The sequence below is a fragment of the Rhinopithecus roxellana genome, chromosome 10 (genome assembly GCF_007565055.1).
Source record: "Rhinopithecus roxellana isolate Shanxi Qingling chromosome 10, ASM756505v1, whole genome shotgun sequence".
NCBI classification, from domain to species: domain Eukaryota; kingdom Metazoa; phylum Chordata; class Mammalia; order Primates; family Cercopithecidae; genus Rhinopithecus; species Rhinopithecus roxellana.
The window spans coordinates 92,612,393-92,751,419 of record NC_044558.1 but is presented as its reverse complement, the minus strand read 5'-3'; the positions used below and the strand labels follow the sequence as shown (position 1 = coordinate 92,751,419).

The window sequence follows — 139,027 nt, the reverse complement described above, 5'->3', positions numbered from 1 at the left end:
CCCAGTGAGCTGCTGTTGGGTGCCCACCCTGGACCCCAGATTCATTCCATCTGAGCAAAGAACCAAGGCTTGAGGGGTGGCAATGAGAGGAAAGATCAAAGACCTTGAGCTTGGGAAAGACCAGGGGGATGTGGACTGTGGGCCACAAGAGGAAGAGAGGGCACCCAAAACCAACTGTGTTTCCGTCACCATGGCATGGCCCGGGGAATTGATCATGATGGCCGGAGATCACCAAAGCTCAGATCTGGATGTGATCTTTGGGGTCACCGCATCCAGGTCACCCCTTTTATTATGGGCAAACAATGCCTGGGGAAAGGAAAGGTCAGGATCCTGAACTAGGTGGCCCTATTCACCCTTTGTCCCTTTGGGAGTCTGACTTCCTGGGTTCAAATGCCCTCTTGGCCACTTCTTTTTTTTTTTTTTTTTTTTTGAGATACAGTTTCACTCTGTTGCCCAGGCTGGAGTGCAGTGGCATAATCTCTGCTCATTGCAACCTCTGCCTCCAGGGTTCAAGCGATTCTCCTGACTCAGTCTTCTGAGTAGCGGGGACTACAGGTGCACGCCACCATTCCTGGCTACTGTGTGTGTGTGTGTGTGTGTGTGTGTGTGTGTGTGTGTGTGTGTTAGTGGAGACGGGGCTTCACCATGTTTCCCAGGCATGTCTTGAACTCCTGACCTCATGTGATCCACCAACTTTGGCCTCCCAAATTGCTAGAATTACAGGCATGAGCCACCACGCCTAGTCCCCCTCTTGGCCACTGCTGAGCTGGGAGACCTGGGACGAGTCCCTCTCCTTCCTTGAGCCTCAGTTTTGTCATCTGTCAAATGGGAGCAGATCTTCCCACTGTGTGAAAACGCTGCGTACCTGAACACAGCATCTACACTGGCAGTAGTTCAGGCATGGCCGTTAGGACTTATTTTTCTCTCCAGGAGGAGGGTTGGCATGGAGGGCGGGGAAGCTGTAATTTTCCAGGGACGCATCACAGCCAGCCACTACCACCTGCCTGCCTCACCCTTCCCTTCCCCTTTACCTCCTGGTCATTCCTCTCGGAAGAGAGTGCCATGGGGACACACAGAGGTGTGTCCCGTGTGACCTCAGCCTAGGGCAGGCCCAGTGCCAACAGAGAGGAGACTTGAGGGGGTCAAAGAAGACCCCTTGGGGAAGCCTTGTCCAAAACTGCAGATAGACTCACCGAGATCTCAGGGAGATCTCAGGGGGCTGAAGTATCAGTTATGGCCCTATAAAGACAGCAGATGGGCTCTGGCTGCCTTACAGAAAGAGGGGTTGGAGGTCCCAAAATGACAAGAAGAATGGGTCCTAGAATGGCAAGCCAGAGAGAGTGTGGGAGGGGACAGAACCAGGACAATTCCAGGGACCTCTGCGGTAAGAATTTGAGAACCTTCTCTCTGGGTCAATTTCTTGTAACCCGCAAGAAGACTAGAAATCAGAAGGTCGTAGCCAGAATTTTCTTGGAACAGAAAGAATGGAATGGAATGGAATGGAATGGAATGGAATGGAATGGAATGGAATGGAATTAGAATACATTGGCATGTGTAATGCATAGTAAAAATAAGAATTGTTACATGTAGTCTGGGAACAGTGCCTCATGCCTGTAATCCCAGCACTTTGGGAGACCGAGGTGGGCAGATCACTTGAGTCCAGGAGTTCAAGACCAGCCTGGGCAACATAGCAAAACCCCATCTCTACAACAGTAACAAAAAATTAGCCAGGCAGGGAGGTGTGCTTGTAGTCCCAGTTACTCGGAAGGCTGGGGTGAGAGGATCACTTGAGCCCTGTAGGTCAAGGCTGCAGTGGCCTATGATCACACCACTGCGCTGCAGCATGAGAGACAAAGCAAGACGCTGTTTCCATTAAAAAAAAAAAAGTGCTCCATGAATATTTTGCATCATTTCTGCATACGTTGAATAGGTTGCGAGGTGAAATGAATTTCTCAGTCACTGATGAAATATTTGAGGTGGATGTAGTGGCTCACTTTGGGAGGCGAAGGTGGGTGGATCACTTGAGGCCAGGAGTTCGAGACCAGCATGGCCAACATGGTGAAACCCCATCTCTACTAAAGATACAAAAATTAGCCAGGCATGGTTGTGCACGCCTGCAGTCCCAACTACTCAGGAGGCTCAGGTGGGAGGATTGCGTGAACCTAGGAGGTGGAGGTTGCAATGAGCCGAGATCATGCCACTGCACTCCAGCCTGGGTGATAGAGTGAGACTCCGTCTCAAAAAAAATTTTTAAAAAGAGATTTGAAAGCTACTGTTCTAGAGGAGGCTGAAAATTACTCAGTTTTCATGGCCCAGTGTTAATTCTCCAAATATGTGCTGTGGGTGTGTATTCACAGAGCTGAACAAGACAGATAAGGCCTGTGTCCCCCAAGGGCCCACAGACAGATGGGGAGACAGACCTACAGCAAGCAAAGAGTAAATGAAGACCATCTCTGGATGAGACAGAAGTGCTGGGGAAGTAGTGGGACAGGGCGGTGTGGGAGTTCAGGGAAAATCCCTCTGAGGAGGTGGCCAGATGCGGAGAACAGCTGACCCAGGCAGAGGGAACAGCATGAACAACTTCAAGGGGGCTCGAAGGGCGTGGTGTGTTCAGGGAAGGGCTAGAGGTGTGGGAAGGACTAGAGTGTGAGGCGCCAGCAAGAAGGGGAAGGGCACCCCAGGCAGGGCATTGCAGGTGCAAAGGGGCAGAGGTAAGAATGAATCCAGAAGGTTCTGGAGACCACCGGGGGATAGAGGCTCCCTTCTGGAACAGTGGGGGCTGAGATTTTTCTCCCAAATGGGGTACAGGGCCAGGTTGGGTGGCCTCAGGGAAGCCTGGGCTTGGTGCTGCCATCGGTGGGGAGCTATAGAGTGTGCTTGAGCTCTAGAGGGCTGTAGTGAAAACAGTTTTATCTGTGGGGGTGCAGATCGTTAAACATGTCCTCCTCTGACCTGCCAGAGCTCTGTTGTCTCCAGCCACATGCCCCTCCCCCACAGCCGACATCATTTCTCCTGCCCCTCCCTGTGGGGACTATTTCTGACCCTCCCTAAGCCCAGACATTGGCCTGGAAAACAGGAGATGTGGGGTGGGGGAAACGTTGCAAGAACTCCCTCATCCCTCCCCACCCACACAGATTCTGCCCAGCCTCATTCCAGCCCCTCTAACTGACCCTCTCCAGGCAGACAAGCCTAGCTCAAAGTCCCCAACCCTCCATCTCCAAGAAACCCCCCCGGAAAAATCCCTCTGGCTCTCAAGACCCGTGGAGCCTGTTGCTGGGGAAGGGGAGTAGGAGGAAGGAAGATGGGGGTGGCAGACCCTGGCTTCTCCTGCCTAAAGCTTTCCATTGCTGAGGTAGCTGAGGTCCAAGTGCAGCCTGTGAGGGGAAAGGGATGGAGGTGGGGGGTCTCTGAGGAGCCGGGCAGACACTGTCACCCTCGTCCCCAAACCACCTCCCAGCCCTCCCCACCCTGGTCTCTTTGTTTCTATGTCTTTGTTTTTTGTTTTTAGAGACAGAGCCTCACTGTGTTGCTCAGGCTAGGGTGCAGTGACACAATCATAGCTCCCTGCAGCCTCAAAATCCTGGGTTCAAGAAATCCTCCCAACTCAGCCTCCCAAGTAGGTGGGACCACAGGCACACACCATCACACCCAGCTAATTTTTAAAATTTTTTTGTAGGGACGGGAAGCTCACTATGTTGCCCAGGCTGGTCTCGAACTCCTGGCCTCAAGCATCCGCCCGCCTCAGCCTCCAAAAGTGCTGGTAATTACAGGCGTGAGCCACAGCACCTGGCCTGTCTCTATGATTTTAAGTCTGTGTTAGTTTCCTAGGGCAGCAGTAACAAGGTAACAGCTTAAACCACAGAAATGTATTCTCTTTCACATTCTTGAGACTAGAAGTCCGAGATCACGGTGTCGCAGGGTTGGTTGTTTGTGAGGCCTCTCTCCTGGGCTTGTAGATGGCATCTTCTACCTGTGTCCTCATGTGGTCTTCCCTCTGGACCTGGCTGTGTCTTAATCTTCTCTTCTTAGAAGGACACCAGTCCTACTGGATTAGGGCCCACCCTAGTGACCTCATTTTAACTTAATTACCCCTTTAAAGATCCCGTCTCTGAATACAGTCACATTCTGCAGTCCTGAGGCTTAGGGTTTCAACACATGACTTCTGTGGGACACGGTTCAGCCCATAACAACATCTCTGTGTGTCTCTTCTTTTATAATTTGCCAATTTTTTTTTTTTTTTTTTTCGAGACAGAGTCTTGCTCTGTTACCCAGGTTGGAGTGCAATGGTGCAATCTCAGCTCACTGCAACCTCCACCTCCCAGGTTCAAGTGATTCTCCTGCCTCAGCCTCCCAGGTAGTGGAGATTACAGACAGCTGCCACCACACCCGGATAATTTTTGTATTTTTAGTAGAGACGGAGTTTTGCCATGTTGGCTAGGCTGGTCTCGAACTCTTGACCTCAAGTGATCCAGCCACCTCGGCCTCCCAAAGTGCTGGGATTACAGGCATGAGCCACTGCACCCAGCCAATTTGGCAATAATTTTTTTTTTTTTTTTTTGAGACGGAGTCTCGCTCTGTCGCCCAGGCTGGAGTGCAGTGGCCGGATCTCAGCTCACTGCAAGCTCCGCCTCTCGGGTTCACGCCATTCTCCTGTAATTTGGCAATCATTTTAATGGCAAAAACCGCCATTTCTTTTGCACCAAACAATATCTCTGTGTGTCTTGGTCTCTTTCAGTCTTTCCATATCTCTTTGTAGCTCTGTGTCTCTCTCTGTCTCTGTCTTCCACCTCTTCCTCTCAGTCAATCTCTTCCCTTCCCTGGCTTCCTTCTGTCCACCCTCCTTCTCTTCCCTCCTTGACCCAGACAGATCCAGAGCCCTTTACAGGTTGGGTGACCTTGGACCCACTTGAGGCTTGGCTTCTCTAGCCTCAGTTTCCCCATCTGTCAGAGCTAAAACCACCACCTCTCACACAGGCAGACTCAGCAAGGATCAGCATGTAAGGGAGTTGTGAATTCTGCAGAGATCTCCAATGTCATTCTCACCTCCATCCTCATCTCAGCCCTGGATGGATAACAGGGAAGGAGACCCAGAGAGGGGGATTGACTCGTCTAGGGTCACATAGCCAGTAGGGGCAGAGCATCCACCTGGCCAGGGTTTTTTCCACTTGCCCCTGTAACAGACAGGGCGGGGAGCCAGCTGACAGCCTGGGCCTGGGGGACCTGCGGGGGTGGGGAAGATCCGCCCTGTCCCCTGAGGGGTCAGTGTCCAGTGTGTTGGAACACAGCTGTGGAGCAGAGGAACCACACTCAGAGTTTCCACCCCACGTGGTGGGTGGGAGGACAGGGATAGCTGCGGGCCTGTTTCCATTTATCGAGCGCTCCCTATGTCCCCGGCTCTCAATTTCATGCCTTTTTTTGTGTGTATGAGACAGGGTCTGACTCTGTCACCCAGGCTGGAGTGCAGTGGCGCAATTATAGCTCACCGCAACCTCAACCTCCTGGGCTCAAGCAGTCTTCCCGCCTCAGCCTCCTAAGTAGCTGAGACTAAAGGCATGCACCACCATGCCTGGCTAATTTTTAATTTTTGTAGAGATGGGCGTCTCACTATGTCGCCCAGGCTGGTCTCAAATTCCTAGGCTCAAGCGATCCTCTTGCCTTGGCCTCCCAAAGCACTGGGATTACTGGCATGAGCCACTGTGCCTGGCCGTTTACAGGCATGGCTCTCTTAATTCTCACAGATACTCAATGTGGCAGGTTCTATAATCCCCATTTTTCAAATGAGGAAACTGAGGCTCCAAAAGACTAAGACATTTGTACAAGGTAACACAATTAGGACTCAGATTCAGAAACCCAAGCTGACTCGCATATTGGGGATGCCCTGTCTCCAGCCAGCCTGTGCTGTTTCGGATCGTGGTCCCAGAAGCCCCGCCCTGATTCCTGTGTGACCCTGCCTAAGCTCATCTGCCTCTCTGGGCTTCAGTTTTTGCACCTGTGAAATGGGACTGGCAACACAGGCCCACATAGTCCATCATGAAGCCAGATATCAGGCTTGGATTTCTCAGGCCCGCACCCTTTTTTTTTTTTTTTTTTTATGGAGTCTCACTCTGTTGTCTAGGCTGGAGTGCAGTGGCGAGATCTCCACTCATTGCAACCTCTGTCTCCCAGGCTCAAGCAATACTCCTACCTCAGCCTCCTGAGTATCTGGGACTACAGGCGCGTGCCACCAACCCGGCTAATTTTTTACATTTTTTGTAGAGATGGGGTTTCATCATGTTTGCCAGGTTGGTCTCCAACTCCTGACCTCAAGCAATCCACCCACCTTAGCCTCCCAAAGTGCTGGGATTTCAGGCGTGAGCCACAGTGCCCAGCCAGGCCTGCACCCATTTAAATCCACCCTTGTTCCTCCCATCTCTATCAGATTTGTACAACATTGCCAAGCAGATCATTGCTAAAGAGATGTCATTTACGTTTCCATATCTTTGGTTCTTAGTTGAGCCTGAGAACTTTTTCCTGTTTACTGGCCATGAGTGGTTCCTTCTTTTGCCAATTACTTGTGTATTTCTTTGGCTTATCCTTCTCTGGAGCTGTTTATTGCTTCCTTATTAATTTGCAAGTGTTCTTCTTGCATTAAGAGCATTAACCTTTTGTCTCCCATCTTTTCTGTAGTTTGCTGTTTCTTTATAGCATATGTTCATCTGTTTTTTAATTAATTCATTCATATTTATTGAATAATTTCTGTGTGCCAGGCACTGTTTGGGGCCCTGGGGACACAGCAGTGAACTATACAGACAATCCTTCCTCTCTTGGAGCTCACATTCTAGCAGGAGACAAACACAAAACAGAATACATGAATCGTAGAATATGGTAGAAAGTAGTAACTGCTACAGAGGAAAAGTATAGGAGAGAAAGGATGTAGGGAGTGATGAGAAGGAAAGGCCTCATGGAGAACATAATACCTTCTTGAGCAAAGATGGAAGGAAGTTAAAAAGCAAGGCATGGTCCAGGCACAGTGACTCACACCTGTAATCCCAGCATTTTGGGAGGCTAAGGTGGGAGGATCACTTGAGCTCAGAATTTGAGACCAGCCTGGACAACATAGTGAGACTCCATCTTTACACATTTTTTAAAAATTAGCCGAAAAATTAGCTGGGTGTGGTGGTGCTCACCTGTCGTCCCAGCTACACAGGAGGCTGAGGTGGGAGGATCGCTTGAGCCCAGGAGGTCAAGGTTGCAATGAGCCAAGATTGCGCCACTGCTCTCCAGCCTGAGAGGCAGAGCAAAACCCTGTCTCAAAAAACAAAACAAAAAAAACGCAAAAGAAGTGGGGGAAGAGCATTCCAGCATTCCAGATAGCAGAACAGTGTGTGCAAAGGCGCTGAGGCAGAGTGGGCCTGGGGTGTCTGAGAAGGCTGGTGTGGTTGGAGAGGCTCAGGGCAATCGGTGGGAAAGAAGTCAGAGAGGAAAAGGCGCCAAGTCACACATAGGGCCTGGAAGGTTGCGGTGGGGACTTCGGCTTTTGCTCTTCATGAGAAGGGAACCAGCAGGGCTGTGCGTTGGGAGAGACGGGTGTGACTGTTTTAACCGGCTCACTCTGAGTGTTGAGCATAGACCGCAGCAGGGCTAAAGCAGGAGCCCAGGGGCAAAGGGACTTTGTTGTGGTGGGTGTGCTTTAGGGTTTTCCTTCCTTTTTGTGTTTTCTTTTTTCTTTAAATTTCTTGCAGTGATTTTATGCTTTTGTTTAAAAGAATCCACATTTTCTTTCTCCAGATCTTCCATAAGTATTACATTTCAGGGGTCTGAAAATGTTAAAGTACTGACAGGTACGCTGTGAAGTCAAGGACCCCACCAGGCCCCTGGCTGCGCACCCTCCCCCACTTTCCTGCCCCACTAGCCACTGGTGTGCAGTGACTGTCACCCCGCCTCACCGCTGCCGCAAGGTCAAACCAAACACTCCCCCCACCTAAAGCACTTCCTGCCCTGCTCCCTGGGAGACCAAACCACACACACTCCTGTCTGCACGTGGCTGCCCCGGGGCCGTGGGAACAGCTGGTCCTGCCCTCCCCTCCCCTACCTGACCCATCCTCCCTGCCCCCAACCATCTCCTCCACGTTCCTTCCCCCACAGAGAGCTGGGCAGGCTGGAGGACCAGGAGGGTGGAAAAGCGTGACCCCCACAGCCCCCATACCTCTAGATGAATCTGAGCCTCCAATACCACTCACCCCTCAAAAAGTCTCCCTAGGGGAATTTTACTTTCTTTAATCTCTAGAAGATGGTCAGGGACAGAGGTAAGGGGTCCCATTTCACAGAGGGGACACTGAAGCCCAGAGAAGCTCAGAGGTTTGTCTAGGAAGACAGAGGTGCTGGGGTAAGGAAAGGGGAAGTGAGGACCCCAGACAGAGGCTGAGGAGGACTCCATGGGTACTGGGCTTGCGGTGACGTCCTTCAAGTCTCTGCAGTGGGGGTGGCGACGGGGACTTGGCCCCAGGCTGTGTTCCCCAGGACTGTGGGGGGAGGAGGGTAGAAGCAGCTACAAGGCAGAGACAGCCCTAAAAGTGGGGAAAGGTGACAGGCTCACACCCGTAGAAAGGAGAAAAGGGGAGGCTGGGGGGGTCCCCAAAGCACTGTTCAACTCCCTTCTCCCCATAATGTAACATCCTCACTTCTGCCCCTTCCTCACCCACTTGGACCCAAATGACTGGGTCATGAGCCTCCTGGGGCTCTTTGGGGGCTGCTGGATAAGTGTGAGGTATCCTGAAGGGGGCCAAGGCCAGTGGGGGGCCTGGAAACTATCATTAGAGAAAGTAACAAGTCTAGGCCTGCTGGGGGTGGGAGGGGAGAGATAAGGAGACCAGACTTTGGAGGGAGAGGACTTGGCTGCCCTAAAGGGAGGGTCAGTTGTCAGTGTGGTCTCCTGCATTCCGGGGTCCTGGGACAGAGAGAGGTGACCAAAGCAGACCGATGGATCCACTTAGACAGCCCTGATCTACCCTGCCCAGGCCTGAGCCAGTTCCAGGATCCAGGTCAAAGACTTCAGCCCACCTGTAGAGCACAGAGGGCTTTCAAGGCTGGCTCAACTCCAGATGGCTCCACAGACCAACCTGGTGGGGTCATCCCTGGCCCCTGACTCGGAAACTCCAGGACCTGGTGCAAGCTGTACCACCGACCAGCTGCGTGACCTTAGTGAAGTCACTTCCCTTCCTGGGCCTCAGTCCCATCATCTGCAAAATAAATGACAAATAGAGTTCATCACATGTGCCATCTCTGCTCCAGTGGCAGTGACTTCCTGAAGCACTGTGTTGAGGAGGATTCTGAAGTTGCATCTTGGCTTAGTGGTAAGGCATGCCGGAATTGATTAGTAATGCCTGTCGTGGGTGCTAGGAGGACAGTAGTGGTATGCACTCATATATTTGACATTCCTGCTCTAACTTTGGCAGAAGAGGCAGGGGTGGACCAGATCACACAGGGCCTGGTCATGCTTAAAAAGGGATAGCATTAGGAGATATACCTAACATAAATGATGAGTTAATGGGTGCAGCACACCAACATGGCACATGTATACATATGTAACAAACATGTACCCTAGAACATAAAGTATAATAAATTAAAAAAAAAAAAAGACTTTATAATGTCAGGTTGTGAGTAGTGCTATGAAAAAAAAAAAAAAAAAAACTAAGTAAGGTAAGGACAAAGATGGGCTTTTTAAAAATAAAGTGGTTGGGCCAGGCGCGGTGGCTCACACCTGTAATCCCAGCACTTTGGGAGGCCGAGGCGGGCGGATCACGAGGTCAGGAGATCGAGACCATCCTGGCTAACACTGTGAAACCCCGTCTCTACTAAAAATACAAAAAAAAATTAGCCGGGCATGGTGGCGGGTGCCTGTAGTCCCAGCTACTCGGGAGGCTGAGGCAGGAGAATGGCATGAACCTGGGAGGTGGAGCTTGCAGTGAGCCAAGATCGTGCCACTGCACTCCAGCCTGGGAGACAGAGCGAGACTCCATCTCAAATTAATTAATTAATTAATTAATTAAAGTGGTTGGGGCCAGGCACAGTGGCTTATGCCTGTAAACACAGCACTTTGGGAGGTCGAGGAGGGAGGACTACTTGAGCCCAGGAGTTCAAGTCCATACCAGCCTGGGCAACATAGTGAGGCCCTGTCTCCACAAAAGGTTTGTTGTTGTTGTTGTTGTTTAAGCTGGGTGTGGTGGTGTGTGCCAGTAGTCCCAGCTACTCAAGAGGCTGAGGTGGAAAGATCGCTTGAGCCCAGGAGTTCAAGACTGCAGTAAGCAATGGTTAAGCCATTGCACTCTAGCCAGGGCAACAGAGCAAGATCTTGTCTATAAATAAATAACTAAATAAAGTGGTTGGGAAGGTGTCTCAGATAAGCTGACATTTGGGCAGAGACCTCTGCTAAGTGAGGAAGTGCGCCATGAGGATATCTGGGAAGAGCACCTCGAGAAAGGGTCAGAAAGTGCAAAGGCCCTGGGGTGGGAATGTGCCTGGCATGCTTGAGAAAGAGCAGAGAGACCAGGGTGGCTCGAGTGGGGTGGGAGAGGGGTGAACACACCGGAAATGAGGTTCAGAGGGTAGGTGGGGGCCAGATCAGGAGGCCAGGTATTACCATGAGCAAAGTGGGAGCTGCAGGGGGAGTGAGAGCAGAGGACAGACGGGATCTGATTCAGGGCTGGGAAAGGCACAGAGGCTTGCATGGTAGTGGGGCCCAGGCCTGCCTTCTGGTCAGAGCAGGTTTTGGGGAGGGCCTGAGGGACTCCTCAGGTCCTGTGCCAGGCTGGGCCCACAAAAAGGCAGAGCTAGGGGTGAAGGCTGGCTCCCCTTCCGGGAGCAGCAGTCGCTTGTCCAGGCAGGAGGATGTTCTCACTGACTCGGAGGAAACAGCATGTCCCACATCAAAAGGGGGCCGGGTGGCTCCCACGCTCAGGGTTCGTGGGAACTCTGCTACCCTGGGTTCTCGCAGGAGGCCTGCAGATAGAGAGAGGCTGGTGACTACCTCGGGACTGTCCCCCAAGCTCACTGATGGGTAAATAAATAACAGCCCCACCGTGACACCCCATGCACAGTGCTCTTCCCAGGAGCAAGACTGACTTTTGTAATCTAGGGCTATGTGGTGTTTAAGGGGCTCCAGAAATTTCAGGGCAGCTGAGATCTAAATCCTTCCTTTCCTGGAGTACCCTCTATCTAACTCCTAGGCCAAACATTCAGCAAGAGCAGGGTTACCCACTGGGCCAGACTTTGGGCATTATATAGACCTGGGGTAGCAAACTGGCTTTACTGATTTATAGAGGCTGCCTGGAGAGCTGTACTGAGGACTCTGCTAAGCTTGAGAGAGTGCTGTGATGGATTAGTGATGTCTGCCACAGGTAGGAGACCAACCAGTGGTGGTATGCATGCTAAATATTTTTCTTTCCACCCATTTTATAGGTAGCTCTGGAGAAAAAAAAGAGATATTTTCTTCTTGTGAGACAGAAAGGAAGAAAGAGGTGTGAGAGAGACCTAGACTTAACTGGTGTGTCTGCACTAGAGGTGCTTGAAGAATGGGCAGGGAAGAGGAGAAGCTTGAGGGAAATACCTCTATGCATTCCTATAAAAGTATGGGGAGGGAGGAAGTTAGAGTGGTGAGAGCTGCCCACCTCAGGAAGGTCCTGGAGGATTATGACAGACCCTGAAAAGGGTCAAATGAATACTCAGCACCCCTTTTCATGGGCACCCCGCCGCAGAGTGCCCGACAAGAAAATCAAGACACCTTCACTCTTATCCCGGTGCCAAATGATGAGCTTTACATATTTTAACACACTTAACCTTCACAGGACTCTATCCCCATTACAGATGGGGAAACTGAGGCACAGTGCTTTCTTCCCACCTCCACTGACCAGGTCCTGGGGGACCCAGGGTACCTGCCATCCCATCCTGCCTCCCTCGGGAGCTGTGTTCATTGACTTCAGTCACGTCACACCTCCTCAAGGGGCTCAATCCAGATGTCTGCTCCAGACCTCTCCACAGCCCTCAGAGGGGTCTGGGATGGGAGTCCTGGCCACATGATACTAGCCAGTATAGCTGAGCAGCCACTGAGTGGGGGCGTGTGCGCTGTACCTGTGTGCATGTGTGATTGTGCATCTGCGTGTGTACGAGTGTGGGCCTCCCAGGCTGAGTGTCTGTGTGTCAGTGTCGGGAGGTGTGGGTCAGAGCATGTGCGCATGTGTCCTCGCATGCAGTGAGTCAGCGTGTCCTCCTGTGCCCCCATGCATGATGTGAATCAGTACGCATGAGTACTTCCCCACAGGCAGTGCGGAATCGTGTGTCTGTGTGTGGATGGCAGGCCGTTCTGCAGGCTGCAGCGCACCAGGTGCATGTGAGGGCTGAGCGCGCCAAACTCTGGGTTTGCTGCCCACTTTACCCAGCTCCGTGCAGCTGGGGAGAGGGGCGGCAGTGGCAGGTGCAGTACTGGTCTACATGAGCCACCCTTTCTTGTCCATGGAGTGTCCTTCCAGGGGAGAGCTGTGTGTGCTTCTGTGTGTATTTGTGTGTCCCCATGTGTGCACGAGTCTCTGTAGGTGCGGGGAGGTGTTCCCTGGAATATGTGAGTGTGTGTGTATCTTAAGCCATGTATGTTCGTGGGGGGTGTGCCCTGAAGTGTGCCTGTGTGTGTCCATGTATGTGTGCAGGGTGTGCATTCCGTGGTGTGTGCAGTGCATTCCGCAAGTAGACGGATGGGGAGGGAGGCTCCCTGATATGTGTGTCTGTGTGTGTGCATGTATCTGTGGTATACGTCCTGGGTTGTGTGTGTGTGTCTGTGTACTTAAACATGTGTGTGTAATGTGTCCCGGGAGGTATGATAAGTCTGTGTGATCTTCTCCACGTCTGTGTGTATATCTGGATCTGTGGATCTGTGTGGATGGTGTGTGCCCTGGGTGTATATGTCTGTGTGTCTGCACCCACTGCAACAGTACCCAAGCCTGCCAAGGGCACCATTTGCTTGAAGATGCTTTCTGGTGCCAACTGTGCGTGCCAAGGACAGGTGACCAGACAGCATTGGACAGGCTGTGACCTGAACAGGCATGTCAAGAGCCAAGGCGGCTGCTGCAGCTCCTTCTCCAGCTGTCACTGCTCCCAGCCCTTCCTGCTCCCTCTCATGGCACATCCCCCAAGGCCTTCAGGCTGCCCCCTGGATTTCAGAACACCCCTCTTCATCAGAACGTATCCAGCCAGGGTTCCATGCCCATCAACAGCAAGACACCAGTTTCCCTGCATAAACAAGTGCTGAAGCCAGGAGGACTCAGGCAGACACACCGTACACATCACTGCAAGCTCTCCTTGAGTCCTCCCAGTGACTCTATAAGTGAGATGTTAATATGCCTGTGTTACAGATAAGGTAACTGAGGATCAAGAAGTTAAATGACGTGTTCAAGGTTGTCACTACAGCAGTTTTGTGGTTTCCTCTCTAAGATGGAGAGAAGTTACACCGGGACTTAGTGCCTGAGAAGCAGACAGGTGAAATTACTCGGCCAGGATTGCACAGCTGACAGTGATGATACCGATGGCTGTGCTTTTAGTATCTGTTAGGTACCAGGAACTGTGCTTGGCCCTTGACACATATAATTTCACGGAATCCTCACAGCAGTCAAAAAAAAAAAAAAAAAGGTACCATATTATCCCCGTTTTACAGTCCACCCCTTACAAGAGATGAGATTGATGTGCTGTGTGTCACCCAACTCATTAGTGGTTGCACTGAGATATGAAAGCAGCTCTGACTGACTCCAAAAGCCAAAGCTCTTTTGAGGGCCAGGAGAAGAGGAGAGTCAGGATACCTTTTCCTAGGGGCTCTTCATTTGAAGAGAGGATAGTACCTTGTCACGGAAACTGACATCAGTAAATTTCCAGAAGAGAAAAAAAAAAATCATCACCAAATGCTTTTGAAAACCTGAATTTATCATTGTTAATGATATGTTCTTATGCAGGGCTTGTCAGAGCCTTTAATATGCTCAGATATGTTGTGAATTTCAGAGAGGGAGACAGTGACGTGTTCCTAACTTACTTGATTCCTGAATCCTTCTTTCCTGGAACATTTTATGGAGATTAATAATGCTACATCTAACAAGCTTTGAGAGATGCTAAAATAGTTACAACACTAGTAGTTGGGTTTCAGGCACAGCGGCCAATGAAAGGAGCCCTCAGAGCCAAAGCGCCCTCTCGAGGGAGGAGCTGGCTGTAGGGTAAGGAGGGGTCTGCACTAAAGTCTTAAGGGTGCATCCCACTGGAACCTGGGCCGAGGTCCTGGCCACCCCCACCCCATAATAGGATGTCAGAGTAGAAAGAGAGTTTCCTGGAGGTCACTGCAGTTGGCAGAGAGAGGTACAAAGAGGCCAGGGTGTGTGCCCAGGAGCCAGAGACAGAAGGCAAGCTAGGTCCCCTGACGTGGCGTCGGGGGCTAGAGTCCAGCAGCGGCGTCTCCTCTTCTCCCCGCAGGGTCCCCGCGCTCCCGGTGAAGAACTTGAATGGTACTGGGCCGGTCCATCCGGCCCTGGCAGGTGAGGTCTGGCCCGGGGAGGGAAAGAAGGGCGGGGCCCACTAGGAGGCAGCCCGCCTGTCACCCGATGACCCCGCCCCCGAGATAGGCCGGTGGGCGTGGCCCGGAGGAAACGCCCCTTCCAGTGGGCCCAGGACACGGGGTGGGCGTGGCCCGCAGAAGGCCCTTCAGGGGCCTTCAAGGGGCTGAGTGGGTGTGGCCCGAGAGTGCAACCCTCCCACCCACAGGAGGCCCCCGGGATTCCCAGGGCCAATGGTCGGGGGTCTGGGCGGGGATGGCGCCCCGCCCTCTAACCGCGCCCCCCGACCCGCAGGGATGACCGGGATACTGCTGTGCGCGGCCGGGCTGCCCGTGTGCCTGACGCGGGCCCCCAAGCCCATCCTGCACCCGCCGCCAGTGAGCAAGAGCGACGTGAAGCCCGTGCCCGGCGTGCCCGGGGTGTGCCGCAAGACCAAGAAGAAGCACCTTAAAAAGAGTACGCCCTCCGCCCCCTGCCTCACACGAGATGAACCCCACTAAGCCTTGACCACAACTGTGTGACCTCTGGTCTCCAACTTATTCTTAGCATTTACGACCTCACCTCTATTGCCTGATCTCAACTCTCCTTGCCCTGGCCCCATCTTTCACCGGCTCTTGTTACAGCTAACCTCCAGCAACCCCTGACCTCTGACCCTGACCAACCCTTTCTACCCTGACCCCTGCCCTCTGACCGCTGACCCAGTTCTGAGCCAAGCCTTCAGGGACAGACTCTAGGTACCCTCAAACCCACCCCGCTGTGTCCCTGCAGGTAAGAATCCCGAGGATGTGGTTCGAAGATACATGCAGAAGGTGAAAAATCCACCTGATGAGGTGAGGAGGGGGTGAGGGGGTGGGGGGGTGGGGGGGTAGGGGGGAGGGCCCTGGCATGGAGGGGGCAGGAACCCTCACCCCTCCTCCTGGGTTCTGGGTGATACAGAGCTCTTCTGGTTTGTTCCTTTCTTCACTTTATGAGGTTTTTTGATGAATAGAAATGCTTACGTTTAATGGACTCACATTTATCCATCTTTTGATGATTGAGTTTTTGTGTCATTTTCACCCATATTTTCCACTAAATGTTTTTAAGTTTTGCTTTTGATAGTTAAGCCCTTAATTCACCTGGGGAGTGGTGAGAGAGCCATCTTCCTCTGTGACATATCAGAATTCAATATATGGGAAGGGGCTGGGCGCAGTGGCTCATGCTGTAGTCCCAGCTATGTTGGAGGCTGAGGCAGGAGGATCTCCTGAGCCCAGGAGTTCGACTCTGCAGTGAGCTATGATTGCACTGCTGTACTTCAGCCTGGGCAACAGAGCCTGTCTCTTAATAAAAAATTAAAAAATAAAAATAAAAAGAAGAAAAGAAAAGAAAACAATGTATGGGGCAGAGCTTGTGTCCTGTCTCCCTTTGCCAAATGGGCGCCAGAGAGAGTGTGGTCTGCTGCCTATGGTGACCCGCCGAGGGGCAGTGCTGACCCAGTAGGTGCCCCGCCCTTCCCAGTCCTCAGTCTCCCCTGCTGCCCACCTGCAGGACTGCACCATCTGCATGGAGCGGCTGGTCACAGCGTCAGGCTACGAGGGCGTGCTTCGACACAAGGGCGTGCGGCCTGAGCTCGTGGGCCGCCTGGGCCGCTGCGGCCACATGTACCACCTGCTGTGCCTCGTGGCCATGTACTCCAATGGCAACAAGGTGGGTTGGGCGGGACAGTGGCTGGGGAGTGGGCAGGGAACGAAGTGGGGTTGGGGGGCCACTGGGAACTCACTGCCAGCCTCCCCTGCCCAGGATGGCAGCCTGCAGTGCCCCACCTGCAAGGCCATCTACGGGGAGAAGACGGGCACGCAGCCGCCTGGGAAGATGGAGTTCCACCTCATCCCCCACTCGCTGCCTGGCTTCCCTGACACCCAGACCATCCGCATCGTCTACGACATCCCCACAGGCATCCAGGTGGACTCCCATTCTGCCTCTCTGGCCCCCAGCCCGCACTCCCCTCCGACTCCTCCAGACGCTCCTCTGCCCTGCCATCACCTGTTCATGGTCTAAATCCCTGCTACTGTCCCTCCCTGCAGGGCCCTGAGCACCCCAACCCCGGGAAGAAGTTCACCGCAAGAGGATTCCCTCGCCACTGCTATCTACCCAACAATGAGAAAGGCCGGAAGGTGGGTGCCCAGACATGAGGGCACGGGAGATAGGCGCAGCCAGGGGCTCCAGCAACCACTGGTCTGGGCCTGTGGTCCCCATCATTCCCAATCCCTGCTCTCACATTCCTCCCCAAAGCAGCACCCAAACAGCAGTGACCATGGCCACTGGCTTCACACATCTTACCTCCTTTCCCCAGCCGCTGAGGTCAAGGTCCTGACCCCATTTTATAGACAAAGATGCAAGGCTTCAGAGAGGGCAAGTCACTTGACCATGGTCACACAGAAACTAAGTGACAGAGCTTGGATTTGAGCCCAGGCAGTCGAAGCTCTCACCACCACCCTACAGGCTGTCTGATTTGACTTTCTGCTTTTCAAGAGCAGCAAGAAATCCAGATTTTCATGGGAAATCTCTAGGCTTTTGAATGTTAGTAACTAATTTACAAGTTGCTCTTTAATATAGTGTGGAGTCCAAACTAAATAGAGCAGAGAGCTGCCAGATACTTTCTTCACCCCAGAAAAAAAACAGGCAGGGCTGGGTGCGGTGGCTCATGCCTCTAATCCCAGCACTTTGGGAGACCGAGGCGGGTGGATCACAAGATCAGGAGTTTGAGACCAGCCTGGCCAACATGGTGAAACCCCATCTCTACTAAAAATACAAAAATTATCCGGGAGTGGTAAAGTGCGCCTGTAGTCCCAGCTACCCGGGAGGCTGAGGCAGGAGAATTGCTTGAACTCAGGAGGCAGAGGTTGCACTGAGCCGAGATCACCCCAATGCACTCCAGCCTGGGTGACAGAGCAAGACTCCGTCACAAAAAAAAAAAAAGAAAGAAAGAAAGAAAGAAACAGGCAGGCCCAGCACAGTGGGGCACACCTGTAATCCCTGCACTTGGGGAGGCTGAGGTGGGAGGCCAGGAGTTTGAGACCAATCTGGGCAACATAGTGAGACTCTGTCTCTCCAAAAAGTTTGTAATTTTAGCTGGGCTTGGTGGTGCCTACCTGTAATCCCAGCTACTCGGGAGGCTGATGTGGGACAATTGTTGGACCCCAGGAGTTCGAGGCTGCAGTGAGCTCTGGTGGCACTACTGCACTCCAGCCTGGGCAACGCAGCAAGATTCTGTCCCCGCTGCCAAAAAAAAAAAAAAAGGAAAGCAAAGGAAAGAAAAAACAAACAAATAACTTGGAAAGAGCTTTTACTGGCAGTTCAGGAAATACAAACGTAAAGGAAATGGCAAAGCCGGCAGTACGTAGTCGGTGCCAATGGATGAAACCATAAGGTAGCCATGATGTGGCAGGGGAGGGAGGGAGGCTGAGGCTGGTGGGCTGGAGGCTGCCTGTGACCTCCGCCCAGCCCCACCGTGTCCCTGTCCCCCCAGGTGCTGCGGCTGCTCATCACGGCCTGGGAGAGAAGACTCATCTTCACTATCGGCACCTCCAACACCACGGGCGAGTCGGACACCGTGGTGTGGAACGAGATCCATCACAAGACCGAGTTTGGATCCAACCTCACGGGCCACGGCTACCCGGACGCTAGCTACCTAGACAACGTGCTGGCCGAGCTCACAGCCCAGGGTGTATCCGAGGCTGCAGCCAAGGCCTGAGGCCCAAGGCTGCCCACCTTCCTTCCTGCTTTGCCCCTGGTCCGGCAAATGCCTCCTTCGCCAGGTGTGTCCTGGTGGCCCAGGTTCAGGGCTGGGGAGGAGCCTGCGGAAGGAGCCGCAGCCATTCAGGGGACCTGCCTGGTGGCAGCTGGGATGAAGAGAGATGGCATGTCAGGCTGGCTCCGAATCATAGCTCCCTGAGAGGGCTGTGCAGAGAGTACTGGAAACCTCCCTACCAAAAAGACAGAGACCCGCCCCCTCACACACAAACACACATGTCCTGTTGAACTCATGCACGCACACCCACGTGCCTCTACTTGCCCCCAGGCTGGAAGAGAAGAGACAGAAAGACCCCATGACCCCCCCTATGTGGATCCCCATCTGTGTCTCAGTTGCATCTGTACAGCCTTGTCTGCAAACTGGAGGATGCAGGGCAAGCTCTTAGGGGCCTGCCAGGGCTCGGGGGGCAAACAGGGACTTGGGAAACTCAGTGTACCCCCGATGCCTCACCCATTCCATGTCATCACTCATGTCTGCCACCCACTGATTGGGCAATTGTGGGCCCATGGGGTGGAAGCCCCCAGATGACTGGGCAGTTCTACAAAAGAATGGCCAGCGCAAGCGGGGACCAGAGGGTCCTGATTTTGTGTTTGTCCCTCTTCATCTCTCTGGACTCTGATCTCCTTCTCCCTTCCCATCTCCAGGCCTTCTGTCTGTCCCAGATAAAGGCACTGTTCTCCCATCCTCCCTATCCCATCCTCTCCACCAAATCGCTCCCAATTCTGAGAGCCAAAGGCTGGCGCTTCTGACTTCAGGAGCGAGAGGAGGAGGCCTAGTTTGGGCCCATGTATTTTAAAGCAGAGTAGACAGCAGAGAGTCAATTTCCCTTTCGTTGGGAGTGGGCAGTGGGGTGGCTAATCGTCTCCGGCCAACCAGGGGCCCGTTGCCCAGGCAACTCACCAGCTCTGCCTCTGCTGATTGGCTGCCACGGTGGGAGTCAGCCAAGATTTAAAGGTATGCCAGCGATTGCTGTTTTCAAAACCTACCAGTCCCACTGTGGGTGGAGAAATAAATGGTCTTTCTCCTCCTCGCCTGGTCTTTTCCTGCCAAGAGAAGGGTGGGTGGCTCTGTTCCTGGGGGCTGCAGTCAGCCCCATTGGGGAGTGATGGCTTGCAAGAGAATGGCAACTTCAGGGTCATTGCCTCGGGCCGGAAGGGGTGGGGGCAGTGGAGCAGTGACAGACCCTCCTAGTCCTAGTCTCCAAGAATGCAAAGGTGAAAGTACCCTTCTCTTTCACAAGAGCACGAGGCCATGTACACGTCTGCTCCCTGGCACAATGACAAGAGACAAAAAACAAGGAACTCGGGCGGAGAACTGGGAGCCTCAGGGAGAATACGGAGGAGCTGGGAGACACTGTGATCAGCTCATCAGGATCTCGGAGCTCGTCAGGACCCTGTCCGTGGGGAGGAGGGTCAGGTTCTAACTAGGGAAAAACAGGGATGGACCCCAGCCTTAAATCAGCCTCTGTGCAACATGCCAGGACGCCCCTGCAGCTCTGGTGGATGCTGCGGCTTCGGGCAACCCCTGCTGGCCAGCCTCGGGATAGCGCCGTGTCTTTCCTGGTCTACTTGATCCCCTGCCAGGTAGGCTTTGGTTTCTGTCCCACCCCCTAGTGACACAACACCGGAAATGAGTCCTTGGAGGCCCTTCCAGTTCTGCCAGTCACGTGTTCCCAAACATTTGTACTCCGTGGTTCATTCTCAGACAAAACCTCAACCCAAACCCTGGCATATAAAATTGCAAGCCAGGCACTGTGACTCACGCCTGTAATCCCAGCAACTAAGGAGGCCGAGGCGGGAGGCTCATTTGACGCCAGGAGCTTGAGACCAGCCTGGGCAACATAGCAAGACCCCTCATCTCTACAAAAATTTAAAAATTGGCCAGGCGTGATGGCTTGCACCTGTAGTCGCATCTGCTCTGGAGGCTGACGTGGGAGGATCGCTGAAGCCCAGAAGTTTGAGGCTGCAGTGATCTATGATCATGCCACTGTACTGCAGCCTGGGCAACAGAGTGAGACCCCGGACTCTAAAAATAAGATAAAATAAAATTGCCCACTCCCCAAGCCTATGGTCCTCAAAGCTGATGCTCATCCAAATGACCTGAGGAATCTGTTAAATAACCCTGATTCTTGCCCTCATATACCTTCAGATTCTGAGTCAGTAACTGGCTGGGCCTTAGAAGTCTGCATTTCTAGCAGACATTCCAGCGGGTAGTCTTTGGCCCACAGTCAGAGAAACCCCTCCCTGGCTCCTGAACTACCTCATTGGAATCCAGTTTGAAAACCACACATCTAGACTTTCCTTCCTCTTTTTATACAGAGTAATCTGAGACCCAAAGAGAGACAAAGAGCCTGGCCCAAGGTCTCCCAGGCTCCAAGGGTCTGAGTGTGGCACACTGGACCCCCACCCAGCCTTGGTTCTTCCTGAGGGTACCTAATTCTGGAAGCTTGTGGTTGGGGTCCTAGGCCAAGGGCAGGGTACAGAAGAATCAGTGAGGTTATAGGGATTAGCAGACACAAAAACAGGAAGGAGTGAGCCCATTTAGTGCCTATCTGGGGCAACAACATCACATGGGCTTCAGGAATTCAGGTCCAGCTGTATCCAGCAGCTCAGAGCCAGGCTGGCCTCCTTGGTATGGATAGAGGCCAGTTTGGTGAAGCAGAGACCCCGGTCTCAGTCAAATAAGTCAGATTCCTTATCCTATCCACTCCAGTCTGAACCCAGAGAGCGAGATTCACTCAGTGCAAAGCTGGCCCCTGCCAAAGGACTTCCATGCCCTGAGTTCTGGACTCAAGGCACACAGGACTAGGTACATCTCTGGGAGCCTCCAAACCACAGAATCAAAGAGGAACAAGGAGACAGGAGATTCCTGGGGCAGGATGCGCCGAGGAGAGGGCCCCCCACCTCCTTGCTCCTCCTTCCGGACTAGCTGTGGCATTTCCTTAGGGGCCAAGTGGGCCCAGGGCCGCCTTCCCTCGCTCTTGCTGCTGGAACTCCTCATGGGCACGATCCAGGTCTGCGAGCACCTCCAGCAGGCGGGCAGCTGCTGTTCTTTGCCGGGCCAGGACCTCAGGACAGGCCCCTAGGAGGGAGACAAGAGGCCACAGGAGCTCAGCCAGTCCAAGGCATGCTGCTGTAACCCGGACCCGATGGTTTCTCATGCTGCAGATGTGCCTTGTGCCCTGAGAACCCTAAAATCCGTAAGAGTCCCCACACACAGCCCTGTGGCCTGATGATGGACTGGAAACACAGGAGACAGTGGGGAAGCGCCTGTGAGGAAAAAAGGACCTCCTTAACCCCTTAGCTTACTTTTTTTTTTTGGTGGGGCGGGGTGGAGTCTTGCTGTGTTGCCCAGGGTGGAGTTCAGTGGCATGATCTCAGCTCATTGCAACCTCCTCCTCCTGGGTTCAAGCAATTCCCATGTCTCAGTCACCCCAGTAGCTGGGATTACAGGTGTGCACCACCACACCCAGCTAATTTTTAAATTTTTAGTAGAGACAGGGTTTCACCATGTTGGCCAGGCTGATCTCGAACTCCAGACCTCAAGTGATCCACACACCTTGGCCTCCCAAAGTGCTGGGATTACAGGTGTGAGCCACTGCACCCAGCCTTTACCTTCTGTGGTACAAGAGCCCTTACCTGTGTCTGCCTCCCGAGTTGTATCCATATTAGAATCCTCCAGTAATTTCAGCCTGGAAGGTGAGAGGGAGAAAGACAAATCTGGTCCCTGATTCCCAGTCCTGATTCCTACCCCAGAAATTCTCTGAGAAATTAGTTTTCCTGAATCATCACCATCACCATCTACCATTGTCATTATCATCATCATCATCTACACAGCAAACATTTCTAGAGTGCCAGATACTATTCGAAACCTTTTACATGTTTAACTCATTTAATTGTCATGACAAACTCATATGAGGTAGGTATTTAGTATTAGCTCCATTATGCAGATGATCACTGAGACACAGAGAGGTTAGGTAACTTGTCTAAGGTCGCACCGCATCAGCAGCATCATCATTACCACTTACTGAAAGCTAACTATGTGGCCAGGCACCTACAAAGTGCTCCACCTGTATTAGCTCATCTGATCCTCAGGACAACCCACAAGGTCACCACCATTAGTATTCCCCTTTTCCAGACGAGGAAACTGAAGTACAGAGAAGTTAAGCAACTTTTTTAAGATCACACAGCCTGGTTGGGTGCAGTGGCTCATGCCTGTAATCCCTGCATTTTGGGAGGGCGAAGGCAGACAAGTGGATCACTTGAAGTCAGGAATTCGAGACTAGCCTGGCCAACATGGTGAAACCCCATCTCTACTAAAAATACAAAAACTAGTCAGGCATGGTGGCGGGTGCCTGTAATCCTGGCTACATGGGAGGCTGAAGCAGGAGAATCGCTTGAACCCGGGAGGCAGAGGTTGCAGTGAGCCAAGATCATGCCACTGTACTGCAGCCTGGGCAACAGAGCAAGACTCTGTCTAAATAAATATATAAATTTTTTTTTTAAAAAAAAAGATCGCACAGCTAGTAAGTGGCTAGGTCAGGATTGGAACCCAGGCAGGTCAGCTTCAGAACCCACTCTGTAGTGAGCTGGGACAAATCTCTGTCACCAAATAACAGTGATAGTGATCCTCATGCCAGGAAGGGGAAGAGATCTATCCAAGGGCATTTAGCAAGCGCAGGGGGCCAGGATTTTATGTCAATTGTGCCAGGGTCTCTGGAGCCCCAGGTATTAAAAGATCCCAAGACCCAGTTCTGTATGAAGGACCCCTCCCACCGAGGATGCTTCCCAAGCCCTCACTGCGTAGACACCCAGTCCCCACCCTGGGCCAGGCCCCCAGGGAAGATCCACCAATGCACACGGAAAGAATGAATAAATGAACACAGCAAGGCCACGGTGGGGGGCTGGCTTGGATGGTCATAGGAGGTGAAGTGGGATGGGTGGGGGCACCCACCTGAGCTGGTCCCGCCCCAGGAGCAGCTGCCGATACACCATCTGGGCCTCAGCATCGGGATCCAGTGGGTCACTCCAGTCCCCCAGGGTGACAGCTGAGTGTGTACGGCTGCAGCCGGCGGCTGAGGGGACACAGCTTCATTCATCAGTAATGCCCCCTCCCCTTCCAGAAGCCTCCACAACCAGGCTGTCGCCACGCCGTGCTCCATCTAAAATCCCTCGTCAAACCTACTATTTCTAGGCCACACGCGGTGGCTCACGCCTGTAATCTCAGCACTTTTGGAGGCTGAGATGGGAGGATCACTTGACCCCAAGAGTTCGAGACCAGCCTGGGCAACATAGTGAGACCTTGTCTCTACAAATAATTTAAAAATTACCCTTGGGTCTGGAGCAGTGGCTCACGCCTGTAATCTCAGCACTTTGGGAGGCCAAGGTGGGTGGATCACTAGAGGTCAAGAGTTTCAGACCAGCCTGGCCAACATGGTGAAACCCCGTCTCTACTAAAACTACAAAAATTAGCCAGGCATGGTGGTTCATGCCTGTAATCTCAGCTACTTGGGAGGCTGAGGCGGGAGAATCGCTTGAACCTGGGAGACACAGATTGCAGTGAGCTAAGATTGCACCACTACATTCCAGCCTGGGCAAAAGGGTGAGACTCCATCTCAAAAAAAAAAAAAAAAAAAAAAAAAAAAATTAGCCTCACATGGTGGCACATGTCTGTGGTCCCAGCTGCTTGGGAGGCTGAAGTGAGAGGGCTGCTTGAACCCAGGAGTTTGAGGCTGCAGGGAGCCATGATTGCACCACTGCTCTCCAGCCTGGGCAACAGAGAGGTTCTGTCTCAAAAACAAAAATAAAAAAACCCACTACTTCCTTTGAATCTTACATCCTCCACTCTCATCCAGCCCCACTTCTGCTCCCTAGACTTTAGCAGTAGCCTCGCCTCTCCCAGTACTCCTCTCTCATTCTAGGCTCCAGTCACAAAGACCTTTTTCCAACCGTCAGCCTACCTTGTCCCAACCTCCAGGCCTTTGCTCATGACACCTGCAACACTTCCTTAGCCCCAGCTCCCAGTTCTGTCTCCAACGTCGCTGCTTAACTTCTGCTCTACTCAGGTCGCATTTAAGCAGCACCTCCTCCAGGAAGCCCTCCTTGAGTCCCCATCCTGAGGCTGGGTCAGAGGCATCCACTGGAATCTCAAAAGCCTCATGTTGGCACTTATAACATTGTATTAAAGAAAGGCCGGTCGTGGTGGCTCACACCTGTAATCCCAACACTTTGGGAGGCTGAGGCGGGCTTATCACCTGAGATCAGGAGATCGAGACCAGCCTGGCCAACATGGTGAAACCCCGTCCTCACTAAAAATACAAAATTAGCTGGGTGCAGTGGCACACACCTATAAACCCAGCTACTCAGGAGGCTGAGGCAGGAGAATCACTTGAACCCGGGAGGCAGAGGTTGCAGTGAGCTGAGATTGTGCACTCCAGCCTTTGCAACACAGTGAGACTCTGTCTCAAAAAAAAAGGAAAAAAAAATTTGGGTTATGCACTCATCTTCTTTGAGAACAAGCTCATGATGTTTAGGCGCCACGGGTTGCTGGCACCTAGTGAGTAGAAATAACACGTCGCATGCACCAAGCAGCGTCCTATGCTCTTTGTGTAAATCAAGTCATTTAATTATCACAACTCCATGAGAAAGGCACTGTTATCAACCTCATTTCACAGTTGAGGAGACTGAGGCATAGAGAGGTTGAGTAACTTGCCCAAGGTTGCACAGCCAGCCCAGGCGGAAGCGGGACACCCACTGATTGACGGGTACGGCCGGCAGAGCCTGCAGTCCGCGCTGCCCCCTCACCTGAGCGCTCAGCCTGAAGGCAGCAGGTCCAGCGTGCGCTGCGGAAGGCACCGGGGTGGCAGGCGGCAAGCTTGTCCGGGTTGGGGGCGCTGGCCTTGCGCAAGGCCGAGAGCCACTGGTTGAGCTCGTTCACATTCTGCAGCGGGTGGGAGGCGATCAGGGGGCGGGTGGGAACCGAGGGACGCCCCAACGCCACCCGCTCCCCATCGCGGCGGGGTCTCACCTTGCACTGGAGGTAGGTGGTGTGCAGCGCCCCCGCGCCGTCCTGCGTCACCACCTGCATCACGTGGGGCAGTTGGAAGGCGCCCTCGTCTACGCGCTCCACGGCGCGGATGTGCGACACGGGGATGGAGTGGCGCGTCTGGGGAAGAGGATTGTTGCTACAGGATGGGCTGGGGGCTAGGGCCGGGGTGGGGACAGCTTCCGTCTGGTTGTGTGCGGCAAGTGGAGTCAGTTCCCAGAGGCGGGACATTCAACTCTGTAAGTCTGTGCTCTGTGTGCTCGTCCATCCATCCATGTGAGCTGTTGGGTGAGTCCTGCTCTATCCTTTTTTTTTTTTTTTTTTTTTTTTTTTTTTAAACAGAGTCTGGCTCTGCCGCCCAGGCTGGAATGCAGTGGCACAATCTGGGCTCACTGCTACCTCTGCCTCCCAGATTCAAGCGATTCTCCTGCCTCAGCCTCCCAAGTGGCTGGGATTACAGGTGTGCACCACCACGCCAGGCTAATTTTTTGTATTTTTAGTAGAGATGGGGTTTCCCCATGTTGGCCAGGCTGGTGTCGAACCCCTGGCCTCAAGTGATCCTCCCACCTCGGCCTCCCAAAGTGCTGGGATTACAGGCGTGAGCCACCGTGCCCAGCCACCTGTCTAAGTGACAACTTCTCTGGGAATCCGTTTCCTTATTAATAATAGCTACCAATTCTATGGTGCTTGGGACTTTACATTGATCAACTTATTTAATTATCACAACAAACTTCTGGGGTTGGTTCTGTTATTCTCTCTGTCCTGCAGATGAGAAAACTGAGGTGCAAGAAGATAGATGACCCTTCCAAGGTCACTCATCGGTTGGACCCAAAATTGGAACCCAGAGAAATGACCACTAGAATCTCTGTTCTCCTGATAAAATAGAAACAGTAAGTGTGGACTCCCTTCCCAGCATTAGCTGTCATCATCTACTGGTGTGCACACAGCTCCCCATTCGGGAGACTCCAGCACGTGTCTCGGGACATTCTAGTCATGAACACCAGCCCCACAAGGGCAAGATTTTCACCTGTCTTGTTCACTCCTGTATCTCTAGTGCTTAGGACACTGACACATAAAAGGCTCAATAATGTTTGCTGAATGAGTGAACGAGTGAATTAATGCTTGGATGAATGTGCCTGAACATCTGCACATGTTCCTAGTGAACACATTCAATGTTATGAGTCTGTCTAGCATGTGCCCTAGATCCGGGTGGGAGCATTGGAGAGCGGTTCAGCATCGTCCCTGTCCTGTGTGCCTCCACATCTGGGAGGCATATCCCCGCCACCGCATGTGCACATTCTGAAGGATGTGTGATGGTGCCTGTCTGTGTCCTGTGCCCACATTGGCCTGAACTTGTGAGCAGAGCCTGTCCTGAGAGTTTGTCATTGTTAAGTTGTTATGGCACCTTGGGGCCTTGCCCCACTGTGGGCCTCAGTTTCCCCCTGTGTACAAAGAGGCAGCATCCTGAAAAAGGCCACCCCTGGAAAGCCCTCCATTGTGGACGGGAACCCCACCTGCCACTCAGGACTCTTGGAGAAGGAGAGGGTCTCCCCGCTGAGCCAGACGTAGCGCTTCTTGAAGGCAAAGCGCGTGGCCAGGCCGGCGGGCTCCTCCTTGCGCTTCAGCAGATAGCCTTCTCGAACAATGGCTGAGGGCGGGAACAGGGCCCGGGCTGGGATACCAGCTTCTGGGAAATGGGAGAAGAGAGGTGGTAGACAGTGAGCCCTCCCTATCCAGGCTTACCTTACTCCACTAGCATGCCCAGGGAGGACCTCAGTGGATGGGCATGGTTCTCTGCTCCCCTAGAGGTGGGAGGATGAGCACGATGACTTCAGACTCCACTGCCTCAATAGGGAATGCAATCATGGAGGCCAGGAGGAGGGGGCGGGCAAAGTAGCCCTTAAAGACCTCTCTCCAACCAGAGAAATTTGTAGACAGTGTGCAGGCAGCCAGCAGGGGTAGCCACACCCTATGGGATCCCACCCAGGCAATGTCCTGCATCTAACCATGCTCAGGGAGTCAGGACACAGCCCCACCACCCCACCCCAGCACCACAGGGACCCCACCATGCCACAGCCAGGCTCTACGTTCTGACAGGTTGCTCCAACGGGACTGGGATCCAACTAGGTCATGACCTGAACCCCACATTATGGTATGGACTCAACCACAACTTTTCTGCTCCAAATCATCCTGTGATTCTGTTTCACTCCAAGTCAAAGCTAAAATTCTTCCCAAGGCCTATGGGGCCCCACATGATCTGGACCCCACCTCTCTGGCCTTGCCTCTTTGCCTCCCCACTGCCCCCACTTCACTCTTCTTCACAGGTGTCCTCAATGCCGCTCTCTGTCCCACCTCAGGGCCCTTGCACATGCTGTGCCCTGCCTGGCACTCTTCCCTGGGATTCTCACGGCTCTCTACCTGTTCCCTTTCAGGTCTCTGTTCTTTCCTCCTCTATTTTTCCCCTTTAGCACTTACAGCTCTCTAACATACCACATAACTTGCTTATTTATCTTGCTAATGGCCTGTGGTCCCCAACAAAATAAAACCTCTGTGAGATCAGATTTTCTCTATCTTGTTCACTGCTATATCCCCAGCACCTAGAACTGTGCCTATTATTTAGTAAGCGCTTAATAGATGTCAATTGCATGCACACCATGCCACGATCCTGCCCACAGCCACATCCCCACGTTGGCTAGGATGGCCTGGAGGACAGCACCTGAGCTCTGTTCATCTCTGGGGCCTAGCACAGTAAGTGTCAGGAAATGTTAGTTGACTTGACTGACCCATAGATTCACATTCTCAGTGCTAAGGAGCTGGCGGGGGAAAGGGGAAGTCCCTGAGTGGTGTCCCAATTGGGTTGAGAAGCCTGATGTGGCAGGACCACAGGAACTCACCTTCATCCCCATCCACATCCACCAGCCGGTCCAGGAAGTCTCTCACACGTGAGACGCTCTGCAGCAGGAAGGGGTGCAGGGGGGCCATCCACAGTTCCTTGCCCTGGCCCAGCTGCTGGCCCAGGTTTCCGATGCTCTGCACAGCCTGGAGCAAAGAAACGAGGGATGCTGGGGCCAAGGTCACAGCAGAGGGGAGGGCCCTCTGTGGACTGCTGGCTCCCAAATCAGTGCTCAATAAAAGAAGACTCTTATTGTCAGGCACAGTGGTTCACGCCTGTAATCCCAGCACTTTGGGAGCTGAAGTAAGCCGACCACTTGAGGTCTGGAGTTCGAGACCAGCCTGGCCAACATGATGATACCCCGTCTCTACTAAAAATGCAAAAATTAGCCAGTCATGGTGGCTTACACTTGTAAATTCAGCTACTCCAGAAGCTGAGGTGGGAGGATCACTTGAACCCAGGAGGCAGAGGTTGCAGTGAGCCAAGATCGTGCCACTGTACTCCAGCCTGGGTGACACAGTGAGACTCGTCTCAAAGAAAAAAATAAATCAATAAGAAGACTCAACACCTTCCTTGAGTGATATCTGTTTCCCCTTCCTCTTTTTGGAATCTGCACCCCCCAGTGACCTTATTCTGTTCCCTCCAAAGCCCAGACCCTCCCCCAGCCAGGACTGCTCAATCCTACCTTGCATACTGTCATGCAGAATCTCAAGTTGTTGCCCTTTGCAAAGGATGATCTAATTCATACTAAGGTGTGAATGACTGCTAGCCTGCTTTCCACTTTCCTTCTGTAAGGGTTGGGTTTTCATTTCCAAAGGGGAAATTGGAGTGCATAATGACTGTCTTCACCCTTGGGATGGAATGCTAATGGTCGTGTTTCAGACTTGGCTTTCTTTGGGTGTTCTTTGGGTCTTCTGCGGGTCTGGCCTCCCAGCTCTGCTCCTACCATGCTTTTTTCCCTGGCTAAGAGCACCCAGGATGGGGGAACCCCACGGCTGGCACCTTGGCAAGCAACAGCAGTGAGCGGCTGGTCTGGGGGTCCGCGTGTTGGTCCCGCAGGTCAAACAGCTTTGGGGTAAGGATGGCGGGCGCGAAGAATCGCAAGAAGAGAAATCCGCTGATGGCCAGGTACTTCACATCCTGCTGGGAGGAGCAGCAGGTAAGAGGAGCCCCCCAAACCCATTTTCCAGCTGGGTAAACAGAGGCAGCAAGGACTAGAAATTCGTGGTGCAAAGAGAAGTGGGATGGGGAATTGACCAGGAAGCCACAATGGCCGACCGAGGAAGTTTTTCCTCTCTGGGCCTCAGTTTTCCCACCTGAAAAATGAAGTAACAAAACCAATCCTACGGAAGCAGATTTGGCCAGATGTCCTCAGAGTTGGCTTTGTGCCAAGCGCTATGCCAAGAGCACAGCCCTAAGAGGGAGGCACCATCATGATTCCCATTTTACAGATGACGAAGCAGAAGCTCAGAGACATCGAGCGATTTGCCCAGGCTCACACAGCTAATGAGTGACAAAGTCAGGATTCAAACCCAGATCTGTGATTTATGGTAATAACAGCAGCAGGACAGATACCTCTCTATACATTCGCTTATTTAATACTCACCCCAGGAAGGATTATATCTCCATTTTACAGCAGAGGCAACTGAGGCCCAGAGAGGGAAGGTCCCTCACCTAAGGTTACACAGCTATAAGTGGCAGAGCCAGGAGTTGGACTCAGGCAGGATTTGAATTTTTTTTTTTTTTTTTTTTGAAGCAGAGTCTTGCTCTGTTGCTCAGACTGGAGTACAGTGGCACGATCTCTGCTTACTGCAACCTCCACCTCCCAGGTTCAAGTGATTCTTGTGCCTCAGCCTCCTGAGTAGCTGGGATTAAAGGCGTGTGCCACCACATCTGGCCAGTTTTTGTTTTTTGTGGTTTTGTTTGTTTGTTTGTTTGTTTGTTTAGTAGAGATGGAGTTTTACCACGTTGGCCAGGCTGGTCTTGAACTCCTAACCTCAAGTGATCCACCCACCTCAGCCTCCCAAAGTCCTAGGATTACAGGCATGAGCCACCTCGTCCAGCCAAGGATTTGAACTCTCTGTTCTTTACCACACTCTCTTACCATTCAACACCAGCTACCAAGGAGCCCTCACCAAGTATTAGAAACCAAGCCTGAATTATCACATTTAGTCCTCAACCCCGTGTGGGTAGGTAAGTGCTATTATCCCATTTTTTCAGGTGAGGAAACTGAGGCTCAGTAGTGCACCCAGTCTAATGGGCTCCAGAGTCCATCCTGTGTGCACCTCCCCACCTCCAACCTCTGCCCTCTACAAACTAGAGTATGGTTCTCCTCCACGTGAATCCGGGGCCTGGCCCATCTAAAGGTAAGGCTGCTTCTCCAGCATCAGCAGAGGTGACTCAGGGAAGGGTGCCCCTCCATCCTGGGTGCATCTTGCTCCCCCCAGACCAGCTCCCCACCCACCTCTCACACTTGCCCGGCTATATTTAGCCTGAGAGTCTGCGCCTGTGTTTATTTAGAGGTTGTAGTCACACATGAAACAATGCCCTCCCCAGGGGCATCTTGCTACCTTCCTGGGGCATCTTGGCCTTGACAGTGAGCCCTGCAGGAGCTGGGTACCTGGAACGGCCCACAGGGAGCACATTCTCCTCCATCTGGAGCCCTGAACTGTCCCCAAGGCCACCACTACCCCACCGCCATCTGTAGTCCAGGGTCATTTTAGTCTTCCCATCAGCTCATTTGTTTCCTCCTTTTTGAGGGCGAAGAACCGGTGTCAGTGCAGCAGAGAAAGGGGCTTCCTTGGGTTCCCCGGGCCTGAGAAAGTCCCTTCTCCAGGCCCACCTTGGGGGCTGAGAACTAGAGGACACTTGGGTGTCACTGATATTGACTCACCACACAAGATCTAGGCTGTCTGGGGAGCTGGCCTCCTCCCTTTCTTCCCTGTTCCCTGCCACAGCTGTGCCCCACTTAACACCTCTGCTGGCAGCCCAGGTGAGAGCCCAGCAAGATGAGGTGCAAGCCAAGCTACATCTCGGTGTCAAAGCCCAGAGCTTACTCCTCAACTGGGGCGAGGGGAGAGACCCCAGCTGGGAGTCTAGAAAACCCTTGGCTAAGGTGTTTTACCTCTCTGTTCCTCAGTTTCCCCATCTGGAAACAGTAAGTGGAGAGAGATGTGGCATAAATCAAAAGCTCTCAAATGAGGCTCTAGGAAGTGGGTTACGACACTGCCAACATGTAACAGGTCTCAGATCTTTCTGCAAAGTGAACCCTGGGTCTGATACATCAGCACTACATAAGAGTTCATCTCAGCCGATGTTATCTGCAAGTCAGGACAATGACAGCCACCTCAGGAGGTGTGCTGAGCATTCAACCAGGGGGTCGCAAACTGGCCGGTCCAACCACAAATGTTTTGTAATGCTTGACCCAAAATTCTTTTGTGTGTTTGGTTTTCAGGTAAATTCATGCTGACATTTTAAAAATAAGAGTCCAGGCCGGGCACAGTGGTTCACGCCTGTAGTCCCAGCACTTTGGGAGGCTGAAGCAGTGGGATTGGTTGAGGCCAGGAGTTTGAGATCCTCCTGGGCAACACAGTGAGACCCTGTCTCTACAAAAATAAATAATTAGCTGGGTGTGGTTGTGCACCCCTCTAGTCCCAGCAACTCAGGAGGCTGAGGTGAGAAGATCACTCAAGCCTGGGAGATAGAGGCTGCAGTGAGCTATGATCGTGCCACTGCACTCCAGCCTGGGCAACAGAGCAAGACCCCATCTCAAAAGTTATTAAGAAATACATACATACATACATACATACATAAATTACAGACCTCACATAAAATCCAGAATCTCTAAAGATCTGGCAGTACTGGGCTTCCATTTCTATACAGCAGTGATCCCCTGGAGCTGCCCCCTTTAGACAAGCTCTGGGGGCTCCAGTTGGTCACAGTCTGTATGACTCCCTACCACCCCACGCGCTACCTACTTTGTTCTTGTGCCTCACCTGCCTGAAGCTCACAGCATCTGAGTTTTCAACTTTTCTATCCGTTAGTATAGCACTACACCTGCAGAGATTTATTTTTAGACTTTATTCTGGGTGTTTCTGAGCACTTACTGTATGCCAGATCTGCATTCTTCTCTCTTCCTCTCTCTGTCTTACATCTGGAATTTTAAGAAGCACTTACTTTGTGCCAGACTCTATTATTTGCTGGTTATGAGCACAGACTCAGGAGCCAACCTGCCTGGGTGAGTGCCAGTCCCAATATCACCCCTTTCTACCTGTGCGACTTAAGCTCTCTGGGCCTCAGTTTTCTCCTCTGTGAAATGGGAATAATCCTGGTATCCACCTCACAGGCTGCATGTGATGATTAGATAGGGTAATAAATACATAAATCACCTAAAACAAGATCTGGCCCATGGTCAGGCTACCAGGCTATAGAGTATTAGCTGCTATTATTATATTTATTATTATTTGTTTTATTTATTTATTTATTTATTTTGAGACAGAATCTATCTCTATCATCCAGTCTGGAGTATAATGGTGCAATCTCCGCTCACTGCAACCTCTGTCTCCTGGCTTCAAGCGATTCTCCTGGCTCAGCCTCCAGAGTAGCTAGGATAACAGGTGTGAGCCACCATGCCCAGCTAATTTTTGTATTTTTAGTAGAGACAGGGTTTCACCATGTTGGCCAGGCTGGTCTCAAACTCCTGACTTCAAGTGATCCACCCTCCTCAGCCTCCCAAAGTGCTGGGATTACAGGCGTGAGCCACCGCACCCGGCCAATTTTTATTATTATTATCATTCTTGGGACCCGGACCCTGCCAGGAACGCTATCCCCAGGCAGCCTGGCTTCTGGTCCCAGCTCTGTCCTGACTCCTCCGAGTGACCCTGGACAAGCTCCAGCCCGTCCCCAGGCTGGGCCTCCGATCCCGGCGCACCTGGTGCTCTGGCTCAGGGAAGCGTTCCTCCACGCGCCGGTGCAGCTGCTTGAAGGCGAGGCGCATAGCGGGCGGGCAGCGCCCCACGGAGCCCACGATGGCGTCCACGATGGGCCCCAGGTAGCCCGTCAGCAGCCCCAGGCTGGTCTCCCGCATCTGCTCCTCCGAGGGCGCACCTTTGAAGGAGATCCTCCTGGAGGGGCCGGCGGAGCAGCTCAGACTCCGGACACAGCATCTGCCTGCCCCAAACCCTCCACCGGCCCCGCTGAGCTCAGAGGGGACCCATCTTCCCCCGACCTCCGCAGCCTCCTTCCTGCCCCTTCCCACCGGGCTTCTTGCTGTTGCTTAAACACGATGAGCTCATTCCCATCTTGCAGCCTTTGCACTGGCTCATCTCCCTCCCCCAGAACACTCTCCCGTTAAATGTTAAATCTCCACAAGACTCCCTTCCTCACCGCCTGCAAGTCTTTGCTTAGATGTCCCCTCCCCTGTGAGGCTGCCCCTGTCCTCACCCTCTGGAATACTGCAGGCCTCTCGCCTCCCTCGTTTTTTCCATTCCCTGGTCCCATTCAATAACCTTTTTCTGACCAGGCACAGTGGCTCATGCCTGTAATCCCAGCACTCTGGGAGGCCAAGGAGGCAGGTCACTTGAGACCAGGAGTTCAAGACCAGCCTGGCCAACATGGTGAAACTCCATCTCCACCAAAAAATACAAAAATTAGCCCAGTGTGGTGGTGCACGCCTATAATCTCAGCTACCCGGGAGACTGAGGTGGGAGAATCGCTTCAACCTTGGAAGTAGAGGTTGCAGTGATTCACTATCGTGCCACAGCACTCCATCCTGGGTGACAGAGCGAGACTCCATCTCAATAAATAAATAAATAAATAAATAAATAAATAAATAAATAAATAAATAAATCTTCTTCCAGATGCTCATTATCTGTCTCCCCCCAGAATAGGGACTTGGGACTGTTTGTTCCCCACTGTATCCTCAGTGTTCAGCCCAGAGCCTGGCACTCAATCACTGTTTTGTTTTGTGGATGATAGAACAGCATTTTTCCATCTGCAATTATTGTGTTCCTTTCTTTCTCTACAGATTGAGGGTCTGTCTTGCCCACACCCAGACTGAGAGCTGGGGGTTCTCAGCTCCACTGTGTCCTGGACCTAACGTGCTGAGCCCTGGACTCGTCTCTGGCACAGTCTCTTTTAATCCTAACAGCAACTTGATGGGGTAAGTAGCCTTACTTGTTGCCATTTAACAGACAAGAAAACTGAAGCTCAGAGAGGTTACTGGGGAGATGGTACAGCTGAGAATAGAACTCAGGACTGCCAACTCCACAGCCTGCCTGCCACCCTGCCCTGCCCAGGTCCCCAGATAGCCCTGTCCCCATGGGTGCCCACTGAGTTCCCTCCATCGTTATCAAGTGTGCTAGGAAATGCCCTCGACTTGGAGTCTCACAGGTGGACTGTGCCCTTCTGCTTAGGGCCTGGGATCAAATCCCTGCTTTGTAACTTCCTGGCTGCGTCGCCTTAGGCAAGTGGCCTTCCCTCTCTGAGGCTCAGTTGCATCATCAGTAAGAGGGGTCGTGATGCCTGCCTCTAAGGTAGTCAGAAGGTGTGGACAGCACAAGGAATGATCCTCTCCTGTCTCTGCCACGGTCCCCAATGGATATCCCAGCAACCATTTTCCACAGCCCCAGGCTTGTGGGCTAGATAGGAGAAGGTTCTGGAGAGAAAGGAGGAGGAGCCCACGGAGGGGTGGAATGACGCCCTAGCCACTGCTCTGCTTCCTCCCAATCTCATTGAGCACTCCACGATCTCCCTTGCAGGCAGGCCCACTCAGGGACCGCCAACACCATAATAATAAAGATCACTAATGTTGGGGACCCCCAGCAGCACAGCAGTAAATATCATAATGTCAGGGATCCCCAGCAGCACAGTAGTAAATATCGCTAATGTTGGGGATCCCTAGCAGCACAGCAGTAAATATCACTAATGTCAAGTACCCCCAGCACCACAGTAATAAAGATCACTAATGCTTGTGGAGCACATGCATGACTCAGTTAACGGAGTAGAGGTCATGAACTCCACCTTTCAGGTGACAATATTCTCACCAGCTGAATAAGGGACATTTTAGAAGTAGTGTGTGCATTAAGTAGAAGAACATAGGATCAATATTTTGGGTTTTTTAATCTTAAAAAAATCTGATTATGCCAGGCGCGGTGGTTCACGCCTGTAATCCCAGCACTTCAGGAGACCAAGGCAGGAGGATTGCTTGAGCCCAGGAGTTTGAGACCAGCCTGGGCAATGTGGCAAAACCCTGTCTCTGCTAAAAATGCAAAAACTTAGCTGGGGGTGGTGGTGTGTTCCTATAGTCCCAGCTACTCCGGAGGCTGAGGTGGAAGAATTACCTGAGCCCGGGAAGTTGACATTGCAGTAAGCCGTGGTCACATCACTGCACCCCAGCCTGGGTGACAGAGTAAAACCCTGTCTTGAAAAAAAAAAACAAAACAAAAAAACAAACAAGAAAACAACTTAACCACTAAGGAACAGAAGTTTTGGCAACTTTGTCCACCAATAGTGGCAGAGCTAACATTTGAACCTAGGGAGCTTAGCATCAGAGTCCTGACCATAACCCCTATACTACACAGCCTGAAGACCTAAGGATGTGTGTGTAAGGCTTTGAGCTCAGCCACCGAGCTCCTGAGCAGTCGTAGCCCCCGGGTGAGTGGCAGTCAGCAAGAACCCAGCCCCCAGACAAGGCTCCAGGTAGCCAAAGGGGGCCGTTGGAGGGTCAGAGTCCTCGGGCTTTGCTCACCGGCTGCGGCCCAGGTCCATCTTGCAGGGATCCAGCTCCATGTACTTCTTCTCCTCAAAGACGCGGCTAATCACAGGCTTCAGGACCTCGTGCAGGTAGGGCATGCCCACGAGCTGGGGGCAGGGGGCACCACACGGGGTGGGGCTGAGGGCGAGGCCAGGGCATGCCCATGAGCTGGGCGCAGGGGGGACCATGCAGGAAGAGGTTCAGAGAGAGGCCAGGGCTGGGGTGGGGGACACACCCGGGTGCAACTCAGGGCGAGGCCGGGCACCAGCCACCAGCACTGCAGCTCGGCTACTCAGCCTCTGAAGCCAGCCAAGTGAGGGAGCCAGGGAAGGCACTGGGAAGGAGGTTCCCAAGGAAGCTGCGCCCGGTCCCCCAGGCCTTCACCTACTCACCTTCATAAACTGTTCCATCGACTTGGATGCCAGGGAGTTAGAACGGAAGAGGGTGTTGGGGTCCACTGGGAGGACAGGAGGAAGTGTTTGCTGGGATTTAGGGAGCTAGACCTAGCTCACCCCACTCACCCAAGGTGGGGGTCATGATTCTTCCAGCCCCAAGAATCAGGAAGACCCAAAACGTCAACCCCATTCACAGTACAGAGGCCCAGAATGGTTAAGTGAACTGCCTGAGGTCACACAGCTCACAAGTAGCAAAACCAGGGCCTGAGCCGCAATTGGGCTCCCAACTGTCTGGGGTGCACAGCACAGGGACCCACAGAAAAAGGAGCCCTTTCCCTCTGCCTGATGCCTCCCCTTTTCTCCCCCAGGGACCCTCCTGCAAGCCCACCATTGAGGGCGGTGATGTCAGGGGTTGTGCAGGCAACTCACTGGTCCGAGCCACCTCACGCTGGGTAAGATAGTCCAGAAAGCGTCCAGCCAGTCCCCAGCCAAGAAAGAGTTTCACCAGCTTGGTGGCAAGGTCCTGGCGGCAGTCCCCCAAGGTCAGCTCTTCCAGCAAGGCCAGGGGGCTAGCAGTGTCCTCCTGGGTGGGGGCGGGAGACAAAAGTGACCTTGGCCCCTGAGACCCTAAAGCAGATGAGCCTAGATAGGGCTCTGTGAGGCAGGGGGAGGCCAGGATCCAGACCCCCGGCACTCTCCTGGTAGCATTGCATTGCTACACACCCACCTCTGCTGGCCCCAGCACAGACTCCATGAGCAGCTCCACGAGAGGCTGGTAGCACTGGGAGGGCAGGACGCAGTCCTCGATCAGGCGTACCTTCACTCGCAGGGCACCCAGGTTTCCCCTGTCCAGGATCAGATCACAAGAAAATGAAAGATCTGGCCGAATGTGATGGCTCACGCCTGTAATCCCAACATTTTGGGAGGCTGAGGTGGGCAGATCACTTGAGGTCAGGAGTTTGTGACCAGACTCTCCAACATGGTGAAACCCCATCTCTACCAAAAATACAAAAATTAGCCAGGTGTGGTGACACACGCCTGTAGTCCCAGCTACTCAGGAGGCTGAGGCAGGAGAATCGCTTGAACCTGGCAGGCAAAGGTTGAGATCGTGCCGCTGCACTCCACCAGCCTGCATGACAGAGCGATACTCTGTCTAAAAAAATAAAAAAGAGGCCGGGCACAGTGGCTTACGCCTGTAATCCCAGCACTTTGGGAGGCCGAGTAGGGTGGATCACGAGGTCAGGAGATCGAGACCATCCTGGCTAACATGGTGAAACCCTGTCTCTACTAAAAATACAAAAAATTAGCCGGGTGTGGTGGCAGGCGCCTATAGTCCCAGCTACTCGGGAGGCTGAGGCAGGAGAATGGCGTGAACCCGGGAGGCGGAGCTTGCAGTGAGCTGAGATCCGGCCACTGCACTCCAGCCTGGGCGACAGAGTGAGACTCCGTCTCAAAAAAAGTAAAAATAAAAAATAAAAAAATAAAAAATAAATAAAAAAGAAAGAAAGAAAAGAAAATGATAGATGCTCTTATGGGAGAGCGCATGGGCAGATGTGGAGAGCCAAGAGAGGCCAATGGGAACATATGGGAGGAGGGCGGGAGTTTGCAAAACAAGACAGGTGTAGGCAGGTATAGACAAGTGTGGACAGGTGTGAACAGGGGTAGGCAGGTGTGAACAGGCATAAATAGGAATGTATACAAACAACGTAAACAGGTGTGGCCAGAGTGGATAGATGTGGCCGGTGTGCACAAATATGTAAAGGATGTGTGGACAAGTGAAGATGAGTGTCAACAGTGTGAACAAGCGTGGACAGGTGTGAATAGGTGAGGCCAGTATAAACAGGTGTGAACTGATATTGATGGGTATAGATGGGACAGGCAAGTGGAGATGGTATAAATAAGTGTGTTCAAGAATGAACGGTATGGACAGGTGTGGAAGGACCCAAAGTTCTGAATATATATCAAGTGCGAGCCAACGTGTTTGCACATGAACAGGTGAATGGATGTAAAGTGAACTCCTGTGGACTTATGTAAACACCTTGAGAGACATTCCATAGACAGTTGTTAAATGGATGAATGCATGAATGAAGTGGCATAGCGATAATGCATGGGCTGGCATGGGCTCTGCCCACAAGCTATGGATGCTGCCCAATATGGCTCCAGCCTGGCCGCCTCCCTCTGCACCCACATTTACCCAGAATCCTCCTCGGCTCGGGGAAAGGGCAGGAGGCGGAACCAGCCATTGGGTGGCTTCTGCTGGAGGGTCTTCGGAGAGAACTCCACCTTTTGGGAGAGACACACAGACCCTCAGCCAGGTCATGGCCTGCCCTGCCCGGCTCAGGTCTCACCTAGCCCTGGAAGAACAGACTGCCCACCCACAGAGAAGCAGAATGGCCTGCCAGGGGCCCCCTCCTTCTATCCTACAAGTCCCAAATTATTAGCTCCTGCCAGGACACTGAGGGCTTCCAAGGGCCTCCCAGGGACACTTAATTTACAGTTGAGGAAACTGAGGCTCAGAGACATGGAGTGATTTGCCCAAGGTCACACAGCTGCTAGAGATAGCATGTCTGGACTGAGTGTATTTTCAGCTCTGTTTAGGCACATAAATTTCATCTATCAAAAGGCATAAGGACAGCCCTGGAGGCACTCAAACCCCACCCTCTCTCTCTTTTTAAATCACTTTATAGAGATGTAATTCACATCCCAAACAATTCACCTTTTAAAAGTGTACAATTCAATGATTTTTAGTATATTTACAGAGTTACCGCAATTAGTCGTGCTGCTGATTCCAGAACATTGTCTATGAGCCCTAAAGAGCCCGTACTCATTACCAGTCACTTCGTGCCCCCCCAGCCCCTGGCAACCACTAATCTACTTTCTGTGTCTGTAGATTTGCCTATTCTAGATATTTCATATAAATGGAATCATATGTGTTTTGCGGGGGCTGGCTTTTTCCACTTAGTGTAATGGTTCATCCATGTGCCAGTACGGTAAGTCCTGACTCATAACATATAAGGAAATCAAATGTACCATGAGCTAATTACTATAAACAAGAATTAAGGCTGGGTGGGTGGCTCATGCCTGTAATCCCAGCACTTTGGGAGGATGAGGTGGGCAGATCACTTAAGGTCAGGAGTTCAAGACCAGCCTGACCAACATGGGAAAACCCCGTCTCCATTAAAAATACAAAAATTACTCAGATGTGGTGGTGTGCACCTGCAATCCCAGCTACTTGGGAGGCTGAGGCAAAATAATTGCTTGGACCCAGGAGGTGGAGGTTGCAGTGAGCTGAGTTCATGCCACTGCACTCCATCCTGGGCAATAGAGGGAGATTCCTTCTAAATAAATAAATAAATAAGTAAATAAATAAATAAATAAGAGTTAAGTTCCTACAGCATACAGTATGTCATTTTGCTTAAGGCTGTAGTTTCCAAGAACCTATGGACCGGGCATGGTGGCTCACGCCTGTAATCCCAGCACTTTGGGAGGCCGAGGTGGGCGGATCACGAGGTCAGGAGATCGAGACCATCCTGGCTAATATGGTGAAACCCCGTCTCTACTAAAAATACAAAAAATTAGCCAGGCATGGTGGCGGGCACCTATAGTCCCAGCTATTTGGGAGGCTGAGGCAGGAGAATGGCGTGAACCCGGGAGGCGGAGGTTGCAGTGAGCTGAGACCACGCCACTGCACTCCAGCCTGGGCAATAGAGCAAGACTCCGTCTCAAAAAAAAAAAAAAAAAAAAACACAAAAAAAAACCTATGGATGACATTAAATGAGGACTTACTGTACTTCATTCCTTTTTATGACTGAATAATATTCCATTGTATCGATAGACCACATTTTGTTCATCTATAATGGACACTTGAGTTTTTTCCATTTTGGGCTGTTATGACTAATGCTGCTATGAACAGTAATGTTAGTGAACATAAGTTTTCATTTCTTTGGGGTACGTACCTAAGATTGGAATTGCTAGGTCATAGAGTAACTCTATCTTTAACTATTTGAGGAGCTGCCAGGCTCTTTCCAAAGACAGGGAAACCAAGAGAAAGAACCTGAGCCCAGGACTTCTAGGAGTAGGAGTTAAGGGCGTAGGTCTGGAGTCAAAAAGATCTGAACTCAAATCCTTGCTCTGCCCTTTCTTAGCCATATGACCTTGAAAAGGCCACTTAGCCTCTCTGAGCCTCAATGTCCCCATCTGTAAAATGGGGATAGCAACAGTCCCAGCCTCATAGGGTGGCCATGAAGGTTAAGTAATGAGGCTCTGTGGGAGGTACACTCCGCACAGGGCCAGCACACAGTCATCTGTCATGCTCTCATCCCAGAATGAGAATTTGGTCCCACCCTGTGATCTTGGGTAGGTTCCTATACCTTTGACAGCCTTGGTTTCCTCACCTGTAAAACAGAGCAATGTAACTGCATCACTCCTGCCTAACCAGGAGAACCTGATGAGGCAGCTGCACATCCACCCTTCTGAGAGCCAGGAGGCTCAGCCCATCTCCCTTCCCCCTTGGAGGCACTGGGGAGCCATGAAGGGTGTTGCAGGGAGTAAGGCTCACCATGCCCAAGAAGTCATTCTTGCCCACCATGTCCCAGTCCCAGAGCTCCACTCGCAGTGGGGACGGGGCACCTGGCATCTCCCGCAGCTCCAGCACTTCATCCCAGTGTGGGAAGCGAGTCTTCTTGATGGTCTGTGGGCGAGGGAAGTGGTCTGTGAGTGGGGGAGCTGATGGGGACCCCTGCCCCACCACCAAATGCCCCACTCCTTCCTGGTTTCATTCCCCATCACTCACTGAGGTCTCCAAGCTCTGGCTGCCCCAAAACACACGTGCAAATGGGTCAGATGTGCCAGAGATGTCTCTGGGAGCCAGGTCCCTGGGAACAGATGGGGAAAGGAGTGAGGGAACACGGCACCCGAGTTGGGCCTTGGAAAGGCTGTTAAGAGTATATCATTCCAATGTTGCTGGTTTCCAAGGCAATTAACTGTTCCATTGTAGGGGTCGGTCCAGCTGGGGACACCCCTAACCATGCCCGTCCAGACCCAGTATCTTCCTGTCACCACCCTATGAGGAGGCACTTGTATATCCCTATTTTTCAGATGAGGAAACTGAGGCACCAAAAGGTCATATCCTACATCACAAAGCCCAGCAAGTAGAAGTGCAGCGGGGAAGGTGAAGAGAGCCTCAGATTCTCTGGAGGCCCCAGATGGGAAAGTTGATGCAAAGGTTCAAAGCCTTGCTCTGTGCTCATTGGCTAGGAGACACTAGGGAAAGTCACTTCCCCTCTCTAAGTCTTCATTTCCTCACCTGGAAAATGGGAGTAATAACAGAGCAACCTCATAGAGTCAAGAGTTAGATGGGATGATGTGTGTAAAGGGCCTAGCATAGCACCTGGCAGGTGGTAGATGATCGGTTCATTTATTCATTCAACAAACACCCATGCCCACACCTTGTCTAGGACCTCCTTGCCGTTGGTTGCCATGACAACCCAAAAGTCTTACTCCAGGCAGCTTCTCCATCCCTCCTTCTTGACGTTCCCCAAACCCAGGAACACACCACCACCCCACCCCCACACCAGGGGCTGCTTCCTTCTTCCTCCTGATCCCTTCCCACCCCTGCTCAGCATCCAAAGCCTTCTTTGGTTTCCTAGGAGCTGGCCCGGTTGCTAAGCGACAGCAATCAGTCCCTTTCATGCCTGCAAGGATCCTGCACAGCCTTGTGGCTGGGGAAGGGGCTATGGGCACAAGTGAGCCTCTGCCCACTGCTGAGTCCCTCAGCCTGTCACCTGCCTCCCTGGTTCTCCCTCAAAGAGACTCTAGGGAGCCCCAGCTGGGGCCAAAGTTGGAAGCAAAAATCTGGAGGTGGTGGAAGAGGCTCAGAGAGGGCAAGGAACGGCTTTATGGTCACACAGCAAGCTAGAAATTGGAGGTCCTCTCCGATCTGGGCAGGGATTTGCCTAAAAGTGAGAGCTGGGAAGGTGAAAAAAAAAAAAAGGCAGAAAAACAGGATGAGAGAGGAGTGGGGGAAGGGTGGAGATATTTGAGGGAGCAAAATGACAGAGAGCTGAGGAAGGGAGAAGGAGATGGCCATGACAAGTAGGCAAGAGGGAAAATGGGTGTCCCATGAGCTGGTGCACCTAGAGGGCCACCTGTGGGTTTTCCTGGTCTTGCGTCCATCTTGCGTCTGACTTTTCTTTGGGACAGGACCTATCTCCTTCTTACTACTCCCTCTCACATGACTTAGTGGGGGCCAATTCCTCCCTCCGCTCCAGTAATGGGCTTGTCAGTCAGACCTGACCCATTATTCAATGTAATTGGTTCAGAGACAGGCATGCGCCCCAGCCTGAGCCAGTAAAAATTCATCCCAGGACACTGGTTGGAAATGGTAGGAAATAGAAGTTTTTTTTCTGTTGGAGTGGCTAAGCTGGCAGGGCGCCAGACTGGAGCTGCTAGGGCCACCTCTCACCTGGGGAGAGGTTGCCTAAGAATGAAGCTAACTCAGAGACCAGCAGAGCTAAAAGACAGATTCCTAATGGCATCGTTTGAACACCTGGACCCAGCCATGCTTGAAGCTACATGTCAGTCATATAAGCCAATAATGTAGCTCTTTTGCTTAAGCCAGTATGAATTGGGTATTTGTCAGTTACAATTTAATGACTACACCTCCACACTCACCTGTCACCTGTCATCCTGAGTGTCTGGTCTGTTGCTGCACATTTTTTTTTTTTTTTTTTTGCCCCCAGGAACTTACAACCCAGTGAGCTTGGACTGTTTGTCCACACAGGGAACCTGACTGTCAGCCCAGAAGTGTGCCAGGAGTGAGGAGGCCCCAAACGCCAGGCAGCAGGGGAGACCCAAGGGACTCCTGCTCATTCTCAGACCACCCTCCATACCACCTCCACCTTGAGCATACCTGGCCTGAAGCACATGGCAGCGAAGGCAGCGGCCCCGCCCATCCTCCAGCATCTGCACTGACAGGCGGATCTCACCCTGCACTTCTGCATCTGGGTCCACTCGGCTCAAGTTAATCCAGCTGTCAATCCCTGGAAGGCACAGGCACTAACTAACGTTTATGAAGCGCCTACCATGTACTGGGCATTGTGTTAACTTAAAAATTCAATTAACGTTATTTTTATTATTATTATTATTATTATTATTATTATCATTATCATTAGAGACAGAGTCTGGTTCTGTTGCCCAGGCTGGAGTGCAGTGGCACAATCTTGGCTCACTGCAACCTCTGCCTCCTGGGCTGAAGCGATTTTCCTGCCTCACCCTCCCGACCAACTGGGACTTCAGGCATGCACCACCATGCCTGGATAATTTTTGTGTTGTTTTTTAAAGATGGGGTTTCACTATATTGCCCAGGCTGGTCTCAAACTCCTGAGATCAAGCGATCCACCCACCTTGGCCTTCCAAAGTGCTGGAATTACAGGCATGAGCCACTATGCCCTGCCTCAATTAAAATTTAAAAATGTGTTAAGACCCTGGCTTCTGATAGAGGTGCTGTAATTATCCCCATTTTCAGATGAGGAAAATGAGGCACAGGGAGGAAGAGTTTTGTCCATGGTCTCACAGCTAGTAAATGGCAGAGCTAGAATTTTTTTTTTTTTTTTTTTTTTTTTGAGACGGAGTCTTGCTCTGTCACCCGGGCTGGAGTGCAGTGGCCGGATCTCAGCTCACTGCAAGCTCCGCCTCCCGGGTTCACGCTATTCTCCTACCTCAGCCTCCCGAGTAGCTGGGACTACAGGTGCCCACCACCTCGCCCGGCTAGTTTTTTGTATTTTTAGTAGAGATGGGGTTTCACCGTGTTAGCCAGGATGGTCTCGATCTCCTGACCTCGTGATCCGCCCGTCTCGGCCTCCCAAAGTGCTGGGATTACAGGCTTGAGCCACCGCGCCCGGCCGGCAGAGCTAGAATTTAAATGCAGGCAGTATAGTTAGTTCTAGGGCCAATGCTCGTAGCCATGTGCCATCACACACTTCACCCTGGTATAGAAAGAACTTCATCATGTAATCCCAGCATACTCTCCCCTCGAAAAATTCTTGGGCATTTCTCCCTCTCTGTATTTCTCTCAACACTTTGAAGATATTGTTCCACTGACTTCTAGCTTTCCATCACCAGGCTGGAGTGCCATGGTACAATCTCAGCACACAGCCTCAGCCTCCTAGGCTTAAGTGATCCTCCTGCCTCAGCCTCCCCAGTAACTTGGACTACAGATGTATATCACCACAGCCAGCTAATTTTTTGTGTTTTTTGTAGAGGTGAGGTTTTGCCATGTTGCCCAGGCTGGTCTCAAACTCTTGAACTCAAGCTGTCTGCCTGCCTTGGCCTCCCAAAGTTCTGGGATTACAGGCAGGAGCCACCGTGCCCAGCTTTTTCTATCTATTGTAATTCTAAGGACTATGTCTCTGATGCACTGCAGTTTCATCACAATGTGTCTAGATACAGATTTTTTAAAATCCTGCTTAGTAGAGATTGTGCTTCTTCTATTTATGGAATCATATCCTTCCTTTAGTTCTGCAAAATTCTAGATGATTGATTTTTAAAAATTATTTCCTCTTCCCAATTTTTGTTAAAATTTTTGCCTGTCTCTGATTTTTAAAATTCTATCCTTCTCGAACTCCAATTAAATAAATGTTAAACCTCCACAGTTATTTTCCATGTCTCTGAACTTCTATTTTATCTTTTTCTCCTTTTCCTCTGAAACAAATTCTGAATAATTTCTCTAGACCTTTCTTCCAGTTCACTAAATCTCCCTTTAACTATGAATAATCTGATGTTTCACTCAACCACTCCATTTTTTATTTCAACAATTACACTTACCTCTAAAAGTTTTATTTGGTTCTTTTTTTAAAATCTGCCTGCAGGCCGGGCGTGGTGGCTCAAGCCTGTAATCCCAGCACTTTGGGGGGCCGAGACGGGCGGATCACGAGGTCAGGAGATCGAGACCATCCTGGCTAACATAGTGAAACCCCGTCTCTACTAAAAAATACAAAAAACTAGCCAGGCGAGGTGGCGGGCACCTGTAGTCCCAGCTACTAGGGAGGCTGAGGCAGGAGAATGGCATAAACCCAGGAGGCAGAGCTTGCAGTGAGCTGAGATCCAGCCACTGCACTCCAGCCTGGGCGACAGAGCAAGACTCTGTCTCAAAAAAAAAAAAAAAAAAAAAAAAAAAATCTGCCTGCGTAATTACTTGTAATTTATTGCTGTTGTTGCCAACCTTTCTCGTGATTACATCTTTTATTTCTTTAAATCTGATTCTTTTTAAAAATCCTGCATATTATGATTACAGAATCTAAAGTCTTTGTGGGTCTAAATCAGATGATTATTGTTTCTGCTGACTATTGCCCATGGTGTCTCATTTCCTTGTGTGTTTGCTGATCTTTGATTGTGAAGTCGTGTTTGTTTGAACTTACTCTGGGAAACCTAAGGAACACGCTTATCCCTAGAGAGGAGCAGGAGTTGGTTATTCCGGAACCCCTTGAGGGTCTCAGCCTAAGGGAGAATTCTTATGTTGAGTAACATCCACCTTGCCCCAGTCCAAGTTTTAGTCTCTTTGTTGACTGTAGAATTGATATTGACCTTTGCTTTCAGGGAAATCCTTCATGGTTTCCTTGCTTTTTGTTTACCATTCCCTGTTAGGTTTTAGCTAATGGTTTTTGTTTTTGTTTTTGTTTTCGTTTGAGATGGAGTCTCACTCTGTCACCCAGGCTGGAGTGCAATGGCATGATCTCAGCTCACTGCAAACTCCGCCTCCCAGGTTCAAGCTATTCTTGTGTCTCAGCCTCTCGAGTAGCAAGGATTACAGGCACCTGCCACCATGCTCGTCTAATTTTTGTATTTTCAGTAGACAGGGTTTTCACCATGTTGGCCAGGCTGGTCTCGAACTCCTGACCTCAAGCGATCTGCCAGCCTCAGCCTCCCAATGTGCTGGGATTATACACGTGAGCCATCCCACCCAGCTTCATGATTTGAGATGGAAAAAATACTGAGGGATTTCCTGTTCTGTAAAGAAGTTTGGCCTGGCATGGTAGCTCACACCTGTAATCCCAGAACTTTGGGAAGCTGAGGCGAGCTGATCACCTGACGTCAGGAGTTTGAGACCAGCCTGGCCAATACGGCAAAACCCTGTCTCTACGAAAATACAAAAAAAGTTAGCCAGGCGTGGTGGTGCACTCCGGAAGCTGAGGCAGGAGAATCGCTTGAACCTGGAAGGCAGAGGTTGCAGTGATCCGAGATCATGCCACTGTACTCCAGCGTGGGTGACAGAGCGAGACTCTGTCTCAAAAAAAAAAACAAAAAAAAAAAGTTACCGCAAGTCCAACAATGTATTAGGAATCCTATTTAATCCAGCATCTCACTGTTGTGTAGCAGGAAAGCACTTTCGAGGACTGAGTCCCTCCAGCTGCTGAAAGTAGAAGTCCCATCTCACATCTCTCTATCTCCACTGTTGCCTCCACATTTCTGTCCCGCTTAAATAAATAAAAAACACCCATATGCATGCAGACACATGGACACATTCCTTCTTTTCTTGCTGCCTGTTCTGTGGAAATGTGTTCTGTTTTCCTATCCAAGTCCACAAGTTCCTGGAAGCCAGGCCTCATACTTCACTCATATAATTTCGCTCCCCTGAGAGGATGTTTGTTTGTTTGTTTGTTTATCTTTGAGACGGAGTCTCGCTCTGTCACCCAGGCTGGAGTGCAGTAGCACGATCTTGGCTCACTGCAAGCTCCGCCTCCCAGGTTCACACCATTCTCCTGCCTCAGCCTCCCAAGTAGCTGGGACTGCAGGCGCCTGCCACCATGCCCAGCTAATTTTTTGTATTTTTAGTAGAGATGGGGGTTTCACCGTGTTAGCCACGGTGGTCTCGAACTCCTGACCTCGTGACCCACCCGGCTCGGCCTCCCAAAGTGCTGGGATTACAGGTGTGAGCCACCGTGCCTGGAGGATGCTTGAGGTACACTGGGTACAGTTCAGTGGGCCGATTAAGAGCACAGATTTTGGAGGCAGACACAACCTGGGTTGGACTCCGATTTCTGCACCTTCTAGAAGGAGGAAGTCACCTCCCCTCTCCATGCCTCTGTATATTGGAGATCATTTTGGTGGACACTTCACCGGCGTGTTGAGAAGTAAATGTAAAGTGCTTAGCACCATGCCTGGCATATAGTAAACCCTCATGAAATAGGATTATAATGATGATCAGCACATAGTAGGTTTTCAACTAATTCCCACTGAGAGAAATAATGCATTATTCAATAAATGGTATTGAGACAATTAATAGTCATGTAGACAAAAAGTAATAAAGTTTTATCCTTACTATACCTTATATCTAGGTAAATTCCAAATAGATCAAAGACTTAAATGTGTTTTTTGTTTAATGCAATAAATGGCCAGACATGGTGGCTCACACCTATAATCCCGGCACTTGTGGTGCCAAGGCAGGAGGATTGCTTGAGGCCAGGAGTTCAAGAACAGCCTGGCCAACATAGTGAGACCTTGTCTCTACAAAAAAAAAAAAAATATATATATATATATATATATATCTATATCTGTATCTATATCTATATCTATATATACACACACACATACACAACACATATATATGTGTGTGTAATACATTAATGTTAGAAGGAATTATGTTTTAAAATGTTCCTCTTAATCTTAGAGTTGGGAAGTTCTTTTTAGTTCTAACAGAAAATTCAGAACCAAAAGTAAATATGATATTAAATATAGAAAAAGAAATTTTATACATGAAAAAATTATAGGCAAAGTCAAAACATGAGAGACAAAGGGAGAAAAAATATTGCAGCTAATATGACAAAGAATTAACTCCCCCAATATGTAAAGAGCTCCTACAAATCAATGAGAAAAGGCAAACAACCTAGTGGGAGGGGGGGAAATTCACGTATGAGTAGACAATAAATGGAAGAGAAAATAAAGTGATTCTTCAAAGCTGCATATAAAAAAAGCTCATGGACAAGCGCAAAATGAGGCTGGGCTCAGTGGTTCCTGCCTGTAATCCCAGCACTTTGGGAGGCTGAGATGGCCGAATCATGAGGTCAGGAGATCGAGACCATCCTGGCTAACAAGGTGAAACCCTGTCTCTGCTAAAAATACAAAAAATTAGCTGGGCGTGGTGGCGGACACCTGTAGTCCCAGCTACTCAGGAGGCTGAGGCAGGAGAATGGTGTGAACCCAGGAGGCAGAGCTTGCAGTGAGCAGAGATCATGCCACTGCACTCCAGCCTAGGGGACAGAGCAAGACTCCGTCTCAAAAAAAAAAAAGAGAGAGAGAGAGAGAGAAGTGCAAAATGAACGTATGCTGCTGAGGCAATATTTCACCGATCAGATACAAGATCAAAAAGTTTGATAACTGGCTGGTCTGCGTGCGGTAGTATTTACAACTAATTGATCACAAAAAGTTTGATAACTGCGAGAGTGTGGGGTGAGTGAATTGTTACCTCTTCCATGGAGGGTGATATAACAACAACTATCAAGTATGCAAATGTGTGTACTCTTTAATTCAACTCTAGGAATTTATCTGACTGATGGATATAACTTACATATGTGTGAAATTTTATTTGTACAGGCTAGTTATTGTAGCATTGCTTGAACCAGGGAAAGACTATGAACTCCCTAGATGCCATCAATAGGGAACTAGTCAAATAAATAATGGTAAAGCCACACAATGGAGCATCATGATGCCATCCCAAACGAAGAATGCGGAAACTCTGACAGCACTGTTACCGAAAGATCTCAGAGATACTTAGTGAAGTAAAAAGGCAAGGTACAGGCCAGGTGGGGTGGCTCATTCCTGTAATCCCAACACTTTGGGAGGCTGAGGCGGGTGGATCACTCGAGGTCAAGAGTTCGAGACCAGCCTGACCAACATGGTGAAACCCCATCTCTACTAAAAATACAAAAATTAGCCAGGTGTGGTGGCAGACCCCTATGATCCCAGTTACTCATGAGACTCAGACAGGAGAATTGCTTGAGCCCAGGAGGCGAAGGTTACAGTGAGCCAAGATCACGCCATTGCACTCCAGCCTGGGTGACAGAGCAAGACTCCATCTCAAAAATTAATTAATTAATTAATTAATTAAAAATTTTTAAAGGCAAGATACAGAGTAGAGTGTAAAAGGCTGCAATTTGTATAAGCACAGAAAAATGCGGCTTTTATTTTTTTTTTTTTTTGAGACGGCGTCTTGCTCTGTTGCCCAGGCTGGACTGCAGTGGCGTGATCTTGGCTCACTGCAAGCTCCGCCTCCTGTGTTCACGCCATTCTCCTGCCTCAGCCTCCCTAATAGCTGGGATTACAGGCACCCGCCACCACACCCAGCTAATTTTTTGTATTTTTAGTAGAGACAGAGTTTCACCTTGTTATCCAGGATGGTCTCGATTTCCTGACCTCGTGATCCGCCCACCTTGGCCTCCCTAAGTGCTAGGATTACAGGCGTGAGCCACCACACCCAGCCAGAAAAATGCAGTATTAAAAGCACAGACTCAGCTGGGTACAGTGGCTCACACCTGTTATCCCAGCACTTTGGGAGGCCGAGGCAGGCGGATCACTTGACGCCAAGAGTTCAAGACCAGCCTGGTTTCACATGGTGAAACCCTGCCTCTACAAAAAATACAAAAATTAGCCAGACGTAGTGGTGCACACCTGTAGTCCCAGCTACTTGGGAGGTTGAGGTGGGAGAATCACTTGAGGCCAGGAGGTTGAGGCTACAGTGAGCCAAGATTGCACCACTTCACAACAGCCTGAGTGACAGAATGAGACACTGTCTCACAAAAAAAAGCACAGACTCTGGAACTAGGCAACTTTGGTTCAAATCCTGGCTGTCTGACTTAATAATGTAATCTTGAGCAAATCATTTAACCCTCCGTGCCTCAGTTTATTCACCTATAAAGTGGGTGTTAATAATTAGAGCACCTACCTCTCAGGGTTATGATGAACCTACCTCACTGAGTCCATACATGTAAAGAACTTAGTGTTAAGAATAATATTTATACATATGTATTTATTACATATAAACATATGTTGTATGTTTATATTTATATATACAGTATATAAATGTTTGCTGCTATTACTATTTTTAAATTATATTTAGTAGCGAGGGCGTCTCCCTATGTTGTCCAGGATGCTCTCGGACCCCTGGGCTCAAGCGATCCTCCTGCCTCTGCCTCTGCTTCCCAAGGTACTGGGATTACAGGTGTGACACACTATGCCCAGCCTGCTATTACGACTGTTACTTGCTTATATGTGTTTAAAGTATTTCTAGAAGGACACACAAGAAGCTGACAATGTCAGGAAGGGAACAGAGTAGCTGGGATGCTTATTGTAAAATCTGAATATTGAACTAGGCAAACAAATTAACTGCTCAAAAACTAAAGACAAGCCTGGGCATAGTGGCTCACACTTGTACTCCCAACACTTTGGGAGGCCAAGGTGGGAGGATTGCTTGAACCCAGGTGTTCAAGACCAACTTGGGCAACATAGCAAGACTCCGTGTCTACAAGATATTTCTGAAAAAATTAGCTGGGTGTGGTGGTGTGCACCTGTAATCCCAGCTACTCAGGAGGCTGAGATGGGCGGATCGCTTGAGCCCAGAGGTTCAAGATTGCAGTGAGCATAGCACCACTGATTGCAGTGAGCATAGGCACCATTGCAGTGAGATAGCACCACTGCACTCCAGCCTGGGTGACAGAGCAAGACCTTGTCTCTAACAACAACAATTAAAAACAAACAAAAAATAAAGACAAAAGCAATAAGAGAAATAAGTTTCCACTAAGGGCTCTGTGCTTCCCTGTGCCACGTGCTATGCCCCTGCAAATGCCCAGCCTGGGCATGGCCCCCTCCTCCCTCTGCCCGTGTCCCTCGCCCACCTCTGGGGTCAGCTGTAATCGCCTCCCTGCTCAGCGAGATCTTGCCGATGATGTCATCGTGCCTGCAGGAAGGTGGGCACGTGAGGGTCCGAGTCAGGGGTCCCTTTGCCCCACCCAGAGAGAAGTGGGGGCAGGTGTCAAGGTCTGGGTGGGAGGGCACACCCTCAGGGGTGTGGACCCACATCCCCTCTCCCCTCAGGTGCCCAGGCTTGGATCCCCAACCCACACATTCCAGTTTCCCCAGCCACACACCCGACGGTGTCCTCGTCCAGCACGTAGAAGGCCAGCTGGTGGAAATCCAGAGGCAGGTGCACAGTGTACTCCTCCCCCCAGAAGGGGCCCAGGCTCCTCCAGACAGTTGCTGTCCTGCGAAAGGAGGTGCAGGGGGCTGGGGGTCCTTGGGCCACACAGGAGGCAGACACCTGGAGACCCAGACACACACACACACACACACACACACACGGAAATCCAGACAAACACACACACTCAGAGACCCCCACACGAACCCGGCTAGGGGCCCAGACACGCACACACACCCAAGGACAGCCACTCCAAGATCCTAGATATGTACTCACCCAGGGACACTGGAGCATGTACGAATCCAGGCATAGACACACACACACCCCCCAACACTCACATACCCAGAGTATCAGACATACACCAGAGATCTCAACACACACACACAGAGGCACATACACAAAACACACGCATGATCCTACACACACACACACACACACACACAGGGCCCCAATACACAACTAAGGTCCCAGATACACAGAGACCAACAGACACGCACAGCGACCCGCAGAAACATATGTGCAGATATACACACACCGATTCACACTGAGACAGAGTCGCTCACAGATACATCAAGGAGGCCAGAGACAGAGACACATTTACACATAAGCAGATACACATATGCACCCTCAGAAAGTCCTAAAAATATGTGCCTTTGTGTTTGGAAATACAGACACGAGGCACATGCAGATAGACACACAGAAAACAGACACAGTCATGAAAATAGACATATGTCAGGAACACAGAGACACACTCGGAGATCCAGAGACACACACTCACAGGCTTACAATGATATAAAGCAGATACACATAGACACACACACACACACAGAGTCATACAAACACAGTCACCGACACACACACACACAATTCCATTCCTTCATTTGTTCATTCATTACTCCACAAACATTCACTTGGACTATGGGCCCAGCCTGTGCTGAGTTCCAGGGATCAGAGGAAGAGGTGTGAGGGTTTACCCCACAGATCCCCCTTCCACAAGCAGGCGCTGTCTCCCAGCAATTAGGACATGGTGGAAGAAGTTCTGGGATTGGAGTTAGCTCGATGGCCCCTGGTTGGGTCTTGAGGGTAGGGTCAGAGGGAATCAGGGAAGACTTCCTGTAGGAGCTAGTCAGGCAGCGTGGGGAGAGATAACGAGGACAAGGACAAGTATTCCAGAAGGCTGGAACAGCATGGGCAAAGGCCCTGTGGCAGCAATAAGTTTGGTGAGCTGAATAGGAAGGTGACTGGTGGGAATGGGGGAGGGAGAGGGGCCAGGAGACAGGAGGTGAGCAGGGGATGGAGCACTCAGGGCTTTGAAGTACACAGTGAGCAGGAGGGAGGCACAGGAGGAATGGGGACCAAGACAAGCCCAGAAACAGGTGCACACGCACAGCATCTCTGCCCTGACACCCCTGCAGGAGTTTTTCCCTTTACCCAGCAGAGAACAAAGATTCTGCTTTGCCCAGTAAAGACACAGCCACATTTGTGGATGCAAAGTTTGGTTCTCATACCTGTTGCTCCCTTCCTCCCTCCTTTCACCACACTGTGCCCTAAGAAATAGTGCACATATGTGCACACGCGCACACACACACACACACACACACACACACTGCTTTCTTCCTCCAGCCCAGTGGCACCAACCTCAGATGGACCCCCAGTGCTTCCTCCCAAATACCCTCTTTCCCCCAACCTGACCTTTTCCCAGTCAAAGGTCTTCTGAACATTCCCCAGCTCCTGAGCTGAAAGGCTTCTTACAGCCCAGAGAGGGAGAGACAGCAGCCTGGGGTCACACAGAAAATCAATCTATGGGGTTGGGGTGGTGCCAGGGACTGTATCAAGGGGCCAGCATGAGCACAGGGAGGACGGTGGAGGGAAGTCAGTTGAGGGGGAGCTGCAGCTGGCCCCTCCCCCAGGCAGGCTCCCCACCCCCAGCTCTGAGCCCATCTGGACCTGAATAGGAGCATCCTGAATCCTGCCGTCTCCATAGGAACCAAGGCCTCAGCCACCCACCAGCCCACCCACCCCCGTCAGGCCCCTGAGAGCTCTCCCTCGGCCTGCGGGGGTGGGAGCCAAGCAAGACCCAACCTGATGTCCCCCTGCAAGACTCACAGACACCCCAAACATCCTCACACCCTCACATGTGTCCACACCAGTGCCTGTGTGACCAAATCGGCGGGCATTGGTGTTCACATGCGTGTGCAGGGCAGCCATGTGCACGTGCATGTACACATACACTACACTGGTACACACACATGAGCCTGTGCCCTGCACACCCATGAGGACATATGCACATGGTTACAGGCGCTCACACTAGCCCCGAAACATCCCCCACCCTTGCAACTCACAAGCAGGCCCAGCTGGGCAGGTGCACACACAGACACACATGCACGCGCCCATGCACACAGACATCCCCAGTGCCCGCAGCACCCGGCAGGCCCGGAACCAGCCAGTCCAGTCAAGCGTGAGTTGCCCGCCCCCAGGGAGGCCACTGTAGGAGGCACAGGCTGGCAGCGCTGAGTCAGCCCCAGGGAGCCAGCAGGGACAGCATCAGGTCCAGAGGGTGAAGGCAGGGCTGGTAGGGAAGAGGAGCTGGCAGTCCCAGCTGTGCACAAATCACCCACCTTCAGGCCTGCGAGTCCCCCTCAGGGTAAGCACCCCTTTAAATGTGAATTCTTGGTCCCAGATTCCCCAGGTCTAGAAAGAGACCCCTGCCTTCCTCCTCTCCCCCCAGGCCTGGTGTCGCCACCCCTCACCTGGCCACCACCTCGTCGTCCACTTTCACTAGGCAGTAGGGGTCGCTGCTCCCAGACCTGCAGAAGGAGGGGGTTCAGGGAGGAAGCAGGTTGACAGGGCAGCCATGGGTGGAGGGTCCCAGTCATGACACAGGCAGGGGAGATGGATGCACAGAGAAGGGGACTTGCCCAGGGTCATACAGCAAGTCCAGCTCAGAAGTAGAACCTCAGGAGACCAGCAGAAGATGTCACAGCTGCCCAGGCCACCACATCTGTGCGCTCTGGGCTTCCACCCATAGAAATAGAATCGGGAGGCCTGAGGCCAGCAGATTCAGAGTCCTGGCCCCGAAAAGCCCAATGCAGAGGCCCAGAGCATGTCAGGGGGAGCATCTTGAATGCCTGGCTTCACCACCCTCTGGCTGTGCCATCCCAGCAAGTCCCCTTCCCTCTCGGCCTCAGTTTCTCTGCTCTATAAATCAGGTGTGATGCTCACACACATACCTCTTAGGGGGCTGGAGGAACTCAAATGCTGGGCTGGATCATGGTCTGGCCCCCAGCTCTCCCCTGCAGGGGCTTTAATGCTGTGTCCTCAGCTTTTCATTTCACTGGGAGCTTCCCTGGGGAGAGGACTCCCCATTCCTCAGCCCTCTACAGGGACAGACTCAGCGGACCCTCCCTACAGGCAAAGACCAGGGAACCCAGGCCTCAAAATCAACCCTCAAAATCTCTTAAGATGTGCTGCAGCCCCTTAAGTAGCTATGAGTCATCTGCCAATTCAGGCCAGCTCCATCCCCCCTTCATAATAACAGTCACCTGCAAATCCCAAGCTGTCTAACAGGCCCCTCACTTCCTCCTCCATCCCATCACACAGGCCTCCTTTGTCTTTCATCAGGCCCCGGGCCAGCCTCAGGGCCTTTGCACCTGCTGTTCCCTTTGCCTAAGACACTTTAGCCCTGATACTACCATGGCTGGCTCCTTCCTGCCATTCAAGTCTCAGTCCAAAGTCACCTCCTCGAGAGGCTGTCCCTGGCCACCACTGTCCTGTCTAAAATGACCTCTACCTAAAATCATCTTCTTTCTTCTTCTTCTTTTTTTTTTTTTTAAGACAGAGTCTTACCCTGTCACCCAGGCTGGAGTATGGTGGCGTGATTTTGGTTCACAGAAGTCTCTGCCTCCCAAGTTCAAGCGATTCTCCTGCCTCAGCCTCCCGAGTAGCTGGGATTACAGGTGCACACCACCATGCCTGGCTAATTTTTTGCATTTTTAGTCCAGACAGGGTTTCACCATGCTGGCCAGGCTGGACTCCACCTCCTGGCCTCCAGTAATCCACCCGCCTCGGCCTCCCAAAGTGCTGGGATTACAGGAGTGAGCCACCACGCCCAACCTCCCTTATTTCTCTATGTGTTTAGTGTCTGTCTCCCCACCTCCCTGCCACTTCCAAACTGTGAACTCCTGGGGAGAGTCTGTGTCCCCCTCTTCCCCACCTCCACCCCCACATCTAGCATGCATTGGCCCTCCAGAGCTATTTCTGAATGACTGGGTTTATGGAGTGCTTTCTCTGGAGGCAGGGAGTAATAGTGGAGATAGGACTGGAATCCAGTTTTATGGTCTCCCACTCGCGTTCTTAAACAAATGCCCCATCTACCCATCCAAATGGCCCTCTCCCTCGATGCCCCAGCACCACTCCCTTGATCTCTGCCACCGTCTTTCTGTCCAGTTTGTATAGATCCACAAACGCCCCAGGAAAGAGGGATGTTGGCGCTAAGAGTTGGCTCCAACCTGAACCTATCTTGCTGGATAAGCCCTTCCCTGTGCCTCAGTTTCCCTCTCTAGACTCCTTCCCTTATCCCCCTCTGGCTGGACGCTCCAATGCCTCCATTTCCCTACCTGGCTTCTATCCCTGAACACTTTAGACAGGTGATGGTCAGTGTCTTCATGAACTTCTGTGGGTCCCACCTCTGAATCTCCTTCTGTGGAGTGCCCCAGGCCTCAATTTCCCCTTCTGGCTCCATCCCAAATCCATTGGACTGGGTAACCCCATAAGCCTCAGTTTCCCCATCTGGGCTTCACCCTCAGACACCTGTGGCTGGGTAATGCCCTGTGTCTCAGTTTCCCTCCCTGGGTTCTCCACCCCTAAGCTTCCTTTATGCAGGCTCCCATTCCTCAGTTTCCCCAACTACAGATGTGGAGTCAGATGGGCTGGGATCCCACTAGCAGAGGGCTGGGAGACACGCCCCGTCCTGCAGAACCAGCCTGACCTCAAGGCCCTCCTGGGAGCCGAGCTCAGCACTAGTCAGCTGCAGGACTCTGACGCATGAGGGCCTTATCAGACTCCTATCAGGGAGGGCAATGGTGGCAAGAGGGGGTGGCTGCTTCCAGACCCCTGATCTCTGCAGACCTGTGGCCTCTCCCACGGCCCCTGACTCAGCTCAAGCTTGGGAAAGCAGGCCCCTCAGCCATCGCCTGCCCAGTCTGGTTTGGGCATGGAGTAGTCAGAGTTCAAATCGCAGCTGGGTGATCTTAGGCAAGTGACTTTGCCGCTCTCTTCCTCAGTTTCCCCATTTGTAAAATAAGAGACGCCAATTGGACTATATGAAGTGTTAAGCACAGGGCCTGTCCATACTAAGCCCTTGGTGACTGACTGCTACTATTTTTAATAGTAAAAACTCTAAAATTACCTGAAGAGGCCTCCTCCCAGGCCAGAATGGACACCCCCAAAACCTGGCAACGCTTTAGGCAGAGTCTGGGCCCTTTGCCTTAGGAGAAGAGGGAAAAAACACACCCCACCTAAGAGCCCCCATGGCATCGAAGCCTACAGGAAGCCTACAGGAAGAGCCCCTTTGAAGAAGGGTGTTGACAGCTGGGGAAACTGAGGCACAGCGGCTGGACCCCCCCCATCCCCAGCTGGGGCTAAGTGACTCCTCCCTACCCTTGCTCTAGGGCATGACCTATTTCATAGCTCACTGGCCCAGGAATTGGGGGCAGGAAGGGTGGTCAAGAGCTGCAGGAACCAGGCATGACTCAAGTCCCTTCTCCAGAGAAGCAGCAGGTTACCATGAGCCAGTGTCCAGGTGCAGGGGAGACACCCATCGCCCCCTCATGACCTCTCACCCGGACTGGTAGAGGGGCCAGAGCTCAGTGAGTGAGAACCCTGTTTCTGGAAAGGACTCCTTTCACCGCCTAGCAACTTCTAGGCCCCCAGCCTGGCGTCAATGCCCTAACAGTGTAGGCTGTCTCATTCCCAGGGGCTCTGAGGGGACATCTCAGAAAGAGGGGGGCTTGTCCAGTCACTGAACTGTCACAGCACACACTCTGCTTCTCATTCAGGGCGTGTTTATTTGGAGTAGCCGATGAGGATGAAGGGTGGCAAAACTTGCTCTCAACAGCTGCCCCCTTGACACAGCTGCAGTGTTTTGGGGGTTGGGAGTGTCATAAAATCAGCCAGGAAAGTCCTCTCTGGGAGCCCACAGCTTGGGGAATCAGCACAGAGCTAAGACTGAACCTCGACACAGGCGAAGGCTCCCAATACATGCTCCTGCTCACCTGGGCCACAGGGGAACTCCTAACAGGTCTTCTACCCTCCCAGCTGGATGAGAGACCCCAGGCAACCAGACGGGGACTCCGGTCCAGAGCTCTCATTGCCCAAATGGGAAACCAAGGCCCAGAGAGAAGCAGGTTCAAGGTCACACAGCACATGTCCTCCAGAGGATCCCACACCTGTCGCAGGTGCTGAGGCCCTCAGAGCCCCTCCTGGGCGCTAGGCCAAGCAGGAGGGGGACTCCCCCACACACATTCTGCTGATTCAGCAGCTGCTGACTCAGCCCCGGGGGAAGCATATCTTGGGACTTGGTAGTGAAGGGAGTCATAGGGTCCCCCAATCCCATCGCATCTGGCTGGGCAGGGGCTCACAGCGGGGAGTTGGCTCTTCAAGCAGTTCAGCTCCCCAGGAAGGCCCACATGAGGCTGGGAGCCACAAGACTGGGGAGCTCAGGGCTTGGGGTAAAAGGGACACTGGAGGGCCACCTGGTGACACTCTGCAAACCTAAGCACCAGATCCACACAGGATGTTGGGGCTCATCTGATCCCAGGCCCTCCAAGGGTCCTCCCCAGGGTTCGCTTGCTAGGCCCCCACTCCAGCCTGGAGAAGCCGCCTCCAACACATGACTGGACTAAGGAAGAGACCCCCCGGCTTTGTCCCTCCCAGATCTGACAGAATCTGGTCCTCTAATCCCCTCTTCAGCTCTGGAAGACCCCCTTTAATACATCCCTGGAACAAAGACATCCCCTCCCCTGCCCAGGGGTGGGGCGGGACATCTGCTAAGTCTAGGTGCCCCCATCCCACCGGGACAGCCATGGGCATGGGGCCTCTCGCCCCTTTAAAGCGGATCTGCCCCAATACCAGTCTTAGACAAGAACCCCTCGCCCTCCTGCCAATCCGCTCTGGCACGCGGAAAGGGCGATCCCGGCCCCACCCCAGGCCTTGCGCGCCCATCACCCCCAAGCGCCCGAGAGGTACTCACACGTCCTTGGCGGGCAGCGCGCGGCCCTCCACCACGCGAACATTCAGGGAGCTGCTCTTGGCCATGGCGCCTAGCCACAAACTTTCCAGGCAGAAGGGCGCTCAGGTTCCGAGGTTGGACCAGGGGACGTCTACATGTCACCTGTTTCAAGCCTGGCGCCCTGCCTTGGAGTCCCGGTGCCGCCTGTCCAAGACCTGGGTAGCTGGACGGGAGACTTCCGAAGGAGGAGAAGGTGGAGGTGCCTGGGGAGGGAGCGCCCGTCCGGACTCTACAGGTAGGAGCCTTGCTGCAAGCAGGAGGAGCGCGCAGGGGGCGCAGCGGGCTCTTGCCTAGGCGTCTGGAGCTCCAGGCAAGCGGGCTGGGCGGGCAGGGGGCGGGAGGGGCGGCCCAGGGACCTCCCCCCAATCCCGCCTCCCATGGGGTACCCCGCCTGACCCCGGCCCCCCTCGCGCGCCCTCTGCCGGCACCCCAGTCATGCGCGCCAGAGCGCACGGGCGGCGGAGATCAGGGTGCACTACCAGGTGGGGAGGGGCCCCCGTCCTGATGGGCGTGGCCGCTGGCTCCTGGTGAGTTGGCATTGGGCTCAAAAGACGTGGTCTGTGTCCCCGCCTGTCCCTCATTCAACATATTCACACTCTCCGCCCCCACCCCTCCTTGCCTACCATGCAGACACCAGCCTCCTCTCTCCAATCTCCGCGCCTCCGGTACAGGAGCAAGTATTATCGGTGGGTGGGAGGCGTCGCGAGAGAGGGTCGCATGTTCCCTGGGTCGCATGTTCAGAGTCAAGGGAGGGGCCTCGAACATCCCCTTCCATCTCGTTCTAGTTTCCAGTTAAACACAGAACCCAGACTCTGCTCTAACGTCACGGGCTGGCACTGCGGAGGAGGAAGCCGTGGCTGGATGGGGGAGGGGAAGGCTTGAAGGTAACCACTACAGCGATGATAAAAAGTCATCTACAGTTGTTTGAACACTTCATGGGTGCCAGGCACTGTTCTAAGCGCTTTACTGGAATTAGCTCATTTTTGCCTTCACAGATGTGCACTACACACTGCTGCACTATTACCCCATTACCCGCAGCTTATAGATAAGGAAACTGAGATTCAGAGGGGTTAAATAACTTGGCAGAGGGCTCACAGTCAGTAATTGATTTGTCTTCCCGGGTTCGAATCCTGGCTCTCCATTTGGTAGCTGTCTGGACTTGGGTAAGCCATTCAACCTCTCTGTGCTTTGGTTTGGTTTTCTCATCTGTTGAGTGAGGATGACATCGCATTTCAGTCACAGGATTTTGAAGGAGTTAAATGAGTTAATGAAGATAAAAGTCTCAGGACAATGACAAGTACCTAATACACATCCAGAAAGTGTTTGATATTCTGATTGTTGTCTTTTGAGGTGTGGCCCACGCGTCACCTCTCCTGGGAAGGCTTCCAGAATGCTCTTCCACTCCAGGCAGAGATTTTCTTTCCTTTTTCTCTGCTCCAGTGGCTCCAGGTTTGTACATTTCTCTGATTTTAAATGATATATGACAGGCAGGGCCTGTCCCAGGATGGATCTGTTCACACACTTATTTCTCCCTGTGAGTTCATTGTTGACCTGCCCAAGACCTCTTAGAAAGGCCAGGCACCAGTGGGAGTGCCCCTGCAGATTGAGTGCAGGAGCCGACGCCCAGACCGGCGGGACCAGGAGTGCCCTGCCCGGCTCTGCCAGCAGCCCAGTGGTCTGCTTCCCAGTCTCCCTACTTGACTCCCCACCCAGCACCCCAGACAGGCTGATGAGGAACTCAGAGCCCTGGAATTCCTTCCCCAGCTGGTGGCTGCCTGGTGAGTCTCTGACCCACCAGAGATGGGGTCTCAGTTAACCCCGTCTGGGAAATGGATCTAGCGGAACAGGCTCCAAGGCTTAGAAGTATTGCAACATCCTCAGCAGGGCATGAGGGGTCATCCAGGGTTAGATCCAGAACAATAATAGCCCAAAGGAGTCGTTAAAGACCCCCTCCCATTGTGATTTTTTTTTTAATTTTTATTTTTAGCCCAGCTGGAGGGCAGGGGCTCCATCCTGGCTCACTGCAACCTCCGCCTCCCGGGTTCAAGTCCCCGCTTCAGCCTCCTGAGTAGCTGGGACTACAGGCACCCACCACCATGCCCGGCTAATTTTTGTATTATTAGTAGATTTTTGTAGCTTGTATTTTTATATCACCATGTTGGCCAGGCTGGTCTTGAACTCATGATCTCAAGCAATCCACCTACCTCAGCCTCCCAAAGTGCTGGGATTACAGGCATGAGCCACCGCGCCTGGCCCACTGTGATCTTTATCAGTTACCCCAAATCCTCCCCCAAAGAAAAGATACCACCTAAGGTGGTGAGGGGAATGGTACTTACGGTATTTGCTATGTAACTGCAGCTTTAAGACAAGAATCCTGCCCCCCGCCCCCGCCACCCCCCACCACATACATTTAGTGGAAACTACCGTTTGAGCCTTTTTCTTCTGTGAGCCTGCAAAGACCTCAGACAGGCCTCCAGATCCCCAGGACCCCTGTTGGAACCTCCCGATGATGGAACCTGAGGGGCCTGTTCCTACAGCCCCCATGGGATGCCAGCCAAACTGCCACGCAGCAATCTTGGCCCATCTTCCAGAGCTAAGCAGGAAGTCACATACCCAAACACCCTTCCCCAGCTCCCCAGGGGGAAATACCAAGGATATAGACTGTGCCAGCTGGGCCTCCAGCAAGCCAGCTCTGTCACCTGTGCAATATCTGGAGTGTGACCCCACAATTTGCCTGGGGCGCTGGCCACACTCCCCAAACTTTCCACATGGCCCGGCCATTTCCTGTTGTTCTGAGAAGCTCTGACTTGAAACTAGCAGGGAGTTGGAGATTGCCTAGGGCAGTCCATGTCAAGGAACCAAAGTGGGAAAGGCAGACCAGAGAGAGTATGTGGCCTGCGGGGGACCATCCAGCTAGGCAGGGCGAGGGCAGGCTCGTGATTCTCCCAGGGTTATTAGGAGAGTTAATCTCGAGGGCAGAGTAAGGCACTTAGCATCATTCCTGGCACATAGTAGGTGCTCAAGAAATGGCCAAACCCCAACCCCAAGCTCCTTAAAGGCAAATTCATAACCATCCTCTTGCCATCTCCCTCCATAGTCTAACACTCATGAGATATACACAGCAGGTGCTTCATAAAGACTTAAGTGGGGAGAAATGCTGAGTTCAGGGTTTACCAGAAGAAGGTTTAGCATCAGGCTGACCTGGGATTGAACCCTGGCACCTGCACTTCCAAGCCAAGTGTTCTTGGGCAAGTGAGTTACTCTCTCAGTGCCTCAGTTTCCTCATCTGTAAAGTGGGGATACTGATGGCATCCACCTCTAGAATGAGCATGAGGCTGGAAAAGAAATAAGTGCCAGATGTTTAGCACAGCCTGGAATACTGCAAGCACTCAATAAATGTCATGGCCATTGTGGGACGTCCTGTGCCTGATACTGAGCCCCATTTGGTGGCTTAGCTCTGAGGCTAGGTCCTGGAGACATTGCCCAGGTGAAATGCAGGTCCAGCCCCAGATTCCAGGCATGGATGAAGGCCCACACTTCAGTGGCCAGGGCAGTTTCAGATCTCTGAGCTGGGGAAATCTGAGGATTTTCATCCTGGCTGAGAAATCTGATAGAGAGCTTCCAAGGTCAGGGCTCCGGCCTTCCCGATGGGCCCTCTGTCCAGGACAGGCTGAGTCTTCGCTTGATCTGAGATGCTGGGCCCGGGGGCCAGGGAGGGCTCACAGACATGGAGGAGAGAGGGCTCCTCATCCCAGAAGAGGGATCAGGACTGGGCATGGTGGGGTGTCCTGGAGCCTGCTCCCAACGGCACTGGAGAGCCGACTGCGCTCATAACTTTCCAACTCCATGTTTAGCCATATCACATGGGAACTTGAAATTGACTAGGGTAGGATTTACAGTATGGAAACTGGAAAAAGCTACATTTGTTTCTGAAAGCCAGTTTCCCAATACACTACTAGGCACAGGAATCCCTAGTCACATAACTCTCTAGATACCGTTCCTGAATTCAACACCCTTAAGACTTTTCTCATATCCTCCCAATCTGCTCCCCCAACACACACTGCCTTTGCTTGATCAGTCATTTCCCTCAAGAAGGCCTTTATAGGACCAGGCATGGTGGCTCACTCCTGTAATCCCAACACTTTGGGAGGCTGAGATGGGAGGATCACTGAGGCAAGGAGTTTGAGACCAGCCTGAGCAACATAGCAAGACCTCGTTGGTACAGAAAATTTTAAAATTAACGAGGTGTGATGGCTTGCACCTGTAGTCCCAGCTACTCAGGAGGCTGAGGCAGGAGGATGACTTGAGCCCAGGAGTTCAAGGCTGTAGTTATGATAGTGTCACTGTACTCTAGCCTGGGCAACATAGCAAGACCCTCTCTCTTAAAAAATAAATAAATAGGCTGGGCATGGTGGCTCACACTTGTAATCCTAGCATTTTGGGAGGCTGAGGCAGGAGGATCACTTGAGCTCAGGAGTTTGAGACCAGCCTGGGCAGCATAGTGAGGCCTCCTCTCTATTATATAATTCTTTTTAATTAAATAAGTAAATAAGACTAGGTGTGGTGGCTCATACCTGTAATCCCAGCATTTTGGGAGGCCGAGAGGGGCAGATCACTTGAGCTCAAGAGTTAGAGACTAGCCTGGGCAACATGGCAAAACCCTATCTTTACTAAAAATATAAAAATTAGCCAGGCATGGTGGCATGTGCCTGTAATCCCAGCTACTTGGAAGGCTAAGGCGCAAGAATTACTTGAACCTAGGAGATGTAGGTTGCAGTGAGCTGATATCGCACCAGTGCACTCCATCCAGCCTGGGTGACAGAGCAAGACTCTGTCTCAAAGACAAATAAATAAATAAGTAAAACTCCTCCCAATAGGTTAATAAAGATTATAAGAGATGGTGGTGAGGGGAAGTAAAGCACAGATATCAATGTAAATAAATACTGTATAGCTCTCTCAAAAATGTTCTCAAGGAAGATTTAATAACAGGAAAATACTGAAAAAACATAATGGCGAGGAAAAGGTATATACAACCATATACACAGTGTGAGTCTGAGGCCATAAAATATTCTATGCATGTATATATAAGATCTTTTGTTGAACAAACGTGTATTGAGTGCCTACTACGTACTAGATGGTAGGGATATAACGAGGTGCAAGTGAGGGATAAGACGGCCCCGCGCCGCTCTCCTGGGGCTCTCAGTAAAATAGGAAAGCAACAAAAGTAACACAGCTCAATAATATACTCACAGAGAGTAAAGAACGATGTGAAGATGATGGAGCAGACATGGGGGCTACAGCTGGAGCTGGAGGGATTCCTTACACACAATAGCATGTACTTTTTTTTTTTCTTGAGGTGAAGTCTTGCTCTGTCACCCAGGCTAAAGTGCAGTGGCACGATCTCGGCTCGCTCTGTTGCAGCCTGGGTGGCTGGAGTGATCTTGGCTCACTGGGAGGTAGAGTGGCACCTCTGCCTTCTAAGTTCAAATGATCCTCCCACCTCAGCCTTCCGAGTAGCTAGGATTATAGGCATGTGCCACCATGCCCAGCTAATTTTTTGTATTGTTGTTGTTGTTGTTGAGATGGACTTTCTTTTTTTTTTTTTTTTTTTTTTTTTTTTTTTTTTTTTTTTTTTTTGAGACGGAGTCTCACTCTGTCGCCGGGGCTGGAGTGCAGTGGCCGGATCTCAGCTCACTGCAAGCTCCGCCTCCCGGGTTCACGCCATTCTCCTGCCTCAGCCTCCCGAGTAGCTGGGACTACAGGCGCCCGCCACCTCGCCCGGCTAGTTTTTTGTATTTTTTAGTAGAGACGGGGTTTCACCGTGTTAGCCAGGATGGTCTCGATCTCCTGACCTTGTGATCCGCCCGTCTCGGCCTCCCAAAGTGCTGGGATTACAGGCTTGAGCCACCGCGCCCGGCCTGAGATGGACTTTCAATCTGTCGCCCAGGCCAGAGTGCAGTGGGGCAATCTTGGCTCACTGCCACCTCTGCCTCCCGGGTTCAAGCAATTCTCCCAAGTAGCTGGGATTACAGGGGTCCGCCACCACACCCGGCTAATTTTTGTTTTGGTTTGTTTTGTTTTTGTTTGAGACCGAGTCTCACTCTGTCACCCAGGCTGGAGTGCAGTGGCATGATCTCAGCTCACTGCAAGCTCCGCCTCCCGGGTTCACTCCATTCTCCTGCCTCAACCTCCCAAGTAGCTAGGACTACAGGTGCCCACCACCACAACTGGCTAATTTTTTGTATTTTTAGTAGAGATGGAGTTTCACTGTGTTAGCCAGGATGGTTTCAATCTCCTGACCTTGTGATCCACCTACCTCGTTCTCCCAAAGTGTAATTTTTGTATTTTTAGTAGAGACGGGGTTTCACCATATTGGCCAGGGTGGTCTTGAACTCCTGACCCCCAGGTGATCCTCCTGCTTCAGCCTCCCAAAGTGTTGGGGTTACAGGCGTGAGCCACCACACCCAACCCCATGTGCTTCTTTTATCATCAGAAAAGGATTCATGGTCCCTCCAGCTTCTAAAAGAACCACTGTCCCAAGCCATGTGCAGTGGCTCTCACCTGTAATCCCAGCACTTTGGGAGGCCGAGACAGGAGAATTGCTTGAGCCCAGGAGTTCAAGACCAGCGTGGGCAACATAGCAAGACCCTGTCTCTACAAAAAACAATTAAAATTTTCCTGGGTGTGGTGGCACACACCTGTAGCCTCAGCTACTCCAGAGGCTAAGGAAGGAGGATCTCTTGAGCCCAGGAGTTTGAGATCAGCACTGGGCAATGTACTGAGACCCCATCTCCATACATAAATAAATGGAATAGTTGTCCTTTATTTGTATTTCCACAGTCTCTGAGAAGCCCTTGCAGAGGAGTAGGGAGGCAGAGTTGCTCCCCCAACCCCAGGCCCCAGTGGCACCGTGGTGTGACCTTGGTCTCTTGCTCCCTTGTTTTGTGGCAATTTACATGCTCCTCTTACCTTCTAAATGTCAGGGACAGTGTTTGATTCATGTTGAGCCTCCCACACAGCTTGGCACATTAGAAAGACTCACGACACGCACACCGGGTTAAACAGAATTCAGTTCCCCTGGAGGGCTGGAACTTGGCCTCTTTTCATGTGATAACAGTCATATTATTTTTCACTTCCTCCCTCCCTACAGTGCCTAGGAGGGCGGCTTCGTCACTGCCAATTTACCACCTGCCCAGTATACTTACACCCCCAAGCCAGGAGGCCTGTGTCCCCTCCTGGAAAGTGGCACCTTCCCTTCTGTGGCCAAGACCAGGGCAAAGCAGACACGGGCCTCGGCCTAGGCTGGGATGACGAGTTGTTCTTTGTCTCAGGAACACAAAGCCCCGTTTGTGATTGCCGGGCATGATTCTGGGCAGGGAGCCACGTAGGACAGGAGGCATCGGTGGGAGGAGTGGGCAGGAATTCCCAAACCCCCTCCTGCAGGCTGGCTGCCGAGGAAGCAGGGCCCCACAGGTTCCCTCCTCCCAGGGCCTGAAAACAAGGTGTCTGTCTTTCAGTCAGCACCCCCACTTCCTCCTGCCTCAGCCCCACTCCCCAAAGTTCTCCCCACACCCCACCTTGGAATGGAGAAGTAGAAAAGGGGAAGGCACAGAAGCATGAGATGGGTGGGTTGGGGGATATTTCCAGAGCTTTTCAGCCAAGAGCAAGGCCGGATGAGCTGTGTCCTGCTGTCTGTCACTCAGCGTCCCCACCCTCCAGGAGGTAGGGGCAGAGGCAGGAAGGAGGCAGAGCTGGCAAGAAACTGGGACTCCCACCCCGAAGCATGGAGGGAGGGCTTGGGAACAGCACCTCACTGAACAGAGAGGAATGCTGAGGCCTGGGTAGGTGGGTGGATTGGCTGGCTGCAGAGAAGAAGCCACAGCCCCAGCCTTCTAAGAAAAGTGGTTTGTGCAAGGACTTTTTCCCCTCCCTTAAGCCATGAGCAGCTCCAGGAGAGGGAAGTTGAATGCTTTTTTTTCTTTTTTTTTTTGAGATAGAGTCTCTCTCTGTCATCCAGCTTGGAGTACAGTGGTACGATCTCGGCTCACTGCAACCTCCTGGGCTCATCCCTTCCTCAAAGAGGCCTGCCTGCCCCCATGCTTGCTCTCTAGGCCTCTCCTCCTAACCCATCACATATCTGCAGGGTGATTTGATTCCTCTGACTTCTCCACTGGCCTGTAAGCCCAGGAAGTCAGGTTTTGTCTTGTCCCCTGCTATATCCTCAGCATTGAGCACAGTGTCTGGCATAGGGTAAGATGCTCAATAAATATTTGCAAAAACCACTTATAAAACCACATAATGGCCAGGGGCAGTGGCTCACGCCTGTATCCCAACACTTTGGGAGGCTAAGGTGGGTGGATTACCTGAGACTGGGAGTTTGAGACCAGCCTGACTAACATGGAAAAACCCCATCTCTACTAAAAATACAAAAAATTAGCCGGGCGTGGTGGTACATGCCTATAATCCCAGCTACTAGGGAGGCTGAGGCAGGAGAATCACTTGAACCTAGGAGGCGGAGCTTGCGGTGAGCCGAGATTGTGCCATTGCACTCCAGCCTGGGCAACAAGACGGAACTCCGTCTCAAAAAAAAAAAAAAAAAGAATAGAAATTGCTGGTGTGGTGGCTCACGCCTATAATCTCAACACTTTGGGAGGCTGAGGCGGGAGAATCACTTGAGCCCAGGAGTTTGAGACCAGCCTGAGCAACATAGCAAGACCTCATCTCTACAAGAAATTTTAATAATTACAGCCGTATACGGTGGCTCATGCATGTAATCCCAGCACTTTGGGGGGCCAAGGCAGGTGGATCACCTGAGGTCAGGAGTTCGAGAGCAGTCTTGCCAACATGGTGAAACCCTGTTTCTAACGCCTGTAATCCCAACACTTTGGGGGACCAAGGTAGGAGGAGGCAGAAGTAGGAGGCTCTCCTGAGGCCAGGAGATCAGAACCAGCCTGGGCAATGTAGTAAGACCCCATCTCTACAAAAAAAATTTTAAAACTTAGCCGAGTACAGTGGTGCACACCTGTAGTCGCAGGTACTCAGGAGGCTGAGGTGGGAAGATTGCTTGAACCCTTTTAGTCCAGGCAACTGAGTGAGACTCTGGCTCTAAAATAAATAAATAAGTAAAAACTCAACAGTTAAAAACAATCCAGTTAAGACACAGGCAAGAGGCGTTTCACTGAACTGAACATATATTTTACTGAGGAGGATATACAGATGGCAAATAAGCACATGAAGAGATGTTCAACTTCATTAACCTTTAAAGAAATGCAAAGTAAAAACACAATGTGCTATCACTACACACATGTCAGAATGGCTAAAATAAAAAAATAGTGATCACAGCAAAGATGCAGAGACACTGGATCATTCATTTGTTGCTGGTGGAAATGTAAAATGTGTAGCCCCTATGCAAAAGAATATGAGAGTTTTTATTTAGTTTTTTATTTAATTTTTAATTTTTTTTTTTTTTTTTTTTTTTTGAGATGGAGTCTTGCTCTGTCCGCCAGGCTGGAGTGCAGTGGCGCGATCTCAGCTCACTGCAACTTCTGCCTCCTGGGTTCAAGCAATTCTTCTGCTTCAGTCTCCCAAGTAGAGTAGCTGGGATTGCAAGTGTGCACTACCACACCAGGTTAATTTTTGTATTTTTAGTAGAGATGGGGGACTTTCACCATGTTGGCCAGGCTGGTCTCAAACTCCTCCTGACCTTAGGTGATCTGGCCACCTCAGCCTCCCAAAGTGCTGGGAGAAGTGCTCGGCTCGCTCTGTTGCAGCCTGGTTAGCTGCAAGAATGACGCGAGTCACTGTGCCTGGTTGGCAGATTCTTTAAAAATGAAATGTCACTTACCATACAGCCCAACAATTGCACTCTTGGGCATTTATCCCAAAGAAATGAAGGCATAGGTTCACACAAAAAGTAGTACATGAATCTTCATGGCATCTATCTATCTATCTATTTATCTATCTATCTATCTATCTATCTATCTATCTATCTATCTATCTATTCTTTATATATATAATTTATATGTATATATATTTTACATATGTATGTATATATTTTGGAGACAGGGTCTCACTCTGTCACCCAGGCTGTAGTGCAGTGATGTGATCACAGCTTACTGCAGCCTTGACCTCACAGGCTCCCGCCTCAGCCTCCCAAGTAGCTAGGATCACAGGCCTGTGCCACCAAACCCAGGTAATTTTTTTTTTTTTTTTTTTTTTTTGAGAGACAGAGTCTCTCTATGTTGTCCAGACTGGCCTTAAACTCCTGGGTTCAAGAGATCCTCCTGCTTCAGCCTCCCAAAGTGCTAAGATTACAGGCATGAGCCACTGCACCTGACCCAGCTTTACTCTTAATAGCTTTATGCTTTATTCTTAAAAACTGGAAACGATCCAAATGTCCTTCAGCCTGAATGGTTAAACAAACTGTGGTACACCCATACCATGGCATGCTGCTCAGCAATCCAAAGGAACAAACTATCGATACATGCAACAACCAGGATGGATCTCAAGAGAATTATGCGGAGTGAAAAAAACCAATCTCAGAAGGTTACGTACTGAATGATTCCCTTTCTCTCCCCTTTCCTCCCTTCCCCTCTCCTCCACTCCCTTCCGCCACCCCTACCCTGCCTCCCCCTTCCTTCCTTTTGAGACAGAGTCTTGCTCTGTCACCCAGGCTGGAGTGCACTGGTGGGATCATGGCTCACTGCAGACGCTGTCTCCCAGGATCAAATGATCCTCCCACTTCAACCTCCCGAGTAGCGGAGACTACAGGCATGTGCCACCACGCCTGGATAACTTTTGTATTTTTTTTTTTTTGTAGAGACAGGGTTTCATCATGTTGCCCAGGCTAGTGTCAAACTCCTGGGCTCAAGCGATGCTCCTGCCTCGGCCTCTCAAAGTGTTGGAATTACAGGCGTGGCTACCGTGACTAGCCAATTCCATTTCTCTAACATCCTTGACATGTCAAAATTATAGAGATGAAGAACAGAGGAATGGTTGTCAGGGCTTAGGGAGGGGAGAAACGGGAGACCGGTATGCCTCTAGTGAACCTTTGTGATGAACCGTTCTGTATTTTGACTACAGTGGTTGTCACATAAATATACCTGTGGCAAGGTTGCATAGAACTAAATATACACACACACACATACCCATGAGTGCATGTTAGAATGGTGAAATCTGAGTGAGTTCAGTGGGTTTTACTAATGCCAGCTTTCTGATTGTGATATTGTACTGTAGTTACGCAAGATGTTACCACTGGGGGAAACCGGGTGGAAGGGATATGGGATCTCTCTGTATTGGTCCTTAAACTGCATGTAAATCTACAGTTATCTCAAAAATTAAAATGTAATCTAGGCCGGGTGTGGTGGCTTACGCCTGTAATCTCAACACTTTGGGAGGCAGAGGCAGGCGGAGAGCTTGAGCACACAAGTTCAAGACCAGCCTGGACGGTATGGTGAAACCTCACCTACAAAAAATACAAAAATTAGCCGGGCGTAGTGGCACCCAACTGAGGTCCCAATTTCTTGGGAGGCTGAGGTGGGAGGATGGCTTGAGACTGGGAGGTAGAAGTTGCAGTGAGCCAAGATCGTGCCACTGCACTCCAGCCTTGCAGTAGAGCCAGACCTTGTCTCAAAAAAAAAAAAAAAAAAAAAAATTAAACCATAATCTATACTACAACACAACTATTAAAATGACCTTTTTTTTTTTTTTTTTTTTGAGACAGTGTCTCACTCTTATCACCCAGGCTGGAGTGCAGTGGTACAATCTTAGCTCACTGCACCCTCTGCCTCCCAGGTTCAAGTGATTCTCCTGCCTCAGCCTCCCGAGTAGCTGGGATTACAGGCACATGGCCCCATGCCTGGCTAGTTTTTGTATTTTTAGTAGAAATAGTAGAAACTGGGTTTCACCATGTTGCCGGGGCTGGTCTTGAACTCCTGACCTCAGGTGACCCACCTGCCTCAGCCTCTCAAAGTGCTGGGATTATAGGCGTGAGTCAACACACCCAGCCATAAAATGACTTTTTAAAAACTGACAATACCAATTGCTGATGAGGATATGGAGCAACTAGAACTCTTGTACATTGCTAGTGTGAATATAAAAATAGTACAGCCACCTTGAATAACAACTTGCAGTTTTTTATACAGTTAAACATACACTTACCATATGACACAGCAATACCACTCTGACATATTTACACAAGTGAAAAGAAAACTTATGTTTGCACAAAAACCTGCACATGAATACAGCCTGTATTTGCAAGTGCCCAGAACTGGAAGCAACTCACCTATCTTTCATCTGGGGAATGAATCAACAAACTATAGTATTCATAACATAATGTACCCGGCAATGAAAAAGAATGAGCTACTGATACACATATCAATATGAATGAATCTCAAATGAATATTACTAAGTAAAAGAAGACAGACTCAAAGGGCTACTAAGTGTATACAGCAATTTCATGTATGATGTCCTGCAAAAGGTAAAACTCGAAGGACAAAGAATATGTAGAAGTTGCCAGAGGCTGGGGTGGAGGGACGGGTTGATTATAAAGGGGCACAAGGGCTTTTTGGGGTGATGGAAGTGTTCTGTATATTGATTGTGGTGGTGATTACATGACTTTATGCATTTGCCAAAACCCATAGAACGGTATATGGAAAAAGTGACTTTTACTTTTTGTAAAAGATACCTTTATGTTTTTAAAAATTAAGAAAAAAAATGAAGGCCAGGCACGGTGGCTCAAGCCTGTAATCCCAGCACTTTGGGAGGCCAAGACGGGCGGATCACGAGGTCAGGAGTTCGAGACCATCCTGGCTAACACGGTGAAACCCCGTCTCTACTAAAAAATACAAAAAGCTAGCAGGGCGAGGTGGCGGGGGCCTGTAGTCCCAGCTACTCGGGAGGCTGAGGCAGGAGAATGGCATAAACCCGGGAGGCGGAGCTTGCAGTGAGCTGAGATCCGGCCACTGCACTCCAGCCCGGGCGACAGAGCGAGAATCCGTCTCAAAAAAAAGAAAAAAATGAAGCCAGGCAAGGTGGCTCATGCCTGTAATTCCAGCACTTTGGGAGGCCGAGGTGGGCAGATCGCCTGAAGTCAGGAGTTCAAGACCAGCCTGGCCAACATGGCAAAACCCTGTCTCTACTAAAGACACAAAAAACTAGCCAGATGCAGTGGTACGCACCTGCAATCCCCAGCTACTCCAGAGGCTGAGGCAGGAGACCCGCTTGAACCCAGCAGGCGGAGGTTACGGTGAGAGGAGATCATGCCACTGCACCCCAGCCTAGGTCACAAAGCGAGACTCCATTTCAAAAAAAAAAAAAGAAAGAAAGAAAAAATGAGATCATATCTTATTGTAACTTCACATCAATCTGTGCAGATAGTGTGTCCAATTTAATTTTTAAAAATGCTCAAAGATAAAACGTACATTGTTTTAGTTCTTTTTAATTTCATAGATATTGATTGATTGATTGATTGATTGAGACAGGGTCTTGCTCTGTTGCCCAGGCTGGAGTGCAGTGGAGTGATCATAGCTCACTGCAACCGCAACCTCCTGGGCTCAAGTCATCGTCCTGCCTCAGCTTCCCGAGTAGCTGGAACTACAGACACACGCCACTACCCTCAGCTAATCTTATTATTTTTTGTAGAGATGGGGTCTTTCTATGTTACACAGGCTGGGCTGGAACTCCTGGGCTCAAGTAATCCTCCCACCTTGGCCTCCCAGAGTGCTGAGATTACAGGCATCATCCACCGCACCCAGCCCTAGTTCTGTTTTTTGAAACATGCTCTAACAAAATCCTTAGGAGTTTTTTAAGCAGTGTAGGATTAAAAGGAACTATAGGTTTTTGAAACACCATTGCTCTACATTAAGAAAATACATTTCTTTGAATGGAAAATAAATTATTTAAAATGGAAAATAAAATGACTGGAAGCAGGGAGGACAAGATGCTAGTGTTTGTTGCTTTGAATTGAAAAACCCAAGGGTACTTTTCATATTACTCTGAGTACTTTTCCCTAGTACCACCCACCCCCAACAGGGCTGTCTTAGGGATTAATTTAGATACTATAGAGTGCTGAGCATAGCATCCAACCCACAGTAAAGCCCAAACCATTGGTTAGGCGTGGTGGCTCATGCCTGTAATCCCAGCACTTTGGGAGGCCAAGGCAGGTGACTCACTTGAGGTCAGGAGTTCAAGCCCAGCCTGGCCAACATGGTAAAACCCCATCTCTACTAAAAATACAAAAATTACTCGAGCATGGTGGCGTGCACCTGTAATCCCAGCTACTCGTGAGGCTGAGGCATGAGAATCGCTTGAACCTGGGAGGCAGAGGTTGCAGTGGGCTGAGACTGAGCATCTGCACTCCAGCCTGGGTAACAGAGCGAAACTCCATGTCAAATAAATAAATAATAAATAAATAAATGCCCAAACTATCTCAGCTTCTCCCATCCCCCAAGTCCAGACCATCCCTTCTAAGCTGGTCTGTGAGGTCTAGGAGGTCCTGATGGTCTCCCTTTCTCTCCCTAATCAGTCTGGGGGCTCCCTGAGAAATAGCCAGAGGAGCCCCATCGCCCATCACCAGGACAGGGAGTGGCACCTCAAAGGGCTGGGAGTGAGTGACTCCACCCAGGGCCTGGCTAGCAGTGGGTGCCCAGGAATTATTCTTTCGAGCCATTGACTGAGTACACACAAGTGTGGCCCTGATAGTGAGGCTATCCTACCCAACCAGGAAGAGGTTTGGGCAAACGTGGGGCACTAAGAAAGGCAATTTCTTGGCCAAGGGACTCCCATCCTCTCCATTGCATACCCGATTTGATGGGGTATTACAGGCCTCTCCAGGAGAGGCAGAGGTGCTCCTTTCCTGGCAGCTCCCTCCCTCTCCCTCCAATTCCCCAGGCCGCAGCCAGGCAATGGAATGTTGTGTGGTTGGTTGCCAGGCAACCAGAGCCTGCTGGTGGCTGCCTTCTGGGAGAGCTGAGCAGGCTTCCACACCAGGCTCCACAGAACCCCCAGGGTCTCTTAGGCTTATGCAAAACTCCAGCTGGTGGAAAGAAAGCTGGGGCAATTGCCAGAAGGATGGCTGTGCCCTGGGAGGAATATTTCCGACTGGCTTTGCAAGAGAAACTGTCTACGTGAGTGGGACATAGAGGGAGGGAGGGAGGGCCAGCAGGAGGGCGGAATCCCTTCTTCCTCACCTCCTGCGTCCTGGCTTCTTTGGGCAGATCACAGTGGGGTTACTGTCCCCACTTCACAGAGGAGGAAACTGAGGCTCAGGGAGAAACCAAGACATCACCGTGGTCTCAGGGATCATTCCTGATCCCCCAACCCTAGCTGAGATCCGGCTGAAATTAAATCATTCAAACCAAGCTGGGAAGGAATTATTCTATGAAATCCTGCTCCCCAATCCACCCCCAAAACTGCATTTTCAGGAGGAACAGAGGAAGCTTGTTCTGTGCCTCCTTCGAGTTCAGCAGCACGGCCTCAAGTCCCAGCCTCAGTATTAGCATCTGTAAAATAGGGAGGGGGGTTTCCTCCTGGACCATGGCTGGGAAAACCTTGATGATTACACATTAGTCATTCCTTCTGCTCTCCCTTTCTCCCGAGGCGCTGAACTCCAGAACCCCACTGCCTCCTGGGCCTCTCCCTGCAGAGGTATCAGGCATTTGGGGCTTGGCCATAGCAGGGAGCTACCCGACCTGCTCTCCTGCAGACTGCCCTGGCAGTAGCATCCTTCCGGTTCCTGGGGTCACCTCTGACCCATTTCTCATCCCCCTCCCCATTCCATCAGTTCTGCTCTCACCTCCCGCCACTGCTGCCCTGCTTGGAACCACACTATCTCTGGAATGTCCCGTGGCACCACCACTGGTCTCCTGCAGCTGCCCACTGTCCTTGCTCCTCACAGCAGCCAGAAGGACCCCTCCTCTGTCTAAAACCCCCCACTCCGCTCCCACTTCACTTAGAGTCAAGGACAAAGTCTCCACTCACCATGGCCCACCGCAGTTGGATTCTCAGCCCCTCCCTGCTCCCAATTCCCATCTTTTTCCTCCTCCCTCCCTCCTCTGCACCCACCCTAGCCGCACCAGGGTCCTAGAATCTCTTCCCTGGAGATGTCCACGTGGCTTGCTCCCTCTTCTTCTGCAGGTCTCTGCTCAGATGCCACCTCCTCCCTGTTGAAAGATTCCTTTAGTCCGCTTAATTTTTCATCTCAGTGCCTACCATGTCCTGTCATTCTTTAATATTATTATTTTATTATTATTATTATTATTGTTATTTATTAGCTTGATCTTCTGTGGCTCCCAGCAGAATGCCAGCTCATGAGGGAACAGGGATTTTTGTCTGTCCTGTTCACAGCTGCACCCCCAGTCCTACAAGGGTGCCTGGCCCAGAGTAGGTGCTCAGGACAATTTGTTCAATGAATAAAGAATTCAACCAGGTTGCAGTGGCTCACGCCTGTAATCCCAGCACTTTGGGATACCAAGGCGGGCGGATCACATGAGGTCAGGAGTTCGAGACCAGCCTGGCCAACAGGGTGAAACCTTGTCTCTACTAAAAATACAAAAATTAGCCACGTATGGTGGCATGCACCTATAATCCCAGCTACTTGGGAGGCTGAGGCAGGAGAATTGCTTAAACTTGGAAGGCGAGAGGTTGCGGTGAGCCAAGCTCATGCCACTGCACTCCAGCCTGAATGACAGAGCAAGATTCCATCTCAAAAAATATGTAATAATAATAATAATAATAATAATAATAATAATTCAACCAGATATGGTGGCTTATGCCTGTAATCCCAACATGTTGGGAGGCTGAGGCAGGAGGATTGCTTGAGTCCACGAGTTCAAGACCAGCCTGGGCAATAAAGCGAGACCTCATCTTTACAAAAAAAAAAAAAAATTAGCCAGGTGTGGTGGCACACGCCTGCAGTCCCAACTACTCAGGAGACAAGATGGGAGGATCGCTGAAGACCAGGAGTGAGCTATGATTATACCACTGCACTCCAGCCTGGGTGACAAAGCAAGACCCAAAAACAGGTCTCAAAAAAAAAAAAAAAAAAAAAAAAATTAAACAGCCAGCAGGTGGCTAATGGGGCACTCCAGACACAGTGGTGAGATGTGGGGCCCTGAAACATGCTTCCTTCACCCCCACCTCCTACTTGAGCCTCTTCAGAAAGCTGCCAGAGCAGGCTGAGGATTACATTCCACCAGTGCTGCGTCTCCTGGAGAAGAGGCAAGAGCTGGTAGATGCAGACCAGGCCCTGCAGGCCCAGAAGGAGGTGAGCCCTGACTACTGTAACGAGGTGGTGAGCCGGCGGATGGGAAGTGATGGAGCCAATTTATTAGTGACAAGGTCTGAGACAAAGTCATTTTACCACTCCAAGCCTTGATTTCCTCATCTGTCAAATGGGGATCAAATGAGACCAGTTGGTGCAAATAAATTTGTGAGCATTGAGTATGTGCTGGGCACTGCATTAAGACCCGGAGGTCGCCAGGCGTGGTGGCTCAAGCCTGTAATCCCAGCACTTTGGGAGGCCGAGACGGGCGGATCACGAGGTCAGGAGTTCGAGACCATCCTGGCTAACCTGGTGAAACCCCGTCTCTACTAAAAAATACAAAAAACTAGCCGGGCATGGTGGCGGGCGCCTGTAGTCCCAGCTACTCGGGAGGCTGAAGCAGGAGAATGGCGTAAACCCGGGAGGCGGAGCTTGCAGTGAGCTGAGATCCGGCCACTACACTCCAGCCTGGGTGACAGAGCGAGACTCCGTCTCAAAAAACAAAAAAAAAGACCTGAAGGTCTTACAATGGTCCCTGCCCTTGTGGGGCTCACAGTCTAGAGAGGAAAACAAGTAAGTGTTCAGGTGGTGACTGCTGCAGGGAGGAAGCACTGGGCAGGGGTTGTGGGAGCCCAGAAGAAGTCCCTACCTCCCCGTGGGGGTGGTCAAGGAGGGCTTTTTGGAGGAATTAATGTCTTGGGGATTGCTGAAGGGCAAGTCGGCTTATCCAGCAAAGGCGAAAGGGATAAGGATGGAAAAACAGGCAGAGAAAAACCATACACAAAGACTGGCTGGAAGGCAAGAACCAAACACAGGTGGTTAAGCGGCCGGAAGACAGAGTATGGGAGGAGAGAGGGTAAGATGAGGCCTGAGGGAAGCACGGGGACACTGGCATTGGGGGGCTGGAGGAGGGTGTTTCGGCTTCATCCCTGGGTGATAGGAGCCACGGATGGGTTGAGCAGGGAGCAGCCACAGATCAGGGACAACAGGTGGAAGGGGTTAAGTGTGAACCTGAGAGCGTGGGAGGACCCGGACCCCCAAACCCACACAGACAACCCACTCCTCAATCCCAGGTGTTCCGCACCAGAATGGCAGCTCTGAAACAGCGCTGGGAACAGCTGGAACAGAAGGAGCGGGAGCTAAAGGGGTCGTTCATCCGCTTTGACAAGTTTTTGCGGGTAGGTGGAGACTCCTGGGGGGGAGGCGGGGTCTATGGGTAGCAGCTCACACCCCCATAGGAGCCCAGCAAGTAACAAAAAGAAGTGGTTTTCGTCATGCAAAAGGAAACGGCGGGAAACACACACGCCGATTAAAAAAAAAAAAAGCAGGCGGGGGAATTGGGTGAAGAGCCAGCTTCCGACCCAGGCCTGCTGGCTGCCCCTGGTTTTGCATGCGAATGTCAGGGCAGGATGGAGGTTCCGAACTCCCTGCCAGCTCCCGATTCCTGAAAATCGCCTTCTCCCCACCTTACTCCCCAGGACTCTGAGGCCCGGCGCAATCGCGCTCTGCGGAGGGCGGCGGAGGAGCGACACCAGGCCAGCCGCCGGGAGGCGGAGGCGCTGCGTCTGCGGACCCAGCTCCAGGAGCTACGGCAGGAACGCGCGCGGCTGCAGCGCCGGCTTAAGCGCCTGGAGCCCTGCGCGCGCCTGCTGGAGCAAGCGCTGGAGCTGCTGCCCGGGGTGAGTCCTGGGAAGAAGGCTCGGAGCTCGGCGCCACCGCGCGGCGCTGAGTGGCTCAGGGACGGCTTCGGACCGGCGAACTACTGTAGCGCTGAACTACTGGAGTTCTTGGCGTGCATGCCAAGAACTATCGCTTATGGAGCGCTCACTGTATGCCAGGGATACGCTTTAGTTTTTGTGGTTGTTAGTTTTGGAGTATTTTTGAGACAGTGTCTCTCTTTGTCACCAGGCTGGAGTGCATTGGCGCGATCACGGCTCACTGCAGCCTCGACTTCCTGGGCTCAAGGGATCCTCTTGCTTCTGCCTACCAAGTAGCTGGGACCACAGGCGCATGCCACCACGCCTGGCTATTTTTTTAATTATTATTTTTAGTAGAGACAGTGGTCTTGCTATGTTGCCCAGGCTGGTTTCGAACTCCTGGGCTCAAGCGATCCTCCCACCTTGGCTCCCAAAGTGCTGGGATTACAGGTGTGAGCCACCGCCCACGTTTTGTTTTTGAGTCCTCCCTAAAGTCCAGTGAAGTGACTCCTGTTATTGTCAACTGTCAACCCCATTTTACAGCTAGGAAAACTGAAGATTCAGAAAGCTAACACTGGCCGGGCGCAAGTGGCTCACGCCTGTAATCCCAACACTTTGGGAGGCCAAGACTGGAGGATTGCTTGAAGCCAGGAGTTCGAGACCAGTCTGGGTAACATAGAGTGACCCCTGTCTCTACAAAAAATTAGCCGGGCGTGGTGGTGTGTGACTATATCCCAGCTACTCTGGAGCGGTGATGGGAGGATCACTTGAGCCCAGGAGTTCGAGATGACAGTGAGCTATGATCACGCCACTGCACTCCACCCCAGGTGACAGACCGAGACCTTGTCTCTAACAAACGGAGGTTGACATTTAAGTCACTTTCTAGAAAGATTATTCCAATAATAAGGAACGCCGGCGGCCAGGTGGGATGGGGAGGGTAGGGGACTGCAGGCCCGTGTGAGTCCCTTCCCCGCCCCCAACTCTAGTTCCAAGAGGTCCCGGAACTGGTGGCGCGCTTCGACGGCCTGGCCCAGACACAGGCGGCGCTGAGGCTCAGGGAGCGCGAGCGGCTAGCGGAGCTGGAGGCGGCGCGAGCGCGACTGCAGCAGCTGCGGGACGCCTGGCCGGACGAGGTGCTCGCACAGGGCCAGAGGCGGGCGCAGCTGCAGGAGCGCCTGGAGGCTGCCAGGGAGCGTACGCTGCAGTGGGTACGGCCCGCCGTCCGTCGGGGGCGCTCGGGACCCCAGGCTTCCACAGCCGGGCGGGGAGGAACGCCAGGGCTGATGAGGACAGATGGGGCAATGCGTACCCCAGAGGGTCCGCTGCACTAAGGAAGGGATCTCAGGCATCACTGAGCCCTTTCGGGCATGAGGCCCCGCCCTATCCGCCGGCACGAGGCTCCTGCAACCCTCTCCCGAGAGCACCTCGGGAGGTGCCTGACTGGCAGAAGTGGATGGGAAGAATGCCGGGCGCTGTGGCTCATGCCTGTAATCCCAACATTTTGGGAGGCCGAGAGGGGCGGATCACCTCAGGTCATGATTTCGAGACCAACCTGGCCAACATGGTAAAACCCTGTCTCTACTAAAAATACAAAAATTAGCCAGGTCCACTGGCAGGCGCCTGTAGTCCCAGCTACTGGGAGGCTGAAGGAGGAGAATCGCTAGGTCCCAGGAGGCGGTGGTTGCAGTGAGCTGAGATCAGGCCACTGCACTCCAGCCTGGGCAACAAAGCTAGACTCCATCTCAAAAAGAAAAAAAAAAAAAAACAAACAAAAACATGTGGCCGTGAAGAGAGGGCAGCCCGCCTCGGGCCAGTTGCCATAATCGGGAGCAGGGTGGGTGTTCTCCAGGAATCCAAGTGGATTCAGATTCAGAACACAGCAGCAGAGAAGACTCTGCTCCTGGGACGCAGCAGGATGGCCGTGCTCAACCTGTTCCAGCTAGTGTGCCAGCGTCAGGGGCAGCCGCCCACCCTGGACATTGAGGACACGGAGGGACAACTAGAGCAGGTGAGGGCCCCTTTTTATGGCACCTCCAGCCCCCAAACACTCCCTCTTTGGAAAAATTAGGTACCTAAAACCCCACAGTTAGCAACACCTTCTCTGGGTTAAGCATGGCCCTCTAAGGTCAGAGCCCTTGCCCCAGCTGTGGCTCGATCACCACGCGGGCACCAGGTCTAGGATGGATTCCTGAGGGTGTCTTGGCTCTGACAGTGGCCAGAAGAAAGCCATGCCCCTCTCTGCGATGAAGCTAGACTCTATCTCAAAAAGAAAAAAAAAAAAAAGTGGCTGGTCTCAATGCCCTCCCTCTACCAGGAAGGCCAGGGTTTGTGCTGAGTCCCTCTTTTCTCACAGGATCCAACAGCCCACACATGTGGCAACAACTGTAAAAAATCATGAGGTCCAGCCTTGCTCTTCATTAATCTCTGGCCCTCTGGCTCCCTGCTTCCTGCACAGAGAGGCCTCAGCTTCCGCAGGGAGGGTGAGGGTGGGGTTAGGGTGAGTTGTGTAGCGTAGAATGTGACATAGGCTTTTTTTTTTTTTGAGACAGAGTCTAGCCCTGTGTCACCCAGGCTGGAGTGCAGTGACACGATCTCGGCTCACTGCAACCTCTGCCTCCTGGCAATTCTCCTGCCTCAGCCTCTCAAATAGTTGTGATTACAGGCACACACCACACCTGGCTAATTTTGTATTTTTAGTAGAGATGGGGTTTCACTATGTTGGCCAGGCTGGTCTCGAGCTCCCAACCTCAAGTTATCCTCCCGCCTTAGCCTCCCAAAGTGCTAGGATTACAGGTGTGAACCACCGCACTCAGCATGACATAGGTTTACAACGGAGGGAGATTTCAGACTTCAAACACTTCTTGTTTCTAGTGGGTATACCCAAAGCGTGGCCCCTTTGAGAAGTGGAGGCAAAGTAAAGGGAGGCATCCCACCTTTTCCCCAACCCATTCCCATTCCTGTTCTGCCCAATGGCCAGGATTCCAACCGAACACCAAGATCTGGAACCTGGGAATCTGCTTCCCCCCTCCTAGTTGGTTGGATGCATCAATGCCACTGTTCTTCCCAGCCTGGCCTGTTACCTGGTTACCTTGTGGCATGAGACTAGCAGAAACACAAGCTTGATGTAAATAAGCAAAAGTCAGTCCCTTTTCTTTAAGTCCAACTGGAATAGTGGAAATTAAGAAGGAACAAAATCTGTAACCGGTTGTAATTAATTAGTTGTAAACAATACTGCACTAGGACCAGATCATCTCTTTTCAAAATCAACTCTCTGCCCGTCAAGGAGAAAGCCTCCATGGAGGGACACTATGCCTTTTCCCACCTCCCAACACTCCCTGGCCTCCGGGCCTGGGACTCACACTGTCCTGCGGCTGCCAGAATTCAGTAACAGCTTCATTTATTCATTGCATTTTCATTATTTTTCCAGTTGCCCCTAGTTAGGACAAGGGGTAACTATTTTTCTCCATTTTTGGTGGAGATAGTTTCCTTCTCAGTTGTTGACACGATGACAAATATGAGGGGAGCCCATAGATGGTTGTAAGTTCACCCTCAAGTCCTAGTTTTTACAATGGATCCATGGCATTTATTAAGTTCATATTCATAAAGAAGTTAATTAAAACACAATAAAGGACGGCCACCCATGGAGATAAGAGTAGATCACAAACCAATGAATATGACTGATCCAGTTACAAGAAAATAAAGCCAATTGATGTAAATGAAAATACTAATTGGATAGTGCAGGTGACAGCAGCAAGGAAGCTGTGAAGGTGTCTGCTCACGCAGCAGTTGGGAAGGTTGGCTTGAGGCTTTTAAAACCCAGAATGGTTTAGGATCTCAGTCACCGCCTCTCGGAACCACCATCATTGCTGTTCTTTTAATGAGGGGGTCTCCAGTCCCCACCCGGCCTTTTGGCCTCCCCGCGTGTTGAGGGATGGGGGCTGGACAGTGACTCTGGGGCTGGGATGTGACTTTGTGTTGGGCTCCCCGCCAGGTGAAGCTGTTCATGCAGGACCTCTCTGCCATGCTGGCTGGCCTGGGTCAGGCTGAGCCTGCGGCCCCTGCCTCCTAGCCCTGACCCAGGTGAGCAGCGGGAGAGGGGATCCCCGAGAGACCCTGAGATAGGAGGGCCCACATTTCCATTGGGGTGTGGACTGAGTGGCTCTTCCTGAATCCGTTTCCTCATTGGGAAGATGGGAGGGCTGTGCCTGTTCAGAGTGCTGTGGGCCTGCCATGAGGGGCACATAGCAAGCACTCAGTAAGTGCAAGCCCTGATGAGGAGGTGATGGGAAGGTCAAGGGGCTATGTGTGGGGCAAATGAGATCAGACCAGGCCCTCCCTGCCAGGGTGGCTGGGGCATGAAAAGAGCTCTTTGTCAGGCCTCAGCAGGGTCCATGCTAGATGACAGATCACTAAGACCCCTCCGCTATGGACTCTGCCAGGTGAGGGGCCCAGCCTGAGAATTCAGCTGCTGGGGCCACCCTTGACCTTCTCAGAACCTCAAACAGGGGGTGGGTGGTGAGAAGACAGAGGGCAGGCCAGGTTCTGACCTCCAGGTGTGGAGGGGCTGAGTTAACCTCTTCATAGCCAGAGGGGAGCAGCTGTGCCCTTGCTCCGGGGCTGCACCTCCTGTTCCCCTCCCACAGCCCACTCCCAGCTACAACCATGTCCCGGTGGGAGGAAGGGGGACCAACTCCCACCTCCGGTACCTGGCTTGTGCTCTGAGCCTCAATTTCCTCATCGCTAAATGGACACAGCAGCAGAACCTGCCCTGGGGAGACCCACAACTCCTCTGCCACGTTAGCTGGGATTTTAGTACCTGGGTCTCTCCATTCCAACTCCCCAAGTAGACCGCACTCCTGGCCCACCAGCAGTGCTCAACAAAGCTTTATTATATTAAAAATTCCATCGCCAAACCCTGAGGCACTCAGGGCTCTGACTGGTGCAGCCATGACCTCTGAACCCAGAACACATGGAAGCAGCAGCAGCTGAGTTGCCAACTCAGGTCTTGGCCTGCCTGGCTTTGCTGCCGAACTCCTACACACCCTTCAAGGCCCTGCTCAAACGTCTCTGTCTTAGGCTGACGCAGCTGCTGCCCTTCCGTGGCCATACAGTGCTCCTTTTCACGGACGATGGCTCCTGCAGGGAGTGCCCCCAGTCCCAGCACTGGGCCAGGCACACAGTGGTGCACAGGAACGTCTGCCGATGCCCACCCTAAGGCCAATCAAGGAGCCACGGGGCTGGGTCCCGGTCCTCACATCCTCTTCCGCATCTTGCCCTTCTTGGAGCGGGTGCCCCGGCCGAAGGCGCCCTGCTGCAGCTCCTGGACGCGGCGGCGGTTGCGGGCAGAGAGCTGCTTGAGGCCACCACGCTGCAGGAAGCGCAGCTTCTGGGCCCGGCGCCGCTGCTTCAGGATCTGCTGCTTGGTCTTGAGTTCCGGTCGGACGCAGCCTGCAGGGGTGCCTGGGGTGCAGGGCCGGGATGCACCTGCTGGGACAGGGATTCAGGGAGCTCAGCTGTTGGGATCACTCCCAAGATCCCCTCCTCCCAGAAGCTTGCAGACTCCTTCCCTGTCCCTACTCCTGTTCTGTGCTTATTGCTGTGGCCCGGTGTCTGTACACAGTAGGTGGCTAATAAAGTTTTAGGCAGCCTCATGGAGTGGTCAATAACACGGGGCCAGAACTGCTGGGGTTAAAATCCCAGGTGTGACCTCTTGGACGCTGGGCAAGTCAGTAAACGGCTCTGTGCCTCAGTTTCCCCATCTGTGAATTATAAATCACAGCACCTCCTTCATGGGTGAAGAGAAAATGCATTTCCATGGTATAAAGTGCTCAGAACAAGGCCTGGCCCATAGTAAGAGCCTTTTAGGCATGACTGTTACTATTAAAAATTCTCCAACCAAGAAGTGTATGTTTCCACAGCACACCTACTTCTACTGCACGCTCTGAGGTCCCCCATAGTAACCAAAACAGACCTTAGCCTCTGTCTCCATGGACACCATGCTCTAGGCTTGTTAGATGAAAAAAGGGTGTAGATGAACCTTCCTTTAGGTGGGAGAGGAATCAGAGAAGGCCAGAGAGGGAGAGGGACTTGTCTGAGGTCACACAGCAAAGCAGCAGCAGCAGAGGTCAGCGGCCCTGCCCTAGCCCGACAGGTGGGCGTCAGGTAGTCCATTCTTCTAGTTCTCCGGGAGGCAAGCACCACCCTCCCTGGCTCCCACTAAGTCCTGTGTCCTCCTCCTCCTCCCCGTTCATAACAGCAGCCTCCCCAGCGGTCCTAGAGGGATGACCATTGGGGTATTCCCAGCTGTCTCCAGTGAAGCCAGGGTGCCTCGCAGGACCTATCACCTCCAATGAGGACAAAAAGGAAGAACAGCTGTTTTCTCCCAAAGCCCATAGGTCGCCCCCGTCTCCCCAGCCCCTGCCCGCCCACTGCACAGCACTGCTCACAGCAGAAGCTGCTGTTTCATCCAGGTAAAAACAGGCTGAGAAGTGAGGTGTGGGTGGTCCCCACCCAGCCACGCTGACAAGGAGACACTCCCACAGATGGGAGAGCTGGAGGGGGAGGAGCCACAGAGAACAAGCCCAGGCAAATGAACGCAGGCTCACAGAGACACCCAGAGAAGGCAGTGACCAGCCCCAGAAGGTGGAGGGACACTGCAGGGGCTAACGCCATCTGAGAGAGACCCAGGACATGGTCCCAAACTCCCCACTCCCCAGGGAAGGCCCCAGGTGGAAGCCTTGGGCAGCTGGGTGACTCAGGTTCAGTCACAGCCCTCATAAGGCACCTGTTTCCCGGCCTGTAAAATGGGTATTCACAGTCATCTTGCCTCCCAGGTCATGTGTGGCCTTCCAGGATAAAGCCTGCCCGCACCCAGCAAGTGGGAGCCCCTCCCTGACAGTAGCCCTTAAACACAGGCTCTGGCAGACAGAGCCGGCTTCAAATCCACCTTAGCCTTTTACTGGCTGAGGGACCCAGGCCAGATCAAAGAGGTCGAAGTCCTCAAATGACCAAATATTCTATTTGCCAACCCACATTTGGAGGAAGTATCTTCCTCAACATCCCCCGTGATCGCCTCCTCCCGGAACCAAAGCTGCTTCTGACTGCGTCTTTGGTGACATGAACTTCCCCACAGCATTGCTAAAAAGAACGTCACTCCTGAGGATGCCACAGGGGTTCAATTCATGCCCACTCTGTCAGGTCGAACCACAGGCAGATGCCATTTTTGCAGGTGAAAATGGCCCACATAGCAGCATTCCCACAAGGTTCCACCTCCCGAGTTCTCTAGGATTTTAGACAACAGGCTTAATAGATGAACAGGGCATCTACCAGAAGTCATCCCCGTGGCTTCATCTGTGAAGTGGACAGAGGTCGGGGACAAGGCACCTGAGGGGCACGGTGCTTCCCAGCGCCTGTCAGGTGATGCTCGTGACCATCAGAGACCGGGATAGTAGGAAGGGGGAAACTGTAGGTGTGGGGGTTGGGTGGGGGGATCATGGAGGGACCCAGGGTTTTGGCAGCATACCCCAACACACCGAGCTCTGGGGCTCCGCAGTAGCCCCTGCACCCGTGCCTCAGTGTTACCCTAATCTGACCATAACTGCTCTACCTACCTGTGCACCCATACTCCCCACCCTCCCTGGCTCTCACCTTGGCCACGGCCTCGCTTCCCACCTCTTCGCTCTGGGCCTCGCCGGTCAGATGCTCCTTCTTCGTCCGAGTCACGATCATCAATTTTCTGTTTCTGTTTCCACTTCTGATAGCTGGGAAACCTCGTTAAGGAAGCTGCGTGAAGCCTCTGGGATGGAAGAAGGCTCCTCCCCACACCGCCCCAGCAGACACAGTTCTGTTATCCCAGTCGCGGCTGAAGCTGCTCGGCCCCGCCCCCAGCACACAGGTCCCACTTATTGGAGATGCTGCTGCTGAAGCTGCTGGGCCCCGCCTCCAGCACAGGTCCCACTTATTGGAGATGCTGCTGCTGAAGCTGCTGGGCCCCGCCCCCAGCACAGGTCCCACTTATTGGAGATGCTGCTGCTGAAGCTGCTGGGCCCCGCCCCCAGCACAGGTCCCACTTATTGGAGATGTGGCTGCTGAAGCTGCTCGGCCCCGCCCCTCCCCGGCCACGCCCCTCAGGATACAGGTCTCGCTTGTAGGAGCTGTTGATGTAGCGGCCACTCTCTGTCTTAATCTTCTTCTTGTCTTCCTGTCCTGACTTTCCCACAAACCGCTTCTTCTTACGGTCCCTGCAGGAGAGGGAGTTGGGACGGCTGCCGTGGAGGGAAACGCTTGGAGTGCCGGTTCCCGCTCAGGGCCTGTCTCCTCACCCGACCCTCTTGTCAGGTTGTTGGAGCATTAAAGGAAAGCAGTGCAGCCATGTCTGGCATGCAGTTGGCGCTCAATAAAGGTCAGAGGACTGCCGCCAGCACTGGGGCCTGGCTCAGGGACAAGGGCCTCCTGGAGGATTTCCAATCCCCTCCCCCTTCCCAGCTGTGACCCTTGGTTGAGTCACACACATTCTCTAGACGTTAGAGTCCTCCTGAACAAATGGGTCCTGAGCCCTGTCTAGAAAGACTTGCCAGCAAAAAGGATAGACGGGGTCAAGATCTCTGTGGTGTGTGATCAAATCAAGGGGACAGGACAGCCAGGGGCCATCACACCTGCTGTGAGTGGTCACACGGGGGACAGCCAGGTCATAATCCGGGCTGTACAGGATCAGATGGGAGTGAGGACGTCAGGGAGTTCACCCTGCCTGCTGGCATGAGGGGCAGCTCACTCGCTCACTCACCCGGGGCATGGATGGGCGGCTCACTGGCTCACTCACCCGGGGCATGGATGGGCGGCTCACTCGCTCACTCACCCGGGGCATGGATGGATGGGTCACTTGCTCACTCCCCCCGGGCATGGATGGGCGGCTCACTCACCCGGGGCATGGATGGGCGGCTCACTCGCTCACTCACCCGGGGCATGGATGGGTGGGTCACTCGCTCACTCACCACTTGAGCTGCTGCCGGCCCCTCGTCAGGTTCTGGGCTTCGTCTCCCATCAGGTCCAGGACAGCGCCAGCCGCCTGCTGCTCGAAGGCTCCCCCTTCCCCGCTGATGCTCAGGCTGCAGAGGGAAAGTGGGAGACATAACTGGATTGATGGGATCCAGCAGACCCGCCTGCCCCACCCAGGACCCAGCCAGCCACTCACCCCCGCTCGCTGTCGAAGTCCTTGGGCCGGTAGGGGATGTAGAATTCCTGGTCCCGCTGCCAGGCCTCCTCCCTCCGCCTCTTGGCTCCCCTGTTGGGTCCTGACCGCTGCCGCTTCTGGCCCATGACCTCTGAGAAAATGTCCTGGCAGAACGCAGACCGAGGCCCAGCGTCATGCCTGTAGCCCCCTGGGGAGTCCCCACAGCCTCCCTACCCACCACCCTGGCCACAGGGGCCAGTGGCTTCCCGGGGACTTTCAAAGCTTCATTTTGCCATTTCTTAGCTGGGTGACAGTGTCTCCTGTGGGACCCTCAGTTTCCTCATCTGCACACACAGCTCAACCCCTGCCTCAGGGACCAGCAGAGGCAGGACAGCTAGGTGTGGCAGAGAGTGCCATCCAGGGGAGACCCAACTCCCCATTCCAGCTCCGCGCCCCAGGCTGTGTAACAGCTGGCCCTGCCCCTCTCTGCGCCTGGCCTGCTCTGAAAAACGTGGACTAGGTCAGGGGTCTCCAACTGGTCTTCTAGGCTACTGAACCCTCTGTCTAAACAAAACATGAGAGAGGGACATCCTGTGGGACACGCAGGCCCAAGACCCACCCACCAGGTGAATGGGACACTTCATGGTCCTCCCTCTGAGTGAGACTTCTGCACGTCTCACTGCAGAAGCCCTGATGTGTTTGGTGGCTGGTGATGCCCTGGACCCCACTGAGGGTGTCATGTTGTACACAGCTTCTCAGGCTAAAGATCTAGCCCCAGTTTTAAACGAAGGACAGTGGACAAGAACCATACCCCGACTCTGCAGATGGGAAGCTGACAGCATCCACCTCCATCCACTGCTCAAAGCCCCTAGAACAGCCTCACGGGCTGCTGCGACTTAGCCACCCCTTCCCTGTACCCCAGGTCCAGGGTCCCCAGGGTGGAACCTGTACCTCCACACTCTCTCCCGCCTCCTCCTCCTCCTCCTCCTCCTCCTCTTTCTCAGGCTGCTTCTCCTGCAGTGCTGGGCAGCTCGGGGCTGGGCCCACTGGGCCCTCCTGCTGCTCCTGCCTCCCCTGCTGTCCCTGCTGGAAGCGGGTGATGGCCTTGCAGTCCTTCTGCCGCTTGGCACGCATCACCTGACTGCACAGGTCTCGGCTGGAGGCGTTGATCTCAAATATAGTCTGTGGAGGGGACACCCAGTCCTTTGCCCATCAGCCTCCTACCCCTAACCCCACCCTTACCACTTGGTGGGCTCCCTATGGGCATTCTTCCCCAAGTCTTCCCCAGTGTCCAAGGTGGGCACTCTCATTATCTGCACTTCACAATTAGATAGACCCAGGCCAGGCGCAGTGGCTCATGCCTGTAATCCCAGCACTTTGGGAGGCTGAGGCAGGCAGATCACTTGAGGTCAGGAGTTCGACACCAGCCTGGCCAACACGGCGAAACCCCATCTGTGCTAAAGATACAAATATTAGCCAGGTGTGGTGGTGGGCACCTGTAGTCCCAGCTACTGATGAGGCTGAGGCAGGAGAATCACTTGAACCCAGGAGGCAGAGGTTGCAGTGAGCCGAGATTGCACCACTGCGCCCCAGCCTGGGTAACAGAGCGAGACTCTATCTCAAAAATAAAACAAAAACACAAAGAGAGACCCAGGCCAGGTACCATGGCTCACGCCTGTAATCTCAGCACTTTGGGAGGCTGAGGCAGGAGGATCACCTGAACCTAGGAGTTTGAGACCAGTCTAGGCAACATGGCACGACCTCATTTCTACAAAAAATAAAAAAAATTAGCCATGTGTGGTGGCATGCACCTGTAGTCCCAGCTACTCAGGAGGCTGAGATAGGAGGATCACTTGAGCCCAGGAGGTCAAGGATGTAGTGAGCCATGATTGCACCACTGCACTCCAGCCTGGGTGACAAAGTAAGACCCAGTTTCAAAAACAAACAAAAACAAAAACCCAGAGAGGGTGAGTAACCAGCCCATGGTCACACGCTAGGAAAAACCACAGCTTGTCAACCCAAGTCCATTAGACTTCAAAACCGGCGCTCTTAACCATGACAGCTCCTCTCCTGATCCCAGCTGGCTGGCAAGCTTACTCACTCCCGAGTAGGGTTTTCCTTTTGTGCATCCCCTTCCATATGCACAAGACGGGGTGCCTAATGGGAGTCAACAGTTGGGAAGGAGGGAAGGAAGCTCAGGAAAACCAGCTCTTCAGGCCTCTAACAGACCGGGAGCATGTCACTTCCCCTCGTGAACCATCTGTTAAGTGCTAGGGAATGGCTGCCCCATGCGACCTGCTGTGGGCCAGCAGGGATGGTTCCAGAACAAGGGGCATCTCAAGAGAGGCTGTCAGAGCCAAGGCTGCAGGTTAAGGAGATATAAGCTCAGATGAAAATCCCTGCTGGGGTCCTGCTAGGGGTCAGGACTGCAATCTGAGTCATGGCACCACCGTTGTCACTGTGTGACCCCAGGCCATGGGCCATCTGTCTCTGGCCTCCACTGAGCCAGGACTCAGAGCGTGGTCTCCGCCCGGCCCCACTCACCGCCCGGGAGCGGTAGTTCTTGATGCTGTCCACCAGCCTCAGCCGCTGCAGCTCCTCCTCCTCAAAACGTGAGCCTGGTGGGAAAGCAGTGAGGTGTCAGGCTGTGGGTGGGGTCAGTAAGACCCACCTGCCACCCCTGCCCTGTAGAAGGACTCACTGAAGAGGGGGTGCAGGCCCAGCCCCACAAGGTCCAGCTCCTTGGCCCTCTTGATGGACTCGGGTGAGGGCGCTGGGCGCGAGCGCACATACTGCTGCTGGGCGTTGTCGGCTACGCGGGCCAGGCCCCGTAGCTCCAGCGATGCCTCCAGGGTGCTCTGCAGGCCACTGTCCTCCTCGTCCACCACACTCTGTGGCACCCGACCCAGCATGCCATCCACACCGGCCGCACCTGCACCCCACACAGCACCTTGTCAGGGGTCTTTCAGCCTGTCCACTGCCCGACCACCATTCCTGGGTCTCACCCTGGCTCCAGAATCACAGGTAAATGGCTAAAAAATAATCACTGCAAAGAACACCAGCACTTACGGAGGAGCTAGAGAGCCAGACACTTGAATACACCGACAGGGGTCAACAAACTGCGGCCGGCCGGCCAGCTGCCTGCTGCTTCTGTAAATAGCTCTATGGGAGCACAGCTGCACTACTCGCTTATGCATGGTCTCTGGCTGTTTTTGCACTACAAGGCCAGGGTTGAAGAGCCACCCTGGATCACATGGCCCACAGAGTCTAGAATATGTACTATCTGGCTCTAAAAACAAAACTTTGTTGGCCGGGCACGGTGGCTCATGCTTATAATCTCAGAGTTCTGGGAGGCTGTGGCAGGAGGATCACTTGAGGCCAGGAATTAGAGACCAGCCTGAGCAATGTAGTGACCCTCCATGTCTACAAAAAAATTTAAAATTAGCCGGGCATGGTGGTGTGCACCTGTAGTCCCTCAACTACTCAGGGGGTGAGGCAGGAGGATCACTTGAGCCTGGGAGCCCAAGGCTGCAGTGAGCCATGATAGCGCCACTGTACTCCAGCCTGGGCGACAGAACAAGACTTTGTCTCTCTTAAAAACAAAAAGCTAAAACAAAAAACAACCAACAGCAACTTTGCTGACTCCAGCATTAGAAAGTCAATTTCCACAGCAACCCCGTTCTACAGATAAGAAAACTGAGGCTTAGTGAGGTTCAGTTACTACCAGGACTGTCACATGAGTCAGTTGCAGAGACAGGATTCAGTCTAGGAAGAGTCCATACTAGCAACAGCAATACTTATGGTAAAAAGTAACAGTAACAGTAAGAGCAGAGGATGCCGAGGACAGCCGGCGACAGAGGCTTCCTATGTGCAAGCTCTGTGCTGAGTCCATCACCATCATCTCCTTTACCTCACACCAAAAATATGAGGAAAGTACCTGCTTTCTTTTGTCATCACGTTCTGACTTTCTACTACAGAACATCTACAACTGTAAGCCAGGCACGGCGGCTCACACCTGTAATCCCAGCACTTTGGAAGCCTCCAGCACAGATGGAGAATCACTTGAGTGCAGGAGTTCAAGACCCAGCTGGGCAATATAGTGAGACCCCCATCTCCACAAAAGCTAAAAAATCATCCAGGCATGGTGGACCTGCCTGTATTCCCAGCTCCTCAAGAGGGTGAGGTAGGAGGACTGCTTGAGCCTAGGAGGTCAAGGGTGCAGTGAGCTGTGATCATGCCACTATACTCTAGCCTGGGTGACAGAGTGAGCCCCTCTCAAAAAAAAAAAAAAAAAAAAAAGGCAAAACGATGAAAGGAAAACACAAAAAGCTGAGGGAAGAGTGTGATGAACCTCATGGGCCCATCACCCACCGTCAATTACCAACATTTGGCCAATCTTGCAAGAAAGGTCCTGACGAGTCCATTTTAGAGATGAGGAAACTGAGGCTCCTGGTGGTTTAGAGATTTGCCCAGGGGCACATGGTGAGGGTCAGGGTCGGAAACCAAACCCTGCACTGGGTCAGGAGCCTGCCCTCTTCCCATCTCTCCAGATTAAGCAGGTGCTGGGCCCTGCTGACCCCTGGCTAGCTCTGGAGCAAAAGCAGGATGTCTCTCCCTAAAAGCTAACTGTACCGGGGGTGGTTTCTGCCTGGACATTGTGGGAGGCTCCTTCCCTCCCTCTGCCCCTCCCACACCCATGCACAGCTCTCAACCCAAAAGGTCGCAGATCTGTAAAGCCTGCACAGGGCTGCGTGCTGCCTCTAGCCCTGAGCAGGCCCCGGGTGCAGGGTCCATTTCCTCTGCTCCTGCCTGTCACTGGGCCCCTGGGGCTGCCGGGTGGGGCTGTGCTCACACCTCCCTCACTTGGCCCTTGCACTCTCAGCTTCGCCCCCAGGAAAATGCTTTGAAATGCCCCCTCCAATTCACCCCCCGTGGCGCCCAACTGAGGCTTCCACCTCCAAGTGACTGTACAGGCTGCCCCCGACCCCGGCCAGGCCCCACAGCCCTTTCCTGTGTCCTCGCATCTGACCTCAGACTCTCCACTGCGGTGTCTGCTTTCCAGCTGCCTCCAGGCATGGGCTGGGACACTGCAGGGCCACACGGTCACCTGAGGGGGCCGCAGCCTGGACAGAGATCACCACTGGCAGCCAAGAGTGAACAGCCGAGGAGGGGGCCCGGAGCTCTGAATCTTAGCTCCCCACCTTCCTGCGGTGTGCATGCGGGTAGGCCTGTCAGAGCCGTTCTCTCATCTGTGAAGCAGAGGTGATTGACAGCCCTCCCTCCAGCACAGATGGACAAATGAGACAAGATGTGTACAGGGCCCGGGAACCAGCAGGACTGCAGGTGGAAGCCCACAGTTGGAGGCCCATAGATGGAGGCCACGGTGATTCTCGTTGTCTGTCCCATGCATTCCCACTCTAGGGTGTATACAGAAATGTCCTGTGGGTGGCCGGGCACGGTGGCTCACACCTGTAATCCCAGCACTTTGGGAGGCTGAGGCGGGCAGATCACCTGAGGTCAGGAGTTCGAGACCAGCCTGGCCAACATGGTGAAACCCTGTCTCTACTAAAAATAAAAAATTAGCTGGGCGTGGTGGTGTGTGCCTGCAGTCCCAGCTACTCGGGAGACTGAGGCAGAAGAATTGCTTGAACCCAGGACGCGGATATTGTGGTGAGCCAAGATCGCGCCATTGCACTCCAGCCTGGGCAACAAGAGCGAAACTCTGTCTCAATCAATCAATCAATCAATCAATAAATAAATAAATAAATAAAGTCCTTTGGGCTTGGTCTAAAGGTGCCTCAGCCTCCCTCCCCGCCCCCTGTGCTCCCCTGAAAACTCAGTCAAGTATAGGGTCACACACTAGATGCCTGCAGGGGCTGGGCAGGCTATACCAACAGGAAGGGGAGGCAGGCAGGGGCTGCAGGGGACCAGGGAGCCTGTCTAATGGGGGCACCACAGCTTAGCACCCAGATCCAACCATTTCCTAGTAGATACCAGAAATCTGGATTGTTGTGGGAAATCCTGAGTTTAAAATAGAGGGATTAGCCAGGCACAGTGGCTTGCTTGAGCCTAGGAGTTGGACGCTGCAGCGAGCCATGACTGCACCACTGCACTCCAGCCTGGGCAAGAGTAAGACCCCGTCTCATTAAAAAATAAAAGGAATCAGTCGGGCGCAGTGACTCACACCTGTAATCCCAGCACTTTGGGAGGTGGGTGAATCACCTGAGGTCAAGAGTTCGAGACCAGCCTGGCCAACATGGTAAAACCTTGTCTCTACTAAAAATACAATAAAAAATTAGCCAGGCATCGGTAGTCCCAGCTACTTGGGAGGCTGAGGCAAGAGAATGGCTTGAACCTGGGAGGCAGAGGTTGCAGTAAGCCAAGATCACACCACTGCATCCCAGCCTAGGCAATAGAGCGAGACTCTGTCTCAAAAAATATGAAATAAAAATAAAATAAAATAAAATAAAATAAGGAATCTTCTCCTGGAGTCAAACCCAGCCCCACCTCTTCCCACAGCCAAAACAGGGTCCATGAACTCTATGGGGACCCCTAACCCCACCCAGCCTCCGCTCACCTGAGGGGTCCTCGAGGGGTCGGGCAAGGGCAAGGGAGCGGCCCAGGAACAGGTGCAGATCCAGCAGGTAGGGGATTTCGTCAGGGGCCACCAAGGAGTAGGCTGTGCCACTTCGGCCAGCCCGAGCCACACGGCCTGCAGCAAGGAGACGTTCAAGCTTAATTAAGCAAACTAGAAGAACCTGGACCTAGCATGAGTCCCACAGACCAGATCCTGAGCGGGTGAGCCTGGCCAGGCCTCGAACTCGCATAGCTGCTCTCCCCACCTACGCACAGGGAAGTTCAATCATGGTCCCTGGGTTGATCTGTGAGAGTGTGGCCGAGCTGACACAGTGCTCTGGGAGACTAGCAGAAATACAGCAAGGGCCTGCTCATGAGCATGATCAACTCTTCAGTGCCCCCACTTTTGAGAATTCCCCCCAAAGATGCAAAGATTCACACACAAGGAGGTTTAGTGTGGCCCTGACTAGGAGAGCACCAAGTTGGGAACTAAAGGTTCAAGGATAGAGGACTGGTTAAGTGAATTAGCTGATGGCCACACAGTGGGGAATTAAACAGCTCAGAAAAAGAGTGGGCAAACTGCAGCCTACAGGGCCAGGCTAGTGGCACACGCCTGCAATCACAGCACTTTGAGGGGCTAAGGCAGGAGAATCACTTGAGGCCAGGAGTTCAAGAACAACCTGGGCAAAATAGCAAGACTCCGTGTCTACAAAAAATGAAAATTAGCCAAATGTGGTGGTGTGTGCCTGTAGCCCTAAGTACTTGGGAGGCTAAGCTGGGATGATTGCTTGGATCTGGGAGTTCAAGCTTACTGTGAGCTATGACCATGCCACTGCACTACAGCCCAAGCAACAGAGTGAGATCCTGGCCCCCTGCTTGTCTGTGTAAATAAAGATTTATTGGAACACAGCCACACTCATTTGTCTATGTAAATGAATAGGCAGCATTCACACTACACCAGCAGAGATGAACGGTTATGACAGAGACAGTATGGTCCACAAAGCCTAACGTTTCATGTCTAGCCCCTTACAGAAAAGATGTGCCAACCCATCACAGAATGACATTTCACAGTAAACAAAAAACATTCGCTATGTGTGGTGATGTAAAAAGAAAAAAACAAAAAGCAAGTTATAAAAAAGAGCACCCAATATGATTGCAATTTTGCATGCTGGCACTGCTGGTCTTGTGAGGCACAAGAAATTCCCTTTGCAGGGGTCCTGGGGACCTCTCTAGGGACATGCAGAACCAGCCCTCCACACAGTAACAAAAACTAGGGGACAGCAGACAGCAACAAGAGGGAAGTATGCCCACCATATGACATTTATGAATTAAAAGAAGGCAAAGAAAGTAGAGTAACAGTTACCAGGGGCTATGGGAGGGGAACAAGGAGATTTTGTCTGATGGGTAGAGCTTCAGTTTTGCAAGATGAAAAAGTTCTGGGGCTGAGCATGGTGGCTCACGCCTGTAATCCCAGCACTTTGGAAGGCTGAGGCAGGCGGATCACTTGAGGTTAGAAGTTCAAGACCACCCTGGCCAACATGGTGAAATCCCCGTCTCTACTAAAAACACAAAAACTTAGCCGGGCGTGGTGGCAAGCACCTGAAATCCCAACTACTTGGGAGGCTGATGCAAGAGAATAGCTGGAACCCGGGAGGTGAAGGTTGCAGTGAGCCGAGATCATGCCACTGCACTCCAGCCTGGGGGACAGACTCCATCTCAAAAAAAAAAAAAAAAAAAAAAAGGTTTTGGGGACAGATGGTGGTGATGGTTGCACAATGTGAACACACTCAATGCCACTCCACTGCACACTGGGAAATGGCAAAATGCTGAATTGTATGCTATGTCTACTTTACCGCAACTTAAAATAGAAACATCAGAAGAATGGACGCACACCAAAATGACGGCCATGTCATCAGAGAGCAACGGGGGACAGCGATCTCTGAAATGAGACCACAGCTGCTCCGTGACTTACAAACGGCTGTGTCTCAATAAACCCAACAGCCGTCAAAAACACACTCACTGCATCTAACCCACTAAACATCACGGCTCAGCCAGCCTGCCTTGAACATGCTCCAAACACTTCCATTAGCCTACCCTTAGGCAAAATCATCCCACACATAGCCGATTTTAAAATAAAGTGTTGAATATCTCATGTAACTTATTGAATCTGTACTGAAAGAAAAAAATAGAATGGTTGTATGGGTGCTATTGTAAAGTCAAAAAAACCATAAGCTGAATAATTGGGTTTTTTTTGTTTTTTTGAGACAAGATCTTGCTCCGTCACCAGGCTGCAGTGCAGTGGCACAATAGGGAGTTTGAGACCAGCTTGAACAATACAGCAAGGCTCTGTCTCTAAAACAAGCCCACAGCCACCCCATATGCAGCGTCAGGAGTTAAGCCTTGTACCCTCGGCTTCTGCCAGGATCCGGCACCCCTGCTGCCCCAGGGCCAGCCACGGGCCGCTTACCCACACGGTGCAGGAAGAGCTTGCCCTTGGCAGGGAAGCTGTAGTTGATGACATTGTCCAGCAGCGGGATGTCCAGGCCCCGGGCGGCCAGGTCAGTCACAATGAGGGCGGAGCACTTGCCAAGCGTGAATTTGGCAAGGTTGATCTTGCGGGCTGTCGGGTCTAGGGCACTATAGATGTGGGCACAACTCACCCGCTGGGTCGTCAGCAGCTGCTCAGAGCAAACATGGTAACAAAGTGAGAAGGAGACTTGGAGGAGAAAGGAAAGGAAGCCAGGCCATGGTGGGGGACGGGCACTAAGGTGCAGAGAAAAGACCACGGGTTCTGGAGTCTGGCACCCTTGGTCTGAATCCCAGCTTGCTGGGTGACACCAGTTTGGGGAGGAATGGAGCTTACAACACCTCCCACCTCTCTGCAGGGCTGTCTGAGGATCAGAGATGATGTGTGCAGAGGGCCCTCTCAGGGAAGCTGCAAATGCCACCTCAGTGCACAGGCCTTATCCTGATTCTGCTACAAACAAGCTGTGTGACCTTGGGCAAGTTACCAAACCTTTCTGTGTCTCATTTTCCTCATCTGTACGAATAACTGCCCCTTCTTTGTAGCCTTATTATGAGGATCACATGAGTCAGTATACACAGTGCTGAGAACAGAGTCTCAACACAGGACACTCATGACAGCGCTAGCTGTTCTTTACAGATTACTATTTAAACTGGGCATGGTGGCTCACGCCTGTAATCCCAGCATTTCAGGAGACCAAGGCTGGAAAATCACTTGAGCCCAGAAGCTCAAGACTAGCCTGGGTAACACAGCAAGACACCATCTCTACAGAAAAATAAAAATAAATAAGTAATGAGCTGGCATGGTCAGGCATGCCTCGTGCCTAGAGTCCCAGGTACTTGGGAGGCTGAGGTGGGTGGATCACTTGAGCCCAGAAGGCAGAGGCTGCAGTAAGCCATGATCATGCCACTACACTCCAGCCTGGCCAAAGGAGCAAAACTCTTGTCTCTAAAAAAAACTATTTAAAAATTACTATTTTGGTCTTATTCACTGGTGACCCCAGCAGCTGCAGAGGGAGCGTTGTTAACTGTGTGTGGAGTAAGTGAAACCCAGTGAACCATGTCCTCAGAGAACAGACCCAGGTGTAGCTGACGGGGAGGCAGGCACTGACAGAAAGGGGCCCCCCTGCCTTCTGGGGCAGTGACTCCCCAGGCTTTGACCCAGGCGAGGGTCACACAGGGATAACACATATGAGAAAACTCTTTGAGCCACTCACACATGCTAACAGCACTTCACACAGCTTACTACATGCAGGTCACGCCTCAATCGTAAGAAGTCAAACAAACCAAACACTAAAAATCTACAGGAAAATGACAGGATGGCAGGGACAGGTTTCAAAATAACCCAGATGGTAAGGGGAAATAACCGATGAAGGTCAAGACCAGCTATGAGCTGATAACAGTTGTACCTAGATAACGAGTACCCAGGAGTTCATCATATTATTTTCTGATCTTAGTATGTCTTTGAAATTTTCTCACAATAAAAAGTTTAGGCCAGGCGTTGTGGCTTACACCTGTAATCCCAGCACTTTGAGAGGCTGAGATGGGCAGATCACTTGAGGTCAGGAGTTCAAGACCCGCCTCGCCAACACAGCAAAACCCTGTCTCTAAGAAAAATACAAAAATTAGCAGGCATGGTGGTGCCTGAAGTCTCAGCTACTCACGAGGATGAGGCAGGAGAATCACTCGAACCTGGGAGGTGGAGGTTGCAGTGAGCTGAGATTGTGCCACTGTACCCCACCCTGGGCGACAGAGTGAGATGTCATTTCCAAAGAAAAAAAAAAAAAGAAATGTTTTCATAGTAAAAAGTTTAGGCTGGGTGCAATGGCTCATATCTATAATCCCAGTACTATAGGAGGCTAAGGTGGGAGGATCACCTGAGCCCAGAAGTTCAAGACCAGCTTGGGCAAATGAGTGAGAACCTGTCTTTACAACATACAAAAATAAGCAACAAATTAGCTGGGCATGGTGACAAGCGCCAGAAGTCCCAAGTACTCGGGAGGCTGAGGTGGGAGGACTGTTTGCGCCTGGAAGGTCAAGGCTGCAGTGAGCCGCGATTGTGCCACTGTACTCCAGCCTGGATGGCAGAGCCAGGTTCCGTCTCAAAAAATAAAAATAAAAATGACCATCTTGAGCCCAGGCCCAGGTTCCTGGTCCACTCTCATGCTGCCCTCTAGTGACCGCATAGGGAACTGCAGCTCCAAACTCCAGCTAAAGGAGGTGCCCGTCCCACTCAGGACCGGGCTCACCTCAGTGAGGTACTCGGCATGGTGCTTCGTGGCCACAAACACCACGGTCTGGTCCTGGGGTCGCACCACGTTGCGCAGCAGGTGGAGCAGCACGGCAGCCTTGGTGTCCTCCCGCACGAGGAAGAAGGAGGTCTGTGGGGAGAGGGCATCACGAGTTGGCTTTCGGGATCCTGGCCCAGAGCCTGTAGGGCCCACCTGGACACACCCTCCTGGGACAGGACAGGTGCAGCCTCACCTTCAGCTGCTCATTGAGCTTGGTGTCCACGTCAAGCCGGATGAGCACAGGCTCTGTGAGGCCTGCAGGAGACGTGGGGGAGAGTAGGAGTGTCGCAGAGGGACTGGACCCCCAGGCCCCAGCCCCACCCCCAGCCCCCACCTCCACCCCCAGCTCACGCACCAGCCCGGGCAAATTCCACCAGCAGTTTGGGCAGCGTGGCGGAGAATAACACCGTCTGGTGGCCCCCGGGGAGGCGGGCGATGATCTCCTGCAGCTGCTCTGCAAAGCCCATTTCAAAAAGCCTGGAAGGGTAGAGGGCAAGACCGGGTCAGAGGGGGCCTCCACTCCCTGGAGTTCCAACCTCAGCCATCCTTGTCCCCACAACTTCTGCGGTGTCCCAGGGCTCTTCTCTCTAACTCAGCCCACTCACACTTTATCGCGTGACTTCATCCTAATCAACAATAACCTTGAAATCTGGAATCTGTCTCGGTTATGTGCTTACAAACTCATGCTGAAATAATCAACAGCAGCCCAGGCTGGCTGCAGGGGGTCAGGCCTGTAATCCCAGCACTTTGAGAGGCCAAGGTAGCAAGAGCTTGAGAACACCCTAGGCAAGACCCCATCTCTACAAAAAATAAAAAATTAGCTGGGGCCGGGCACGGTGGCTCACGCCTGTAATCCCAGCACTCTGGGAGGCTGAAGCAGGTAGATCACCTGAGGTCAGGAGATCGAGACCATCCTGGCTAACACGGTGAAATCCCGTCTGTAATAAAAATACAAAAAAAATTAGCCAGGCGTGGTGACAGGCGCCCGTAGTCCCAGCTACTCGGGAGGCTGAGGCAGGAGAATGGCATGAACCCGAGAGGCAGAGCTTGCAGTGGGCCGACATCACACCACTGAACTCCAGCCTGGGTGACAGAGCAAGACTCCATCTCAAAAAACAAACAAACAAACAAAAAAACAATTAGCTGAGCATGGTGGCGCATGCCTATACTCCCAGCTACTCAGGTTAGGCTAAGGTGGGTGGATCCCTTGAGCCTGGGAGGTCGAGGCTGCAGTGAGCCATCATCACACCAGACTAGCCAACAGAGCAAGACCCTGTCACCATCAATCAATCAATGATAGCAGTCCCTCCCCCCTTCCTCCACCTCCCCCTCCCCAACTCTACCAGGGAGGGTTCTAAGTACTTTACAAGTATCAAGTCTTCAGGTCCTCACAACACCCCTGGGAGGTACATGCTACTTTATCCCCATTTTGCAGTTGAAGCAGCCAAGGCCCAGAGATGCCCAGTGATTTGCCCAAATTCAGAGCTGAAGTTGCAGAGCTAGGACTGGATCCCACTCCTGTCTGGCTCCTGAGTCCATGCTCTCAACTTTGTGCTTTTAAAAAAATATCACTGAAATCCCATGTTAGGGGCCGGGCACTGTGGTTCGTGCCTGTAATCCCAGTACTTTGGGAGGCCGAGGCGGGTGGATCACCTGAGGTCAGGAGTTCAAGACCAGCCTGGCCAACATAGTGAAACCCCATCTCTACTATAAACACAAAATTAGCCGGGCGTGGTGGCGTATGCTTGTAACCCCAGCTACACAAGAGGCTGAGGCAGGAGAATCACTTGAACCTGGGAGGCGGAGGTTGCAATGAGCCAAGATTGTGCCATTGCACTCCAGCCTGCGTGACAGAGCGAAACTCCATCTCAAAAATAAATAAATAAATAAATAAATCCCATGTTAGATGTCCTATTATTCATTTCAATACTCCTGAAATGAAAATTATAAATATTGGTCAGAGAGTCCCACAGACGAGCTCCAGCACCACTTATGAGGAGGTCTGCAGCCCACATCTGGGGAGACACTGCTTCGATCTTGGCCACACGGGTCTCTCCCGGCAGAGCCTTCCTCTGGTTGACCTCTCTGCCTCTGCTTTCCCAGTTCAGACACAAGTGCTCAGGGCTGACCTGAAGCCTTACCGGTCGGCTTCATCGAACACCACGTATTCCACACTCTGCAGCTTCAGGTTCATTTCCACAGCCACATGCACCAACCGTCCGGGCGTGGCAATAATTCTGGAAGACGGTGCACAGGCCAGGTGACCCCAGGGCCAGGGCCACCACCATAGTTCTCTTACACCCCCACCACTGGGAAGGGACCTCAGGGAGTCATCCCCAATCCACAAACTCACATGTCGGGATTTTCGTGCAGGGCTGCAAACTGGTCTTCCATTCTAGAGAGGAGAGAAGGGTTTTAGCTTGATAGAACAGGTCTCCGGTTTCCCTTCCCATAACCAAACGTCCAGGTGAGGCTGCACACCCCAACCCCAGGAACACAGACCCGAGCCTTGGAACTGAGGAAAGGCCAGTGCTGAGGTATGAGGCAAAGGCATTGCCCTGACAAGAGATACAAGCTGAAATATTCAAAAGAACGGTTATAACAGAGTTCCCCCGAAGAGATGGGCTCAACTACAGACCTCAATTCACTCCTTCTGTTGGTCCAGATAGCAACAAAGCTGCCTTCTACCCACAGCGCCCCCAGCAACTAACCCTGGAACTACCAGCTCCAACTATAACTCAGGTTCCCCGGATCTCTGTCAGCTCTCGTCCTTAAACCCTTTGGGCACACATCCCTACTTTTAGTCCTCCTCTGAAGCACCCTTGGGATACCTGTAGGAGCCAGGGTAGTCCTGGGCCAGGACTAGCCCAGGGAGGCCTTTCTGACAATCACAAACTTTAGAAAGAATAAATGACAATGGAGACAAAAGCACTGAAAAGCAAACTCTCTGAGAATCAAGAGTGTTAATAGCAGCATCCTTAAACTTTCTCCCTTAAAGGGGCTGCTCTTTAAGGGAGAAACTGTGGGATAAGGCATGGAATGAGGCAGGAGACTGCATTCTGATCCCAGCTCCACTATGGAATCACTGCCTGGCTCTAACCTGTCACTTCCTCATTTTGCTCATCTGTAAAACAGGTGTGGCACCTACTACCTAGGAAGGGTGGTACATGCACATCAGACGATAATACAGCTTACGAATCTGAGCTATTACAAATATCTCTCAATTCCTGTGCTTTCTGCTTCCAAACAGCCCACAGCCAGGCATGGTGGCTTATGCCTGTAATCCTAACACTTTGGGAGGCCAAAGCAGCAGATCGCTTGAGCCCAGGAATTCAAGACCAGCCTAAGCAACACGGCGAGACCTCATCTCTACAAAAAATATAAACATTAGCTGGGCGTGGTGGTGCACACCTGTAGTGCCAGCTACTGGGGAGGCTGACGTGGGAGGATCACTTGAGCCCAGGAGGCTGAGGCTGCTGTGAGCTGTGAGTGCGCCACTGCACTGCAGCCAGGGTGACAGAGCGAGACCCTGTCTCAAAATAAACAAACAAAAAACAAAAACAAAAACCAAGCCCACAATTAGGCATATGAAAATAGATACACCTGTCTATCCGGTGAGCTGGCGACTCTATTTCAGGAGCACCAGAACTTCTGAGTGGCAGTGCTTCTGTGGACAATTTATTTTAATATTTTATTGCAGGATTTCCTTAGTTGGTTTTTTTTCTTAAGCCAGTCAAATTTAGCAATGAGGGGTTGTACACCAACTTTAATGATGCTAATGTTGGTAAGTTCTGATAACCTGCTACCACGGGACCAGCCTTACTGGGTTTTTGTTTTGTTTTTTCTTTTTCTTTTGAGACGGAGTCTCGCTCCGTCACCCAGGGTGGAGTGCAGTAGTGCCAGCGCGGCTCACTGCAGCCTCTACCTCCCGGCTTCAAGTGATTCTCCTTTCTCAGTCTCCACTGTAGCTGGGATTACAGGCATGCACCACCACACCCAGCTAATTTTTGTATTTTTAGTACAGACAGGGTTCCACTATGTTGGTCAGGCTGGTCTCGAACTCCTGACCTCAGGGGATCTGCCTGCCTCAGCCTCCCAGAGTGCTGGGATTACAGGCATTTGCCACTGGGCCCAGTCTGTTGGTTTTTTTGAATGAGCACAGAAGCTGCCATTATTAATAAGCAACAGAGCTAAATCAAACTAATGTCCTGAAGACACAGAGATGTGCCTGCATGGTGGTGACCCTGGCATGGGGTGCAGGGACCTTACCTGTCTCCACCCAGGATCAGGGCAGTCTTGAGGCCAGTGAACTTGCCTAGCTGAGAAGAGAAAGTGATTGAGAGAGGGCAGGGGTGAGATGACAGCATACTTGTGGCCTCTGTGCCCGGTCCCAAGTCAGCCCTCGCCTCCCACCTCTCCCTAAGCCCACACACACCTCCTTAGTGAACTTCAGGGTCTGCAGGGCCAGCTCTCGGGTGGGCGAGAGGATGAGGGCACGGGCCCCAGTCTGGGCACTGTGGGTCTTGAGCCGCTCGAACATGGGGAGGAGGAAGCAGGCCGTCTTGCCACTGCCCGTCCGGGCCATGGCCACCACGTCCTTGCCATCCAAGATCACTGGGATGGTCTGGAGGGGCACAAGCAGGGAAGGTCAGGGTCAGCTCCTCCCAAACACCACATGATCCAGAGCTTCAAGGTCCTGAGGAGTGGGCGTGCTACAGATCTCAGTGAATGGGCAGGCACCTGTCACCCAGCCCTAAGCCTATTCTTGCTCATTCTTTCAAAAGCCTGTTAGCACGCCTCCAAGGATAAGCGGCTCACTACCCCAACTCTTTCCATTGCTGGAACACCCTTCTTCAGGCGGAGCAGACTCTACCTCCCGTCCAGTCCTCCTCAGCACCCCAGAGAGATGGCTCCCACTGGGTGAAGCATCTGAGAACAAGAATCATAATCCCTGGATGATAATAGGTGGCTGTGAGCTGCCTGAGCTGAGGCTTAGCTATGAGAAGCCTCTGGGAGGCTCAACTGGCAGAAAGGCCCAGAGTCTCTGCTCAGCTCGGCCCAACTTTCTCCACCGAGGAAGTGGGCACGCTAGCTGGGGCTTCAGCAGAGTAAAGGGGGCAAGAGATGTGACAGCTGGGACAAGGGGTGGCTGTCAAGGGGCCAGACAAGAGGGCCATGTCACTCCTCCCTGGCCCTTACCCGTGGACCGCCCCACCCCTCACCTTCCTCTGGATGGGCGTCGGCACCTTGTACCCCTTCTTCATGATGCCTTTGAACACCGGGTAGCTTAGGCCTGGGAGAGACACGGAACTGTCAGGGGGCCGAGGGAGTCCCCGCAGCACCAACCCCAGAGAACTTTACAGGACAAACGACAGCTTCATCAACAACAAACAAGAAAAAAAGCAATAAAGCAGAAACTGAAAGGTGAAATGAGACTTAGGAGACAGATGTGACTGGGGCACCTGAACCTTATTTGCTTTTCTGATGTGAACCCACTCTGGATGTCACGAGACAGCAGGGATCTCTGAATGCTAATGGGGTCTTAGATGACACTGAGAAGCTGTGCCTTTGTTTTAGGGTGGTAAGGTCCTGCGCCTCTCAGAAGTGTGTGCGAACACAATGAGGATGTCTGGAACGAAATTCAGAATCACCCAGGTGGTGGCAAGGGACAAGAGGGTGAGGGCCTGGATGGGAGCTCGCTTTGTTGCTCACGCTGGACTTGAACTCCTGGCCTCAAGTGATCCCACCTCTGGCTCCCCAAACGCTAAGATTACAGGCATGAGCCACCGTACCCGGCACTCATCTTGATAGTTAAATCCTCGGTCTAGCTGCTACTGATTTGTAAAGAGTAACAGTCAGGCTTTAATTCCGGCCAGCCAGGTGTCCCCACACCACCAACCTATTCCATCCTTTCCCTCCTTCTGAAATGCCCCTCTGCATGCAGTAAGTCCCCGACTGTCTTTGCCTGTTCCTGCATCTATATCGCCTTTCCCAAGGCCTGTTCTAATTGCCCTCTCCTATGTCAGGCCCACTGCCCCGCTAGAAGGCCCTGAATGACTGGGAGACCAGATCTGCTACCCTAGTCTACCCAACCACAGTGCTGGGCCCAGAGTGGACATCAGTGATGGAGTGCAGAGGTGGGGTCGATCCCCAGCTGCCGCTCCCGCAAAGTCCCCGATGCCAAACGTGCACCCACCCATGGACTGGAAGCCTCCAGATTTCTTCTTTTTCTTGTTCTGGGTACGCACCATCTCCCGGGTGTCCGGCTCCACATCTGAGGTGCATTCCGAGGTGGGAAAGGTGGGCAGGGATCTGCCGGGTCCCAGCTGGGAGGGAAGAACAGAGAGGGAGTGTCATTCCAGGCACAGTGGGACCACAGGGGGCAGGAAAGGGGGCTGTGCTGTTGCCCTCTCTCCCCGATTCAAGCCAATGATGCTTCCGCCAGATCATGTCACTTTTTTGCTAGTAAGTTCTCCTTTGGCTGGGCCAGGACAGGACAGAAGTCTGGAGTGGGGTCTGCAGATAGACTGTCTCGGTTTGAATCCCAATCCTGTCACTTACCAGCTGTGAGACCTGAGGGAAGGGACTTAATCTCCCTGAGCCTGTGCTTCCACAGCTGCAGAATGGGGACAACAAGCAAAGGCCTCCCAGGGTGCTGTGAAGATCATATATATGGGTGAGTGTCAAACTTAGAAAGGTGCTTAGAAACGTGGTGGTATTATCACTATCATCATCACCACCATCAAAGCCCTCAAAATTAAATACCTGGCTGGCGCAGTGGCTCATGCCTGTAATCCCAACACTGGGAGGTCAAGATGGGCAGATCACCTGAGGTCAGGAGTTCAAGACCAGCCAGGCCAACATGGTGAAACCCCATCTACTAAAGTACAAAAATTAGACAGCCATGGTGGTATGTGCCTGTAATCCCAGCTACTCAGCAGGATGACGTGGGAGGATCACTTGAACCCGGGAGGTAGAGTTTACAGTGAGCCGAGATCACGCCACTGCACTCCAGCCTGGTCAACACAGCAAGACTCTGTGTCAAAATAACAATAATAATAATAAAAATAAAAATTAGCCAGGTATGGTCACTTGCACCTGTAGTCCCAGATACTCAGGAGGCTGATGCAAGAGGCTCACTTGAGCCCAGGAGATGGAGGCTGCAGTGAGGCATGATCTCACCACTGCACTCCAGCCTGGGTGATAGAGAGAAACCCTGTCTCAAAAAAAAAAAAAAAGTAAACACACTTTTTTTTTTTTAAGAGACAGGGTGTCACTCTGTCACCCAGGCTGGAGTACAGTGGTGCAGTAATGGCTCACTGCAGCCTTGAACTCCTAGGCTCAAGTGATTCTCCCACCTTAGACTTCTGAGTAGCTGGGACTATAGGCGTATACTACCACACCTGGCTAATTTTTTTTTTTTTTTTTTTGGTAGAGATGAGGTCTTACTACATTGCCCAGGCTAGTCTTGAATTCCTGGCTTCAAGCATTCCTCCCTTCATGGCCTTCCAAAGTGTTGGGATTACAGGCATGAACCACCACACCCAGCCCCTAAATACTTTAAAGAGCCAATCGAAATGCCTACTATGTGTGAAGTACTAGACTTTTCCAAGCTCTCCCGCCCCTACCCCCACCCCACCAGCCGCCAACCAATCTCCTTTCTGATCTCTGGTCTGTCTTGTGCCTGGCCTCCTTTCTGCTCACCCAGGACCCACTTTTCCTGGCACAGCTAAATCCAATACAGACACCTCTTCTGGGGAACCTTCTTGGACTCCAGGGCTGCCCCCTTTCTCTTAAAAATAACATTGATGGCCAGGCGCAGTGGCTCACACCTGTAATCCCAGCACTGGGAGGCTGAGGTGGGTGGATCATTTATTTGAGTCCAGGAGTTTCGACACTAGCCTGGGCAACATGGCGAAACCCCATCCTTACCAAAAAAATTTTTTTAAAAAAAAGCATTTAAGGAACAGCAATTCATAAGAGTGGCTGAAACTTACAAGGCCATATACTGTAAGCTAGGTGCTGCTCTGAGAATTCATACAAATTAACCCACTTAATCCTCACAACAATCTGAAGTGGGTACTATTGTTCTGTCCATTTTACAGAGAAGGAAACTGAGGCACAGAGATAAAGTGATGTGCCCAAGGTCACACAGCCAGCAGGTAGTGGGTAAGGGATGTGAACCCTGGCTTCAGAGACTGTGTTCTTTTCACTGTGACCCTCTAAAGTTGACTACAATCCTCTAGGGCAGAGCCATGGTCTGTCTTGAACGGTCTGCAAGTTTAGAACAACGGTTTTTACATTTTAAGGAGTTGCAGGAAAGGAAAAAGAAATCAAACAAAAAAGACAGTAATCTTATATGGCCCAATAAAACCTAAAAAAAAGATTTACCATCTGGTCCTTGATAGGTCGGTCAACCCCTGCTCTAAGCACATGAAAACAAGGTGCCTGGGACACATAGGCACCTGCAATAGCTACTGAACAGCATGTATGAACAGCATGTCCTTCAGTCTTTTTTTTTTTTTTTTTCTGAGACAATCTCATTCAATCACCCAGGCTGGAGTGCAGTGGCAGGATCTTGGCTCACTGCAGCCTCCACCTCCTAGGTTCAAGCAATTCTCCTGTCTCAGCCTCCCAACTAGCTGGGACTACAGACACGTGGACTACAGGCATGCGCCACCAGGCCTGGCTAATTTTTGTATTTTTAGTAGAGACGGGGTTTCACCATGTTGGCAAGGCTAGTCTCAAACTCCTGACCTCAAGTGATCCGCTCACGTTGGTATCCCAAAGTGCTCAGATTACAGGCATGAGCCACCACGCCCAGCCTCCTTTAGTCTTTTCAACATTTTTTTTTTTTTTTTTGAGACAGAGTTTCACTCTGTTACCCAGGCTGGAGTGCAGTGGGGCAATCACAGCTCACCTAGCTCAGGTGATCCTCCTACCTCAGTCTCCCAAGTAGCTGAGAATACAGGCACACAGCACCATGCCCAGCTAATTTTGTATTTTTTTGTAGATGCAGAGTCTCACCATGTTGCCCAGACTGGTCTTGAACTCCTGACATCAAGTGATCCTCACTCCTCCGACTCCCAAAGTGCTGGGATTACAGGCACGAGCCATGGCACCTGGCCAACAATCTTTGAAACATATATAATCATTTACTTGCCTTCTACAGATGTGGAAACAGTTACAGAGAAGTTAAGCAACCTCTCCAATGTCCCACAGCCAGTGCAAGGTTGGGCCAAATTTGAACACAGGGCGGTGCTGTGAGAAAGCCCTTGGTCTGAACTACACATAGACTCCTCTTCTTTGGTACTCACTACCTCTGCCCACCTGTGCTGTTCATTACCTTTAGTAGTTTCTCTACATTTGTTGAGCACCTACTGTGTGCCAGGAGCTGGCTAGGCTAGAAGGGGAGGGAGACGGTGGGATGAGGTCTCCTCCAGTTCCTGCCTTGGGGTATGATCCTTTCTCTTCATATAAATGCCCATTTACTCATCTCCTTGCCCTGAGCCTACTTGGTGCCAGGCACCTGCTGGGAACAGGACTGTGGGAAATAATGGGCAAAACCTTTCTGCCCCATTGGTGCTCACACCTGTCCCCTCATGTGCATACATGTAGCATTCAGTAATGGAAAGGGCACAGGCCTTGGAATCAGACAGTCCCAAGTTTGAATCTCCTGGCTCTTGTACTCACAAGCTGTAGGGTCTTGGTCAAGTTTCTTTTTCTCTTTTTTTTGTAAAGCTGGGATCTCCTTTTTTTTTTGAGACAGAGTCTTGCTCTGTTGCTCATGATGGAGTGCAATTGTGTAGCCACTGCTCAGTGTAGTCTCCGCTTCCCAGGTTCAAGTGATCCTCCCATGTCAGCCTCTCTAGGAGCTGGGACCACAGGCAGGCGCCACCACGCCAGGCTTTTTTTTTTTTTTTTTTTTTTTTTTTGAGACAGAGTCTTGCTCTGTCACCCAGGCTGGAGTGCAGTGGTGCCATATTGGCTCACTGCAACCTCTGCCTCCCAGTTTCAAGCGATTCTCCTGCCTCAGCCTCCCAAGTAGCTGGGATTACAGGCGCGTGCCACTACAACTAGCTATTTTTGTATTTTTAGTAGAGACAGGGTTTCATCATGTTGGCCAGGCTGGTCTTGCACTCCCCACCTCAGCCTCCTAAAGTGCTGGCATTACAGGCTTGAGCCACCGCAGCCATCCTAATTTTTTAATTTTAATTTTTTGTAGAGTCGGGGGCCTCCCTATGTTGCCCAGGCTGATCGTGAACTCCTGACCTCAAGCAATCCTCCCACCTCAGCCTCCCTAAGTGCTGGGTTTACAGGCGTGTAGCCACTACACCAGGCCTTTGACTATTTCTTAACCCTCTAGGCCTCAATTTCCTCCTGTGGAAAAATGAAGATGACAGTTGCCGGTGGTGTTAGCACAGCGTTGGTGTGAGGGTTACATAATAAGGCTGGTACAGCTCTTAGTATGGAGCCTGGCACATAGTAAATGGTCAACAAACACAAACTGGCCGGGCTCATGCTAATTTTTAAATTAGTTTCCCAGAGGTTTGGGGGCGTCACTGTCTCAAGCCACGCAGTCCGGCCTCCCCTTAACTCAACCTCCCAAGAACGCTCCAAACTCTCAAAAGTCAGATTTTCTGCACCGGCACTTTTCATTGGGCGAAAGGCAACCAGGATCCGCCCCATGAGCAGGAGGCAGCCAATGAGAGACGCGCGACCAAAACCCGGCAGGAAGGCCCGCAGGCTCCAGCCCCGGGATCCCAAGGCTCCAGCCGCGGGACCCTGAGCCTGACAAGCCCCGAGACACGTGCTCAGGCCGGCGGTCCCAAGACCGGTCCTGGGGCCAGCAGCCTCCCTCCTCACTCTCTGCGGAGCCCACTCCCCAGCTGGGGAAACTGAGGCCTCGGAACGCTGCCGGGAGCCGGGTCTCGGGCCCCAAAATGCGTCCCAGCCCCACGCGCCTACCTTCCGGCCCCGGGCGTCATCTTCCGCCTGGATCTCAAACTCGCCGTCCTCCGAGTCGCTGCCGCGGACCTGGGAGGCCGTGCCTTGGCGCTTACGGAGCCCCTTCTTCTTCTTCCACTGGGCCATGGCAGCTCTCGACCTAGGGCCGGCCGCCGGGCGCTTGCCTGCCGCCATTCGGGCCTCGGGCTGGGAACGCAAAAGGGGGCGTGGCCTGCTGCGCGCACCAACTGCTTAGGAGGGGGAGGCGCGATGGCCACGTGACCTCGGCTGCACTTTCGCCAGTGCCTGCGGCCCTGGGCGGCCTAGTACACCAGCCGCTGAGTGAGTGGCACCAGAGGCCCCTCGCGGTGTTTAGGTACCTCCTGGGCGGCAGGGGCGTGGCGCCCGCCCCTGGGCGGACTCCCCCATCCCCTGGCGCGAATGGTCCGGGCCGCGTCCGCAGTGCTGCTGGCTGCTCCCTGTTTGCTGGGTGCTAGGTGCTGGGTTCTGGTTTTCTGGATGCGCGCGCCGCTCACACGTCGCCTGTGCCGGCTCCTCGGGTGAGGTGGTCCGCGCGCGGTGCCCCCGCACGGCCTGGGCTGCCGGCGGTCCGGCGCCCCGGGCATTCCGGGCTGCAGATTGACGCGGATCCCGGATGCACCTTGCTCCCCAGCGCCCTCGCCGAGGGGTCCAGACCTGGTGGGAAGAAGACGAGGGGAGGGGTCCCTGAGGACCCCGATGACTACGAACCAAGATGCTCAGGTAGGAGAACAGCTCAAAAATGCAGGGATCTCGGGCATTTTTAAATCGGGTCATTGATTTGGGAGTCGCAGAATGTGGGGCAGTGGGGGCGGCGGTGATCTCCCGATAGCAGTGTAGCCAAGTACACAAGCTCTGGACTCAGATTTCACTTGCACCGTTTTAGCTTTATAGGTGTGACCTACACATGTGACTTCACCTCAGTTTTGTGATCCGTAAAATGGACAAATTCGAAGCTACTTCACAGTGCTGTTGAGAGGATTAAATGAAACAATGCTTGTAAAGCTCTTTGCAGGAGGTAGGCATGGGATCCACGCTGGCTGTCATTGCCCCCGCACCCATCAGTACACACAGGATATAGAAAAGTGCCTGCCTCCCCTACCACCATAGTGCGTTTTCTGGTTGGTGCCTAAATGGGCACAGGTGTCATCTCTCCTTCACCCCCCAGTCATTCTATAAATAATTGCCAGTAGCACCCCTTTCTCTACCATTTTGACAACTAAAAAAAAGCCAAAAACATTTCCAAAATGCCTCCTGAAGTTGACAGCTCCCCTTTGAGATACTGGTTGAGAGAGAACTAAACCCTTGGGATGAGAACTTCAGAGACTACCGGTCTTCCTCCATTAGCACTGCTGTGGCTCAGGGGTGGTACTCTGACCTCTCACAGGGAGCCTCGGAAGCAGGGCCTGGCCGGCAGAGCACACCTGCTGTCACCAGGGACCACAGGCGGCATGAAGAACCCTGTGGGGCTCGCCGTCAGTGGGATGCAGACCCTCCGCCTTCAGCACCGCTGCCGGGGTGGCTACCGGGTCAAGGCCAGAACGTCGTATGTGGATGAAACACTGTTTGGCAGCCCAGCAAGCACCCGGCCTACCCCACCAGACTTTGACCCGCCCTGGGTGGAGAAGGCTAACAGAACCAGAGACGTGGGCAAGGAGGCATCGAAGGCCTTAGGGGCAAAGGGGAGCTGTGAGACCACCCCCTCAAGGGGCAGCACCCCAACCCTCACTCCAAGGAAGAAGAACAAATACAGGTAATGGGGTAGGGAGGTACAAATCCTGTACTTAGTGCAGCCACCTGGATTCCAGTTACAGCCCTGTTGTTCACCTACTCTGTGACCTTGGGCAAGCATCTTGACCTCTCTGAGCCACAGTTTACTGGTGTGGAAAATAGGACCAATGATTCCTACCTAGGGGGATTGTTGATGGATTAAATGAGAGAGGGGTCTGCAGCGCTTCGCACAGTAACCTAATACTTAGAAAGCTGTCAATAAATGGTAGTGTTGATGGTTGTGATGGTGGACTCCCTATCCCCAAATATCACAAACTGGGCATCTGAGGCCCAGAGGTGTCAAGTGATGCGTAAGATCACAGAGAAATTTGCATAAGGTTATTAATATTAATGTGATCGATCCTTGAAATGGCATAGATGTGGTGTTTCTGAAGTCATTCTGAAAATGGGTTTTGGCTGGGTGGGGTAGCTCATGCCTGTAATCCCAGCACTTTTAGAGGTTGAGGTAGGATCACTTGAGCTCAGGAGTTTGAGACCAGCCTGGGCAGTGTGGTGAAACTGTGTCTTTACAAAAAATACAAAACTTTGCCAAGTGTAGTGGTGTGCACCTGTACTCCCAGCTACCTGGGAGGCCGAGGTAGGAGGATCGCCTGAGCCCAGGAGGCAGAGATTGCAGTGAGCCAAGATCACACCACTGCACTCCAGCCTGAGTGACAGAGTGAGACCCTGTCTCAAAAAAAAAAACAACAAAAAATTGAAAGTGGGTCTTGCTGCATTTTTATGAACAAGTTAGAAAAATAGGAACTAATGCAAGTTGTTATTGTTGTTAATTAATTAGATTAGAATTAGATTATTTGGAGTGTTTCAGATTAATATCAGCCTGGAGGGAGGTGTCTAGTGGTGAGCCACAGGACTCTGTCCTGTTTATTGTTTTCAGTGGTTTGGACAAAGACACAGAAGATGGCCGGGCGTGGTGGTTCACACCTGTAATCCCAGTACTTCGGGAGGCTGAGGTGGGCGGATCACGAGGTCAGGAGATGGAGACCATCCTGGCTAACACGGTGAAACCCCGTCTGTACTGAAAATACAAAAAAATTAGCTGGGCGTGGTGGCGGGTGCCTGTAGTCCCAGCTACTCAGGAGGCTGAGGCAGGAGAATGGCATAAACCCGGGAGCTGGAGCTCGCGGTGAGTGAAGATCGCGCCACTGCACTCCAGCCTGGGCGACAGAGCGAGACTCCATCTCAAAAAAAAAAAAAAAAGAAAAAGAAACAAGACACAGAAGATTAGCACAGTAGTTGGCTAGGGCCACCGTGACAAAATACCACAGACTAGGTGGCTTAAACAGCACAAAATTTTTTTTTTTTTTTTTTTGAGATGGAGTCTCGCTCTGTTGCCTAGGCTGGAGTGCAGTGGCACGATCTTGGCTCACCACAACCTCCACTTCCCTAGTTCAAGCGACTCTCCTGCCTCAGCCTCCCAAGACTACAGGCACACACCACCATGCCTGGCTAACATTTTGTTTTTTGAGACGGAGTTTCACTCGTTTTGCCCAGGCTGGAGTGCAATGGAGCTATCTCAGCTCACTGGAACCTCCGCCTCCCAGGTTCAAGCGATTCTCCTGCCTCACCCTCCCGAGTAGCTGGGATTACACTGGCTATTTTTAGTAGAGATGGGGTTTCTCCATGTTGGTCAGGCTGGTCTTGAACTCCCTACCAGGTGATCCACCTGCCTCGGCCTTCTAAAGTGCTGGGATTACAGGCGTGAGCCACTGCGCCTGGCAATTTTTGCATTTTTAGTAGCGATGGGGTTTCACTATGTTGGCCAGGCTGATCTCGAACTCCTGACCTTGTGATCCGCCCACCTTGGCCTCCCAAAGTGCTGGGATTACAGGCGTGAGCCACTGCACTTGGCCACAACACATATTTATTTTGTCACAGTCTGGAGGCTGGAAGCCCAAGATCAAGGTGTTGGCAGGTTTGGTTTCTCCTGAGGCCTCTCTCATTGGCTTGCAGTTGGCCACGTTCTCACGGCGTCATCATAGGGCCTTTTCTCATTTTTTTTTTTAATCCTTCAATTACATGCAAGGGCCTTTTCTGTATACACACACACCCCTGGTGTCTCTTCCTCTCATAAGAACACCAGTTCTATTGGATTAGGATCCCCCACCCTTATAATGTTATTTAGCCTTAGTTACCTTTTTTTTTTTTTTGAGACAGAGTCTGGCTCTGTCGCCCAGGCTGGAGTACAGTGGCGCCATCTCGGATCACTGCAGCCTCTGCCTCCCAGGTTCAAGGAATTCTCCTGCCTCAGCCTCCTGAGTAGCTGGGATTACAGGTGCACACCACCACACCCGGCTAATTTTTGTATTTTTAGTAGAGACGGGATTTCACCGTGTTGGCCAGGCTGGTCTCGAACTCCTGAGCTCAAGTGGTTCGCCCGCCTCTTGCTTTCCAAAGTGCTGGGATTATAGACGTGAGCCACCGCGTCTGGCCAGCCTTAATTACCTTTAATTAATCTGAATAATTAAGGCCAAGTGTAGAGACATTTGGGGTTAGGGCTTCAACATACAAATTTGGGTGGGCACAATTCAGTCCATAAGAACTGGCCAACTAAATTTAGGGTTCATTCTGAGCCACAGGGACATATTTCAGATGAGAGAAATGAAATGAGAATGGGAATGATGCCTATTATAAAAACAAGAATCAGTTTTTGCCAGTTCTGTAGACAAGGCAGGGTCAGGTGGAGATTAACAACACTGATACCTACAACATGGCTGAAAACACTGAGGTAAAGATAGGCTGCATTAACGGAAGTATGGTGTCCATGAAGAGGGAGGTGCCAACTCCCTGCTCACCTGGAGGATGGAATTTTCTTCTGGATGCCAACAGGTAAGAGGGTGTCAAGTGAGGGGTTGCATAAGAGGTAGAGAAGTTACTGAGCAAAAACCTTGGCACCAGACATATGCAGGCATTAGCCAATGTGGTTTGAGCAGCTAAACCAACTGGCAAAAGTTGCCCTTTCAAAGACTTGCAGTTTGGGGATAGAAACACTTTCAGTCCTGGCCAAAAACGATGGGCATGGAATCTTGCAGGTATGCCATGAATATCTGTTGAATTAAAAAAATAATAATAATAATAGGCCAGGCAGGCTGACTCAGACCTGTAGTCCCAGCACTTTGGGAGGCTGAGGTGGGAGGATTGCTTGAGCCCAGGAGTTTGAGACCACCCTGGGCAACATAGTGAGATCCCTGTCTCTACAAAAAATAAAAATATTAGCAGGGCATGGTGGCGCATACCTGTAGTCCCAGCTACTCTGGAGGCTGAAGTGAGAGGATTACTTGAGCTCAGGAGTTCGCGCCTACAGTGAGCTATGACTGCACCACTGCACTCCAGCCTGAGTGACGGAGTGAGACTCTGTCTCTTAAAAAAAAAAAAGAAAAGAAAAAAAAAGGCTAGGTGCGCAGTGACTCTTACCTGTAATCCCAGCACTTTGGGAGGCCGAGGTGGGTGGATCACGAGGTCAGGAATTCAAGACCAGCCTGGTCAACATGGTGAAACCCCGTCTCTACTAAAAATACAAGAATTAGCCAGGTGTGGTGGCACACACCTGTAATCCTAACTACTCAGGAGGCTGAGGCAGGAGAATCACTTGAACCCAGGAGGCAGAGGTTGCAGTGAGGTGAGATCGCACCGCTGCACTCCAGCCTGGGTGACTGAGCGAGACTCTGTCTCTGGAAAAAAAAAAAAAAAAAGAAAAAGAAAGAAAAGAAAATGGGCACAGTGGCTCACTCCTGTAATCCTAGCACTTTGGGACGTTAAGGCAGGGGGTTGCTTGAGATCAGGAATTCAAGACCAGCCTGAGCAACATAGTAAGATCTGATCTCTACTGAAAAAAAAAAAAAATTAGCTGGGCTTGGTGGCACCGTGCCTGTAGTCCCAGCTACTAGGGAGGCTGAGGTGAGAGGATTCCTTGGGCCCAGGAATTTGAGACTGCCGTGATCTGTGATTGTGCCACTACACTCCACTTGAACGACAGAGTGAGACCATGTCTCACAAAAAAAGAGAAAAAGTGGAGGCTCTAAAGACTAAGGTTATAGTAATTGTGACTCTCGATTGCAAGTGACAGAAAACTTATTCAAACTGGCTTTCCCAGGAGAAGGCATTTGGGGCTCCTGTAAGAGGGGCTCAAACTGTGGCTAGAACTGTCTGTCTCCACCTTAGTGCTACTTTTCCCTGCATGCCGTTCAATCTCCAGTAGGAAGGAGATGGCCACAAACTGCTTTGGGCTGACATCCTATCAGCTTAGCAAGAAGTAAAGTCAGGTGGCAGAAAAACATCTCTTTCCTAGTAGTTTTCTGCAAAGGGGTCCTAAGGCAGATTCTGATTGGAGAGGCTTGGGTCATCTGGCCATTCCTGAACCAATCCATGTGGCCAGGAGGATGGAATATGCAAATTGTCCAGACCTGGGGCACATGCCTGGGAATTGGGTCAGGATGCAGGGGCAGTGGATATTTCACAAGGTAAAATCAGTGGAGACCGGGGACAGTGGTGCCACAGAAGGCTGTGGCCTCGCTGTAGGTTTCAGACTGGGAGACAGGGACTCCTGGGATCTGCAGGGAACCCTCCTCTGCTGCTGCCAGTGCCTGGGGATGGGTGGGAGAGCTGTTAAAGTTTTGAGGGGTTGTTCATCCCCCCGCTTATGGCGTTTATCTTCCCTTTGCCAGACTGATCAGCCACACCCCGTCTTACTGTGATGAGTCGCTGTTTGGCTCCCGATCTGAGGGCGCCAGCTTCGGGGCCCCGCGGATGGCGAAGGGGGATGCCGCAAAGCTCCGTGCTCTCTTCTGGACGCCACCAGCTACCCCCAGGGGTAGCCACTCGCCCCGCCCCAGGGAGGCCCCACTGCGAGCCATTCACCCCGCTGGTCCCTCCAAGACAGAGCCGGGGGCGGCGGCAGACTCCCAGAAGTTATCCATGGATGGGTTACACTCTTCATGCCCCCTGAGGCGGGGACTTTCCCATTCCCTCACCCACCTGAATGTCGCCAGCACTGGTCATCCAGCCACCAGTGCCTCCCACACAAATGGGCCTCAGGATATCAGGCCTTCCACATCAGGGGTGACCTTCCGGAGCCCCCTGGTGACTTCCAGGGCTCGCTCAGTTAGCATTTCAGTGCCAGCTACCCCACGACGAGTTGGGGCCACCCAGAAACCAAAGCCCCCTTGGAAATGATACTCTTTCATCAGGGTTGCCTATGGGGCCACGGCAAGAGGTATAGCCCCTTGCCAGGGTAGGAGGACATTCATCACCCAGGGAACCCAAGGTATGAAGCCCCTGTGGGGGCAGACAGACATAGCAGGGGTGGGCAGTGCCTCCCTTTATCCTGACAATCTCTAGTCGATTCCTGCCTTTTTCTCCCGATTGCGGATGTGGGGGCCACCTCTAAGATGCCGTCTCCAGTCCTGTCTCAACCACACTCCAAATTAGTGCCAACCTAGGGGCCTGGCACCTCCCACATCATCCATTTTCTTGCTGCCAAGTGCAAATAAACGGTGTGATTGCCAACCTGGAGGGTCCCCTCTCCTTCAAGCCAAGCTTCCTGCTCCGGATTAGTTTCCAACTGAGTCTACAAGCCCTAAAGGAGTTTTCCCAGGCTGTGTGTGAAGCCTGGAGAACACAAGGGCAACTGGGAGATTTTTGAGTGAACATTGTTTCATCTTAATATGCCTCTGTATTTATTTTCATGTACTAAATATATCAGCTTATCAAAGCCATGAATGTTCCTTTTTTTCCCCCTTAGGGTAAAGGCCATTGTTAAGCCTGAGTTGATTTAAATAACAAAGTTAAATACAACAGGTAGTACAAGGATGTGGCAGACAACATGACAGTGGTGAGTGGGTGACTGAAGTTTGGGAACCCGGGGCCTCAGGAATTGCTGGACTCTTCCTCCCATAGGTTTCTGGCTAATGCTACTAACTTGTGGTTGGCCAGCTCTTCCTGAGCTCAGAATACAGACAATAGTATTTTTTTAGTTTTGTTTTTAAGTTTGTATGTGTGTGTGTTTGTTAAGGTAGGAAATAAAACAATGGCTAGGACTATGCCAAGTGGAGAGTCCAAGAAAGCCAGACAGTGACACGTGTGTCTGCAGAGCACTTAGAATGCAGCCCGGGGCTTAGGAAAAGCAGCAAAGCCTTTGCACAGATGGAATTGCACCTGGATTGGGCAGCGTAGGCTGGGCTCTGGGCCTCTCCTTGCCCCCATCTTCCTGTAAGGCACCTCCAGGAGGCACCAGGATTCTAGGGAGTCCAGTTGGAAGCCACATCATCCGTTTGGTACGTCTGCCTCGGGGCAGGGAAGAGTGGACACTGCTGGGGTGGGAGATCTGCAGTGCCCAGGACCAGGGACACACGGAAACGCCTGTGGGGTCAGGCAGGGCAACTGCGCTGTTATGCAAACATGCTTTGTTTTTTGGTTTTTTGTTTGTATGTTTGTTTGTTTTTGGTGATTCTTTTGTTTGGTTTTGTTTTGTTTTTTAAGACACGGGGCCTTGTTTCCTTGCCCAGGCTGGAGTGCAGCGGCGCGATCATAGCTCACTGCTGATTTGACCTCCCGGCTCAAGCCATCCTCCCCCTCAGCCTCCTGAGTGGCTGGGACTACGTGCATGTGCCACCGTGCCCAGCTAGCTTGTTTTAAAAAATTTTTTTGGACCAGGCGCGGTGGCTCACACCTGTAATCTCAGCACTTTGGGAGGCCGAGGCTGGTGGATCATGAGGTCAGGAGTTCGAGACCATCCTGGCTAACACGGTGAAACCCCATCTCTACTAAAAATACAAAAAATTAGCTGGGCGTGGTGGTGGGCACCTGTAGTCCAAGCTACTTGGGAGGCTGAGTCAGGAGAATGGCGTGAACCTGGGAGGCAGAGCTTGCAGTGAGCCGAGATCATGCCACTGCACTCCAGCCTGGGTGACAGAGTGAGACACCATCTCAAAAAAAAAATTTGTAGAGAGGGATTTCATTCCTTCCAGTAAGAAACAAGAAAAAAGGGGAAAAAAAAGAGTCACGAGTGGGCTGGTCTCAAATTCCTGGCCTGAAGTGATCCTCCTGCTTCAGCCTCCGAAAGTGCTGAGATTACAGGTGTGAGCCACCTTGCCCAGCTGTAATGTGCATTTTAAACACATAGAATGTTTAAGCTTCCTGGAACTTTCACAAACAATTAGTTACTCATGCCCAATTCAGTTTTTCCTGAAACATCCATTTATCTTTTGCCTTCCCATCTTCCCCTTAGTTTCCATAGACATAGGCCAGAAATACCTCTCTTTCCTGGCTGGGCATGGTGACTCACGCCTGTAATCCCAGCACTTTGGGAGGGGGAGGCCAAGGTGGGTGGATCACTTGAGGTCAGGAGCTTGAGACTAGCCTGGCAAACATGGCAAAACCCTGTTTCTACCAAAAATACAAAAATTAGCCAGGCATGGTGACGCATGCCTGTAATCCCAGCTACTCGGGAGGCTGAGGCAGGAGAAATCACTTGAACCTGGGAGGCAGAGGCAGTAGTGAGCTGAGATCCAACCAGTGCACTCCAGCCTGAGCAACAGAACAAGACTCTTAAAAAAAAAAAAAAAAAAAAAAAAAAAAACTCTCTTTCCTCCCAACTACAGTAAAATCTGGCAATAGCCCGAGGTAACACTAAAGGGTAACTGACACCAGGCTGTGGTGTATGTAAGGCAGTTGGGGGTGGTGAGGACAGGGGCAACCTACTCTCTACCATCTAAAGGGGGCTGCTGCTGCTGAGCCCTAGAAGACGTACAAGCCTGGGATATCTGGATGATTAGATTTTTTTTCCAGGAAAGGGAGAGTGCTGGATTTCTATGTGGTGGCCCTCAGTTTTTTAAATGCCAACAAATAATTTAAAAATAATTGTCCAGGCCAGGTGTGATGGCTCATGCCTGTAATCCCAGCACTTTGGGAGGCCCAGGCAGGAGGACTTCTTGAGGCCAGGAGTTTGAGACCAGCCTGGGCAACACCGTGAGACCCCGTCTCTCTAGCCACCTTTTTTTGTTTGTTTTGTTTTGTTTTATTTAGTCTTGCTGTGTCACTCAGGCTGGAGTGCAGTGGCACAATCTCAGCTCACTGCAACCTCCACCCTCCCAGACTCAGACAATCCTCCTACCTCAGCCTCCCAAGTAGCTGGGACTACCAGCATGTGCCACCATGCTGGGCTAATTTTTAAATTTTTTATAGAGACAAAAAATAAAACATGGGGTTTTGCCATGTTTCCCAAGCTGGTCTCAAACTTCTGAGCTCAAGTGATCTGCCTGCCTCAGCCTCCCAAAGTGCTGCGAGTACAGGTGTGAGAAACCACGACTGGCCTAAACATTTTTTACATTTTTTAAAAAAAAGTTAGAAAGTATTTTCTGACGTTTTCCTGAAGCAGGTCATAAGACTCTCATGTGAGAGGTGCCCTCTCTATACCCAGAGGAAAGTTATATCCTTATTTCTGAAGACACAGGGACACAGAGAAGAATCTAAACACACAGGTCTTGCTAAATTTCCCCCAGCTTATTACCAGTAGATCATACCTTTTTTGCCCTATTATGTATCACCACAACTGTCTACTCTTCATCAAATGTAGCGTAAAAGCACACAGGCTTAACTGTTTCTTCAGGTCTACATTTCCTCATGAAGGCTCCGGTGTCATGTAAAACTTACATTAAATCAATTTATATGCTTTTTAAAAAAAAGTTGTTTTAAATAATTGTTCAGCTCCCTGGAATGTGAAGCTGAGGGCTGCTGTGACCTCAGGACTCCCTCTGAGCTTTCACAGTGCTGGAGCAGGGGAAATTGCAGGCAAATTAGTCCCAGAACAGGGTTGGGGGCAGCCTGAAACCTGAGGCCCTGCCCCTCCTGGAGTTCCCTGCCTGCTTCTGTGCCCACTATGGGCAGCTGGGACCCACACCCCACTGCCCTGGTGGGTGATGTGTCCATCATGGCCATGGCAGCTTCCGGGCTGCAGCTGGGGTCTGGTTGCCCACTAAGGCTGAAGTAAGGAACCATCCTCTCCAGGCTGACACCCCAGGCTGCACGCTCCTCGTGGAAACGCCATCTGTGAGCTGGACACACACAGCCCACAGCCCTGGGTAAAGAGATTTATTCATAGAGCGTTCCCTTCAATGCAGCTTCAAATACTTTTTAATTTATTAAATAAAAACATCATGAAAGCCATGAATCTAGTGCTCTCTATCCCGGTGGCTTCCTGGCCTGGTCTTGGGGAGGATAAGGGTCAGTAGCAGGCTGGGGTGGAGAGCTCATTTCTTGCCTTTGCCCTTCTCCTTGCCCTTCTGCTTGCCCTTCTCCTTGCCCTTTGCTTTGCCCTTGCCCCGCTTCTTCTTGGATCTGAGCAGGGAGCGCACCAGGTATCCCTTCCAAAAGGCCTGGATTAACGTGGCCGCCCGCACCATGCGCACCATCTCCTGCTCCGCCTCCATCCTTTTCTTGGAGTTGATCTCTCGCTCTTCCCGGATCTGCACAAACTCTTCCACCAGCACTTTGTGCCTCCACCTCAGCTCCTCCAGAGTGATCTTCTCCTCCCTGTGAACAGCTTCCAGATCCTCCAACTCCTCCTGGGGCGAGGGGTGGGGCTGGGGTCACCATGCATAGAGCGCCTCCTCCCACCCTCCTTCCTGAGGCCCCCCACCCTTCCCAAATGGGCTTCTGCCCCAGCGATGCCCCTAAGCTAAACTGTTCAGCATCTCGGTCCCAGTGAGGTGGATGGGGAGAGGGGATGGGCTCCATCCCAGCTCTAGGAAAGACCCCACTGAAATAATTTCAGGAACAGGAAAAGAACACGGGCTTGTGAGTTGGGCAGACTTAGTTTTAAGTCCCAGCTCTGCCACACCTCAACTGACTTCACCTTTCAGGCTTTCGTTTTTCCTCATCTGAAACATGGGGACGATTCCAAACCCAGGGGCTGTTTCTAGGATTAAATGACTGGATGGACACAATGTACTGGACATGATGCCAGGCACACAGTGGGGACACAAGAAATGGAGGCTGCTGCCATAAAAGCAGTCTGTTCCACAAGACACCAGAGGAGAAGGAACTTTCTCAAGCCTCAAACGGAGTTCCAGAGTTTTTCCTTATGTCTAACCATAGCCTCTCCTGCTGTCATTTACACCTGTTTTCCTTCCTTCCACTGGCGTTTACCCAGCATCTACAAAAAGCAGAGCACTGCCAGAGATCACAGAGCTGGGTGGACAAAGTCCCTGCCCTCAACCAACCCACAACCCTCATGCAGCCCAGAGAAACGAGAGTCCCAGGCTGCAAAGCTCCCCTCTCCAGGCCCTGACGGTTGCCCAGGACAAGATTCTGACTTGCCCTTCTCTGAAGATACACCTGGCTTTGGCTCACTCCGGCTCATGTTACCTCCAGTGCTCCCCAGGCCTCTCTGGCCTCTGGGTTGGAGCCATGGGCCACCAATGTTATCCCAGCGCTGGGTGAAGGGTTTGGGGGTGTCTCGATTTGAAGGTTCTCACCCCCTGAGCACTTCCTCCAGGCCAGATCCTATGCTGGGCACACACACTTGCAGCTATGGTGTCTCACCCAATGCCCGCCAGGGTCCCAAGATGGTAATTACTGCCTCTGCTAATCAGATGCAGAAACGGGCTTGGGAAGGTCAAGTACCTTGCTTAAGGCCACACAACTGGCACATCTCAGGTGCTCAATAAAAACTGGCTGAGTGACTGAGTGACGCGGTGGAGGCAGGCTCCCATCTGAGTCTGTGGGCAGGAGCCCCAGCTTGTGGGGGTGCTGGCAGGAGCCCATCCAGAGGAGTATAGGATGTGGACACTAGATGGAGCCATGATCATTAGGCCCAGTGTCAGGCCCTTCTAGCCAGTCGCTTTTTTTTTTTTTTTAAATAGAGACTGGGTCTTGCTCTTTTGCCCAGGCTGGTCTTGAATTACTGAGCTCAAGCAATCCTCCCACCTCAGCCTCCCAACGTGCTGGGATTACAGGCATAAGCCATCACACCTGGCCTTGCAGCTTCTGGCTCTTTTCTTTCCCACCTCTCACTCTGCCCCAGGCTGGACAAACTCTTTAAACAGAGGCAGGTGTTCCCCGCAGAGAGGCTCAGAAATTTGCCCACTCCATGGACCATCCCAAGGCTGCTCTTCCCATCCATCCCATTCCTAGAAGGTCTTGGGAAAAGCACGCAAGAGAGACTTATTCAGCGACAAATACCTGCTTCTCACCCATCTTTGTATCATATTTCTGGATCCAGTTCTCGATTTCCGTTTCTACTTTATATTTCTTCTAGAAAAGATCCAATTTGTCATTGTTTGATGGAATATATTAACAATCAACAGCACTGAGCACTCTGTGCATCACCAGGCCCTGTGGCTGGTGCTTGACATGCCTCGCCTATTGAATCCGCACAAGGAGGTTCTCTTTTCTCCATTTCACAGGCAAGGAAACTGAGGCTCAGACATGCTATCTCACTTGCCCAAGGTGACAGAACTAATGGGTGGCAGAGCCTGAATTTGAAGCCAGCAGCCTGGTTCCAGGACATCCTAGGCAGAGGAAGCAGCAGGTGCAAAGGCCCTGAGGTAGGAACAAGCTTGTGTTGTTTAAAGGACAGAAATCGGCCTGGCGTGGTGGCTTATGCCTATAATCCCAGCACTTTGGGAGGCTGAGGCAGGCAGGTCACTTGAGGCCAGGAGTTTGAGACCAACCTGGCCAACATGCCAAAACCCCATCTCTACTAAAGATACAAAAATTAGCTGGGCATGATGGTGCACGTCTGTAATCTCAGCTACTTGGGAGGCTGAGGCAGGAGAATTGCTTGAACCCAGGAGGCGGAGGTTGCAGTGAGCTGAGATCACGCCACCACACTCCAGCCTGGGTGACAGAGCGAGACTGTCTCAAAAAATAAAAATTAAAAAAAAAAAAAAGGACAGAAATCGAGTCAGTGTGGCTGGAAGGGAGTGGCAAGGAGGGTAGTGGTCCCCAACAAGGTCCAAGGGAAAGGCTGTGTTACAGAGGGAGTGTCAGCAAGAGGAGGCTGTATTCTCAGGAAAGGGTGAGGTAAAGCCACTGGGTGATATAGAAGGAGTGGAGGGACATGATCTAATCTTGTTTTTAAAAGATTATTTCCACCATAAAAAGCAATGAAGCACTGATCCATGCTACAACATGGGTGAACCATGAAAACACGGTGCTAAATAAAAGATTCCAGACACAACTGCCACAGAGGATTCCATTCATATGAAGTGTCCAGAATAGGTGAATCCACAGAGACAGAAAGCACATTAGTGATTGCAAGGGACAGGGGTAAGAAGAGAATGGGGAGTAACTTCTTAACGCATATGGAGTTTCATTTTGAGGTGATAATGTTTTGGAACTAGATAGAAGTGGTGGAATTGGGGTCGCACAACTTTGTGAATATACTAAATGACACTGAATTGCTCATTTTAAAATGGTTTCATATTATATAAGTTTCACCTAAATTAAAAATAAACAGGCTGGGCCAGTGGCTCATCCCAACCGTTTGGGAGGCTGCGGTGGGAATAGGAGAATTGCTTGAGGCCGCAAGTTCTAGACCAGCCTGGGCAACATAGCAAAACCCTGATTCCACAAAAATTAAGAATTTTTTTTTCTTTTGAGATGGAGTTTCACTCTGTCGCCCAGGCTGGAGTGCTGTGGTACGATCTCGGCTCACTGCAACCCCACCTCCTGAGTTCAAGCAATTCTCATGCCTCAGCCTCCCAAGTAGCTAGGATTACAGGTGCACGCCACCATGCCTGGCTAATTTTGTATTTTTAATAGAGACAGGGTTTCACCACATTGGCCAGGCAGGTCTTGAACTCCTGACCTCAGGAGATCCGTCTACCTCGGCCTCCCAAAGTGCTGGGATTACAGGCGTGAGCCACCGCGCCTGGCCAAGAATAATAATTTTTAATTAGCCAGACGTGATGACATGCCCCAGTAGTCCCAGCTATTCACGAGGGCTGAGATGGGAGGATCGCTTGAGCCCAGGAGTTGGAGGCTGAAGTGAGCTATGATCACGCCACTGCATGCTGGCATGGGTGACAGAGTGAGACCCTGTCTCAAAATCAGTCAATCAATCAATCAACCTCTTAATCCTACAGAGCAAGAGCGCTTAGCTTGGGCACCATGGATAGGCCAGCTTCAGGGGGCCTGGGCTCCCCAGGGAACTGTCCACTAGGATGTGTATGTGCATCTGTGCCTTCTTGCTGGGGGAGAGGCCCGTGGCTTCCATCAGATGCTCAAGAGTGTGACACTAAGAGACTGGGGACAAGTATTAAAAAGGGTGCCTTTTACGAGGACAGAGATTTGGAAGTTGGGTGTGTGCTAGGCCTGGGTCTTGGCTGAGATGATGAAGGAGAAGGCAAATGAAGGTTTTGGGTTTTTCTTAAGAGACAAGGTTTCACTCTCTTGCCCTGGCTGGAATGCAGTGGCGCAGTCGTAGTTCACTGCAGCCTCCAAACTCCTGGGCTAAAGTGATCCTCCTGCCTCAGCCTCCCAAGTAGCTGGGACACATCACAGCGCCTGACTAATTTATCTTTTATTCTTTTTACAGACAGGGTCTTGCCGTTGCCCAGGCTGGAGTGCAGTGTGTGATCACAGCTCACTGCAGCCTCCGCCTCCTGGGTTCAAGTGATCCTCCCACCTCAGCCTCCCAAAGTGTTGGGATTACAGGCATGAGCCACCTTACCCGGCCAGAAATGATATTTATTGAACACCTACTATGCACCAGCTCTCTCACCACCATCTCATGTAATTCTCATGTAACAACCATTAAGACCAATGTTAGCATTTTCATTTCCAAGGTGTGAAATCGGCAGCTGGGCAGGAGTTGAGTAATTTGCCTGAGCTTCGTGTGCTACTTCTTCATTCCTTTGCATGGCACCCAGCCTCTGAAGATGTGGGTATTATCCCTGTGGGGTCTGAGGAATTGAGGAACTTGCCCAAGGTCACAAAGCTGGCATGCAGCAATGCTGGGACAGGGTCCCAGTTTCTCTGTCCCCCATCCCCAGGCCTATGTGTTGCCCCTTCCTGCCTCCCAGGAGACATTGACTCGGATTTGGGCCTTCCCTGCTCCTGTGCCCTTCCCCTCCACCACGCCACTTCCTGAGGAGCTGGTGCAGCCCTGCCCTGCCCAACACTGCTGGACCTCCAGGAGTGATGGGACAGTCCCACCCGTCCCCCGCCCCAGGGGCCCCACCGGCCCATCCTCCCTGCTTCCCGCTTCCCGCTTCCCACTTCCCGGGGCACCTTCCTCAGCGCCTGCTCCGCCTCCCGGTTCTCCATGACCAGGTTGTAAAACTGTGACTGCAGCTGCAGGATCTCCTGCTGGATCTTGGCTAACCTGGCCTGTGATGCCCGGAAATCGGCATTCTGCTGCTTCTCGGCCTCCTGCTTAGTGCGAAGGAGGCTGTTCTCTGAGAACTTGAGCACCTGGTGCAAGTGGTTTTTCAGTTCTTGGATCACAAAGTTCTCCTTTTCCACCTGAGCCAGGAACAGAAAGGGCTCTGTTAACACCTCCATGCCCAGCCAGGCACAGTGGCTCATGCCTGTAATCCCAACACTTTGGGAGGCTGAGGCAGGTGGATCACCTGAGGTCAGTAGTTTGAGACCAGACTGGCCAACATGATGAAATCCCATCTCTTCTAAAAATACAAAAATTAGCCGGGCATGGTGGTGCATGCCTGTAATCCCAGCTACTCGAGAGGCTGAGGCAGGAGAATTGCTTGAACACGGGAAGTGGAGGTTGCAGTAAGCGGAGATATCACACCACTGCACTGTAACTTGGGTGACAGAGTGAGACTCCATCTCAAGAAAAACCCTTCATACCAACTGACAGTCATCAGAGGCTGGCACCACTGCATCCTCCCTCAGGGCCAGGCATGCCACCTGGGTTATTATCTCTTTATCACACCCCCAACCCCACAGTGGAGGTCAGGGACAGCCTGATTACAGACAAGAAAGCTGAGGCTCAAGGAGGTGGCTTCATCTGTCTGGGGCTGCCCAGCTCAACTGGGGCCTGAAGCTAGGTTTGTCTGACCTCGAGCCCACGTTCTCGGCCACCACTTTCTATTACCTTGCACGAATGAAGGGTGCAAGCTTGTTGGATTGAGGCCACAGGGGAGGACTGGGACAGCAGTGATGCTCCTCCTGGGGACACAGGAGGGGACGCCCAGCTGGCAGAGACACTTGATGGGGTACATGAAGGTGTGCGATGAACGCAGGCTGCAGGGATCACCAGCAGGCTCTCTCTTGAGGGCCTATGCCTGGCTTGTCCCCTGCCTTGGGTGGATTCTAGAACAGGAATGGGGGTGGAGGATGAGACAGTTTTGTAAAGAAGCTCTCAAGGCTTCTCATATACACTAGAGTCTCCCTCTGAGCACAGTGGTGCTATGGCTGCTCACGTCACCATCTTGGGCTTGGGTCAGCTGGCAGCAGGCCTGCCGGGCATCTGCTCACTTCCTGTGCACTGGGGGCAGGGAGGCAGCATCTTTGGGGCAAGCCCGTCCTGCAGGCAAGGCTTGAGGCACCAGGTGCTGGAAATATGATCGGCAGTCAGAGCTCTCCTTGTAGACTCCCTACACGTGCCTGATTGGTGTCTCCCCTCATTGTACACTGAGGTTCAATGACATGAAATTTGTCCACCTGGCAAAAATGGCATTTGACCCCAGGTCAGTCCAAGGTGAAGCCCCAAGCTGGTTCTAGCACCTGAATGAGACCAGCAGGGCCACCTGTGTCCCTCTGCCTATTCCTAGATGATGCCCCTTCCACCTTACAAGTAACCTCACTGCCCGAGGGCTCAGCAGCCTGTCCTCTGTCCACTCAGCAAGTATACATCATGCCCCTCTTTTGGACAGGCTTACTAGGGACGCAGTGGCAGGCTGAAAGAGACAAGGTCCCCTTTTCTTGTGGAGGAGCCAAACCTCTCAAGACCAAACAAATCACACACAGATACGTTATCCACAAAGTTGGGTGAATGTTACCAACAAAGTCAGATGAATGCTTTAAAGGACAAATTCAATGAGAAGTGCCCAACCCAGCACCAGGGAGGAGGGTAGTGAATAGTTTCCCAGGGCCTTGAACCTGTCATGAGTGGTGGGGGATAGAAACAGAAGGGCCTGTGGCAGTGCAGCCTGGCTATCCCCCATGTCTGCTCTCCCCAGAGAGGCTGTGGGGTAGAATGTGGAACATAACACGGCCCCGGTGACAGGTGGTGGGTCCTTCCTAGCACCTCTCTCTGCTGGGTGTGGCTACAAGATGTGCGTGGAAGATGTGTGTGGAGGAAGACCTCCACGTGTCCTTAAGGGGCAGAACCAAGCCCTCTCCTCCCCTTTCCTCCTTCCTGTTGGCTGGACCGGGGACCACATGATGGGGAAAGCTGGAGCAGCCATCTGGGCCCACAGGCAGAAGTCCCACGTGGGGTCAGCAGGGAAGTCACATCGAAGAAGCCAGACCTCTGACAACTTGGGGAGCAGAGATGCCACACCAGCTCCGGTATTTCCACTACAGAGAAATACATTGCCGTCTTAACTAAGCCAAAGCTATTTTGGGTGTCTCTGTTATAGCAGCCAAATCTGTACTCACACATCATCTCACAGGATTTTTGTAAAGATTTAGAGAGAAAATGTATGTAAAACAAAATACACTGTATGTGTCCAATATGACAATTATTATTAGGTTTGGGATCATGCTACCGTTTCTTTTTTTTTTTTCTTTTTTTTTCTTTTTTTTTTTGAGATAGGGTCTTGCTCTGTAGCCCAGGCTGGACTACAGTGGTGCAATCTTAGCTCCCTGCAATCTCTGCCTTCTGGGCTCAAGTGATCCTCCCACGTCAGCCTCCTGAGTAGCTGGGACTACAGGTGTGCACCACCACACCCAGCTAATTTTGTCTTTTATGTAGAGATGGGGTTTCACCATGTTGCCCAGGCTGGTCTCGAACTCCTGAGCTAAAGTGATCCACCTGCCTTGGCCTCCCAAAGTGTTGGGATTACAGGCGTGAGCCACCACACTCCCATTTCCCTTCTTAAAAATTCTTCTAGCTGGTGTGATACGCCTATAATCCTAGCTACTCAGGAGGCTGAAGCTGGAGGATCCCTTGAAGCTAGGAGTTCAAGACCAGCCTGGGTAATAGAGTAAGACCCCATTTCTCTCCTTTCTTTTCTTTTCTCTTTTCTTCTCACCCTTTCTTTCCTTTCCTTCCTTCCTTTCTTTCTTTCTTTTAATTGAGACAGAGTCTCACTCTGTCACACAGGCTGGAGTGTGATGGCGCAATCTTGGCTCACTACAACCTCCACTTCCTGGGTTCAAGTGATTCTCCTGCCTCAGCCTCCCAAGTAGCTGAAATTACAGGCACGCGCCACCATGCCCAGATAATTTTTGTATTTTTAGTAGAGATAGGATTTCACCATGCTGGTCAGGCTGGTCTCGAACTCCTGACCTTAGGTGGTCCACCCGCCTCGGCCTCCCAAAGTGCTGGGCTTACAGGCATTAGCCACTGCACCCAGCTAATTTTTTGTATTTTTTTTTTAGTAGAGACGGGGTTTCACCATGTTGGCCAGGCTGGTCTTGAACTCTTGACCTCAAGTGATCCATCCACCTCGGCTTCCCAAAGTGCTGGGATTATAGGTGTGAGCCACCACTTCTGGCCAGAGACCCCATTTCCAAAAAAAGAAAAAAAATTTAATTAGGCATGGTCGCATGTGCCTGTAGTCACAGCTACTTGTGAGGCTGAGCCAGGGGGATTGCTTGAGCCCAGGAGTTCAAGGCCAGCCTGGGCAACATAGTGAGACCATGTCTCTACAAAAATTTTAAAAATTAGCCAAGAGTGGTGGCGCATGTCTGTAGTTTCAGCTACTCAAAAGGCTAAGGCAGGAGAATCATCCAGGAGGTCAAGGCCACAGTGAGCTATGATCGTGCCACTGAACTCCAGCCTGGGTGACAGAGCAAGATCTTGTCTCTAACACTAAAAACTTCTAGAGACCAAATTCCTTGATTAGGTCTCGAGGCCCCGTGTGATCTGTCTCCTTCCCCTGCATTCCCAGCCCATCTTTGCCCCTTCCCTCTAGCTCACTGGCATTCTCTGGGTTTCTGAACTAGCCAGGCTTATTCCTATCTCATGACTGAGGTACACTCTACCCTACACCTGGAACAGGGGTTGGCAAACTATGGCCCACAGGTCAAATCCAGCCAGTCACTTGTATTTGTAAGTAAAGTTCTGTTGGAACACAGCCCATTCATTTACATATTGTTTGTGGCTGCTTTCACCCTATAACAGCAGAGCTGAGTTGAGTAATTGCAACAGACCATCTGGCCCACAAAGCCTAATGTATTTACTATCTGGCCTTTTATAGAAAAAGTTGCAGCCAGGTGCTGTGGCTCACACCTGTAATTCCAGCACTTTGGGAGGCTGAGGTGGGAGGATCACTTGAGACCAGAAGTTCAAGACCAGCCTGGCCAACATGGCAAAACTCTGTCTCTACTAAAAGATACAAAAATCATCCAGGCATGGTGGCACATGCCTGTAATCCCAGCTACTCGGGAGGCTGAGGCACGAGAATCACTTGAACCTGGGAGATGAAGGCTGCAGTAAGCTGAGATCACAGCACTGTATTCCAGCTTGGGCATAGACTAAGATTGTCTCAAAAAAAAAAAAAAAAGTTTGCTACTCCGTAGCTTGGAAGGTTCTTCCTCACTGTACTTGCCTGGTTCACGCCCTCGCATTCTTCGTATCTTGGCTTCAATGTCCCTGACCCTTTTGGTATAAGTTGAGTTATCCTGTAACACTCCCTTATAGCACATTGTCCTTCTCAAAACTGTAATTAAATGAGTTTTTAATTCCTACCTTCCTTACTGTGAACTCCATGAGGCTGGAACCACATGGGCTTATTTATAAGACCTGGTACCTAGTAAGTACTTACAATAATTTGTGGAGTAAATGAATAAAAAAAGAAAGAAAGAAAGAAAGAAAGGAAGAAAGAAAGAAAGAGAGAGAGAGAGAGAGAGAGAGAGAGAGAGAGAGAGAGAGAAAGAAAGAAAGAAAGAAAGAAAAGCTATTTAGGCCAGGTGCAATCCCGTCACTTTGGGAGGCCAAGGCGGGCAGATCACTTGGAGTCAGGAGTTCAAGACCAGTCTGGCCAACATGGTGAAACCTCATATCTACTAAAAATAAAAAAAATTAGTTGGGCATTGTGGCAAGTACCTGTAGTCCCAGCGACTCGGGAGGCTGAACCAGAATTGCTTGAACCCAGGATATAGAAAATGAAATAAATAGAGGTTCCTCTTCAAAGGGACTTTCCTCCCAGTCTAATTCAGAATAGGTAGTAACCTCTCTTAGAACCAAAATTTACTCAAAGACCTGTGCTAATATTCTTCAATTCAGCTAGCTATAATAAAGAAATCAATAGGCCAGTCGCCGTGGCTCATGCCTGTAATCCCAGCACTTTGGGAGGCCAAGGCGGGTGGATCATGATGGCAGGAGATCGAGACCATCCTGGCTAACATGGTGAAACCCTGTCTCTACTAAAAAAAAAAAAAAAAAAAAAATTAGCCAGGCATGGTGGCAGGCAACTGTAGTTGCAGCTACTCGGGAGGCTGAGGCAGGAGAATGACATGAACCTGGGAAGCAGAGCTTGCAGTGAACCGATACCGTGCCACTGTACTCCAGCCTGGGTGACAGAGCAACACTCCATCTCAAAAAAAAAAAAAAAAAAAGAAAAAAAAAAGAAATCAATATACTATGTTCTTAGCTCCCACATTTTAGCTTAGATATTTGCCTTGGCTTACGTGAACCGGTCTGAGCAAGCATTAGGTGATAGCCTACTCCTCTTCCTTATTTGGAGGTGTTTTTCCCTCTCTCAGCATTCCAGAAGTTATTTCCTCTCTTTCTTTGTTCCCCTCTGCCTTTGCCTCTTTTGGGAAGTTCTAAGTTGCTAGCCAATCGGGTTGAGTACAGAATGTGAGGTCCCGTTCCAGGCAATGGAAACTGCACACAGCAGAGGGTGGATGCGTCAGGTTATAAATGACCCTGTCTCTTTTGTTCATGTGTGTTCCCATGGGAAGACTGCTAGCAAGCGGCACCCTTTCTGCAGAAAGTAAACTAGCCTTGCTGAGAGATCCTTTGTCTCAGTGTTGATTTTGGTGACACCAAGTACGCATTCCCAACACGGGAGGTGGAGGTTGCAGTGAACCAAGATGTTGCCACTGCACTTTAGCCTGGGTGACACAGCAAGACTCCATCTTTAAAAAAAAAAAAAAATCATGGGGGAGGCCGGGCACAGTGGCTCATGCCTGTAACCCCAGCACTTTGGGAGGCCAAGGCAGAAGGATCTCTTGAACCCAGAATCTCGAGACCAACCTGGGCAACGTAGCAAGAGCCCATCCTTACAAACAATCAAAAAATTAGCCAGCCATGGTGACACACACCTGTAGTCCCAGCTACTTGGGAGGGTGAGATGGGAGGATTGCTTGAGCCTGAAAGATGGAGGCTGCAGTGTGCTGTGATCATGCCACTGCACTCTAGCCTGGGTGACAGAGTGAGACCCTGTATCAAAAAATCAGTCAATCAATTGGCCAGGCACAGTGGCCAGCACTTTGGGAGGCCGAGGCAGGAGGATCACTTGAGGTCAGGAGTTCTAGACCAGCCTGGCCAACATGGTGAAAACCTATCTCTACTAAAAATACAAAAATTAGCTGGGCGTGGTTGCGTATGTCTGTAATCCCAGCTACTTGGGAGGCTGAGGTGGAAGAATCGCTTGAACCCAGAAGGTAGAGGTTGCAATGAGTCGAGATCATGCCACTGCACTCTATCCTGGACAACAGAGCGAGACTACATCTTAAAAAAAAAAAAATCAATCAATCATTGAGGAAAAACCCAACCAACAAAAAAGATTTGTGTCACTCCTTCAGTAATTTCAGCAGTACTATGAAATAATACCTCTGCATTCCTGTTCTTCATTCTCTCCGCCAATTCATTTTCAAGAGTATCGATGATTTGTTGGTTATTACTATTCTGTCTATTGATATCCTGTATGAACTGGGCCTTATCCCTCGCTTCCATGGGACTAGTGACTAGTTTTTCAAACAGGAAACCACGAAGCTCTATTAGGCTGTCAATAAAATTCTGGGCTTCTGCACTTCTACTCTGCATCTGCATCTGCAGGAGCCTAGCAGCCTGTGGGTTGCTGAGCAAGAGTCTCAGGACATTCTTGGTGGAGTCTTTGATCTGCTGCGTAAGTGGTAAGAGGCTGGATTTCTGCAGCTCTATGGAAAGGAGGCGGTCTCTGAGCCACCCTTCCTCCTCAGCCTCTTCCTGCTCCTGCAGTTGCCTTTCTTTCTCCTTCAGGCACCTGACGTTTTCCAGGAGGACCTGGCAGAGATCCTCGTGCTCTCTCACTGCCCTCAAGATGTCTTCCCCCAGCATCCCCTCCACATCCTCTCTGTTGGATGCCACATATGACAGCAGGGTCACCAGCTCCACCTTGTAGATTGCCTCATCCAGGATGGACATGATCCTTTTGGCCTCAATGGTGGTGAGTTTGGTCCTAGAGGGAACCAAGGGTTTTAGTGGGTCAGCTGGCCTGTTAGATGGGTCTGTCTTTGGCCCTATTCTGTTGATGGCAGGGGCCTGATACAAAGGGGCCATGGCAAGAATGTCTAAAGCCATCTTGTGAGCAGCCCTCTGTGCCTCTGTAGGTCCGCAGAGATGGAGACTTCAGTAGACTACTTGGGTCTCATGCTTTTATTGTCTCTGGCCATCCTGCAAAAGGAAGAGGTAGGTGTGAGTGTAGCTGTGCTGACATCTGTGTGGTTAGTGTGGCTGCAGAAACCACAACTGTTGACATTAAGAGTTCATCTTAGGTCCTCTGTCGCTTTTACACAGAACCTTTCTCTGGAAGCAGTTTTCAGCTTTGTGAGGGTGTTAGGGCCACAAGGGCAGGAAGACCAAGCCTGGAGGTGTCTCAGGCACATGTGTCAGGCAGGGACTAGCCAGGAAGACAGATGCCATTCTAAGGATTTAAAACCAGAGACTGGTTACCTCAGTGATGGGAGAGTTGAGAGGCCAACCAGGGGAAGACAAAGCCATCCCACAATTGTCAATGGCAGGAAGCCACCACATGAAGAGGTGGTGAGCCTGGGGCCCAGGGTCACCCAGGGGAAGCTTGAACTACAGCCATCAGTTCCCAGAGGAGCTAGAGACATTGCCGGAAATGCAGGTGAAAGAACGGTGGCAGTGGGGGAGGAGAAATACCCTGGTTTCTCTCTTTCTACTGCCCTTGGCCAAAACCAGCAGGAAACCAACTGACAAGGGAGCCTGGGCAATGGAACCGCAGGCATCAGCCTGAGTCTGAGCAGGACAGGGACAGGGACAGGGCAGATAGTGGTTAAGACTAACAGGACTAGGAATGGCACATTTTCACTGATTTTAAAGTTTTTTTTTGTTTGTTTGTTTTGAGGCAGAGTCTTCCTCTGTCGCCCAGGCTGCAGTACAGTGGCACGATCTCGGCTCACTGCAACCTCCGCCTCCCAGGTTCAAATGATTCTCCTGCCTCAGCCTCCTGAGCAGCTGGGACTACAGATGCACACCACCACGCCTGGCTAATTTTTGTATTTTTAGTAGAGACAGGGTTTTGCAATGTTGGCCAGGTTGGTCTCAAACTCCTGACCTCAGGTGATCCACCTGCCTTTGCCTCCCAAAGTGCTGAGATTACAGGCCTGAGCCACCACGCCCGGCCATTTTTAAGTACTGATTTTAAAAATTGGTGGCATGGATGGTGGTGAAATACAATTTTGAAATACAATTTGAAAAACTGTTTCACTAAATGCGATGTTGCATTCTGAATTGGATTCTGGAGTGGAAAAAGGACATTAGTGGAACTGGAGAAATCCATATCTAGTCTAAAGTTTAGTTAATAGCATTGTACCAACATTAATTTTGTAGGCACTCTGTTACCCTGGCTGGAGTGCAGTGGTGTGACCATGGCTCACTCCAGCCTCAACCTACTGTGCTCAAGTGATCCTCCTGTCTCAGCCTCTCAAGTAGCTAGGACTACAGGTGCTCGATGTCTGGCTAATTTTTTAACTTTTTGTAGGGATGAGCTCCACTATGTTGCCCAGGCTGATCTTGAACTCCTAGGCTCAAGCAATCCTCCTACCTTAGCCTCCTAGTGTTGGGAATACAGACATAAGCCACCGTGACGGGCCTAATTTTGTGGCTTTCACAAACACATCAAGTTTATCTAAGATGTTAACATTAGGGGGAGCTGAATGGAGGGCATACAGGAACTCTCTGTACTATCCTTGCAACTTTTCTATAAATCTACATTTATTACAGAGTAAAAAGCTTAGCTAAAAGACTGTTTCAGGCCAGGCCTGGTAGCTCACACCTGTAATCACAGCACTTTGGGAGGCCAAGGCAGGCGTATTACCTGAGGTCAGGAGTTCAAGACAAGCCTGGCCAACATGGCGAAACCCCGTCTCTACTGAAAATACGAGAGAATGCCAGGTATGGTGGTGCGTGCCTGTTACTCGGGTTAATCCCAGTTACTTGGGAAACTGAGGCATGAGAATCTCTTGAACCCAGGAGGCGGAGGTTGCAGTAAGCCAAGTTTGCATCACTGTACTCCAGCCTGGGCAACAGAATAAGACTCTGTTTCAAAAGACAGATAGATAAGTAAATAAATAACTGTTTCAGAAAAATCTTTAGGGCAGAGATCAGTAATTTATATCGCTTTCATAGTACCATAGCTAAAAGTACTAGCTTTGCACAGCCCCACTTGGGTTCAAATCCTTGCTGGGGATCTCTGGGCTGCTCATTTAATCTTCCAGAGCTTGGGCTTCCTCAGATGTAAAACAGGAGTCCTCAGGATCAATGAGAAGCTTCCAGCACAGGGCCTGCATGCTGTAAAAGTTCAATAAATAACTAATAGCATTAACACAGGAAAACGAAAATCCCAAGTCCAGGACTTTAGTGATTTCTCATGCAACTATCAAACGAATACCTGCTGCCTTGGCCAGGCACAGGGGCTCACGCCTGTAATCCTAGCACTTTGGGAAGCTGAGGTGGGGGGATCGTTTGAGCCCAGAAGTTCAAGACCAGCCTGGGAAACATAGCAAGGCCCCATCTCTATAAAAAAAAAAAAAAAAAAGAGAACACCTACTGCCCAGGATGTCTGCCCACCCACCAACACCATGTCTCAGATGGACACCCACCATAACATCCCCATCCCTCACCCTGATTCTTCTTCTTCTCTTCCCCCTTATCCTGTTTGTTCTCCAGGTTAAGTATCAGCATATGACATCCCTATATACACCTGTTTATTTGTTTATTGTCTGTCTTTCCCCCCTCTCCTAAGAAGTAAAGCACCAATGAAAGCTGTAAGTTACTACTTACAGGTTACCTGTGCCACTTTTATTTTCATATTGTCTGTAGATGTGAGAAATGTTTTGAAGAAAGAATCATTAGGACTTGATGAGTGGAAGAGTTTTGAGTTTGGGTGACTGGTAGTGAAAGATGGGGCCCTTAAGAAACTATGGCAGAAATTGGGAGAGGAAGTTTGGAGGGGAGAACAATGAGCTCACTTTTAAACTCAATGAGTTCTAGTTGCCGTACTGCAGTGGACAATGGTGTCTTGGCCTTCCCATGATCCATTTCCTCTTTTTTTTTTTTTTGACACAGGGTCTCACTCTGTCACCCAGGCTGGAGTGCAGTGGCATGATCATGGCTCACTGCAACCTTGACTTCCTGGGCTCAAACAGTCCTCCTGCCTCATGCTCCCGAGTAGCTGGTACTATAGGCACGTGCCACCATGCCCAGCTAATTATTGTATTTTTATTTTTGTAGAGATAGGGTCTCGCTGTGTTGCCCAGGAGAAGGAAGTGACACTTGAAGCCACAAAAGATATCTTCAACTCACCAAACCAAAGAGCACACCAAGAGAATGGCAGGGAATCAAAGAAACACCTAAAGTGACTAAGAACAAAAAAGAAAGGCAGGCCAGATCAGGTGCTAAGGATGTTTAGTTCCTTGGCAAGGCAGAATGGATTCAAAATCAGTCCAGGTGTCATGGTTCACGCCTGTAATCCCAACACTTTGGGAGACTGAGGCAGGAGGATTGCTTGAGCACAGGAGTTTGAGGCTGCAGTGAGCTATGATCAGGCCACTGCACTTCAGCTTGAGCAACAGAGTGAGACCCTGTCTCTTAAAACAAAAACAAAACAAACAAACAAACAAAAAAACAACCAGAAGCCCTTTTGGGAGCAGAGGACTGAGGATTATCTTCAGTCACTTTGGTTCACACACACTTCCTGTTCCCTAATGAATCTCATGAGATCCTTTCAGGCTTTTCCTGAAGACAAAGTTTTAGGAGACTGGGCATGGTGGCTCACACCTGTAATCCCAGTACTTTGGGAGGCCAAGGAGGGAAGATTGCTTGAGCCCAGGAGTTCAAGATTAGCCTGGGCAACAAAATGAGACTTCTACAAAAAGTTAAAAAAAAAAAAAAAAAAAAAATTAGGCCGTCACAGTGGCAGGTACCTGTAGTCTCCGCTATTTGGGGAGCTGAGGCAGGAGGACTGCTTGAGCTGGGGAGGTTGAGACTGCAGTGAGCCATGATCGCACCACTGCACTCCAGCCTGGGTGACAGAGCAAGACCCTACCTCTCCTCTTTTTTTTTTTTTTCAGCCAGAGTTTTGCTCTTGTCGCCCAGGCTCGCGTGCAATGGTGTGATGTTGGCTCACTGCAATCTCTGCCTCCCAGGTGCAAGCAGTTTCCTGTCTCAGCCTCCCCAGTAGCTAGGATTACAGGCATGCACCACCATGCTAGCCTAATTTTGTATTTTTAGTAGAGACAGTGTTTCACCATGTTGACCAGGCTGGTCTTGAACTCCTCAGGTGATCTGCCCACCTCGGTCTCCCAAAGTGGTGGGATTACAGGTGTGAGCCACTGCGCCAGGCCTAGATCCTATCTCATAAGTGAAAAAAAAGTTTTAGGGACAGCCATGGAGCTTTCTCAGCCTCTCCGAGGATGAAGGATCTTTGCCCATGGCCACAGGATGAATGTGAACAAGGTAGTTAATGAATGCAGTCCTCTCCATTATACCCCAAAGCTCTCAGGCATAAATCAAAACGCCTGAATTCTTCAGAGAATGCGACTGGAAATGCAACGTTATATGAAATGTTTCCAATTTGCTTTCAGCCAAATTACCTCTTTTGCTTTAAAGGGCAAACTTGTTTTCTTTGATTATGATGACACCCATCAGTTCTTGACAGCTCATTTTCGTGAACAAGAAAAAGCCCGCGGAACTAGGATTGAGGGGAAATGCATCTGACTCTGACAACAAAAATGACTAGAGAATCTCTTTTCCTTGAATCCTAATATGATCATTTCATGTCCTTTTTAATGCCACTAACCTTAATATTTAAATCATTTCCAACTTAAGCATCTCCTTTTAAAATTCCTGCCCTGAGAGTGAAGCAAATTGTTAATGGATGGGAAACTTTAATTGGATATTCCCTTTATTTGTCATTAATTCTGCTGATGAACTTTATAAATGGAAATATATCTTTATCATGCAAATTATACCTCATCTTCATTCAAACAGGCTTGTTGGATATTTTATTACTTTCACTCGTAGAATATTTTGAGGAAAAAAAAGATTTGAACTAAATTATATGTTTTTCCCCCTAGAGAGAAGGAAAAAACCCAACACTTACAACTACCCTACAAATCCAAACTGGCACGTGGAAAAGTCAGAGGGTGTTTAAAAAAAAAACAAAAAACCAAAACAACTGGAGTGTGGAAGATGGATTTCTCTCTCTTTTTAAATTTACTCTTAATTTAGGTTCTGGGGTACATGTGCAGGTTTGTTATACAGGGAAATTGCATGTCATGGGGGTTTGGTGTACAGATTATTTCATCACCCAGGTAATAAGCATAATACCTGATAGGTAGTTTTTCCATCCTCATCCGGATCTCATTTTAAGGAATACCATTTTAACATTAGCTAAGTAAGTTCTTGAGAACTTACTGTGTAGCAGACACTGTTCTGAATGCTATATATGAACTAATTCCTTTAATCCTTGCAAGAACCCTATGAGGTAGGTGCTATTACCTCTATTTCACAGATGAAGAAAGGGAGACAGAGAGAGAGGTTAGATGATTCTAGTTAGTTTACAGCTAGGAAGTGACAGAGTCAGCACCCCATCAGCAGTAGTCTGTCCAGTCTCTTGATTTTAAGATTGACTTCTGGCTGGGGGCAGTGGCTCACGCCTGTAATGCCACCACTTTGGGAGGCTGAGACAGGTGGATCACTTGAGGTCAGGAGTTTGAGACCAGCCTGGCCAACATAGTGAAACCCTATCCCTACTAAAAATACAAAAATTAGCTGGGTGTGGTGGTGGGCACCTGTGGAGGCTAAGGCGGAAGAATTGCTTGAACCTGGGAGACGGAGGTTGCAGTGAGCCAATATCGCACCACTGCACTACAGCCTGGGTGACACAGTAAGACTACGTCTCAAAAAAAAAAAAAAAAAAAAAAAAAACAAGGTCTTGTTATGTTGCCCAGGCTGGTCTTGAACTCCTGGGCTCAAAAGGAATTTTCTTTTTACCCTCAGAAAGATCTCACTACCCTCTAAACCTCTAGCTTTCTTCCGAACTCTGTATGTTTTATCTGAGTCTTTCAAATCTAGACGGGGGAAAGGGAGGGGCTAGAAAGAAGCAATAGATTCATGATGAAACCTGCTATCTGAAGCAACTACTATACCGTAGGTGCTCAATAAAGAAATCACTGTTGCGGTTGGGCTCGGTGGCTCACACCTGTAATTCCAGCACTTTGGCAGGCCGAGGCAGGTGGA

General features: G+C 51.4%; 6 protein-coding genes across 15 annotated transcripts in view; 3 read left to right on the top strand and 3 right to left on the bottom strand.

The window, feature by feature from the left end:
- The window catches only part of DTX1 (deltex E3 ubiquitin ligase 1), a 40,228-nt gene extending 20,851 nt beyond the window's left edge, over positions 1-19,377 (top strand). The window contains exons 3-9 of the mRNA XM_030939284.1: positions 14,479-14,540; positions 14,853-15,014; positions 15,327-15,388; positions 16,083-16,241; positions 16,335-16,496; positions 16,619-16,708; positions 18,064-19,377. Coding sequence (XP_030795144.1) covers positions 14,479-14,540; positions 14,853-15,014; positions 15,327-15,388; positions 16,083-16,241; positions 16,335-16,496; positions 16,619-16,708; positions 18,064-18,288 — 922 coding nt within the window. The 3' untranslated portion in view covers positions 18,289-19,377. The remainder of the gene's footprint in view (positions 1-14,478; positions 14,541-14,852; positions 15,015-15,326; positions 15,389-16,082; positions 16,242-16,334; positions 16,497-16,618; positions 16,709-18,063) is intronic.
- A 1,262-nt stretch (positions 19,378-20,639) lies between these two features.
- Positions 20,640-59,219, bottom strand: RASAL1 (RAS protein activator like 1). 3 transcript variants are annotated; one of them, XM_010368757.2, is made up of 21 exons: positions 58,867-59,219; positions 54,368-54,424; positions 51,571-51,684; positions 51,319-51,380; positions 43,344-43,473; positions 41,226-41,307; positions 40,992-41,123; positions 38,628-38,716; positions 37,161-37,278; positions 36,863-37,016; positions 36,431-36,495; positions 36,033-36,145; positions 33,216-33,408; positions 29,288-29,425; positions 28,287-28,431; positions 26,907-27,079; positions 25,375-25,512; positions 25,152-25,287; positions 23,302-23,422; positions 21,987-22,039; positions 20,640-21,429 (listed from the first exon to the last, which is right to left on the bottom strand). In XM_010368757.2, exons 1-21 carry the CDS (start codon positions 58,929-58,931, stop codon positions 21,290-21,292), a joined length of 2,418 nt encoding a protein of 805 aa, XP_010367059.2. In that variant the 5' UTR covers positions 58,932-59,219; the 3' UTR covers positions 20,640-21,289. The 3 variants fall into 3 exon arrangements, with proteins under 3 accessions (XP_010367059.2, XP_030795142.1, XP_030795143.1); XM_030939282.1 differs by lacking the exons at positions 54,368-54,424; positions 58,867-59,219 and having other exon boundaries at positions 51,571-53,532; XM_030939283.1 differs by lacking the exons at positions 20,640-21,429; positions 54,368-54,424; positions 58,867-59,219 and adding an exon at positions 21,443-21,617 and having other exon boundaries at positions 51,571-53,532.
- Positions 59,220-73,974: 14,755 nt separating this feature from the next.
- On the top strand, positions 73,975-83,513 carry CFAP73 (cilia and flagella associated protein 73). Its single transcript, XM_010368762.2, has 8 exons — positions 73,975-74,030; positions 76,063-76,168; positions 77,239-77,343; positions 77,644-77,844; positions 78,849-79,070; positions 79,712-79,870; positions 81,854-81,942; positions 82,939-83,513. The coding sequence occupies exons 1-7, from the start codon at positions 73,975-73,977 to the stop codon at positions 81,929-81,931; spliced, it is 927 nt and encodes a 308-aa protein (XP_010367064.1). The 3' UTR covers positions 81,932-81,942; positions 82,939-83,513.
- On the bottom strand, positions 81,420-109,586 carry DDX54 (DEAD-box helicase 54). 5 transcript variants are annotated; one of them, XM_030938760.1, is made up of 20 exons: positions 109,390-109,584; positions 104,618-104,747; positions 103,644-103,714; positions 102,857-103,045; positions 102,691-102,740; positions 100,775-100,816; positions 100,563-100,658; positions 98,777-98,898; positions 98,615-98,676; positions 98,380-98,511; positions 96,075-96,285; positions 93,609-93,743; positions 89,733-89,963; positions 89,576-89,649; positions 87,983-88,213; positions 87,053-87,195; positions 86,853-86,966; positions 85,998-86,102; positions 85,510-85,622; positions 81,420-83,346 (listed from the first exon to the last, which is right to left on the bottom strand). In XM_030938760.1, the coding sequence occupies exons 1-20, from the start codon at positions 109,561-109,563 to the stop codon at positions 83,114-83,116; spliced, it is 2,658 nt and encodes an 885-aa protein (XP_030794620.1). In that variant the 5' UTR covers positions 109,564-109,584; the 3' UTR covers positions 81,420-83,113. The 5 variants fall into 5 exon arrangements, with proteins under 5 accessions (XP_030794620.1, XP_030794623.1, XP_030794619.1 ...); XM_030938763.1 differs by having other exon boundaries at positions 81,423-83,349; positions 104,670-104,747; positions 109,390-109,586; XM_030938759.1 differs by having other exon boundaries at positions 81,423-83,349; positions 109,390-109,585.
- RITA1 (RBPJ interacting and tubulin associated 1) lies at positions 109,583-116,908 on the top strand. Of its 3 annotated transcripts, none has more exons than XM_030938766.1 (4): positions 109,583-110,130; positions 110,302-110,425; positions 110,795-111,160; positions 115,863-116,908. In XM_030938766.1, exons 3-4 carry the CDS (start codon positions 110,859-110,861, stop codon positions 116,368-116,370), a joined length of 810 nt encoding a protein of 269 aa, XP_030794626.1. In that variant the 5' UTR covers positions 109,583-110,130; positions 110,302-110,425; positions 110,795-110,858; the 3' UTR covers positions 116,371-116,908. The 3 variants fall into 3 exon arrangements, with proteins under 3 accessions (XP_030794626.1, XP_010367066.1, XP_010367065.1); XM_010368764.2 differs by having other exon boundaries at positions 110,294-110,425; XM_010368763.2 differs by lacking the exon at positions 110,302-110,425.
- Positions 116,909-120,313: 3,405 nt separating this feature from the next.
- Positions 120,314-132,841, bottom strand: IQCD (IQ motif containing D). 2 transcript variants are annotated; one of them, XM_030938764.1, is made up of 4 exons: positions 132,113-132,841; positions 125,431-125,664; positions 122,377-122,448; positions 120,314-120,758 (listed from the first exon to the last, which is right to left on the bottom strand). In XM_030938764.1, the coding sequence occupies exons 1-4, from the start codon at positions 132,839-132,841 to the stop codon at positions 120,444-120,446; spliced, it is 1,350 nt and encodes a 449-aa protein (XP_030794624.1). In that variant the 3' UTR covers positions 120,314-120,443. The 2 variants fall into 2 exon arrangements, with proteins under 2 accessions (XP_030794624.1, XP_010367067.1); XM_010368765.1 differs by lacking the exons at positions 122,377-122,448; positions 125,431-125,664 and having other exon boundaries at positions 120,375-120,758.
- Between the last annotated feature and the right edge of the window lie 6,186 nt (positions 132,842-139,027).

Excerpts from the sequence above, each read along its gene's own strand:
- IQCD (XM_030938764.1), bottom strand. The coding sequence starts at position 132,841 with ATGGCTTTAGACATTCTTGCCATGGCCCCTTTGTATCAGGCCCCTGCC. Across the intron at positions 125,665-132,112 it reads TGAAGAACAGGAATGCAGAG|GTGGAAAAGGAGAACTTTGT; the intron begins GTATTATTTCAT and ends TTCCTGGCTCAG. Across the intron at positions 120,759-122,376 it reads CAAAGATGGGTGAGAAGCAG|GAGGAGTTGGAGGATCTGGA; the intron begins GTATTTGTCGCT and ends CCCTCGCCCCAG.
- RITA1 (XM_010368763.2), top strand. Across the intron at positions 111,161-115,862 it reads AGGAAGAAGAACAAATACAG|ACTGATCAGCCACACCCCGT; the intron begins GTAATGGGGTAG and ends TCCCTTTGCCAG.
- RASAL1 (XM_030939282.1), bottom strand. The coding sequence starts at position 51,911 with ATGCTCCAGTGTCCCTGGGTGAGTACATATCTAGGATCTTGGAGTGGC. Across the intron at positions 28,432-29,287 it reads CACTGCTGTTGCTTGCCAAG|GCTGTGCAGAGCATCGGAAA; the intron begins GTGCCAGCCGTG and ends TCTTTGCTCCAG. Across the intron at positions 23,423-25,151 it reads CCTTCAGGCTGAGCGCTCAG|CCGCCGGCTGCAGCCGTACA; the intron begins GTGAGGGGGCAG and ends GTGTCCCCTCAG.
- DDX54 (XM_030938759.1), bottom strand. The coding sequence starts at position 109,563 with ATGGCGGCAGGCAAGCGCCCGGCGGCCGGCCCTAGGTCGAGAGCTGCC. Across the intron at positions 88,214-89,575 it reads AGAACTACCGCTCCCGGGCG|ACTATATTTGAGATCAACGC; the intron begins GTGAGTGGGGCC and ends TCCCCTCCACAG. Across the intron at positions 83,350-85,509 it reads GAAGCGAGGCCGTGGCCAAG|CAGGTGCATCCCGGCCCTGC; the intron begins GTGAGAGCCAGG and ends TCCCTGTCCCAG.
- CFAP73 (XM_010368762.2), top strand. The coding sequence starts at position 73,975 with ATGGCTGTGCCCTGGGAGGAATATTTCCGACTGGCTTTGCAAGAGAAA. Across the intron at positions 74,031-76,062 it reads TTGCAAGAGAAACTGTCTAC|AAAGCTGCCAGAGCAGGCTG; the intron begins GTGAGTGGGACA and ends GAGCCTCTTCAG. Across the intron at positions 76,169-77,238 it reads CCCTGCAGGCCCAGAAGGAG|GTGTTCCGCACCAGAATGGC; the intron begins GTGAGCCCTGAC and ends CCTCAATCCCAG.